The following is a 144179-nucleotide window of genomic DNA, read 5'->3' on the forward strand; positions in this document are numbered from 1 at the left end:
TCAGGGAGGTGATTATGAACCCAATGACCACTCTGACAGAACTATAAAGTTATTGGCTGAGATGCCAGAACCTGCCAGAAGGACAACAGTATCTACAGCACTTTACCAAACTGGGCTTTATAGGAGTGGCCAGATGGAAGCCACTCCTGAGAAAAAGGCACATGACAGCACACATGGGACTTCATTTATAAACTTTATATGCACAAAAAATTCCACAAAATTCCCGTTTCACGCTAAAGTTGGCAAAAGAAAACGTTTTAATGTAAAAAAAACTTGGTGAGAATGTGCTTATTCTCTCGCAAACTTTAGACCATGCGTATGCAGTTTCTAGTGGTTGAGGTATTGCATGGCAAGAAGTCAAAAGTAGACTAGCCTTGTGCAGGAAAATGTGACCGTCTTAACAACAAAATCAGGTAGCTAAATATATAATTACCAGATGCTATCACTAGCCGTTAGTGAGAAAATCAATTTGTTGAATTTTTTTGTATTCTAAAAACGTTGACTGCATTAATGTCAAATTCCTCAAGTAGACACTATTTAAATGTATAAACAAAAAATATATATACCATAACCATTGCAGTGGAAATTCCTCAGATTTTCTGGCCAAGATGAATTCATATTACCGAAGTAGCCATACAACAGATTACCATGCGCAGCTCTCATTTAATTAGGCTTACCACCAGTATTAGATATGCTTTAATTTCCGAAAGTGAGCGCGCTTTATAACATACAATAGATTTCAACAGGTGAACAGACAGTTGATATTTTGCATTGAAGTGTATAGGCTACCACTATAAGTAGTGGCCTATAGTATGAAAAATAAAACATCCCCCCCACAAACCTAGTGCACTACGCGTTTACTAGTGGTGTATTAGCAGACCAATATAGCCTTCTGTAGCATGGGCAAAATTCCAATATTTCCAAAGTACACATTGTTTGTGTTTTTCAGAGTTATAATGTTCCTTCATGTGCACAGCTTTACTTCAGGTCTGATTTATAAATGGGAAACATGCGTGTATATATGGGATGCACCAAGTTTATACATCTAAATATTTTTGTGTGTGTGCGCCCTTTTCAGAAATGGTGCATGCAGATATTCTGTGTAAAATTTACAAGCCAGTTATGAGGCCCCTTGGAGTTTTCAAAAGGCACGTGAACAACTCAGAGCGCAAGGCAAAACATTTTGTGGTCTAATGAGACAAACTTGGCCTGAATGCAAATAGCTATGTCTGGAGAAAACCAGGCACAGCTCATCACCCGTCTAACACCATCCCTACCATGAAGCACGGTGGTGGCAGCATCATGCTATAGGGGTGCTTTTCAGCGGCATGGACTGGGAGACTGGTAAGGATGGAGGGAACGAATGGAGCCAAATACAGGAAAATCTTTGATGAAAACCTGCTTCAGAGTGCAAACTACCGAAGACTGGTGTGAAGATTTATGTTCCAACAGGACAATGACACCAAGCATACAGCCAAAGCAACGTTTGAATGGCTTCAGAACAAGAATGTGAAAGTCCTTGAGTGGCCCAGCCAAAGCCCAGACTTGAATCCCATTGAAAATCTGTGGAAAGACTTGAAGATTGCTTTTCAATGCCGCTCCAAAACAAATTTAACAGAGCTGGAGAGAATCTGCAAGGAAGAATGGGAGAAAATCCCCAAATCTAGATGTGCAAAGCTGATACAGACATACCCAAGACAATTCAAAGCTGTAATCGCGATACAAAGTATTGACTCGGGGATGTGAATACTTATGTAAATGAGATATTTCTATATTTCATTTTCAATACCTTCGCAAAAAAAAAATACGTTTTCATTTTGTCATTATGGGGTATTGTCTATAGATGGGTGACACAAACATCTATTTAATCCATTTTGAATTCAGGCTGTGGCAACAACATTTTGAAGACGTCAAGGGGTATGAATACTTTCTGAAGTCACTCATTCTTTGAGCACTTCGGTTTGTTCCTCCCCGCACAAGACATTCCACCTCGATGGGCTACTTCAAATAAGAACTGAGTTACGGTTTTCTTTTAGGTCAACACTTCCAAGATAAATCCAAGGCTCACAAATAATGCAAAAAATGTCAAGGCTAAAATCCAACTGGCCAAATGTAATCTATTATAACGAAGACTAAAAAGACAACATGAAATGTCCTAAGCCACATAGAGCCATCCCAATTCAATCAGTCCATTTTATATGACCTTTAAAAAAATGTTTGTTCATTTGTTGAATCTCTGCATATGTAATCAATTGTGTAAATACTGTATCATTGTGTCTCTCATGTCTCGTCTGTTGTATCCTGTACCAAGAAAGTTAAGGGTAAGGATACCCCCACGGGAGACTATCACTCATGTAATCATTCATATAACACACGCACCTGCTCACACACACACTTTATTCTCAGCCAGTTGTTCTCACACTGAAACCCCTAAGGCCATTTACAGTAAGCCTGCGTGCTAAAATAGTTCTCTATCGAGAATTTCACATCAAATCTGACAAGCAGAAAGACTGTCTGCCTCAAAAACTCCCCTCTGCCAAAATTGGCAAGCCAAGCTATCAAAAAGCCCCCAACCAAAAAAATCCCATACTTAAAGTGAATAAAGAGTTGATAAAACAACACCATTAGAACATAGCTCACATCATTGTGTTGCAAAGCAGTTTCAATTCACAGTACCTCATTTCAAAAAAATAAATAAATACAAAAGCCTTCATTGTAAACAACGGTATAAATGGGGCGGCAGGTAGCCTAGTGGTTAGAGTCTAGGGGCGGCAGGTAGCCTAGTGGTTAGAGTGTAGGGGCGGCAGGTAGCCTAGTGGTTAGAGAGTTGGGCCAGTAACCAAAAGGTTGCTAGATCGAATCCCCGAGCTGACAATGTAAAACTCTGTCGTTCTGTCCCTGAATAAGGCAGTTAACCCACTGTAGGCCTGTCATTGTCAATAAGAATATGTTCTTAACTGACTTGCCTAGTTAAATAAAGGTTAAATAAAAAAATAAATAGGAGTTCCAGTTTGTGATGGTGAGGGTTGTGGGTGTCTTGTCTTCCCCTCGCTGTCACCGGAGGTCCAGCACTGTTATTTTCGAGTCCTTTATAACAACATGCCTACAGATCTGAAAATAGAAAAGGACATGTTTAATTCTCAGGTTAACAAACAACAACAACAGTGGAGAAGCACAACCATGAATAGAGGGACATATTTTTGATATTTTTTTATTTGACCTTTAACTAGGCAAGTCAGTTAAGAACATATTCTTATTTACAATGACGGCCTACCGGGGAACAGTGGGTTAACTGCCTTGTTCAGGGGCAGAATGACAGATTTTTACCTTGTCAGCTCGGGGATTCGACATGAACCCCCCCACACACAATAATACACACAAGCTCCATTTGAGACTGTGCTGAAAAAGAGGGAGGCTGCGGAAGCAGTGAGGCCTCTCTGTCTGCTGGGAGGATGGGATGTCTTGTGTGTATTACTTACGCTGAAGAGCGGCGGGTCCTTGGAGTGTGGGTGAAAGCCCTTCAGTCTGCAGCCAGCGACCTCCCCCATCCCAGAGCTGGTGAGTCTGAACACCCCCGTACTGCAACACACAGATCACAGACACAGGACTTGTCTATATACAGTAGAGGCTCATGGCCAAAGGAAGTCATGACATCCATCTGGTAAAACTAGAGCGTCTTCCAGCCAAGCAACTGTGAGGCCTACATTAGGTTAGTCATCTGAGTTCTGAACTTATGCCCGAGGCTTATTCAGTGAGGTAGAACATTTAGAGCTGTGTAGAATAAGATAGAGATGTTAAGTATAGAACTGACACAACCCATTCTTCCACATCACAGAGAATCATCATGTCGGCTTCACACCACGCAATTCCGGTAACGTTGCTTCCTTACTGAATAAACAATTTGATACCACCCACATTGCATGGGTTGGTTTTCTTTAGCATCAGCAGGCTTACTCCTTCTAGCAGACAGGGACAGGGACTCACTCGTTGTGTTTGGGCGAGCAGACGATGGCGATGGCTTCAGGCAGCATGAGCTGGTAGGAGCCGTGTGTATGCAGGTCAACACTGGACAGGAAGGCCGTCTGGGTGGGGTGGGTCTGAGAACAAAGGAGAGCCACAGTCAGAAGAGTTGGTCGGGAGATAAAGATGTTAGGTGTTATATCTGATATTTATAGATTATGTTTATTCCCCAAAATCAGTGGAACTAGATTTCAGTCTGCCCCTCCACTGTGTATCTCCATGTTAGGTGTTATTAGACCTGGGCTTCTGGGGCCGCAGCCCTGATTTTTTTGGGGGGGGTCAAGTTCCGAACCTTTCGATGGTCAAAGAATTTCGAAATTGCAGGCTGAAAGTCTGATTATAAGTTTCCATAAACGGCGTATCACTTACACTCTAGGCAAGTGCTCAGATTTGTGACTGTCATGGTTTTATCATTACTTTAGTCAAAACCGTGTGTCTATAGCCCAAACCATTCAAAAAGATACAATCCATTTTACCGGAGGTACAGTATCTTGTTTGTTTTTTCTATCATGAATTCGGGGGAATTATTGGATAAATAAAATGTCCTGGGCAGTTTTAAAACTAGGTTACTCGCAGGCCGCATACTAGCCTATTTGTCTCATAACAAACAAGCTGTTCAGTCAAGTTACCTTTTAGCTAACAGCCTTGTAACTGGACATGCACACATTTGGATTAAGATGCACATGGAAAAAAAGAGATTGTGAACCCAAAAGTATACGTTTTATTTGAGTGGAAAAAAATGAATAGACATCATTTGGGTAGGGTGTAGCCCTGGGTACATTTCGGCTATGCTTTGTTGTCTTCAGAAGATTTTCTGTTTAATTTATTTCTCCCACATCAGCTGATATAATTCAGTGGAACAATTCCCAATGAGTGGCTATCTCTTACAGAAAAACCACATGATTTCACAAATCAAATCAAAGTTTATTTGTCATGTGCGCCGAATACAACAGGTGTAGTAGACCTTACAGTGAAATGCTTACTTACAGGCTCTAACCAATAGTGCAAAAAAAGGTGTTAGGTGAACAATAGATAAGAAATAAAACAACAGTAAAAAGACAGGCTATATACAGTAGCGAGGCTATAAAAGTAGCGAGGCTACATACAGACACCGGTTAGTCAGGCTGATTGAGGTAGTTGTGCTACCCACATGTGCTACCCCACGGCAAGGGGTACCAGAGCGCCAAGTCTAGGACCAAAAGGCTCCTTAACAACTTCTAACCCCAAGCCATAAGACTGCTGAACAATTCATAAAATGGCCACTGGACTATAACATTGACACCCCCCCCATCCGTTTTTTTTTTACACTGCTGTTACTCACTGTTTATAATCTATGCATAGTCACTTCACCCCTACCTACATGTACAACTTACCTCGACTAACCTGTACCCCCGCACACTGACTCGGTACCGGTACCCCCTGTATATAGTCTCGTTATTGTTATTTTATTGTGTGACTTTATTATTTTTTTTAACTTTAGTTTATTAGGTAAATATTTTCTTAACTCTTTCTTGAACTGCACTGTTGGTTTAAGGGCTTGTAAGTAAGCATTTCATTGTAAAGTCTACACCTGTTGTATTCGGCGCATGTGAGAAAAATCACGATGTCACATGTGAAGATGTGTTTTTGGAACCCTTTGGAATCCTTCACATGTGATCAGATTTTCACATGTACAGTGGGGCAAAAAAGTATTTAGTCAGCCACCAATTGTGCAAGTTCTCCCACTTAAAAAGATGAGAGGCCTGTAATTTTCATCATAGGTACACTTCAACTATGACAGACAAAATGAAAAAAAAATGAAAAAAGAAAAATCACATTTTAGGATTTTTAATGAATGAATTTTCAAATTATGGCGGAAAGTAAGTATTTGGTCAAAAACAAAAGTTTCTCTCAATACTTTGTTATATACTCTTTGTTGGCAATGACAGAGGTCAAACGTTTTCTGTAAGTATTCACAAGGTTTTAACACACTTTTGCTGGCATTTTTGCCCATTCCTCCATGCAGATCTCCTCCACGGACTTTCAACTCCCTCCAAAGATTTTCTATGGGGTTGAGATCTGGAGACTGGCTAGGCCACTCCAGGACCTTGAAATGCTTCTTACGAAGCCACTCCTTTGTTGCCCGGGTGGTGTGTTTGGGATCATTGTCATGCTGAAAGACCCAGCCACGTTTCATCTTCAATGCCCTTGCTGATGGAAGGAGGTTTTCACTCAAAATCTCACAATACATAACCCCATTCATTCTTTCCTTTACACGGATCAGTCGTCCTAGTCCATTTGCAGAAAAACAGCCCCAAAGCATGTTTCCACCCCCATGCTTCACAGTAGGTATGGTGTTCTTTGGATGCAACTCAGCATTCTTTGTCCTCCAAACACGACGAGTTGAGTTTTTACCAAAAAGTAATATTTTGGTTTCATCTGACCATATGACATTCTCCCAATCTTCTTCTGGATCATCCAAATGCTCTCTAGCAAACTTCAGACGGGCCTGGACATGTACTGGCTTAAGCAGGGGGACACGTCTGGCACTGCAAAATCTGAGTCCCTGGCGGCGTAGTGTGTTACTGATGGTAGGCTTTGTTACTTTGGTCCCAGCTCTCTGCAGGTCATTCACTAGGTCCCCCCGTGTGGTTCTGGGATTTTTGCTCACCGTTCTTGTGATCATTTTAACCCCACGGGGTGAGATCTTTCGTGGAGCCTCAGATCGAGGGAGATTATCAGTGGTCTTGTATGTCTTCCATTTCCTAATAATTGCTCCCAGTTGATTTCTTCAAACCAAGCTGCTTACCTATTGCAGATTCAGTCTTCCCAGCCTGGTGCAGGTCTACAATTTTGTTTCTGGTGTCCTTTGACAGCTCTTTGGTCTTGGCCATAGTGGAGTTTAGAGTGTGACTGTTTGAGGTTGTGGACAGGTGTCTTTTATACTGATAAGAAGTTCAAACAGGTGCCATTAATACAGGTAACGAGTGGAGGACAGAGGAGCCTCTTAAAGAAGAAGTTACAGGTCTGTGAGAGTCAGACATCTTGCTTGTTTGTAGGTGACCAAATACTTATTGTCCACCATAATTTGCAAACACATTCATTAAAAATCCTACAATGTGATTTTCTGGATTTTCTCTCTCTCATTTTGTCTGTCATAGTTGAAGTGTACCTATGATGAAATTTACAGGCCTCTCATCTTTTTAAGTGGGAGAACTTGCACAATTGGTGGCTGACTAAATACTTTTTTGCCCCACTGTAGTTTAATTTGACCAAATTGCTTTACATGTTGTCACGTTATCACATTAACTTCACATGAAAACATGTTTTTTTCCATAAGGGATCATTTTATTTTCTACAATGTAGAAAATAGTAAAAATAAAGAAAAACCGTTGAATGAGTAGGTGTGTCCAAACTTTTTACTGGTACTGTATTATTAGTCTATTTTAGTCAATCTCTCTATGTTTATCTCAAAGTGTACCAGATTGATGCATTTATGCTGTTGAAATAGAAAAATGTCTTCTCTCGGGGGAGGATGCCCCCTCTGGTTTTGGGCTAAGCTCCTAATGTCCTCAACTCCTAGAAACATCCCTGGCACAGACTCAGAAGGCAGGTCTATGATTAACTTTGACATCTGAACCAATGGACCGGGTCTCTATGGTGATATTTGATTATGCAAATTAAAGGGTGGGGAGTGGGCAAGTGTATGTGTGTGTGTGTGTGTGTGTGCACGTGTGTATGTGAGTGCATAAGTGTGTATGTATGTGCATAAGTGTGTATGTATGTGCATAAGTGTGTATGTATGTGCATAAGTGCGTATGTATGTGCATAAGTGCATGTTTGAGTGCATCTGTGTGTGTACAATGTGTGTATGCGCTTGTGCATACAGTTGAAGTCGGAGGTTTACATACACTTAGGTTGGAGTCATTAAAACTTGTTTTTCAACCACTCCACAAATTTCTTGTTAACAAATTATAGTTTTGGCAAGTCGGTTAGGACATCTACTTTGTGCATGACAACTAATTTTTCCAATAATTGTTTACAAACAGATTATTTCACTGTATCACAATTCCAGTGTGTCAGAAGTTTACATACACTAAGTTGACTGTGTCTTTAAACAGCTTGGGAAATTCCAGAAAATTATGTAATGGTTTTAGAAGCTTCTGATAGGCTAATTGACATCATTTGAGTCAATTGGAGGTGTACCTGTGGATGTATTTCAAGGCCTACCTTCAAATTCAGTGCCTCTTTGCTTGACATCATGGGAAAATGAAAAGAAATCAGCCAAGACCGAAACAATTTTTTGTAGACCTCCGCAAGTCTGGTTCATCCTTGGCAGCAATTTTCAAACACCTGAAGGTACCATATTCATCTGTACAAACAATAGTACGCAAGTATAAACACCCTGGGACCACGCAGCCGTCATACCACTCAGGAAGGAGACGCATTCTGTCACCTAGAGATGAACATACTTTGGTGCAAAAAGTGCAAATCAATCCCAGAACAACAGCAAAGGACCTTGTGAAGATGCTGGAGGAACCAGGTACAAAAGTATCTATATTCACACCATCCCAACAGTGAAGCACAGGGGTGACAACATCATATTGTGGGGGTGCTTTACTGCAGGAGGGACTGGTGCGCTTTACAAAATAGATAGCATCATGAGGAGGGAAAACTATGTGGATATATTGGAGTGGTCATCACAAAGCCCTGACCTTAATCCTATAGAAAAGGTGTGGGCAGAACTGAAAAAACGTGTGAGAGCAAGGAGGCCGACGAACCTGACTCAGTTACACCAGCTTTGTCATTAGGAATGGGCCAAAATTCACCCGACGTTTTGTGGGAAGCTTGTGGAAGGCTACCTGAAACGTTTTACCCAAGTTAAACAAATTAAAGGCAATGCTACCAAATACTAATTGAGTGTATGTAAACTTCTGACCTACTGGGAATGTGATGAAATAAATGAAAGCTGAAATAAATCTTTCTCTCTACTATTATTCTGACATTTCTCATTCTTAAAATAAAGTGGTGATCCTAACTGACCTAAGACAGGGAATTTTTACAGGGATTAAATGTCAGGAATTGTGAAAAACAGAGATTAAATGTAATTGGCTAAGGTGTATGTAAACTTCCGACTTCAACTGTATGTGTGGAGGTGTGTGTGTAGTGTCGACTCACATGGATCCAGCCCAGAGTCAGTAGGTTGTGGTGGTCCTGGAAACTAAAGAGCTCCTCCACGTTCTCCATATCACAGTAGTCTGGGCCGGCTGACTGTTTGGGCACCACCACATGGGTCAGCATGAACTCGTTTTGAGTCTGGAAGAGACAAAGGTGAGACTTCCTATGAGTTAATGCATTACAATGCACAACACAGTCGCTAATAACTGTGCATAAGTCTACTGGCACTGAGGTACTGTTATTGCTATTTTGCAGGACCATCAAATGAGAGCAAATACTGTAGCAACTACAATCAACTTTGAACACCTTACATTGGCAACCTCCCGCTCTCCTCCTACTTGACATTACTATTGTTTGCAGATGGAATGGCACTGAGTAAATATGGTGTCTCCGACGTTTTGCTTAGATAAGGTAAGCAGTAGCCTGGGAAGTTTGACTTTCCCCAATAAAGTGGTAGTTTGTCGACAAAATAAAATAGATCAATGTTTGTGTGGAGAGCAGAGCATGTCTTACCAGTTTTCCACAGAGTACCCCACATGTCTCTATTCCCCTGGCTGTGTTACTGTCGGCTAGCAGTAGAAACCTGTAGGTCAGGTCTCTAGGAATGACCACCCGCCTCAGGCCCTCAACCCGTTGATCTGTATGGACACACACACACACACACCACACGTAAGCACAGTATGTGTAACAACAATAATAGGATGTCCATCAATGTGACTCATGCAACACAAAAACATGCATCAACAGTGACTAACCAGCTCAAATATATACACCATCTATTAATGTACCTCATTATTGACTTCCTCATTACCTTACTCATGGTTAGTCTCTGAGTAACAATCACTCAATCGAAAATATAGAACCTAGATGTTATATACTAATGGGAGCAGGACACTCACTATGTACGCCAGCCAGTGTAGCTGCTGGCTTGCTGCTGGGGAGAAGCTGTTTATTGCGGTTTGGGTCGAGATGAACATGGTTCTTGGAGGAGTGGGACAGGCAGGCCCCGTCTGTTTGTTCAGGCACTTTAGCGACCGCCTCGTCTCTGCGATTGGCCAGCTCCTGTCTACGCAGTTGGTCCTCGAAGTAGCGGAACTGCTCCGACTCCATCTGCATCCTGCGCAGCTGCGCCACCCTCTGCCTCTCCTGCTCAACCAGAGACATCTTCTGCAGCTGCTGGCCGCAGCAATCCGCCACCACCGCCTGGCTCTGCACACGCATACAAACGAGTGCACACATGAACACGCACGTGCAGGCACAAACCGAAGATACAGACACAACACTTCAGATCTGTGCCATTTTAATATTAGTACAATTTGTTGATATACATGATTTTACTCCTAAATATTCCTCATCACTACTTATCACAAACTCCAAATGTAACTACAGACTGTTGCATTGAAGCATTATTATTCGCCGAAAAAGTGATACAAACACCGCACTGTAACTAATATGAACAGGTGCTGCACACTAGCACTGGGCTTAGAGCCACACATTGTGCTCCCAGCCAGCCTCCTAGCGATTCTCAAGGAATGTAACGAAAGGTTCCGATGCTAAACCTTACCTGACTTTTGAGATACTCTGTTTGTTCCTTGTTGTACTTCTCGTGGAGGAGCTTCTTCAATTGATCTTTCCGCGGAAATGCGACATCTTGCAACTTCTGAGAATAAAATCAACTGTGTGAGTGCAGGCAGGGAAATACTTTCTTCCATTAGCCGTGGTGCTTCGCAGATCCAATGGTCAATAAATGTGGGCCAAATCCTTACATGACGAATAGAAAACGATGAGCCATTCATCTACCATTTCAAAGATCTTAATAGATCGTAGTGGCGCTTCTATTGTTTGTATACAAAAGGTAATCTACAGCCCTTTCTAAACTAGTGCTGTTCCTGAGCTGACCTTGGACTCGCTTACCTTTACAGACATCACTTAAATCAAAGCAGACCTGAATCCCCCCCACTAAGTATGAGGCACCCACTAAGTAGCCAACCACTCAGCCAGACAGACAGGGCCCTCGTACCACCCTGCGACTCCTCTCTCCATCCCTCGACCCCTCTCTCCATCCCTCCAGCCAGGCTAATAAGCCCTGATGTTAATGAGCTTTCCGCAGGGGTTAGCACCACATGGGTCCACTCAAAACAGAAGCCCAAGGGCTTACCTTTATTATCACCTGTTTCTCAGGCACACTGCACTGCTGGTAGTCTCGATGACTGGGAAGTTTCTCGACAAACAGACTAGAACACAACAGAGAGATAGTGGGTGGTTAGACAGATTACAGTAGTGCATTAATCATCAGACACTGTACTTGATCTGCCATTAGTACATTGGACATAGGCCAACGTTATGCTAGTACTACACTCTATCATAGGCCCTAGTCTAGACACAGGTATAAGATACTCTCTCTCTCCTCTCCTTACGTGATGAACTTGTTGTAGAGGACGTAGGCATTCTCCAGGCTGCCCTCCTCCAGGTACACGGCGGCCATGCGCTCCATCTCCACCCCGGACCGGAAGTAGCGGCGTGGCGTGATCTCTTCGTTGATCTCGATGCTGCAGCCCATCTTGCTGAGGGCCCGCACGCGCTCTGCCGCCGTCAGGCTCACGTCCGTGTGGTCCGGCTCGGCTGCCAGCTTCTTCTGTTGAGGGTCAAAAGTCACCGGGATCAGAGATCAACGTTCAAGCACCAGGGTCAGAGTCCGAGAGGACACGGGCAGAGCAGTCACAGAGGTCAACTTAGGAGTCAAAGTAACCACAAGCATCGGAGTGTGGTAGGTGTCCCTAGAAACTGATCAAAGGCTAGTGTTGCATTTTCCCATCTAATGGATAAGGTTAGGCTAGGACTAAGTCATCCTGGTTATCAACACCAGCATTAGAACACCTCTTTCTCTACACCCCAGGGCCTAAAACAACACATTCATCACTAACACTGCATCAGTACCAGAAAAACCCTAAGGCCAACAGTCTGACACAGCAACCCTATCACCCCTAGCAGCAGTACTACTGTAGCTTCTTCTGAAACAATAGCTAGCATCAGCACGGGCTGTCTCCCTCAGTAGTCTCCCAGCCCTCCCTCTCCAGGTGGTCACATGACCGGACAACATCATCACTGTTCATCTTTCACTGGGACAGGGCGGCCAGTGCAGGTTCAGTGGGCGGGGGTTGGGGGGATTAAGGGGGGGAGCTGATCGGAAGCCTGCTCCCTCTGAGCTCGCTGCTATGCTAGCCCCCGCTTTGGCCTGAGCGGCCCTGCTCTGCACCATACTAATGAGCGCAGCAGAGTACACACTGGACACTGCTGCTGCAGAGTTCCCATAAGGTTACTATTGAATGTGGGCGTCTTATCAAGATCCTACTGGACTCTACAGGGGGAAATTGACGAAGACTGCAGACAGAATCATTGCTCGCAGAACATAATGGGCATAATAATGGGGGAAATGTTTGGACACTCAAAAGTGTCAAATTTAGACATCCTTTTGGCAGTGATAGTTGAAGCAGGCATGAGCGCTCTCTCTTTTGAGGGCTTAATAATAACATCTCCTTTGTCTAATCATCTATTCATGAGCAGCGGAAGTAAAGTCTGAAGAGGCTAACATCCGCTCTGTCCCCCATTCTCTCCTTCCATCCATCTCTCCCAACGCAGGATGGAGGGATGGCCCTGAATGGAGAGATGAGTCTGAATGACAGAGCAGCTGCAGTGGGAATACTAATGGGAGTGAGTCAGAGGAAACCGTTGGAGTTGACCCCCCAGACCCACTCACCCCCCCACTCTACTGAATAAATCAACACAACCCACCCACACGCCTTCCCAGACCCTCATAAACACCCTCTACAGAGTAAACTCATTCACCCCAGCCTTCCTATACTAACCTTGAATCCTTTTATTCCCAACACGAGAGCCCTCTAGCCCCTCCTTTCACACCGCCTCTTCTTCTCCTACCTATCCCACTCCACACACAGCTCACCCCTCCCTGCTTCTCCGCCCCACACTAAGTACCCTCACCACTGACTGACAAGACTCACCAGTGTGCTGAAGCTGAAGCCTTGTTCCATGGTGTCTTTAGACTGCAGGGTCACAGGTTCCAATCTTCCCAATGTGTCCATCCGTCATCTCCCAAGATTATAGCCCACTGGAGACGAGAGGAGCGAAACCTTAGCTTGGCTAATGGCCATGACTCTGTTGTGTAATTATGACCATTGGATCGATAAGGATTCCTCTCACTGAGAGAGACCCATTCATGTTGTCCACAGAGACAGCTTACCCTCGGTAGTAGTCATATAAATGGTCAAGAGCTTGGCTTATAACCTGACTTGAATTACAAGTATGACTATTGGATTTGTTTAGCTTTTCCAGCCGTATAGTTTCTCTGTTGTTTCATAGCACAAGTTTCCAAAAGCAGCCTCTCAATCAAATTCAAACAGGTTTTTCAAAATAGCTCAACATGCCTCCCAGAAAATGTGCTACTGTTGCTATGGCAGCTTGTAACCAAGCAGCAAAATAGGGTGAGTCATGGACATATTTTGCTGAGATGAAATCCTTGATGGGGCTTTATCTAGCTTGGTCAATTAGCAGATTTCAGCAGTGCATTTAATCATCTGGGTTCCCTCTATTCTTCAATCCAAAAATTACTCTTGATACTGCAACAGATTTGAAAGCAAGATGTTGCCATACATTCAAACCCTTTCCATTCCTCAGTGATATGCAGTGATAGTCTGATTGATGCTGCCTTGGAAAACCATTGTGTACAGTACAAAATGGGAACATGGTGTGAAATATAGGTGTAATTAACACTGCTTGAGGCTGACTTTAATGTGGTGGGGAAAAAAACTACTTCAAGTCAGTGACTGTAAAATGACCATATTTCTGCAGTTAATAACTGTATTTAATCATATATTTTAAAAAAGGTGGGTAGAATTCAGAAATATTTTCACCCCAAACTGAACTGTAGTGTACATTGACATTGGGGTGGTGCCGGAGATGATGAATATGGAAAATTTCACCATTCATGTGTTTGGATTCCTACTTTCAAACTTTGGATTCCTACTTTCTCTGCAAGAAGCAGCAATGCTCAAGCAGATGGGAACAACATTCACTGATTCAAATACATGAAAGGCTTCAGTCACTCACAGATTATGAACACAGCATGACTAACTTAATGCATAAAAGATCAACTAGATTTCTAATTTTTGGCAATGTGTCTTATTTTCAATAAATGTACAATATTTTAGCCGGCATTTTGTACATCATCACCCAAAATGCTCATTATCAAAATGTGTCTGGATTAAATTCTCGGGTCAATTTGACTTTAGAAAGCCTAACTTATTTTAATAAAACAAAATCTGTTGCTGTAGTTTGTCCATAAACTCACAAAAATGGTATTTTAGTTTAATTTGACAATAAACTGTTAGATGTATTATGTAACAACACAGTGTCTGTAGACGTGTCTAATTACGTAACACTGTAAAAACTCCAAATAGTTTTAAAATAAAGTTGTATTCACCCATGCATGATGCATCATTTAGAGCAGGTATTCCCAAACTGAGGTACGCGCAATACCGTCGGGGGTACAACAAATAAAAATGTGATTCACATAATAAAATACAAAAAGATTCTTCACATTTTCAAACAGTCCATTAAGAGACACATAACAGCTCTGCTGGTAGTACTGCTCACACCAGCAATACTACACCTGCACCTGTCGACGACACAAGTTGTTCTGCTTGAAACCCCCTGAAAAAACAGACCACGACATTGGACCTTCAAAGAGGCGCAAATCTGATGAGAACTACGTTGATTGGTGGTTCACTTATATTGGGAGTAGAGCCTTTCCTCAGCCACAGTGTGTTATATGTACAAAAGTACTATCTCACAACTCGATGAAACCTCCACTCTTGCGCAGACATTTAGAAACAAAACATGGCAATATGAAAAAGAGGCCAGGGGGGATTTGAAGTGAGAATTAAGACGACTTTCGAGTAGTAAGATATGCGGATATGGCTGGGACAATGCTGGGGGGAAAAGCCAAAAAAACTATACAGACAATATCTCCATCAAACAACACTGTTTCACGACGCATCCGTGACATGGCAGGAGATGTTTTGAAACAATTACTGCTTCGCATATAAGCCAGTGAAATCTATGTGTTACAGCTAGATGAGTCACAGCTCCTGTTACATTTCTGTTATGTTTATGGGGGTCAATTAAGGAAGACATCCTCTTCTGCAAACCACTGGAAACCTCGACAACAGGAGAGGATATTTTTTAAGTACTGGATAGCTTTGTGACATCAAATGGACTTTGGTGGTCAAGATGTGTTGGGATCTGTACTGATGGCGCAAAAGTCATGACAGGGAGAGATAGTGGAGTGGTGACGCGCGTGCAAGCAGTTGCTCCCGACGCCACTTGAGTAGACTGCAGCATCCACCAAGAGGCTCTTGCTGCCTGACAGCTTGAAATTGGTTTTGGACACTACAGTGAAAATGGTTACCTTTGTTAAAGCAAGGCCCCTGAACTCTTGTGTATTTTCTGCACTATGCAATGATATGGGCAGCGACCATGAAACGCTTTTACAACATACAGAAGTGTGCTGGTTATCATGGGGCAAAGTATTGAATTGAGAGACGAACTTAAAGTTCTCTTTATTGACCATCATTTTCACTTGTCTGACCGCTTGCATGATGACGAGTTTCTCACATGACTGGCCTATCTGGGTGATGTTTTTCTCGCCTGAATGATCTTTATCTCGGATTACAGGGGACTCTCCGCAACTATATTCAATGTGCGGGACAGAATTGAGGCTATGATTAAGAGGTTGAAGCTCTTCTCTGTCTGCATTAACAAGGACAACACACAGGTGTGTGCAAATGAACTAAAGCCTAAGGAAAATGTCAAATGTGATATAGCGAAGCACCTGAGTGAGTTGGGTGCGCAATTACGCAGGTACTTTCACGAAACGGATGACACAAACAACTGGATTTGTTCATGCCCTGCCTCCAGTCCACTTACCGATATCTGAACAAGAGAGCCTCATCGAAATTGCAACATGCGGTTCAGTGAAAATTGAATTTAATCAGACGCCACTGCCAGATTTCTGGATTGGGCTGCGCTCAGAGTATCCTGCCTTGGCAAATCGCGCTGTTAAGACACTGATGCCCTTTGCAACCACTAGCATGAAAACTAAATACAGGCACCGACTGTGTGTGGGAAAATGATTTAAGACTGAGACGGTCTCCAATACAACCCAACATTGCAGAGTTATGTACATCCTTTCAAACACACCCTTCTCATTAACCTGTGGTGAGTTATTCACAATTTTCAATTAACAATTTTTAAAATTTTATTTGGTTAAATAAAGAGCAAAAGTATTGATTATTATTATTTGTTCCCTAGTCCTATAAGAGGTCTTTGTCACTTCCCACGAGCCGGGTTGTGACAAAAACTCACACACATTCTTATGTTTAATCAAATGTATCGTATAGTGTGTGTGTGTGGCAGGCGTACAATGATGGCAAAAAACAACATTTGAGAGTGCGCTGACCCTGGTGCTAGAGGGGGTACGCAGCTGGAGGTTGAATGTTTGAAGGGGTACGGGACTATAAAAAGTTTGGGAACCACTGATCGAGAGGAGAACCACTGATTGTGTTGGTAACTTTATTTATTTACTAGGACCCCTCCTTAATAAACCGATTGTACAGATTTTTTGTAAAACAACAGTTATTTGATTAAGTAAGGTTTGTCAAGAAATACGGGGTGTATAAAACACATTTAACTTACTTTAAGCCACAATCGGCAGCTAATGTTTCAGCAAAGAGCAACCCCACCAGTATATCCCCCATTTTCACACAAACCTATACTGTTGTTTGATATCCCAAGACCGTTTTTGATCAGTATCTCACATAATTGAGGTACTTTATAGGCATAATGTGTTGTGCTGTTTGCATTCCCACTCCATTCGGGAAATACATCTAAAATACCTTACAACCACAAATATCCAAATCCTATTACAAAGATAATATGACCTGTACAGCTGTCATCAAGGCAAAGGGTGGCTATTTTGAAGAATCTCAAATGTAAAATATATTTAGATTTGTTTAACACTTTTTTGGTTACTACATGATTCCACATGTGTCATTTCATAGTTTTGATGTCTTCACTATTATTCTACAACGTAAAAATAGTAAAAATAAAGAAAAACCCTGGAATAAGTAGGTGTGTCCAAACTTGACTGGTACTGTATAATATATATATATATATATATATATATTTTTTTTTTACAGTCACTGTGTTACGTTTAAATCCACTTTTGACTTTTGAAAAAACATGCATGTAATTACAGTACTTATACTTACACTGAAGTAAGGGGTATTTTCGTCAATTGCATTAAAGGGCGACTGCATTCCTGATTTGGCCTCGTTTTAGATTTGGTTCATTAAGAAATGCTGGTGGCCATTACTGATTTCAAATGAGAGTTGGTTTCGGGGTGTGGTTCGATGTTGGTGCCTCGTGTCTTGTGTTCGCAGGTGGAAAGAGTTAGGCAAATATTTTTTTCCGGCTGATGTGAGAGCATGGCAAAATTGGTTTCACTTTGGATAGCCTATCTCCGGGGCTAGTTAGAGACGTCAATAAACTACACAATGCAAATGAGACAATATTTTAACGTTGCACAACTTCTCATTAAACACTTTCAATTTGTAAATGCATTTCTACAATGAGGTTTGAGGTTTTTAAGTCATAGAAATTTGGAGCTGTTGGAATTTTAACATATTGTCCCATGTAAGTTGTGTAATTTACAGATGGTCCCAAACTAGCCTTATATGGCTATCCAAAGTCAACCCAAATTTACCACAGGCATTTTGATCTGGTCAGGAGCAAGCTGCACTCCGAATGTATGATTACTTGCTACTGCCAGCTGTGGGCATGTGGGTAGGGTTGAAACAAACCCAACCTTCATTTACGTTGTGATGCAGTAATGACCACAAGTCTCACAAAACTCTGTTTTGGACAAGACTGATTTTATGAACAAAATTAACCTATTTACGCTTTGTAGTACATTTTGACAGTAGAATAAATGTTACTGACTCATAGTAACCCCACATAGGCTGTTTTCTAAATGACAAGTTCGTTTTTAACAGGGCCTAAAATGAACACCCACCACCAGTCAAATGCAGGTAGATTTTGGCATTGGCAGGTAAGATACAATTTATGCTTGATCCGAAAATGTGGTCGAGCGTGCCAATATGGCACGCAGAGGCCAAATTGAGCTCTGTACCACATCGTCGTGCGCTTCTAAAAAAAATGTACGTGGAGGGCTCAGTAGAGCTCCGCATTGACATGATTGGTTAACGGAACGTGAGTGCGAGAGGTCCTGTATAAACACAAACTCACTTCCTAAACAACAGCTCTGCGTTGCTCGGTGGAGCGCAAGAAGTATGAATGCCCTGACTTGTGCAGAGATTGATCATGCAGCACCTTTAACCCACACAGTGCTGCAACACTGCCTGGCTGGGGGCTGTGCGCACCTGATGAACTGAGTGAATATTTTATTTTTTAGTAGCGCTGGCACAGGTATAAAAGTTGATCTAATTTACTTGAAACGAAAGTCTACTTAAGTGAGACTTTGTCCTTGAGTTTCTTGGCTATTTACATTATTTTGTTCACAAACTAGGTTTTTCAAAGTTTGGAGTTTCAAATGTTAGGGAAGAGAAGACAATGCAGCTACTAGTCAGACTCTCAATCTCACAGGCACAAACAGGACTCGAGCCACGTTACCACGGTAACCGATTTTTTTTGTCTCATCTGTGATATTTTGTTTATAAGACTGAGTTCACAAAAGATTTACTTAAACAATATACCACATTGCTTCTTACTAGTAATACATGTATTGTTTTAGAAACTTTAAAAAGCTTGTTCATCCATCTCTTGTGTTTTTTTTGGTAATTTCTGTGAGAAAAAAAAGTTTGTTTTTGCCTGGCGGGGGGGCTTTACTTGGCTCATCACGCTCTAGCTTCTCCTTATGGCAGGCCAAGTGCCTGCAGGCTGACCTTGGTCGTCAGTTGAACAGTGTTTCCTCTGACACATTGGTGCATCTGGCTTCCAGGCGGGTGTTAAAAAGCGCGGTTTGGCAAGTCATGTTTTGGAGGACGCATGAATCGACCTTTGCCTCCCAAACCCATTGGGGAGTTGCAGCGAGAAGATAAGATCGAAATAGCGGAGAAAAAGGGGGTACAAAAAAAAACGTGTTTATTACTTTTTGGGACTTTTTAACTGTTGCGATAATGCAAATTTTTGCATTGATTGTGGTAAAATGCATAATATTGGATAAAAAAAACGTATAATAATTATCAAATAGATAAGTACAGATCCTAATCTCACTGATTTAAGGAGGACATTTCATAAAAAATTATATTTCCGGAACAATGGCTTTTTTTGGTCAAATTTGAGTTTTTGGTCAGTGTTCTACTCTGTTAGTACTCTTTTCTATGGTACAGTACAGTAAGGACAACGAACCAACATAATTAAAATGTTGCTTGAGAATGGAAAGGCATAGAAAGCTAAAAGTTGTTTTACAACATACCTAAGATGCCAAGTCAACAGAACACATTTGATTGACATGTCCCATTTTCTGAATTAACCTGTATTTCCATCAAAATGATTCGAGTCTTTCCTTCAATTGAATTTGTACAATAAATGCACCATTCAAAAATGGTAAACTATTTTAAGATATGACTTACAGATTCAGGAAACAAAAAAATGGTTTATGACATGTGCTTGCATCATAGGGCAGCCTACTATATTTTAGTCACTGTATTAGTTAGACTACTGATATCACGGACCATTATCTTAACTAATACCCATTATAACAGTAGCATAGTATTATTTTAATAACAAAAGTCACAGTGAATGTATATACATAGAAAGTAGGTAACTATTCATACGAAACTAAATGAAACATTGAATGAATATTGTAACTTACCTCTCTCAAACTGAGACTTGTCTGTGTGCTTCCTGTATGCTTTGGTAAGCTGATGCACCTGGCACTAGCTAAGTAGTACAACTTCTTTTGATAGCCATGTGTGTCAACAAAATGAGAAAATCACTGCCTACATGTCAACATTAGGAATGTGTCCCATCAGCAACATTGTATCTGTACAATGACATCGATCATCACTTTATCTACACTGCATTTGTAGTTCCAGATTCCATGTAGCAATATAGGACCTTCTATTCGACCTCTTGTTTGTGATTTAAAACCGATTTCTGGTCATTTCACCAGCTTTGCCACAACAATAAATTTAAGGGGGGTATGAATGATACTCACTCCCTAATAAAAACACAATCACTGGCTACTGCGTATACGTTCTGGAAAATTAAATAAACTATTCGATTTAACAGTTTAGCTGCAGTAGACTGATAAATCGTGTAAATAGTTCAAAATGCGAACCAGTTTATTTGCTTCCCCAAACTCCATATCCCTGTCGTCACACGCTAGAATTGAGTGCGAAAGCAGGAAACTGGCGTCAATAAAAGCCACTGTTATCTTATCCAAACCTGGCGTATTTAGCTTTTGTAAGCCTACTTCATGAAGTCATTGTTCAAAATGAAAAGGTATAGAAAGAGCGAAAGTTTACCGATGATAAAATGGCTGAAAGCTGTCTTTCAAATCCAATGTCCTAATAGGCGAAAGAGATTGTCATCCAGTCCTCCTATGATAGCATCGGCGCCGTGGTGTTGGTGACAGCAGCCGTGGTCGCTATGAAGGGATGTGTCCTACCACACATAAAAGGGGTGGAGAGGAAAATCCACTCCAGCACACTACTGGACAAAAGAGAAAATACCCTACAGTTTCGACACCGGCAACAGCATTTGCATCCTGTAATTCATAAGATTATTCATTGGGCACACACCACAGCGGCGCTTGACACACTGGCATCATAAAAACGTGGGGTTGAAAAAAGAAATACAAACATCTACAGAATGACCAACAAGAAGCCATTTGATTACCATTCGCCCAATAATTAATCTTATAGAAAAACATGATTTGGACATAGAGATGATTCTGATTAAAATAGGGTGCATTGGAAATAAGTGTAGTGTAATAATCAAACTCAGTCGCCAGAGGGCGTAGGCTACATTACGATACCTGCTGGGCGTTTTGGAACGTTCAGATGGAAAAAGGATATTTCGAACAAATATGCCTCACTAACATGTACAATAACGAATCACATCGGATCTATTCAGTTCAGTTCTAGCTGCAACGTTCGGCAACCACACGTGCGCTTTCTCCAAAAAAGGTATGTGCTGTGATGGAACTGTGTGTATCAACTTCATAAAAGTTCAACAGTGGCCTATACCATAGCCTAAACAACACGAGCCTATTTAAGACGATCCAGCTAAATTGAATTAAGATTTGAATAATTCAAATGTGGTTCACTCTGGATGAATTAAGGACCTGTAACTGTAACATCATCGTGCCCACGTTCATGATTACTGCATGGCTTTCCAGATTTATCATTTATCTCTATTCAAATGAACATATGTGACACAATGATAAACCTCACCCTTTGCATGGTGATGTTGTGCCATGTTTTACCTTTACGCAAAATGCTTACTCACACTTGTTGCCTATTCTAACTTCTTAAAATTAGCATCGCAATAGACCAACTTTAGCCTAATACTGTTTATGTAGGCAAATGTATCTTCGTGAAAACCGTCATTAAACACAGCTGAACAAAAAATAATCAGAATCATTAAATAATCCAACAAAGCACACCCTAAATGTGTTAGACTACTTTGGGTGTAGGACTAGATGTTGAACATGAGCAGTGGCCCGTGAGGTGCGTAGGCCTAAATTAAAAATGAAGAAATTGGCTGTGGAAATATTAGCCTAGGAAACACGTCAGTGATCTTCAGGTCGGAAAGTCGGAGCTCTCAAAAGATGCCTGAGCTTCCGAAATGGAATTCCAAATTGGATGATCGTTCAAAATGATTATTTCCCAGTCGGAGCTCGTTTTTCTTCGAGTCCAGTTGTCTTGAACACATTGAAGTCGGACATTTCTGAGTTCCAAGGTCTCAGACCCTTGTGGTTTTGAACGCGGCATCTTTCTAGAGCTCTGACTTTCTGACCTGAAGATCACTGATGTTATTTGACCGGGTTTCCACCCCAGAGTTCCCAGATGTCTTGAAAGCACCAAGTGTATTCCGAGGTGAGCTGTCATTTACACACGTGTAATGGCCACGTAAGACTATTTTAGTCTCTGTATAGTTGTTTAGTCTCAGACATGGGCTAATAAAGTTTCAGTAGTCTACTTTACAATAGTAGGCTAGCTCCTCCGCATCATAGCAGGTGGATTGCCAGGTTTGGACACACCTTCCCGCACCTGAGGTAACTCTGCCTTTACAATATTTAAAGGACTAGCATATTTGATGTTGGTGTCTTGTGTGAAAGAACACAATCAGAAGTCAGTTCATGAAAACAGTTTATTCCAGACAAACCATATTCCAGTGAAAAGCAGATGTAGATTTGCAGATAAATTTGCAAAAAAAAAAAAGGATTTCGCTTTGCCATTATGGGGGATTGTGTGTAGATTGATGAGGATTTTCATTTATTTAATCCATTTTAGAATAAGGCTATAACGTAACAAAAAGTGGAAAAAGCCAGGGGGTCTGAATACTTTCCGAACACTGTGCATACAGTCAATTTAGATGGAGAGCATACATGCATTAAAAGCATTTCCGTAAAGCTTTGTGATTAACGTGGACAAGTTTGATGTCAGACAACAATGGCATGTTCATGATTGAAAACGTTCCCAATCCGTTAAGATGAAAGGACGTTTTATATTGAGGCTTTGACGGGACTATTAAACAAAGTACAGGCTTTGTTACTGCCAATACCTTTCAGATATAAATAAAAGGCGGACAAAACTTGGCGTCATGGTAAAGATGGCGGCTTTTCGTCTTGGTTTGACAGGGATATATTTATCAAAGTTTTGGTGGTAATATGATGCATTCTTCTGTCCTTTAGAATGATAAAACCCCACTGGATATAGCAAGGAGACTGCAGTTCAAGAATATTGTAACAATGCTGAAAAAGACAGACTGAAAGCTTTAAGGGGGTTTTGAGGACGAGGGGGAACTTTTCACCATGGCAACATCACCATCTTTTCAGTAGTATTTTGTCTGACAAAGTCATTTTTATACAGTCTGTAGTTCGTACTGGACACCTTAGGCTCAGCTGTATATCAGCCATTCGTTAAAGTTAATACCAGTACAAGTGGCCATGTAATTGTTTTCAATTGCCTCATGGTTGATCCTATTTGAATTATTCATTTAATTTACACTGAGAGTACAAAACATTACACTAATATTGAGTTTCACCTCCTTTTGCTCTCAGAATTAGTTGGGACATGGACTTACAACAGGGTTCCCCAACTTCTATTTATCCGCTCAAGAAAAAAATTGTCCCGCAGCTGACTAGATGATCCCTGGACTACAAGGTATCGAAAGGGTTCCACAGGGATGCTGGCCCATATTGACTCCAATGCTACCCACAGTTGTGTCAAGTTGGCTGGATGTCCTTTGGGTGGTGGACCATTCTTAATACACAAGGGAAACTGTTGGGATTGAAAAACCCAGAAGCATTGTAGTTCTTGACTCTCTTACCGGTGCGTCTGGCTGCTACTGCCATACCCCATTCAAAGGCACTTAGATATTTTGTCTTGCCCATTCACCCTCTGAATGGCACACATGCACAAATGGATTTAACCAGTGACATCAATAAGGGATCATAGCTTTCACCTGGATTCACTTAATGTTTTGTTCACTCAGTGTCTACTATTTTTCTTAATAGTATGCTTCTCTAAATATTTGTGAGTGAGTTGAGTGTTTGTTTTGTTTCTGGTTTTGATATTGTCCTTTGTACAGTACATAAGAGTAAGTGAATTAAAACATTGTTACAGATTAAAGCCTTTGACAATGTTTAAATAAATTAAATATATGAGTAGATACTCAGACAAGCACTTTTCAATAAATGTTGTCAAGTAATTGAATTGTACAACCTGATTTTGTAATGGAGATTTATTGAGTAGTCTTCTCAATTAGTTACAAGGCGGCATAAATAAGTGTTATAACACAACATAAGTAGACCATGAATGAACATACAAGTCAGTCCTTCTTTGGTCAGCACCCTTCCTAATTCATTCTCAAGATCACCTAAAATCCAATAAAAATACATTGAGGAAGTAGCTAATAAAAAGACAGTCAACAGCACAGGAAAGAGCTAAAATAGTGGTCAACAAACAAAACAATGAATTTGTATGACTAAAAAGGCACAGCAAAATAAACCAACCCAACACAAGTCCTGAAGAGAGAGGTACTGGGTGTTGAACTGGGCCCTGGACAGTAACCATGATATTGCACCAATGACTGAGATATATTCATCTAAACCTACAAGCAGGATTTCAACAGGATCTAAATGTACTTCTGTGTTTTTACAAACCCGGGAAATTCTCAAAACACAGATTAAAATCCATTCAAGTGTTGTGGAAGAGAGGACAGTAGTAAAGTAAGACAAAAAATAATACAAGATGATTCCTCACACATAACCCTAAACTCAGCTTGTGTACCGCACTACCCCAATTTAGAGGTGAATGATTATTGCTCATGGTTTAGTCAAACACACACATGCGTGTTAATACTCTCTCTTACACACCCTTATAGTAACAAACACACATACAGTGCACAAACACTCGCACCCAGGCACTCTGATATGACTCCCAAAATATGTCAGATACAGTATTAAAATCTCTTCAGCGATTGTGATGAGAGTTGAGGCTAAAATTATCCATATCTCCCTGCCTATCCACTGTTTACACCAAGTCCTGCTGGCTCATCAGTTTGATTATCTCCCTGTACATCTCCTGGGGGGCGTCCAGGCCCCAAATGAAGTCCAGGTGTTCCCAGTGCTCGATGTGGCGGTGGTACACCAGGTTGGAGACCTGGGTGAGCAGCACGGCAACGTCCTTAGGGTCAGCAAGTGTGTCGTGACCTCCGGACCACAGGGCCGTAGGCACCTTCATGTCCCGGATGTTGTACAATGGAGGGGTTGACTGGAGGAGGGACAAGAATGGACTAGATGTCAGCTAAAAGGCATTGACTGGTCATAACGGCACAGTGGATACCGAGCAGTAAAGATAAGGTACTTTCAGAAAGAGGTTGTAGCTTCGGTGAGCTTTGGAAAACAACTGGTGTGAAGTGATATGTGTGTACACTGAGAACACCAAACATTAGGAACACCTTCCTAATATTGAGTTGAACCCCCATTGCCCTCGGAACAGCCTCAATGCGTAGGGGCATGGACTCTACAAGCTGTCAAAAGCGTTCTACAGGGATGCTGGCCCATGTTGACTAATGCTTGGCTGGATGTCCTTTGGGTGGTGGACCATTCTTGACACACACGGGACATTGTTGGGTGTGAAAACTCCGGCAGCGTTGCAGTTCTTGACACAAACCGATGTGCCTGGCACCTATTACCATACCCTGTTCAAAGGCACTTAAATCTTTTGTCTTGCCCATTCACCCACTGAATGTCACACATACACAATCCATGTCTCAAGGCTTAAATCCTTGTTTACCCTGTCTCCTCCCCTTCATCTACACTGGTTGAAGTGGATTTAACAGGTGACATCAATAAAGGGATCAACGCTTTCACCTGGATTTACTTGTCTGTCATGGAAAGAGCAGGTGTTCTTAATAGTTTGTATACACAGTGTACGTTGGTAGACTAATGAGCTCTGAGCTGGCCTTGCCTGGTTATAGTGAGCCATGTTCCCTGCTCTCCCATAGTCATACGCCATCAGCTTTCCAACATGCACAGCCTGTAAAAAGAAAACACATTAAAAAAATACTTGTCTCAAGATAGCTGAACAGATGGTGGTACTGTATGTATAGGTAATACAGTATGTCCAACAATATGTCAACTTCAGTAAAGTCAAAGTTGTCTTCGGTAAATCTGGTATTGACCTTTACTCAAGGATCGGGCAACAAATAGGTGTGTTTGAGTCAGTGTGCAGCAGGAATGTCTGTGCCTCTCCTATTCACACAGTGGAATGTCGACGATAGTTGACTTGGGTGTGAGACTGAGGTATAAACAGGGTGAAATAATTATTTGTGACACTGAATAAGCTGAAAAATAATTGATCAACGTCTTTGAGATCAACTATTTCTGTCCTGAGTAACTGTTTTTGCTCTGTTGCTTGTGAAACCAAAATGTCAGTATCGGTTTGACAACTGTGGTTTGACAAGTGCAAACTCATTCTCAATTCAGACTGTGTTGACCACACCCCAGCCTCACAGGATATAGGTAACATTATAGGCCTGATATCTACACTATAGGCCTACATGACAGTTTTAACAAACAGGGGTTGGGATGGGATGTGTACTGTAGGTTTGAAGAAGTGGAATCATATTGGAGGATGTTTTGAGAAGCTCCTCTCAGGTATGTTCTTACCTGAGACCAGTGAATCATGTTCTGCACTGAGGTGCCTGCTGGGCAGTGAGAGATGTACACAGGTGTGCGAGTCTGGACAAAAAGAGAAAGGAACATCTTCACCAAACTCATACAGTGCCTATATAATTGGCTTGAGGTTGAAGGCTTTAGGTTTAAGGAAGTCCACAGTAGTAATAATGTAAAATCACTTTCAAAAAGCAATCAAATGCGAACGCTGTGGAACTCACCATGTTGAGGTTCAGCTCATCAAAGCCACAGAGGACAAAGAAGATGTTTCCACACAGCTCACTATGAGGCTCCTTACTGCAGAATTTGGTAGCAAACCACTTGATCAGAGAACTCTGAGGCATGAAGTCCCTCTTCCCAAATAGATCCTAGGATATGGAAACCAAACAATGGATTAGCATTAGTCAGTTTTGAAATATTTTCAAAGAATTCTGACAGATCGATCAAGATAACAAAAAAAACTGATGCCCAAGTTGGGTAGAAAAAGGAAACCACAGGTTAGACTTATTGTATGAATGAATTGTGGCATAATGCAGTTTAAGTTAGAAAAATAGCCTTTGCTACTCACCCAAATGAGGAAATCGGGGAAGATGGAGAGCTTGGTTATGGGGCTGGCAGTAAAAGCCACGGTGGCCACTGGTGCCAGGCCGAAGAACATCTTGATTTTGCTTGCCAGCTCAGGCATTGAAGAGAATGCAACAAAAGCTACAGGGACAGAGACATACAGTCAGATATGTCATGGTTTAAAAACAGGGGCGCAACTTTGGTTTAAGAAGTGGGGGGGGGGGCATTATTATTATTATTTTCTATCCAGTCAGATAAACACTCCAAACAGCCTACCCGACTGCTCGGAGGCATCCGCATGGTCCTAAAGGACACCGTTGCCTCGTTTTGTATCACATTCCAATGATAAAACAGGGGGGACAAAATGCAATTTCAGAATGTGTCCCTCCCGTCCCCAGTGAAAGTTGCGCCCCTGTTTAAAACTGTAAACCATAGTGTAGTTAACGGTGTCAAACTACAGATAAGAAATATACTGCTTCATACTGTAATATGACACATTTAACTAAATCAAGCCGTCTCACCAATAGTGGTTCCCTGAGAGTGGCCTACATAGTAGATCGTCTCCTGGCCTGTGGTCTTCAGGATGTGATTGACCACTGCTGGCAGGTCCTTCTTTGCCATCTCATCATAACTGAAGAATAAGAACAGAAGAAACTCAGTGAATGCTATAATAAGATTACTTAAATAAACATTTAAAATAATATATTGTATTTCTATTACAACCTTTTGTGATTCTATTGGTAAGCACAGGGAATATACACTGAGTGTACAAAACATAAGGAATGGATGGGGTATTTGTGCCATTCAGAGGGTGAATGGGCAAGACAAAATATGTAAGTGCCTTTGAATGTTTGGTTGGGTAGTAGGTGCCAGGTGCACCGGTAAGAGTGTGTCAAGAACTGCAATGATGCTGGGTTTTTCACATGCAACAGTTTCCCCAAGAATCGTCCACCATCTAAAGGACATCCAGCCAACTTGACACAACTGTGGGAAGCATTGGAGTCAACATGTGCCAGCATCCATGTGGAATGCTTTCGACACTGTATATAGTTCATGCCCCAACAAATTGAGGCTGTTCTGAGGGGAAAAGGGCGTGCAACTCAATATTTGGAAGGTGTTCCTAATGATTTGTTCACTTAGTGTAGATCCAGGTTAGGCGCATAGCCATGGGGTGAATAGCCGAGCGAGCAAGGATCAGTAGAAGTGAAATAAATCTCTCTAGCTACCTGAACTGCCAGAACTCGTCGTGGTCAGGGCTGAGTGTGAGGTGTCTCCTGGACCAGGTGCTTCCCCTGCTGTTGCCGATCCAGACGTCGTAGCCTGCGTCGGCTAGCAGGTAAGCCAGGCTGGTGTTGGGCAGGTTGGTCACCCAGTTACTCCCCGCAGCTAGGAGACCATGCTGGAGGAACACTGCAGGCTTGGGATCTAGGAATATGAGAAAAAGACTACATTACGCATAATGCTATAGGATGAATACTGTAACAAGATATGGAAGAAATACTAAGTGAGGAGATGTCACGCCCTGACCTTAGAGAGCAGTTTTATTTGTCTATTTGGTTAGGTCAGGGTGTGATTTGGGGTGGGCATTCTGTTTGTTTTTTTTGTTGTTTTTTTTGACCGCGTGTGGTTCCCAATCAGAGGCAGCTGTCTATCGTCTCTGATTGGGAATCATACTTAGGCAGCCTTTTCCCCACCTAATGCTGGGGGTAATTATTTATTTTCTGTGTGTTTGTGAATGCCACGGTTGCGTCACGTTCAGTTTACCTGTTTTTTTCTTTGTGAAGCTTTCACTTTATTAAAGAGTTGGAATTACATGCACGCTGCGCCTTGGCTCATTTATGGCTCATTTATGACAGGGAGTTTGAAGACAGTGAACGTGACAGGAGAACCTTATTCCAAGCAAGGATCATAGGCAAAGCCCATGTGGTAATGCATAGTATTTCTCCAATCTTCTCAAACATGGTTGAAGTATCCATTCACATTCCAACATGCCCGAAACGACATAAACTGAAAGTGTATAGTTACAAAAATGGTTAGTTACAAAAAAGTATGTTCTATTCATAATTCAAGTGTTGTGTTGACTGTAACCACCAGGAGGGGGTGTCTGTCTAAGCTATAACCCAGCTGCAGCGCAGCCGTTCTTGTGGCCCTGCACTTTTTCTTTTTTGGGAGCTTTATCGCTACGATCTGTCAGAAACAGGATGTGAGCGGGTCCTTTCGGTAGCACAAACAGACCTTTAGATGATAGGATTGTTTGACTTCATACCAGCCATTCCTCCCTCCCTACCCCTAGGTTGTCTCAAATGGCACCCTATATATAGTGCACTACTTTGGGTTCTGGTCCAGGTCAAAAGTAGTACACTACATAGAGAATAGGGTGGCATTTGAGATGGACCCCTAGTCTACCCTGCTGCCTAGACTGCCTTGTACTTGTACTAGGCATTTTAACCATAATGCTGCTGTTTGCAAGAAATCTACACTATCTCTCCTAGATTGAACATCAAAGATTTCCAGCAATAGCTATTCTAGCTAGCACGATTTCATATCAAAATTCCATTTGGGGGCTGAAATAATTCCAGCTCTGCTGTGTTCCTTTGAGATCCAGACGCTCTCCCGTGTGACCAGGGGAAGTGGGACAACAGGAAATGAGATGTTCTCCAGCCTATCAGAGAGCTCCGCTGCCTATCTTACTGGATGTGCGGCTGCTGCCACATACTACTGAGCAGGGAGTATGAGGCATCAAGAGATACAAACAACATGATGGCTCTTTACTTATTTAGAGGATATCAGAATGTATTATTGAGATTTTTTAACTCCCCAGACTACCTCAGCCCTGGCATATCACATCGTATTGGGCGTATCTTTAAAGTGGAACCCCTACCTAGTCGATGAAGCATTTCCAATGACAAATCACTGTCAATATTAATACTAAACTGAATGTACATTTTAAATTGTTGGACAGGGTCAAATTAAGTACACAGCATTCATTTACTGATTCATGCTTTGGAAAGTAATGCAACGGAGAAAGCAATGGCGAAAAAAACAAGAGCGGGGCCAAAGCCAGTGTTTAATACTCGAAGGCACTTACATTCACCTACAGAGAGATCTGTATCGATAACATTAGTTATTGTTCAGAATAATATGAGACCCTGTGTTCAGGAAAAAGCATTGTCTATTGCCTCTGAATTTGATTTTACACAAGTGGGTTCCCACGATGAGATTAGTGTGAGGTTTAGCACTCACTTTGCTCATTAATGAAATATAGGTGCCACAAAGGAAAGAGAAACTGAATACTGATTTGTAGGAACTGGAGAGGGACAGTGGCAGTGTCTGACAGAAGCGGTGCATCACAGTATTTAGACTAAACTTGTAAGAGAACAACTTCCTCTTTACAAGAAATCTAAAACTTTTAATACCATGACGCATTCCTAAACATACTCAAATCACGTAGCAAACAGTTTGCTCCTTATTACTGTCACTATTACTGTTCCCATCACATATTGAAAATAAGCTGTAATTACAATACATTGTTACAAGAGCTTAATAAATGAGACGCTGGATGAACGTTAGCTGTTTCAAATGTAGCTTGGCTCAAACTAGGGACGGATTACGAGAAATGCCAAACAAATAAAAACTCTACAGAAATTAAATTCAATCATAGACTGGGTTCAAAATGATTAAAGCATAGAGCTGACCTATTAGCAGATGGACAACCTCACTGGATGCATGTGATATTATAGCTCGTGATAACACGAAAAGCCAGGAGTAGGCTGGGCGGTGCATCTCAAAATATAGAAATGGATTCCTCCTCCTCCGCTCTCCTCAAGGTGACTAATGCTGAAAACCACTTCTCTTTGGATCCTGATTCAGTACTAATGTTTGACAATGTGAGAAATATCAGCACTTCAGATGTTAGATAAGGTCTGTCTGTGTTGGTCTTAGATATGTGGATCTGATTACAGGGCAGAGAAGTAAGGGATAAACAAACGCAACTAAAATAAATTAAATATATACAGCACCAGTCAAAAGTTTGGACAAACCTACTCATCCCAGGGTTTTTCATTATTTGTACTATTTTTTTTACATTGTAGAGCAGAATTGAAGACATCAAAATTATGAAATAACACACATGGAATCAAAAAAGTATTAAACCAATCAGAATCTATTTATATTTGAAATTCTTCATTCTTGGCATTCTCTCAACCAGCTTCATGAGGTAGTCACCTGGAATCCATTTCAATTAACAGACAGGTGTGCCTTGTTAAAAGTTAATTTGTGGAATTTCCTTCCTTCTTAGTGCATTTGATCCAATCAATTGTGTTGTGACAAGGTAGGGGTGGTATACAAAAGATGTGGTAAAAGACCAAGTCCATATTATGGCAAGAACAGCTCAAATAAGCAAAGACAAACAACAAACAACAACAGAAAAACTGTCCTTTGGTCTGATGAGATTTTTGGTTCCAACAGCTGAGTCTTTGTGAGACGCAGAGTAGGTGAACAGATGATCTCCCCATGTGTGGTTCCCACAGTGAAGCATGGAGGAGGTGTGATAGTGTGGGGGTCCTTTGTTGGTGACAGAGTCAGTGATTTATTTAGAATTCAAGGCACACTTAACCAGCATGGCTACCACATAATTCTGCAGCGATACACCATCCCATCTGGTTTGCACTTAGTGGGACTATCATTTGTTTTTCAACAGGACAATGACCCAACACACCTCCAGGTTGTGTAAGTGCTATTTGACCAAGATGGAGAGTGATGGGGTGCTGCATCAGATGGCCTGGCCTCCACAATCACCCGACCTCAACCCAATTGAGATGGTTTGGGATGAGTTGGACCGCATAGTGAAGAAAAAGCAGCCATCAAGTGCTCAGCATATTTGGAAACTCCTTCAAAACTGTTGGAAAATAATTCCAGGTGAAGCTGGTTGAGAGAATGCCAAGAAAGTGCAAAGCTGTCATCAAGGCAAAGGGTGGATACTTTGAAGAATCTAAAATCTAAAATATATTTTGATTTGTTTAACACTTTTTTGGATTCTACATGATTCCATATGTGTTATTTCACAGTTTTGATGTCTTCACTATTATTCTACAATGTATAAAATAGTAAAAATAAAGAAAAACGCTTGAATGAGTAGGTGTGTCTAAACTTTCTACTGTATGTATATATATTTTAAATCAATTATTCAATTATCTTTAGGAGAAAATTAAGCTGGATTTTTGGTCACAATTCAAGTTGGTCATTACATTTTTATTTAGATTAAAAGCATAATGTTGCAGCCCTCAATTGCTGCTCGACAACATAATTGTCGGCTCCCAATAATAATCTGCGTTCTAACTGGTGATTGTGGATGCGAGCCACACACAGCAAGCTGCTCCACTTGCCCTATTCCCATTCTTCCTCCTCACCAAACCCTCAAATCTATCAGCTAATTGAAGGCCAAAATTGTGGAGGGAAAGCACTAATCATGTTTTGCTACCTAATAATCAAACTTAGAATAATGAGATGTCCCCCATGATGACAGGGGGGCATGAGTGAAAAGTTTGGGAAGCACTGCATTAAAACCCTTTGGTGCACACCTTTACTGTCCTTCAGGCCATGTGGGATCCTGTTGACACTGAGGATGTAGAGGTCTTCTGTGACGACATCATGCTCCTCTGCTGGGTAGCCCCAATGCCTGATGATCTCACTCTGTGGAAGAGAAAGAAGACAAACAAACTGTCAAATATATTTTGAATTCTGACATAATGGGGATCTCTGGTAACACTTTATTTTACAGCCCCATTATCACTGGTATTCACATTACAGTAAAATTAAAGCAGACAATTCTTCCCCTGTTGCATTCCCTCTCACCGCCCCCTCCCAGATATTATCTATATATACGCTAATCTGGAACTTCAAAGAAAGTGTTTGAGCCTCTTGGTTCCAGCCGGGCCTGCCATGCGATCTAGCCATGCATAATTAAAACACACCACCATTCCCCCCCTCCCTCTAGGCTGCCAGTCTGCACATTCTACTGACTCTGGGCCACTTAAGGATAAACCTGCTGGTTCGACACACCGAGGTCGTCTCAGGGGTGGAGGGGAGGATTGGTGTTCTGCTCTGACTCATTTTTGTTTCTGGTTTTACACAGGGAAATGGCTGAGTATGAAAAATAATGTAATGTCACGTGACCTCAGTATGGCGAGAGATATTGAGAGGGTCTGTGCTTGCAGGCCAACAATGGGAAATATGTTTTCTCACGTGAGAACTATTCGTATTGGTAATTGTATTAGGCTTATATCATTGATAGTGTGTAGTTTCCAATTACAAATACTGTATACTAACTATAGACGCACTAGAATTAGGATTGATGTCATTTTGTTACTATGCGGTGCCTATAAAAGATTTGAGGTTAACCACTGACATGTACCAGGCCCAAATCCACAAATGTTGATTGTATCATTGGCATACCTCAGAAAAAACATACATGATGTATTTTCTGAAAAAGTGCGGTGAAAGAATTTGATTGACTGCCATGCCACAAAATAACCATTTCATTGAACACTCACTTTTCCCGACTTACAGGGACTCATTTTCATACTGCTTTTTATGTTTAGTTAGGTCAGATCTCAGACTTAATGTTTTAATGTTTTAGTCATATAATGTGGGTGTGATATTGTCCTATCTAGTGATAAATATATGCTGAAGTTTAATACATGACAGAGAGATTTCCTTTCGAGTGACCTTGCCCAAGCCTCAGTATCACATGTTTTGACTTTCCTTGAGATGACTCATGGGATATATGGGGGACAAAGTGCAGAATGTGGGTAAAGCAGAACTCCCCCCATGTGAGGTAACCACCATGACTATTATTTGCTCATGTTGGCCCAGAAGATTGCCTAGTTCTATGAATAGTTAATGAGCTCTGTGACCTATGAAGTCCAGTAGTGTGTTCAGTTATCTATGGTCGGTATTAAAACAGTTTGAAGTCTGTCTAGAAAAACTGTGTGGATAAATACAATTTCTCAGTATTTGTCCACTTTGTTTCTGAGAATACAGTTTGTCTGTTATTGATTTTTAGCCAACTCACAATATTCATGTTGACCTCTGGGTCCAGTCCTTTTTTGTCTTTCAGCAAGGATCTCTGACACTGGACCGCCCCAGTGGTCAGGAAGGCCATTAAAAGTAGTATCCACACCATCTTCAGTCTGAAAAACATAATACATGTGTTATAAACCTTTAGAAGTCTCTCCGACCACATTATGTCAGAACCTATTCAGCATCGCACAGAGGCATCATGCCCATTTAAAAAAATAAAAAAAGTTTAATTTCCAATTACTACTAGCAATTTTATGAAGTTGGCTTTAGCTAGCCCAGATAGGTTCCCAATCTCCCAACATAACTAGCTACCAGGAAGCCATTTCAGGCTATCAATTAAATTAGAGCAGCTAGCTTGTCTATCTATCTTACCTGGTATGCCTGCTGGCAAAGTTGTTAGACATTAGGAAAGCAAGCAATAACTAAATGTACTGAATAAGACATTCCTTTCAGTCTTTTACCCAGATTTTAGCAGAGATGCAAAAAAGAAACACCAGTCAGGAGGATACTGACAGCTCAAGATGTATGCTTAGATATGCAGAAAAGTATACCTATTTTAACATAGAATTAAGCATAATGGTTATGGCTTTAGATTGCAGGTGTTTGAAAAATGCTAAATTCTCCAACATCCGGATAGGGGGCCTAGTCCCCTTCCGGACCACCTCCAGCCATCCTCACTTTCTTTATGCCCTTTCAGATTTTGGGGGTACAAGACAACCCTGGCAGCACACACCTACTTAAATATGAGCATATATCAGAGACTTTATACATTCAATTTTATGTTTCATTGCAATCTTAATCTCTCATTGACAGACTAATTACACAAGATATACAGTGGGGCAAAAAAGTATTGAGTCAGCCACCAATTGTGCAAGTTCTCCCACTTAAAAAGATGAGAGAGGCCTGTAATTTTCATCATAGGTACACTTCAACTATGACAGACAAAATGAGGGGAAAAAAATCCAGAAAATCACATTGTAGGATTTTTAATGAATTTATTTGCAAATAATGGTGGAAAATAAGTATTTGGTCCATAACAAAAGTTTATCTCAATACTTTGTTATATACCCTTTGTTGGCAATGACAGAGGTCAAACATTTTCTGTAAGTCTTCATAAGGTTTTCACACACTGTTGCTGGTATTTTGGCCCATTCCTCCATGCAGATGTCCTCTAGAGCAGTGATGTTTTGGGGCTGTTGCTGGGCAACACGGACTTTCAACTCCCTCCAAAGATTTTCTATGGGGTTGAGATCTGGAGACTGGCTAGGCCACTCCAGGACCTTGAAATGCTTCTTACGAAGCCACTCCTTCGTTGCCCGGGCGGTGTGTTTGGGATCATTGTCATGCTGAAAGACCCAGCCACGTTTCATCTTCAATGCCCTTGCTGATGGAAGGAGCATTTCACTCAAAATCTCACGATACATGGCCCCATTCATTCTTTCCTTTACACGGATCAGTCGTCCTGGTCCCTTTGCAGAAAAACAGCCCCAAAGCATGATGTTTCCACCCCCATGCTTCACAGTAGGTATGGTGTTCTTTGGATGCAACTCAGCATTCTTTGTCCTCCAAACACGACGAGTTGAGTTTTTACCAAAAAGTAATATTTTGGTTTCATCTGACCATATGACATTCTCCCAATCTTCTTCTGGATCATCCAAATGCTCTCTAGCAAACTTCAGACGGGCCTGGACATGTACTGGCTTAAGCAGGGGGACACGTCTGGCACTGCAGGATTTGAGTCCTTGGCGGCGTAGTGTGTTACTGATGGTAGGCTTTGTTACTTTGGTCCCAGCTCTCTGCAGGTCATTCACTAGGTCCCCCCGTGTGGTTCTGGGATTTTTGCTCACCGTTCTTGTAATCATTTTGACCCCACAGGGTAAGATCTTGCATGGAGCCCCAGATCGAGGGAGATTATCAGTGGTCTTGTATGTCTTCCATTTCCTAATAATTGCTCCCACAGTTGATTTCTTCAAACCAAGTTGCTTACCTATTGCAGATTCAGTCTTCCCAGCCTGGTGCAGGTCTACAATTTTGTTTCTGGTGTCCTTTGACAGCTCTTTGGTCTTGGCCATAGTGTAGTTTAGAGTGTGACTGTTTGAGGTTGTGGACAGGTGTCTTTTATACTGATAACAAGTTCAAACAGGTGCCATTAATACAGGTAATGAGTGGAGGACAGAGGAGGCTCTTAAAGAAGAAGTTACAGGTCTGTGAGAGCCAGAAATCTTGCTTGTTTGTAGGTGACCAAATACTTATTTTCCACCATAATTTGCAAATTAATTAATTAAAGATCCTACAATGTGATTTTCTGGATTTTTTTTCTCATTTTGTCTGTCATAGTTGAAGTGTACCTATGATGAAAATTACAGGCCTCTCTCATCTTTTTAAGTGGGAGAACTTGCACAATTGGTGGCTGACTAAATACTTTTTTGCCCAATTGTATGGTTATTGGTTAACCAAAGTGATTGCAATCCAAATGTTGCTGTCTCCACTACTAATGTTCGAATTTTTAAAAAACTAGTCGGCTGCTATCTCTTCTCTTTACCACAAGATCTGGCCTGATACTGTGTTCACAACAGTTCAAAGTTAGTCATTTGTTTGTGTAATATATCAAAAGATGTTTGCATTGTCTCAAGAATAAAGCACTAGATGATCAATTCTACAAATATTGCTTGAGTGGCTCCAGACTTAGAATAGACATTGGACTATTGATGGAGTCTCATAACCGATTAGTTAGAGAAAAACAAACTGAGTATGAAGCCTTCGCAGTCAAAAGAGCAAAACATGAATTTGTATTAGTTGTTGTGAAGAGTTTCAGATAATTGTGGGAGTAAACTAGATATAACACCAAGATGTCCATGAGGATGTGAAAGTAACAACAATCTCTAGCCTTTACAAAAACTCTGACCCAATTACTACATTATTAATTCATCATTTATTTTACCCCTGATCTTTTGTTTTCCTGCACATTATTCATAAACTATGCTTGCCTTGAAACTCTTAGTTGTGGAGATTCAATACAAAACTATGACAAATGTGGACTGACTATCTAATTAGACAAGCATGCGTTAAAATATGAGTAGGTTATGCTTCAGTAGGCTGTTGTAGACATTTACATTCCACAAGGTGGTCTCTACTCACTGACACTAAACCTGTACATGTCTAAACTATTACATCACAGGGCAGGCATATATGTGACATATGGAAAATGTAGGCTATACATTTGTATCAGTGGCGAATATATCCCCATAAATGTATTTTACGATAGCTACAATGTGTCCATGTGCAAACACTTACCCGGACAACTTCTGCTGTGTAGAATAATGATACTGGATTCTTGGTTGGCCAAATGAAGAGGAAGTCACAGGAGCTGCAGCGTGATAAAACGTCAGAGGCACCCTACTGCTTTTGTTGCCGATTGGGCTTGTAACAAACATTGGGAAAGATTAAATGCTGATGTAATCTTTCCACCCTGCTCTAGCCTAATTAATCAGTCCTGTAGATGTGGCAATGACAACACTGCTGGCAGTGCGATTTTATAATAGAAACTAAGTCTTATGTTTATTTTACTTGAATAAACTGTTTTTTCCATGCATCCAAGGGAACATTTTGGTCGGCCAACAGCCATTCATCTTTAGGCTACTATGTGAAATCTGGCTTTACCAAACATGCGCAACGAAACATAAAAAGTACATTATTTGTGTATTGCCAGCAACAGTTGTTTATAGTTTAAGTTGAACTCAATGTCACGAGTTCTTATAGTTGGTACAGGGTTGACATGCGCTTGTCTTCTGTGAAGAGAAATGCCAAACAAAGTTATTGTTGTCTGGGACAAATCGCGAGGAGCAGGTAAATTTGTCAGTTGCCGCGGAAGTTGTTACATTGTATTTAAATCAAATGTATACGAAGCGTGCTACTTGAGACGAGACTTTCACATAATTATAATTGGCCAAATTAATTGATATCGTTACAATGTCGGCTGCGTGCTTATTATTCCACAGATAACAGTAAAAAAGTGAGTTTTTTTTTACCATACATTTCAACCCTTTCTGCTCCTATCAGTGGCATCTCAGTACTTCTTTAGAAGGATAAATCACAAAATATTGATGATGACATTTGACCCTAATTCATAGGCTATCTCTGCTGTTGTTGACCTCCCTGTGACTTCCATAAACCCACATGCAGATGTTTTGTTTGAATTGACATGGAACACTATTGAAATCTCATCAGTAAACTATTATCAAGTCTGTCTGTTGATATGTCATTAATGGGGCTTGCGAAGCAAGAATCCCCACTTTAAATCTTCTACACACTTCTGACTTATCATTTAAACAATAAGGCCCAAGGGGTGTGGTAAATGGCCAATATACCACGCCTAAGGGCTGTTCTTATGCACAACGCATCACGGAGTGCCTGGATACGGCCCTTAGCCGTGGTATATATATGCCATATACCACAAACCTCTGAGGTGCCTTATTGCTATTATAAACTGGTTACCAACGTGATTAGAGCAGTGAAAATGTATGTTTTGTCATACCCATGGAATATGCCCTGATATACCACGGCTGTCAGCCAATCAGAATTCAGGGCTCGAATCACCCAGTTTATAATTAGCGTTATACCACAGCGTTGTTGAATACTTGTTTCTGATTGGCTAAAAGGGTCATTTTAGAATGAACAGATAACGGACAGTTAGAAAAAAATATGAGGATAATTGGAAATGATAGAGTGCGATGGGACAAGGACATCCCGGCCGGCATAATAACCCCGTCAAAGCTGGGCCAATTGTGTGCCGCCTCATGGGTCTCCCAGTCGCGGCCGGCTGTGACACAGCCCAGGATCGAACCTGGATCTGTAATGATGCCTCAGCACTGCGCCATTTGGGAGGCCCATTTTCTCATGTTTTGACCCAGTCGTTAATTCTAATCATTCACAGACAGACTTGATAAACAAATCATTGGCTTGTAGCTAGCTAGTAGAGATTTAATGAAAATGAAAGACAAGAACGTTAAGAAATAATGATTTAATAAATATCCAATAGGCCTACATTTGGGCGGCAGGTAGCCTAGTGGTTAGAGCGTTGGACAAGTAACCAAAAGGTTGGAAGATCGAATCCCTGAGCTGACAAGGTAAACATATTTTGTTCTGCCCCTGAACAAGGCAGTTAACACACTGTTCCTAGGCCGTCATTGAAAATAAGAATTTGTTCTTAACTGACTTGCCTAGTTAAATAAAGATAAAATAGATTAAAAAATAGACAACAACTATTATGGTTATCGAGTAATAGCCAATGAAGCTAGTTGGTGATGTTAATAGTGACATTTTTATTGATGGCACGAGTGGAAGAACTGTCCATGTTCCTGCCGCTAGTTGGTGACAGCCAGTGCTTGCCTCTTCTTTAGCAGAGAATGGGAGGTCACACACATCGTTGCCAGCTAAAATGGCACTCCAGCGCTTTCTGTTCTCCATTTTAGGCTACCAATAACTCTTGAGTTCTCTCAGCCATTATTTCCCTTGCCTCCAAGCCCGCATCGAATAACCTTTCCATTCTGAAGTTGCAACCCAAGCAGGCTGGTCATTAGTTATTTTCTGTCGTAAATTCGTTTTATTCATTCGACGTTGCTATGCTTAACAAATCATTGGCATGTAGCTAGCTGTCATTCAAGAGAGAATAACTTAAATAAATAATGATTTAATAAATATCCAATAGGCCTGCATACACTACATGACCAAAAGTATATGGACACCTGCTCGTCAAACATCTCATTCCAATATCATGGGCAGTTGGTTCCCCCTTTGCTGCTATAACAGCCTCCACTCTTCTGGGAAGGCTGCGGGGACTTGCTTCCATTCAGCCAAAAGAGCATTCGTGAGGTCGGTCACTGATGTTGGGCGATTATGCCTGGCTCGCAGTCGGTGTTCCAGTTCATCCCAAAGGTGTTCGATGGGGTTGAGGTCAGGGCTCTGTGCAGGCCAGTCAAGTTTTTCCACACTGGTCTCGACAAACCATTTCTGTATGGATCTTGCTTTGTGCACGGGGGCATTGCCATGCAGAAACAGGAAAGGGCCTTCCCCATACTTTGCCACAAAGTTGGAAGCACAGAATTGTCTAGGATGTCATTGTATGCTGTAGCGTTAAGATTTCCCTTCACTGGAACTAAGATGCGTAACCCGAACCATGAAAAACAGCCCCAGACCATTATTTGTCCTCCACCAAACGTTACAGTTGGCACGATGCATTGGGGCAGGTAGTGTTCTCCTGGCCTCCGCCAAACCCAGATTCGCTTGTCGGACTGACAAATGGTGAAGAGTGAATTATCACTCCAGAGAACTCATTTGGCATGGTGATCTTAGACTTGTGTGCGGCTGCTGGGCTATGGAAACCTATTTCATGAAGCTCCCGAAGAACAGTTATTGTGCTGACGCTGCTTCCAGAGGCAGTTTGGAATTCGTGCTTTAGCACTCGGCAGTCCCGCTCTGTGAGATTGAATGGCCTACCACTTCGTGGCTGAGCCGTTGTTGCTCCTAGACATTTACACTTCACAATAACAGCACTTATAGTTGGCAGGGACAGCTCTAATAGGGCAGAAATGTGATGAATTGACTTGTTGGAAAGGTGGCATATTATGATGGTGCCACGTTGAAAGTCACTGAGCTCTTCAGTAAGGCCAATCTAGTGCCAATGTTTACCTAAGGAGATTGCACGGCGTGGGCACCCGTCAGCAACGGGTGTGGTTGAAATGGTCGAATCCACTAGTTTGAAGGGATGTCCACATACTTGTGCTAGTTAATGGAATTTTGAGTGTTTATGGTTTGCATGGGTAATTATTTGTTTAACGTTCATTCTTGGGCTAGCTAGCCTACTGGCAGAGGAGAGATTGCATTTGTAAAATTATACATTGTTGCACAGGTCGTAGACCCTGTTCCTAGAGTGCTGCAGGTACTGCATGATTTTGTTCCAACTAGGCACCACACCTGACCAACTGAGTTAATTGATCAGTTCAGTGATTGCCTAAATTCAACACACCTGGTCTTCCAGGTTCAGTTGGTAAATAAAAAACTTAAAGTGCCTGTGGCACTCCAGGATCAGGGTTGCCTATCCCTGTCGTAGAGGGAGACAGGTAGGTTTAGACAAGCCCCACTGCAAACCAAGTACTAGCATGGACAAATCAGGGATAGATGCTTTTTTCCCCCGAGGGAGATACTTCGTTCATCACTTTAAAACGTGCAGACCAGTCTTGATTAAGTTGCTTGTATACAACTTTTTAAAATACTTTTTAAACTACTTTTTCTTTCTTTTTGTCCTTCATCCACTTTTATGGGATTTCTTCTACATTCTGAATGTCCCATTGTCATCATCGCTTCCAACATTCCATTCACTTAAATGCAACAATGCAATTTATGACACAAATCAGCTACTTTGACCACTTTCCCAACAAGTTAGAAAATGTTGGAGCATATGACATCTTCTTCTACTTATCTTCTATTCAAATCGGGAATATTGAAACAAAGATATCTGCTACTAACCTAATGATACAGCTGTTTTAGTAACCGCATTAAAAAAATACAAGGATTATTTGCATCAATCCACTGGCCATTTGTTTTGCAAGCTCTGTAATCACATGAGCGCGACAGAAACATTGCAAACCCAAACAACAATGGTCTCTTGCTGGTGTTCACCTGCATTAAAGTGTAACTATTCCCAAACATAAAACTCAAAAGTGATCTCCTGATGTGGTTTAAGCATTGCAATCCCTCCATCAGTGCTCAGACTGTCCGCAATAGGCTGAGAGAGGCTGGACTAAGGGCTTGTATGCCTGTTGTAAAGGCAGGTCCTCACCAGACATCACCGGTAGCAACGTCGCCTATGGGCACAAACCCACCGTCGCTGGACCAGACAGGACTGGCAAAAAGGGATCTTCACTGACGAGTTGCAGTTATGTCTCACCAGGGGTGATGGTCTGATTCATGTTTATCATCAAAGGAATGAGCGTTACACCAAGGCCTGTACTCTGGAGCGGGATCGATAGGGAGGTGGATGTTCCGTTATGGTCTGGGGCGGTGTGTAACAGCATCATCGGACTGAACTTGTTGTCATTGCAGGCAATCTCAACGCTGTGCATTACAGGGAAGACATCCTCCTCCCTCATGTGGTACCCTTCCTGCAGGCTCATCCTGACATGACCCTCCAGCATGGCAATGCCACCAGCCATACTGCTCGTTCTGTGCGTGATTTCCTGCAAGACAGGAATGTCAGTGCAGTATTTAATGCAGCTGGTGGCCACACCAGATACTGACTGTTACTTTGGATTTTGACCCCCCCTTTGTTCAGGGACACATTATTTCATTTCTGTTAGTCACATGTCTGTGGAACTTGTTCAGTTTATGGCTCAGTTGTTGAAACTTAAGTTCATACAAATATTTACACATGTTAAGTTTGCTGAAAATAAACGCAGTTGACAGTGAGAGGACGTTTCTTTTTTTTGCTGAGTTTATAAGGAAATCAGACAATTGAATGTATTTCATTAGGCCCTAATCTATGGATTTCACATGACTGGGAATACAGATATGCATCTGTTGGTGACCGATACCTTAAAAAAGAAAGGTAGAGGCATGGATCAGAAAACCAGTGAATGTCTGGTGTGACCACCATTTGCCTCATGCAGCTCGACACATCTCCTAAACATAGAGTTGATCAGGCTGTTGATTGTAGCCTGTGGAATGTTGTCCCACTCCTGTGCATGGATATTGACGGGAACTGGAACACGTTGTCGCACATGTCAATCCAGAGCATCCCAAGCATGCTAAATGGGTCACATATCTGGTGAGTATACAGGCCATGGAATATCTGGAACATTTTTAGCTTCCAGGAATTGTGTCCTTGCGACATGGGGCGTGCATTATCGTGCTGAAACATGAGGTGATGGCGGCGGATGAATGGCACGACAATGGGCATCAGGGTCTCGTCACGGCATCTCTGTGCATTGAACTTGCCATCGTTAAAATGCAATTGTGTTCGTTGTGTCCGTAGCTTATGCCTGCCCATACCATAACCCCACCGCGACTATGCGGCACTTTGTTCACAACTTTGACGTCAGCAAACAACTCGCCCACACGACGCCATGCACACACTGTCTGCCATATGCCTGCTACAGTTGAAACCAGGATTCATCTGTGAAAAGCACACTTCTTCAGTGTGCCAGTGGCCATCTATAGTGAGCATTTGCCCACTAAAGTCATTATGACGCTGAATTTCAGTCAGATCAAGACACCGGTGAGGATGACGTGCATGCAGATGAGCTTGCACGCAGATGAGGTTTCTGACAGATTGTGCAGAAATGTGTCTTTTGTGCAAACCCACAGTTTCATCAGCTGTTCGGGTGGCTGATCTCAGACGATCCCGCAGGTCCTGGGCTAGCATGGTTCAAATCAAATCAAATTCTATTGGGCACATACACATGGTTAGCAGATGTTAATGCGAGTGTAGAGAAATGCTTGTGGTGTAGCGAAATGCTTGTAGTGTAGCGAAATGGTTACACGTGTTCGTTCTGCTGTTGTGAGGCCAGTTGGACGTACTGCCAAATTCTCTAAAACAACGTTGAAGGCAGTTTATTCTAGAGACGTTCAATTCTCTGGCAACATTCTCTGGTGGACATTCCTGCAGTCAGCATGCCAATTGGCCATTTCCTCAAAACTTGAGACATATGTGGCATTGTGTGTTTGACAAAACTGCCACACTGTTTAATCAGCTTCTTGACATGCCACACCTGTCCAGTGGATGGATTATCTTGGCAAAGGAGAAAATCTCACTAACAGGGATGTAAACCAATTTGTGCACAATTTGAGAGAAATAAGCTTTTTGTGCGTATGGAACAGTTCTTGGATCTTTTATTTCAGCTCATGAAACATGGGACCAACACTTTACATGTTGTGTTTATATTTTTGTTCACTATAACTAATTTGCTTTAAATAGTAAGGTTAAACTTTGTACACTTCTTCCACTACCACAACAATACTTTTGAAGAGCTAAAGCAAGCCCCACAACTTTACTTCATGTACAGTTACCATCTAGTTTGAGTTATCATTTCAATGTTTATGCATACACTGATTGTTCAAAACATTATGAACACCTGCTATTTCCATGACATACTGACTAGGTGAAAGGTATGATCCCTTATTGATGTCACTTGTTAAATCCACTTCAATCAGTGTAAGAGGGAGGAGACAGGAATAGAATATAGAATAACTGTTAAGCCTTGAGACAATTGAGACAAGGATTGTGTATGTGTGCCATTCAGAGGGTGAATGGGCAAGACACAATATATACAGTTGAAGTCGGTTTACATACACCTTAGCCAAATACATTTAAACTCCGTTTTTTTATAATTCCTGACATTTAATCATAGTCAAAATTGCCTGTCTTAGGTCAGTTATGATCACCATTTTATTTTAAGAATTAAATTAAATTGTTTAACTTGGGTCAAACGTTTCAGGGAGCTTTCCATAAGCTTCCCACAATAAGTTGGGTGAATTTTGGCCCATTCCTCCTGACAGAGCTGGTGTAACTGAGTCAGGTTTGTCGGCCTCCTTACTCGCACACGCTTTTTCAGTTCTGCCCACAAATGTTCTATATGATTGAGGTCAGGGCTTTGTGATGGCCACTCCAATACCTTGACTTTGTTGTCCTTAAGCCATTTATCCACAACTTTAGAAGTATGCTTGGGGTTATTGTCCATTTGGAAGACCCATTTGGGACCAAGCTTTAACTTCCTGACTGATGTCTAGAGATGTTGCTTCAATATATCCACAATTTTCATCCCTCATGATGCCATCTATTTTGTGAAGTGCACCAGTCTCTCCTGCAGCAAAGCACACCCACAACATGATGATGCCACCCCCGTGCTTTTCACGGTTGGGATGGTAATCTTCGGCTTGCAAGCGTCCCCTTTTTCCTCCAAACATAATGATGGTCATTATGGCCAAACAGTTCTATTTTTGTTTCATCAGACCAGAGGACATTTCTCCAAAAAGTATGATCTTTGTCCCCATGTGCAGTTGCAAACCGTAGTCTGGATTTTATATGCCGGGTTTAGAGCAGTGGCTTCTTCCTTGCTGAGCAGCCTTTCAGGTTATGTCAATATAGGACTTGTTTTACTGTGGATATAGATACTTTTGTACCTGTTTCCTCCAGAATCTACACAAGGTCCTTTGCTGTTGTTCTGGGATTGATTTGCACTTTTCGCACCGAAGTACGTTCATCTCTTGGAGACAGAACGCGTCTCCTTCCTGAGCGGTATGACGGCTGCGTGGTCCCATGGTGTTTATACCTGCGTACTATTGTTTGTACAGATGAACGTGGTGCCTTCAGGCATTTGGAAATTGCTCCCAAGGATGAACCAGACTTGTGGAGGTCCACAATTTTCTTTCTGAGGTCTTGGCTGATTTCTTTTGATTTTCCCATGATGTCAAGCAAAGAGGCACTGAGTTTGAAGGTAGGACTTGTGGAACTTGAAGGTAGGACGAGTACACCTCCATTTGACTCAAATGATATCAATTAGCCTATCAGAAGCTTCTAAAGCTATGCCATCGTTTTCTGTAATTTTCCAAGCTGGTTAAAGGCACAGTCAACTTAGTGTATGTAAACTTCTAACCCATTGGAATTGTGATACAGTGAATTAATCTGTCTGTAAACAATTGTTGGAAAAATTACTTGTGTCGTGCACGAAGTAGATGTCCTAACCGACTTGCAAAAACTATAGTTTGTTAACAGGAAATGGTGGTTGAAAAACGAGTTTTAATGACTCCAACCTAAGTGTATGTAAACTTCCAACTTCAACTGTATTTGGCTAAGGTGTACATAAACTTCCAACTTCAACTGTACAGGATTCCATATGTTTTATTTCAAAGTATCGATGCCTTCACTATTATTCCTCAATGTAGAGAATTGTAGAAATAAAGAAAAACTCTGGAATGAGTAGGTGTGTCCCAACCTTTGACTGGTACTGTATATGGGAGACATTAAGAGATGTGAAAAAAACATGGTTGTGTTTTCTTGTGCCTCAGGTAGGGGTATCTCAAACGAAATACCTTTTTGAAGGTTGGCCACCAGACTAATTATGGCAATATGTTACTAGCATAATCAAATGTGGACATATTTTACAACATTTTACCAATAATATTTGTAAGGGGACTCAACAAATTTCAATCCATTGGTGTCTGTTTGTTCTGTCAACTTTGAGCAAGTTATTCTTTGGATTCCAATAGGGCTCTCATCTTCATCATCACATTGTGTTTCAGTTTCTATGAAGAGCTGCTGGCCCATGGTGTTCTGAAGCCACTGTTGTCCTCAGTGGAAGGCGAGGTGATGGATGGAGGCCATAAAAACTATGTCACTCCCAACAGGAGTGTCGTCCATCGTCAAACATTTCCTCAAGCAGTCAAGTAGCCCTGTCTCCTACCCTTTTTACCTTTTATTTGAAGAGCACACATTTCATGTCTGTCTCAAATATCTTTGACAAGGACCTTTTTGAAGATGTGATTTGCTTGTGTCGTTGTCTATTGAGTATAAGATAGCAGAATGTCATACTAGGTTAAAGTCATGGAATGTCATACGAGGTCAAAGGTTGCAAGTCGTCAACCGATTAATCGGAATGGCTGATTAATTAGGGCCGATTTCAAGTTTTCATAATAATCAGTATTTTTGGACACCGATTATGGCCATTTTTTGTTTGTTTTTTTTGTTCACCTTTATTTAAGTCAGTTAAGAACACATTCTTATTTTCAATGGCGGCCTAGGAACGGTGGGTTAACTGCCTTGTTCAGGGGCAGAACGACAGATTTTTACCTCGTCAGCTCGGGGATTCGTTTTTGCAACCTTCCGGTTACTAGTCCAATGCTCTAACCACCTGCCTTACATTGCACTCCACGAGAGTCCTGCGTGGCAGGCTGACTACCTGTTACGCGAGGGCAGCAGGACGCCAAGGTAAGTTGCTAGCTATCAAACTTATCTTATAAAAAACAATCAATCTTAACATAATCACTAGTTAACTACACATGGTTGATGATATTACTAGTTTATCTAGCGTGTCCTGCGTTGCATATAATCGATGCGGTACCTGTTAATTTCTCATCGAATCACAGCCTACTTCGCCAAATGGGTGATTTAACAAGCGCATTCGCAAAAACTGCACTGTCACCAATGGTGTACCTAACCATAAACATCAATGCCTTTCTTTAAAATCAATACACAAGTATATATATTTAAACCTGCATATTTAGTTAATATTCCCTGCTAACATTAATTTCTTATAATTAGGGAAATTGTGTCACTTCACTTGCGTTCCGTGCAAGCAGTCAGGGTATATGCAGCAGTTTGGGCCGCCTGGCTCGTTGCGAAATGTGTGAAGTCTATTTATTCCTAACAAAGACCGTAATTAATTTGCCAGAATTGTACATAATTATGACATAACATTGAAGGTTGTACATGTAATAGCAATATTTAGACTTGGGGATGCCACCCGTCTTTCAGTGAAATACGGAATGGTTCCTTATTTCACTGAAAGAATAAACGTTTTGTTTTCGAAATGATAGTTTCGACCATGTTAATGACCAAAGGCTCATATTTCTGTGTGTTATTATGTTATAATTAAGTCTATGATTTGATATTTGATAGAGCAGTCTGACTGAGTGATGGTAGGCAGCAGCAGGCTCGTAAGCATTCATTCAAACAGCACTTTCGTGCGTTTGCCAGCAGCTCTTCGCTGTGCTTCAAGCATTGAGCTGTTTATGACTCAAGCCTATCAACTCCCGAGATTAGGCTGGTGTAACCAATGTGAAATGGCTAGCTAGTTAGCGGGGTGCACGCTAATGGCGTTTCAAACGTCACTCACTCTGAGGCTTGGAGTAGTTGTTCCCCGTGGCTTTAGTGGAGCGATGGGTAACGATGCTTCGAGGAGGGCTGTTGTCGATGTGTTCCTGGTTCGAGCCCAGGTAGGGGTGAGGAGAGGGATGGAAGCTATACTGTTACACTGGCAATACTAAAGTGCCTATAAGAACATCCAATAGTCAAAGGTATATGAAATACAAATGAAATAGAGAGAAATAGTCCTATAATTCCTATAATAACCTCAACCTAAAACTTTTTACCTGGGAATATTGAAGACTCATGTTAAAAGGAACCACCAGCTTTCATGTGTTCTCATGTTCTGAGCAAGGAACTTAAACGTTAGTATTTTTACACGGCACATATTGCACTTTACTTTCTTCTCCAACACTTTGTTTTTGCATTTTTAAACCAAATTGAACATGTTTCATGATTTATTTGAGGCTAAATTGATTTGATTGATGTATTATATTAAGTTAAAATAAGTGTTCATTCAGTATTGTTGTAATTGTCATTATTACAAATAAAATAACATTACATTTTTTAAATTCGGCCTATTAATCGGTGCCTGCTTTTTTTGGTCCTCCAATTATCGGTATCGGCGTTGAAAAACCGTAATCAGTTGACCTCTACTATCAACAGATAAAGGAGGGGGATATCCAGGCCTTTTAGAAAACATTCACAGGAATTGAAGCCTACAAAACCTAATAGTACAGTGTTAGTAGATCAAATCACAACCCTCATGCAACAACAGCTATTTTATTTCCAGTCTCCACTAAAAAGAGGTTGAGGGCTCCATCTATATTTTTTCTGGATCTCTATGGTGCGCCTAACCTTGTTCTTCATCTCTAAAGAGATTCTGTAGTCTAATTCTGGAATGTACAACTCCGGGTCCTCGGAGAGAAGAGCTGTGCATCCTTGCTCTAATTTACTATCTCATCCTGTGTTTCCTCCTCATTGTGCATCATTTGATTACTGTTTGTGGTGAGGTAACATACTGTTCTACTCGTCGCTTGCCACCGCCATGTGCGGCAGAGCGTGTGTGTGTAACCATCTCCAGGCTGTGTGTATCATTAACCACAAAGTTTGAATCATTTCCCCAGTGATGCACAATCAAACAGGTTCTCTGTATTTAACATCCTCTCTGGATTTTTCCTCACCGCCTCTCTTTCTCTCCTTCTCTTCCCCCGTCCGTCCCTCTCTTTCACTGGAACGGTGAGGTGCAGAGGTGTTATTTAACCACCAAGTCACCCACATCTACCAGAATGGCGCGAGCTGGGAGGTGTGTCGGAAGGGCACGGCCACGGAGCAGTTTGACGCTGTGGTCCTCACCGTGGCCATACCGCAGATCCTACAGCTGCAAGGAGACGTGGGCTCCTGTGAGTATTGATCTACCAACCATCCGCTGATGCACAGACATATGCATGGTTAGTCATAATACTACACAGCTCCAGTCTTTGAGGGCCGATGTGCTGTATGCTGCTCCTTTTTCATCCTGGCCTTTTATCAATTAGGATCCAAGGAGGTTAAAAACAGCTGGACTGAGGATCTTGAGGGCCTGAGTTATGTACCCCTGATATACTGTACACTGAGTGTACAAACATTAGGAACACCTACTCTTTCCATGACAGACTGACTAGGTGAATCCAGGTGAAGGCTATAATCCCTTATTTATGTCACCTGTTAAATCCACTTCGTTCAGTGTAGATAAAGGGGAGAAGACGGGGTTAAAGATATTTTTAAGCTTTGAAACAATTGAGACATGGATTGTGTATGTGCCGTTCAGAGGGTGAATGGGCAGGACAAGATTTAAGTGCCTTTGAATGGGGTATGGTAGTTGGAGCCAACTTGACACAACTGTGGGAAGCATTGGAGTCGACATGGGCCAGCATCCCTGTGAAACGCTTTCGACACCTTGTAGACTCCATATCCCGACGAATTGAGGCTGTTCTGAGGGCAAAACAGGGGTACAACTCAATATTAGGAAGGTGTTCCAAATGTTTGGTATACTCAGTGTATATACAGCCTATGGTTTTGTTTCTAATCAGTAAAATATGTGCATTGAACAATATGTGAGATATTCAGATATTGTCTAGTTCACCTCTGCCTCTAGTTAAATGTGAGTTTTGGCATAGCTGGAGACAGCCAGGTCTTATGGTAACCTCAGGGTTAGAGCGTTGTGCCAGTAACTGAAAGGTAACTGGTTCAAGTCCCGGAGCCGACAAGGTAGAAAAATCTGCCATTGTGTTCCCCCCAATTGTGCCAGGTATGCTGGACATTGTTGGACCTTGGCTCTGACAACAAGCTGCTACTTAATTTTATGTTCATGATGAAGCTCCCCATCATTCCTCTGACTTAAGAAATTGGATGTTATGAGAAATCTTTCTTGATATTTGCTCCTCACTCCAACACATATGTATGAATGCATCACTCTGGCCTCTCCAGAAAGACAGCTGACTGGCTGGACGGTGGGTGATTAGGCCCCACCAGTAGACCAACAAACACAAAGCCTGTCCTTGGCTGCCACACCGCTGTCCGGGTCCCTCCAGTCGCATGTTAAATCAGTCTCCAGCTGTCTCTCTGGCTGCGAGGGGCTCGCATCCACAGCCAAATTTGTATTCTCCAAGTGAGATTTCGAAACCCTAACGCAGTGTAGTGTAGATTCCTAAAGGACGAATATGGAAATGGGAGAGGAAGGCATAGTCCTCCAGGGTGTGTAGAGTTTCTTGGAAACGGTGAATAATGCAGAGTGTGAGCAGAAGTCGCTGCATTCCAAATGAGCCACTGGACTGAAAAGGGGAATAAGACAAGTGAAAACGGTGGAGGAAAAGTGCCTATTGCTATTAGGGTGAAGAGATGGTCTAAGATGCTGAATTCCGAATGACTAGTTTGATATCATGCACAGAATGTTGAGGATGGTCGAAGTAGGGCAGTACAGTCGTGGCCAAAAGTTTTGAGAATGACACAAATATACATTTTCACAAAGTATGCTGCCTCAGTTTGTATGATGGCAATTTGCATGTACTCCAGAATGTTATGAAGAGTGATCATATGAATTGCAATTAAGTGCAAAGTCCCTCTTTGCCATGTAAATGAACTGAATCCCCAAAAATGATTTCCACTGCAATTCAGCCCTGCCACAAAAGGACCAGCTGACATCATCTCAGTGCTTCTCTCATTAACACAGGTGTGAGTGTTGACAAGGACAAGGCTGGAGATCACTCTGTCATGCTGATTGAGTTCGAATAACAGACTGGAAGCTTCAAAAGGAGGGTGATGCTTGGAATCATTGTTCTTCCTCTGTCAACCATGGTTACCTGCAAGGAAACACATGCCGTCATCATTTGCTTTGCACAAAAAGGGCTTCACAGGCAAGGATTTTGCTTCCAGTAAGATTGCACCTAAATCAACAATTTATCGGATCATCAAGAACTTCAAGGAGAGCGGTTCAATTGTTGTGAAGAAGACTTCAGGACGCCCAAGAAAGTCCAGCAAGCGCCAGGACCGTCTCCTAAAGTTGATTTAGCTGCGGGATTGGGGCACCACCAGTACAGAGCTTGATCAGGAATGGCAGCAGGCAGGTGTGAGTGCATCTGCATGCACAGTGATGCGAAGACTTTTAGAGGATGGCCTGTTGTCACGAAGGGCAGCAAAGAAGCCACTTCTCTCCAGGAAAACCATCAGGGACAGACTGATATTCTGCTAAAGGTACAGGGTTTGGACTGCTGAGGACTGGGCTAAAGTCATTTTCTCTGATGAATCCCCTTTCCGATTGTTTGGGGCATCCGGAAAAATGCATGTCCTGAGAAGACAAGGTGAGCGCTACCATCACTCCTGTGTCATGCCAACAGTAAAGCATCCAGAGACCATTCATGTGTGGGGTTGCTTCTCAGCCAAGGGAGTGGGCTCACTCACAATTTTGAACACAGCCATGAATAAAGAATGGTACCAACACATCCTCCGAGAGCATCTTCTCCCAACCATCCAGGAACAGTTTTGTGGCAAACAATGCCTTTTCCAGCCTGATGGAGCACCTTGCCATAAGGCAAAAGTGATAACTAAGTAGCTCGGGGAACAAAACATTGATATTTTGGGTGCATGGCCAGGAAACTCCCCAGACCTTAATCCCATTGAGAACTTGTGGTCAATCCTCAAGAGGTGGGTAGACAAACAAAAACCCACAGATTCTGACAAACTCCAAGAATTGATTATGCAAGAATGGTTGTGCCATCAGTCAGGATGTGGCCCAGAAGTTAATTGACAGCACGCCAGGGCGGATTGCAGAGGTCTTGAAAAAGAAGGGTCAACACTGCAAGTATTGACTCTTTGCATAAACTTCATGAATTGTCAATAAAATTCTTTGACACTTTTTAAACACTTGTTATTATACTTCAGTATTTCATAGTAACGTCTGACAAAAATATCAAAAGACACTGAGACAGCAGACTTTGTTAAAATTAATATTTTGTGTCATTCTCAAAAGTTTTGGTCACGACTGCAGAGGATGAGTTGGTGAAGCGGAGATATCTTCTTGAACTGTGCTGCACTGTGAGTGACAGTTAAAGCTGAGAGGTACACCTGAAAGGAACTATAGTCTGGCTGAAGTGATGGTGTCAGCTATGTTACCATATACTGAATGACTGTGACATGTACTTTACAAACAGTAAATGTCAGTCCAATTCAAGATTCGCTGAATCTTAAGGAGCAGAGGGGAATAGGTTATTTAAATTAAGACTGAGCCCCTGTAAGTATTACATATCGAATAACCTGTCTCTACAATATTCACAGTGTTGTCTCGAGAAAATGTTAAAAAAATTATCGACTGGGGATTAAATCAAATTGTATTGGTCACATGCTGGTCACATGCAACAACTTTACAGTAAAATGCTTACTGTAGAAATTCCCAACAACACAGAGTTAAAAAGTAAGACAAATATTTGCTAAATAAAAAAGGAAATAGTAGCACAATTTCAACAATAACGAGGCTACATGCAAGGAATACCAGTACTGAGTCAACACTCAGTGGTACGAAGTAGTTGAGGTAATTGAGATAATACAGTATGTACATGTGGGTAGGGGTAAAAGTACATAATGTGCTGCTAGTGAGTTCACTTAATAGACAAATTCCAAAGCTAGTTAGTCGGCCCAGTTTGACTGCTTTCATTCAAAGCCATAGAAATGACTTCAAAGCCCCCATGACTTAGAAATAGATTTATGGATTCATTTGAGAAATGTGCTCTGTGCCTTTTGGGCTTAGGTTTACTGTGAGAAACTCTATCCATACAAATGGTTCTGCTTTACAGAGACAGGCTGGAGTCATTTGGGAGCATTCTTCAGAGCCCCGGCTCCTTTGTTGTTTGTAATTTATACACAGATCTTTTGACACTTGCATGCATATTTTCTTCTCGCTATAGTTTTCGGTCAAATTAAATCTGACCCAAACGAACCATCTGTCTGCATGTAGTGTGTTGATCTCATCATGGATTGATTGTGTGTATTCATCGGGTGTGTTGTAAGTAACAGCAAATGCCCCTAGAATGTGAAGGACAACTGGTTCATTCTAGAACACTCAACATCATTGGGAAAACAATTGTTACTGTATGAATATACACTGTTCATCGAACATCTCATTCCAAAATCATGAACATTAATATGGAGTTAGTCCCCCCTTTGCTGCTATAACAGCTTCCACTCTTCTGGAAAGGCTTTTCACTAGATGTTGGAACATTGCAGCAGGGATTTGCTTCCATTCAGCCACGAGCATTTGTGAGGTCTTGCCCTGATTTTGGGCGATTAGGCCTGCCTCACAGTTGGCGTTCCAATTCATCCCAAAGGTGTTCGATGGGGTTGAGGTCAGGGCTCTGTGTAGGCCTGCCAAGTTCTTCCACACCGATCTCGACAAACTATGTATGGACCTCGCTTTGTGCACAGGGGCACAAACAGGAAAAAGTTGGAAGCACAGAATCGTCTGGAATGTCACTGTATGCTGTAGCGTTAATATTTCCTTTTACCGGAACTAAGGGGCCTAGCCCAAAACATTATTCCTCCTCCACCGAACTTTACAGTTGGTGCTAGGCATAGGGGAAGGTAGCGTTCTCCTGTTGTCCGCAAAACCCATAATCGTCCGTCAGACTGCCACATGGTGAAGTGCGATTTAATCACTCCAGAGAACGTGTTTCCACTGCTCCTGAGTCCAAAGGCGGCAAGCTTTACACCACTCCAGCCGACACTTGGCATTGTGAACTTAGGCTTGTGTGCGGCTGCTCGTCTATGGAAACCAATTTCATGATGCTCACGACGGACAGTTATTTTCCTGACGTTGCTTCCAGAGGCAGTTTGGAACTCGGTAGTGAGTGTTGCAACTGAGGAGAGACGATTATTTTGGTGCGCTTCAGTACTCGGTGGTCCCGTTCTGTGAGCTTATGTGGCCTACCACTTCGCGGCTTAGCCGTTGTTGCTCCTAGACATTTCCACTTCACAATAACAGCACTTAGAGTTGACCGGGCTCTAGTAGGGCTCTAGAGCTCTAGTAGGGAAGAAATTTGATGAACTGACTTGTTGGAAAGGTGGCATCCTATAACGGGTGCCACATTGAAAGTCACTGAGCACTTCAGTGAGGCCATTTTACTGCAAATGTATCTATCGAGATGGCATTGCTGTGTGCTCGATTTTATACACCTGTTAGCAACGGGTGTGGCTGAGATAGCTGAATCCACTAGTTTCAGGGGTGTCCACATACTTTTGTATATATAGTGTATATACTTTTTGCCACACTCTGAATAGGCCCGGCAATAGACTAGCGTCCTGTCCAAGCGGTACACATGAAGCTGCCTTACGCTACAGAAACAAGAAATAACATCCTTCCCCTAAGGAGCCATTCCGGCTCTTCCAAGCCATGGCTTGTGCAACAAGGCACTTATACACTGAGTATACCAAACATTAGGAACGCCTTCCTAATATTGAGTTGCTAACCCCCTTTTGCCCTCAGAACAGCCTCAATTCGTCGGGGGATGGAGTCTACAAGGTGTTGAAAGCATCCCACTGTTGTGTCAATTTGGCTGTATGTCTTTTGGGTGGTGGACTATTCTTGATACACACAAGAAACTGTTGAGCATGAAAAACCCAGCAGTGTTGCACTTCTTGACACAAACCAGTGCCCCTGGCACTTACTACCATACCCTGTTCAAAGGCACTTAAATATTTTGTCTTGCCCATTCACCCCCTGAATGGCACACACAATCCATGTCTTAAGGCTTAAAAATCCTTCTTTAACCTGTCTCCTCACTTTCATCTACACTGATGGAAGTGGATTTAACAAGTGACATCAATATGGGATCATAGCTTTCACCAGGATTTACCTGGTCAGTCGTATGTCAAGAAAGAGCAGGTATTCTTAATGTTTTGTATACTCAATGTATATTTATATATGTTTAAGATCACCATACATTGGTTTGCCTTTATAGATTAGATGCAAATTATATACAGTAGATAAGATATATTTCTAAATGTGGGTGGTAGTAATGACTTTGTCAGATTCATTCATTATGCATTTTATTTAGCAAAAAAGGTCCTCCAAAAAAATGTGAAGATGTCAGTGATAGTGGTGCAGTGCGAGGGACTGGACAGAGGAGGGCAGTAACAGGTGTGAGCTAGAGCCAGTCCCTGCCCCCATGAGGATGCAGTCTGGAAGTCATTTAAACAAAATCAAGCTCCAAAATAACCCTTGCTTCACACTTCCTCCTCTGTCCTGGTTGCTCAAAATTCTGAAAATATGAGACACTGATAAATGTGTTGTCATTATGTTGAACAGAGAAATGGGGAATAAGAATAGTCTGCAGATAATGTGCAGAAATCTACCCAAACAGTAATTCTAATAAAACATGCCTAGAAAGCCAAATCATACACAAAATAGTGATTTTTTTTCATATCAAATCATTTTTGGCAGCTACTGTATGAATTTGACTTTTCATCTCGCTGAACAGAGTCAATGTGGATTTATCTGTTCTCTGCAGACCCTTTTTGAAATGAACAAGTTTATTGGTAAAACCCCTCAGAACCACCTTGACTGAGTCTCCAAAGGGATCTAGTTATTTTTTAAGTATCTGAAACTGCAGGCATCTAGTGTTTTTTGAAGCATCTGAAACCGCAGGGATCTTGTGTTTTTTGAAGCATCTGAAACCGCAGGGATCTAGTGTTTTTTTGAAGCATCTGAATGGTCCAGCTCTTTGTTGTGCAGTTAGTCTTCAGATAAGGGTTTCATGTGTTCTACGTTTGGTTAACATAATAGAGATGGTCGAGGTATAGGCCTGTTCTTAAGGTTTCAATATAGCATGGCTCTCTTTGCAAAAAGTGGTACGATTCCCTCCATAGAATTCCTATTGTGTTGCTCTGGGCAAACTTAGGTTAGGAGTACAGTATGTGAAGACTTACCCATCTGCACCTGTTCCTCTAACTGTTTTTAGTCATAGGCTATATAGATTTAGTGTGAATGCAAGAGTGCATGTCTTTTTTTCCACCTCATTTTGTAGACAGTGTGAACACAGCATCACACTGGATCTGATCACCAAACATTTTGCTCCCTGCTTTTACATGACCGTCCATTCTGGTCTGGATTTGAGCCATTTTTTATTACCGTACTGGTTAGCAATTATATCACCTTCATGGTTTTGTTTTCTGCCCAACGGTTATTTTATAATTTATTGTCACCCTGGATGTCTGCCTAGTTGAGGGCCTCTCTTCGGCCACCTCCTGTTACCTGCTGCACTGCTCCCCGTCTGCCCTGGTCTGTCTCTCCCAGTCTGCTACAGGTGCCCTCGCCACTCTCTCTCCCTTCCTCTCTCCCCCCGGAGCTTCGCAGACTTGTTTACTGATCTGCTGTTGGACTATTTGATTAGTGATTCTTGCTGTGTTTTTGTATTATTATTTAGGAACATTTTTTATTTGAAGTAGCCCATTCATAGCCCATTTAATGAGGGTTTAGTGTTGCGTTGGCTACATATCTTAGGTTGTTCTGTTAACTTTGTATGTGCCTAGCACTGTGTTTTCTCCCGTGGTAATTGATAGGGCAATAAACTAACATGCTGCTGTCGCTCATTTTGCTGTTGTCTGACCTTGCCTTTTACCATGTTGGCAATACTTTTAGAGCCCGTTGCTCTGTGAATGAGGAAATACATGACTGTTTCTCCTTCGTGTTTCGGGAGAAACCACCCTCTTGCTCCGTAAATGCACCTGAGAACTGTGCATATTTCTCCCAAACAACATGGGAGAAATCTGACTCTTGCGCTTACATGTCAGGACTGTTCTCTTGGTGCTTAACCATGTCTCTGGACTTCACACATCTCCTGAAATATGTGGCCTTAAAGACTAGTGACTATGGATTGTCGTTCAAGTCCCGTCTGTAAAAACCCCCGATCTAGACGTGCCATTATCTTGCTGCTTCTACTGTCTGGAAATGTGCAATCTAACCCAGGTCCTGACATTTATACCCCTGCCGAAGTAAGTAGTCAGAGTGGCCTAAAGTTTCTGCATATGAATGTAAGAAGTCTTCTGCTGAAGCTTGACGGTCGTTCTGACTTCTGTTACCAAACCTAAGCAATTTCAATATCTGTCTTTGATCCTAAACCTCGTCTCATCTTTAGATATTGTTGTATCTTGTTGTTTATAGACCTCCATCTGCTACTGCTGGCTCTCTGGATTGTATTTTTTTCGAATTGTTATCACAGAATGTCAACTCTGAGTTTGTCCTGATGGGTGATCTGAATCAGGATTGGTTAACATCTAGCTCTGATCAACTCAAAATTTTATGGAATACCTATAATCTCACCCAGATTGTCAACAGTGTAACTAGGTTGATTATAAAGTATCCTCTTTGATTGATTTGATCTTAACCAATACTCCTCATTGTTTTAATGCTTCTGGTATTTTTGCAAATTACATTAGTGATCACTGTGCTATTTCCTGTGTGTGAGATGGTAAAACTAACTCCTAAGCGATCTCCACGTGTCATTATGAAAAGAAACTAGAATCAGTTTGATATTCAAGTTTTTTTACATGACGTATCTAGCATGGAATGGAATAGAATTGAATTAGTCCCTGATGTTGAACTAGCCTTATCTTACTTCCACAACGCATTCCAGGATGTATGCAATAGGCATGCCCCTTTTAAAAAAAAAAAATCAGGATTAAGTGCAGAAAGAACCCTTGGTTTACTGATGAATTTACTAAAATCATAAGGGAACGAAATGCTATGTGGGCTACAGCAAGAGGATGATTGGATGTCTTTTAAATGTCTTTGAAATATGGGTGTGGCAATGACCCGAAAACTGAAAGCATACCACTACCTTAAATCTACTTCGGATAATTTAAATAATCCCTCCAAATATAGTAGTGAAAGGTTTGGAGTGCAAAAAAAGATACACAGCTTCCCAAACAATTGTTGGTAGAGACACAGATTGTAACTGAGAGAACCTCTATTTTGAAAGCCTTAAATCAGCATATTCTAGATGCAGGCAGTTTATTTGAAAAGGTTGAAGGTATAAATGAGCCCCCCGTGAATTTACCTGACACCCCTGTGCACTCCTTCGCCAGGTTCTCCTTCTCATCCTTCTCCGTTTCAGAAGTGAATAAAGCCCTGAAAGAAATTGATAGAAAGAAATCCCCTGGCCCTGATGATCTAGACCCCCACCTCCTACACCTAGCTGTTGACATCATTGCTCCCCCTTAACATGTACTTTTAACCTCACGCTTGACATTAAGGAAATCCTGAAGTTATGGAAATCTGTTTTTGTACTGCCTCTCCTGAAAGGTGGAGATCCTTCGCTACTTGACACCTATCGACCCATATCAACATTGTCTGTACTGTCAAAGGTACTGGAGTCCTTTGTTACGTAATATGTAATTGTTGTACTGTTTGTGTGCCTATAGTTTGGTCCAATGTTGCGTTAGTGTATGTAAGTTGTTTAGTCTGAAACTGTCTTGAAAAAGTTGTTTAGTCTTGATAAAGATGTTATCTCAATGAGAAAACCTGTATAAATAAAGGTTAAATAAAACATTTAAAACATTGTTTTAGTAGATGATTGGACTGGATGTGTGCATGTTATTCTGTTGATTTCTGATTTATTGCCTTACGATCGACGATCTGGCCACTATCCCTTTAGAACTGCAAACAATATGAAATAAATCAAAGCCTTTGGTTTCAATCAACCACATATCCAAGCTGTCAAATGTACAGTGGGCAAGTTCTGAACATACTGTTCAATGTTGTCTCGTCTGAAGCGTTTGGTTTTATGATTGGTATCCGGCTGAATACTCAGGCATAGCTTGTGCGCGTCTTGTGGTGTGTCTTGGCCTTCACAGCACTTTTCCTTTCCTTGCAGGGGAAATGAGTGGGAAATACGGCCATGTATCGTTTGCAAAAGATGAATGAACTCGGGGAGCACTGGCGGGACATGGCACGCCTGATATAAATCACTGTGGTCTCCTGGCTTATTTGTTCCCCATAATATATTGCAGAGGATTTGGGGTCAGCGGTTTGACACGGTTCCTGGAGCACTAGTTTTAGGGAGGAGAGGTGTCCTTTCATCCAGGGTGGCTTGCCAACGTCTTTGCCAGAGGCTTAATGCATTCTACCCTAGCCAATTGCATGACTTTTTTTTTTAATTCTTGGAAGTGAATTCCCTGTCTTAATGTTTGGAGCATTTGCAGAATCTCCTCTTTTTACCCTTTACTCTAGCGAAATGTCTGATTTCATTGACAACCCAAGCCAGCTGCCAAAAATGAACAACAGAAGCAGGAATGTTGGTTTTGCAAGAGCTGGCAGAGTTCGCAAAGTCACTAAATGACATAAGACATTTGAAACGGTTTCTGATGGCCAGTGTGTCTGTTGCAGTGTTCACAGGGGCCCCTGTTGGTACGGAGGGTGTTCCCTACAGCCAGCCGCAGCCCACACACACACAGCATGCTGTACCCACATTGGAAACCGTCCATGAAACATGTCAACCCACAAAAAAAACATGACACAATCCTCCTCTTCCCCACACTTTCCTCGAATTCGACTGGATCCAGGCCAGAAGTGGAGCACTATCGGTATTACAAACAGGTGGTTAACCTGGTCCTGGAACAATGCAGAAGAGCTGAGTAAGGTCATTTTTAAAATTAGAATGCGATATAAACTCACTTCCGCTTTGGCACACACCGTTTTAAAGCATAAGAGGAACCGTTTCTGTTCTTGTGGGTAAAGAAAGAATAGGACAAAGGAGGAAGTTAGTTGACCCTCTGTTATAAAAATGTTACAGGCTAACCCATAGAAAAGAGTAGTGTTTCTATGAAACAATTATTTTGGCCTAAGGCCTACAGTATATCACAAAAGTGAGTACACCCCTCACATTTTTGTAAATTGAGTATATCTTTCCATGTGACAACACTGAAGAAATGACACTTTGCTACAATGTAAAGTAGTGAGTGTACAGCTTGTATAACAGTGTACATTTGCTGTCCCCTCAAAATAACTCAACACACAGCCATTAATGTCTAAACCGCTGGCAACAAAAGTGAGTACACCCCTAGGTGAAAATGTCCAAATTGGGCCCAAAGTGTCAATATTTTGTGTGGCCACCATCATTTTCCAGCACTGCCTTAACCCTCTTGGGCATGGAGTTCACCAGAGCTTCACAGGTTGTCACTGGAGTCCTCTTCCACTCCTCCATGATGACATCACAGAGCTGGTGGATGTTAGAGACCTTGCACTCCTCCACCTTCCGTTTGAGGATGCCCCACAGATGCTCAATAGGGTTTAGGTCTGGAGACATGCTTGGCCAGTCCATCACCTTTACCCTCAGCTTCTTTAGCAAGGCAGTGGTCGTCTTGGAGGTGTGTTTGGGGTCGTTATCATGTTGGAATACTGCCCTGCGGCCCAGTCTCCGAAGGGAAGGGATCATGCCCTGCTTCAGTATGTCACAGTACATGTTGGCATTCATGGTTCCCTCAATGAACTGTAGCTCCCCAGTGCCGGCAGCACTCATGCAGCCCCAGACCATGACACTCCCACCACCATGCTTGACTGTAGGCAAGACAAACTTGTCTTTGTACTCCTCACCTGGTTGCCACCACACACGCTTGACACCATCTGAACCAAATAAGTTTATCTTGGTCTCATCAGACCACAGGACATGGTTCCAGTAATCCATGTCCTTTGTATGCTGTCTTCAGCAAACTGTTTGCAGGCAGGCTTTCTTGTGCATCATCTTTAGAAGAGGCTTCATTCTGAGACGACAGCCATGCAGACCAATTTGATGAAGTGTACAGTGTATGGTATGAGCACTGACAGGCTGACCCCCCACCTCTGCAGCAATGCTGGCAGCACTCATACGTCTATTTCCCAAAGACAACCTCTGGATATGAAGCTGAGCACGTGCACTCAACTTCTTTGGTCGACCATGGCGAGGCCTGTTCTGAGTGGAACCTGTCCAGTTAAACCGCTGTATGGTCTTGGCCACCGTGCTGCAGCTCAGTTTCAGGGTCTTGGCAATCTTCTTATAGCCCAGGCCATCTTTATGTAGAGCAACAATTCTTTTTTTCAGATCCTCAGAGAGTTCTTTGCCATGAGGTGCCATGTTGAACTTCCAGTCAGTATGAGGGAGTGTGAGAGCGATGACACTAAATTTAACACACCTAGTCCCCATTCACACGTGAGACCTTGTAACACCAACGAGTCACATGACACCGGGGAGGGAAAATGGCTAATTGGGCCCAATTTGAACATTTTCATCTAAGGGTGTACTCACTTTTGTTGCCAGCGGTTTAGACATTAATGGCTGTGTGTTGAGTTATTTTGAGGGGACAGCAAATGTACACTGTTATACAAGCTGTACACTCACTACTTTACATTGTAGCAAAGTGTCATTTCTTCAGTGTTGTCACATGAAAAGATATACTCAAATATTTACAAAAATGTGAGGGGTGTACTCACTTTTGTGATATACTGTATATGCATGCAAGTACAGTATAATAGTGATCAATGGTTTTCACTGTCCTCTAAATATGTTGAGATATATTGATTTACAATAATACTTCTGCAAGTACTGGCTTCTTAATAAAGGCAGTGTTACTGCCTAAATGAATGTAGATATCTCCCGTGTTATCTGAGTGTGATCGCTTTCATAGTCGAAGCTTAAGTGTTACTCTTTTTATAGAGGTGGAAGTCAAATGAAAAGCAATGAGCAGATCTATCAAAGGTTATCAGTCTGTAGCCACTCTCAATCCCCTTTGCACTGGTTTTATCATCTGTCAAACAAATTAGCCACAGATCTGCATGATCAAAGTGCACTTGGTCCTCCCCAGCTCTCCCTCAGCCAAGGCCCAACTATTTTTACTGAGAAATTATAACCTGCCTCCACCAAGCTATGAATCATAAAGCCCTGATCCACTCGACTGTAGTTTATGACATCCTCGTGGGTTCACAGCATTTCACCTCTCCCCAAAGTACCCCTTCAGGTTTCCTCAACTTTTATTGCCCATAGACTGTCACCACCACTTGCGACCCTGGCCTCGAACTGATATCCCTCCTTTCGTTCATCTCTCCGTTATCTGTCCCTCTGGCCGGACCACACCCTCTTCCCATGGAGGCCAGCACATAGCAGTGCCTCATCTGCTGCCCGCTTGCCCTACCGCCTGCCTTTCTCCGATGACATCATCCGTCCTGTCCGGTCACAGCACAGTGCTGAGAGCCTTTAGGCCACTGCTTTGATTTCCCTGAGCTGCAGATAGCCACAGATAATTACAGCAGGATAGAAATAAGAATAAGTACTGCCGCATGGAGCGGAGGGGAGTATGATGGAAGCACCAGAACCAGGGCAGTCAGGCAGTCACTCACCTCCTATATTTGACCCCTCATTCTCTGTGTCGGCTCCCACGCCAGTCTGATATTGAGAAACCTAATTCTTGTTCCGTTCTTATGAAATGCCTAACTGTTCTTGGCAGGCACGCCTCGCTTGTGTGGCAATTTGTGTTTTTGGCAGCCAAGTTTGATTTGTGGCTTTGATAGTTTGAGATGAATAGTATGCACACTGAGGATTTCTCCCCAGAACTCCCTTTACTTACAGTATGCTTTTCAAATTCATTAGTAAACAGTCATATTGCACATTTCAGTTTATTCATTGTTGAAACATTCATACCTTTTAGTTATTCATGCAGTTGTATCCTTTGAACAGGTTCAGGTTTATAGTTGGACTGTATTGTTATGCACAGCTTCTCTATTCAGACAGTGTGTATGTCTGTCTGCCTGGGGTAGCTACAGCAGTGCTTCAGTCTGGTGTGCCTAAAATGATGTAATCCTTCTCTCTGATTACTGTCAGAGATGCATCGCTTTTTTTTTGCTGCCTGCTCTGTGTCGTCTTACAAAGACAAACCATAGAGGGGACAGAAATGTGCAATATATGTCTCCAAAATATATGTTGAGGACTTGATGATGCTAGAGTGTAGGCTACAGTATATGTTCTGTATGTATGTTCCTCATTTCACGTCACACCTACAGATTGTTTCCTGTTTCCACTAGCAACCATGTTTTCGCTGCTTTTTCTGTCCTCTTGTTTCTTGCTGCTTTGCATTGCAAGTGCATGTGAAAATATATAATGGACTTTCTGTTGCTTGTTAAGGGTAAGGAAACAAGTAGAAGGTTTATTGGTTCCTCACTGTGGTTGATGAGACGTTTTATAAAGGAGACGGAAACAAGTGGTGACGCACATCCCCTATCCTCTGGGGTTCAAGTATTTCACACCCACTTAACGCGTGAACCCCTTATTTACATAGCTCACCCGTAAGTACCCAAAATACTTCCAAAGACTCCTGCCTACCAGCACTTTTATTCAAAATAGAAACTATGGCCACAGATGTCTCGCCAGGTTCTGTCTCTGCTGCACAGAGCACTGTGAAGGGTTTATATAGCAGCTAGGTGGCTTCACATTCACAGGCCTGCCAGTGTGCACAGATGATGTCATCGATTGAAAGCACCAAACACATCCATTTTAGGGGTTGCATAGATGTCAGCCAAAGCTCTGCACTAAATGGGTGGTATGCTATTTTTCAATTCTCTACTCACTGGCTGAATTTGAGTAAGTAGATATTTTTTTCCAGTTGTACCAACGGCTTTCATTCGTAGAGGAACTGTTGTGTAGTTTGAAATGGGGATTATTGATTTCCTATTCTGTTCGATTCTGTTCTGTCCTGCAGAACTCTGACTGCAGCAGTGACACTTCTACAGAGGAGAGAAGAGGGGATGTTCCATAGATTTAGAGAGAACTAATATTTCGTAGGTAAACGGTGTACTACTGCAACTTTTATGAATGCATTTGGTAGCTATCCATCAACCCAGTTCAAAGTCAGAAATAAAAAATACCTTTCTAGTTTAGTTTGCATGATACAAAGCAATATGAATAGCTGGGTCAGTATGAATTGGTTAAGCTGGCCAGAACTAGTGCTTAGCTCCCCCTATAAAAAGACAGTGGAACTTGCACATTTTTTACTCCCTCCCTGCTAAAAATAACCACTCTTGCTTGACGTCAGTCCTGGAGCCTGCAGGTTGTCGCTCTAAATGTCTCTGTTTGGGACAGAATTAAGCACAACCTATCTCTGAAATATACCTAGCCATTTAAGCCCTGAGGTGCTCTGTTTACCCAGAAAATGGTTTAACTGACATCGGAGCAACCTAGCTTAATTTGCTTGGCTACACAAAGGGGTCCGTTAAGCTTGTTTGCACAAAGGGAGAAAAAAAACTCCAGCAAATACATTAAGAAACATCCCCTGAGAATGTGTGCTGTAGCCCTTTATACTCGTACCCCGTATACGGGTTGAAAATGGCAGATTTAGTCACTGATAAGTGTCTAAATTGGAACACAGTGGCTGTACAGTAACATGCCAAACATTACGTCAGAGCTCTGCGCTTCACAACGCTGTATGGGTTTTGACTGACAGCCGTTCTGAACTTGAGAACCGCACGCGACAAGTAGTTGCTCCCATCCCTCCCCTAAATGTTTTGTTTGTCTCAGTGAGGGAAATGCTGTATATTAAGAGGACTCTATGTATTTTTGAAAGATGAGACGTTGAGGATTATAATAAATACCACTTTGATGTCATACAAGTAAACATCTGTGAGTCCAAATGTGCACTTCACACTTCCATATCATAAAACTCATGTCATAAACAGGGTCAACATGTATAATCACTGTGTTTTAGGGCTGGGCGGTATACCGTATTTTATGATATACCGGTATTGATGCACGGACCGGTTTGGGTTTTTACTTTACCTTCTTGTTAAATGTGATATGCTGTGTGCAACGTCCATTTTTATAGTTTACTTCGCTATTTAAGTCGTCTCTCTCTCTCTCTCTCTCGACTCAACTTTCCACACAGACCTAGCCCCGCCACTCAAGGAGCACATTTGTTTCTCGACTACGAGACACTTGAGTTCAGTCTGCATGGTCAATGCAGCACATGCTCCAATGTCGATGACAACGATGCTGTTTTATCTTTGCTTCTCAATATAAAAGCACTAGCGTTCTATAATTACATTATTTGTTTGTGTTTCTTACATCTGCAAACAGCTAGTTTGTTCTCTGCAACTTGGGCCTAAATCTTGTTAGCTGCTAATGCTAATCACTAGCTAGTTAATGAGTCAGCGCAAACGTAATTAGCTATAGAGCCTACATGCTATAAATCAGCATGTTGTTTGTGAAACAGTATCTTCTCAATGAAAGAGGAATACACGAAGCAAGAAAACATACCGATACATACTGCTATGTACTTCTGGCGCCGACAGAGATGGCCGCCTCGCTTCGCGTTCCTAGGAAACTATGCAGTGTTTTGTTTTTTTACGTGTTATTTCTTACATTAGTACCCCAGGTCATCTTAGGTTTCATTACATACAGTCGAGAAGAACTACTGAATATAAGATCAGCATCAACTCACCATCAGTACGACCAAGAATATGTTTTTCGCGACGCGGATCCTGTGTTCTGCCTTTCAACCGGGACAACGGAATGGATCCTATGCGGCGACCCAAAAAAACGACCCCGAAAAAGAGGGAAACGAGGCGGTCTTCTGGTCAGACTCCGGAGAAGGGCACATCGTGCACCACTCCCTAGCATTCTCCTCGCCAATGTCCAGTCTCTTGACAACAAGGTTGATGAAATCCGAGTAAGGGTAGCATTCCAGAGGGACATCAGAGACTGTAACGTTCTTTGCTTCATGGAAACATGGCTCACTGGAGAGACGCTATCCGAGGCGGTGCAGCCAGCGGGTTTCTCCACGCATCGCGCCGACAGAAACAAACATCTTTCTGGTAAGAAGAGGGGCGGGGGCGTATGCCTTATGGCTAACGAGACATGGTGTGATGAAAGAAACATACAGGAACTCAAATCCTTCTGTTCACCTGATTTAGAATTCCTCACAATCAAATGTAGACCGCATTATCTACCAAGAGAATTCTCTTCGATTATAATCACAGCCGTATATATCCCCCCCCAAGCAGACACATCGATGGCTCTGAACAAACTTTATTTGACTCTTTGCAAACTGGAATCCATTTATCCGGAGGCTGCATTCATTGTAGCTGGGGATTTTAACAAGGCTAATCTGAAAACAAGACTCCCTAAATTTTATCAGCATATCGATTGCGCAACCAGGGGTGGAAAAACCTTGGATCAAATCAAATCAAATCAAATTTTATTTGTCACATACACATGGTTAGCAGATGTTAATGCGAGTGTAGCGAAATGCTTGTGCTTCTAGTTCCGACAATGCAGTAATAACGAACAAGTAATCTAACTAACAATTCCAAAAAACTACTGTCTTATACACAGTGTAAGGGGATAAAGAATATGTACATAAGGATATATGAATGAGTGATGGTACAGAGCAGCATAGGCAAGATACAGTAGATGATATCGAGTACAGTATATACATATGAGATGAGTATGTAAACCAAGTGGCATAGTTAAAGTGGCTAGTGATACATGTATTACATAAGGATGCAGTCGATGATATAGAGTACAGTATCTACGTATGCATATGAGATGAATAATGTAGGGTAAGTAACATTATATAAGGTAGCATTGTTTAAAGTGGCTAGTGATATATTTACATCATTTCCCATCAATTCCCATTATTAAAGTGGCTGGAGTAGAGTCAGTGTCATTGACAGTGTGTTGGCAGTAGCCACTCAATGTTAGTGGTGGCTGTTTAACAGTCTGATGGCCTTGAGATAGAAGCTGTTTTTCAGTCTCTCGGTCCCAGCTTTGATGCATCTGTACTGACCTCGCCTTCTGGATGACAGCGGGGTGAACAGGCAGTGGCTCGGGTGGTTGATGTCCTTGATGATCTTTATGGCCTTCCTGTAGCATCGGGTGGTGTAGGTGTCCTGGAGGGCAGGTAGTTTGCCCCCGGTGATGCGTTGTGCAGACCTCACTACCCTCTGGAGAGCCTTACGGTTGAGGGCGGTGCAGTTGCCATACCAGGCGGTGATACAGCCCGCCAGGATGCTCTCGATTGTGCATCTGTAGAAGTTTGTGAGTGCTTTTGGTGACAAGCCGCATTTCTTCAGCCTCCTGAGGTTGAAGAGGCGCTGCTGCGCCTTCCTCACGATGCTGTCTGTGTGAGTGGACCAATTCAGTTTGTCTGTGATGTGTATGCCGAGGAACTTAAAACTTGCTACCCTCTCCACTACTGTTCCATCGATGTGGATGGGGGTGTTCCCTCTGCTGTTTCCTGAAGTCCACAATCATCTCCTTAGTTTTGTTGACGTTGAGTGTGAGGTTATTTTCCTGACACCACACTCCGAGGGCCCTCACCTCCTCCCTGTAGGCCGTCTCGTCGTTGTTGGTAATCAAGCCTACCACTGTTGTGTCCTCCGCAAACTTGATGATTGAGTTGGAGGCGTGCGTGGCCACGCAGTCGTGGGTGAACAGGGAGTACAGGAGAGGGCTCAGAACGCACCCTTGTGGGGCCCCAGTGTTGAGGATCAGTGGGGAGGAGATGTTGTTGCCTACCCTCACCACCTGGGGGCGGCCCGTCAGGAAGTCCAGTACCCAGTTGCACAGGGCGGGATCAATGTTACTCTAACTTCCGCGACACATATAAGGCCCTGCCCCGCCCCCTTTCGGAAAAGCTGACCACGACTCCATTTTGTTGATCCCTGCCTACAGACAGAAACTAAAACAAGAGGCTCCCACGCTGAGGTCTGTCCAACGCTGGTCCGACCAAGCTGACTCCACACTCCAAGACTGCTTCCATCACGTGGACTGGGATATGTTTCGTATTGCGTCAGATAACAATATTGACGAATACGCCGATTCGGTGTGCGAGTTCATTAGAACGTCCGTTGAAGATGTCGTTCCCATAGCAACGATTAAAACATTCCCTAACCAGAAACCGTGGATTGATGGCAGCATTCGTGTGAAACTGAAAGCGCGAACCACTGCTTTTAATCAGGGCAAGGTGACTGGTAACATGACCGAACACAAACAGTGCAGCTATTCCCTCCGCAAGGCTATCAAACAAGCTAAGCGTCAGTACAGAGACAAAGTAGAATCTCCATTCAACGACTCAGACACAAGAGGCATGTGGCAGGGTCTACAGTCAATCACGGACTACAAGAAGAAATCCAGCCCAGTCACGGACCAGGATGTCTTGCTCCCAGGCAGACTAAATAACTTTTTGCCCGCTTTGAGGTCAATACAGTGCCACTGACACGGCCTGCAACGAAAAACATGCGGACTCTCCTTCACTGCAGCCGAGGTGAGTAAGACATTTAAACGTGTTAACCCTCGCAAGGCTGCAGGCCCAGACGGCATCCCCAGCCGCGCCCTCAGAGCATGCGCAGCCCAGCTGGCCGGTGTGTTTACGGACATATTCAAACAATCCCTATACCAGTCTGCTGTTCCCACATGCTTCAAGAGGGCCACCATTGTTCCTGTTCCCAAGAAAGCTAAGGTAACTGAGCTAAACGACTACCGCCCCGTAGCACTCACTTCCGTCATCATGAAGTGCTTTGAGAGACTAGTCAAGGACCATATCACCTCCACCCTACCTGACACCCTAGACCCACTCCAATTTGCTTACCGCCCAAATAGGTCCACAGATGATGCAATCTCAACCACACTACACACTGCCCTAACCCATCTGGACAAGAGGAATACCTATGTCAGAATGCTGTTCATCGACTACAGCTCGGCATTCAACACCATAGTACCCTCCAAGCTCGTCATCAAGCTCGAGACCCTGGGTCTCGACCCCGCCCTGTGCAACTGGGTACTGGACTTCCTGACGGGCCGCCCCAGGTGGTGAGGGTAGGCAACAACATCTCCACCCCGCTGATCCTCAACACTGGGGCCCCACAAGGGTGCGTTCTGAGCCCTCTCCTGTACTCCCAACTCAACTCAATCATCAAGTTTGCGGACGACACAACAGTGGTAGGCTTGATTACCAACACCGACGAGACGGCCTACAGGGAGGAGGTGAGGGCCCTCGGAGTGTGGTGTCAGGAAAATAACCTCACACTCAACGTCAACAAAACTAAGGAGATGATTGTGGACTTCAGGAAACAGCAGAGGGAACACCCCCTATCCACATCGATGGAACAGTAGTGGAGAGGGTAGCAAGTTTTAAGTTCCTCGGCATACACATCACAGACAAACTGAATTGGTCCACTCACACAGACAGCATCGTGAAGAAGGCGCAGCAGCGCCTCTTCAACCTCAGGAGGCTGAAGAAATTCGGCTTGTCACCAAAAGCACTCACAAACTTCTACAGATGCACAATCGAGAGCATCCTGGCGGGATGTATCACCGCCTGGTACGGCAACTGCTCCGCCCACAACCGTAAGGCTCTCCAGAGGGTAGTGAGGTCTGCACAACGCATCACCGGGGGCAAACTACCTGCCCTCCAGGACACCTACACCACCCGATGTTACAGGAAGGCCATAAAGATCATCAAGGACATCAACCACCCGAGCCACTGCCTGTTCACCCCGCTATCATCCAGAAGGCGAGGTCAGTACAGGTGCATCAAAGCTGGGACCGAGAGACTGAAAAACAGCTTCTATCTCAAGGCCATCAGACTGTTAAACAGCCACCACTAACATTGAGTGGCTGCTGCCAACACACTGACACTGACACTGACTCAACTCCAGCCACTTTAATCATGGGAATTGATGGGAAATGATGTAAATATATCACTAGCCACTTTAAACAATGCTACCTTATATAATGTTACTTACCCTACATTATTCATCTCATATGCATACGTATATACTGTACTCTATATCATCGACTGCATCCTTATGTAATACATGTATCACTAGCCACTTTAACTATGCCACCTTGTTTATACTCATCTCATATGTATATACTGTACTCGATACCATCTACTGTATCTTGCCTATGCTGCTCTGTACCATCACTCATTCATATATCCTTATGTACATATTCTTTATCCCCTTACACTGTGTATAAGACAGTAGTTTTGGAATTGTTAGTTAGATTACTTGTTGGTTATTACTGCATTGTCGGAACTAGAAGCACAAGCATTTCGCTACACTCGCATTAACATCTGCTAACCATGTGTATGTGACAAATAAAATTTGATTTGATTTGAAGAATGTTAGCTAAATTAGGTAGATTATAGGGTTCACTAGGAAAAACTTATCAACACTTTGGTTCCTACCCTGTCACAACTCCTCCCTGGCATTTTCATTTGTTGTCATGTCAAACAACACTGTATTCAAAGTGCCCACTATTATATTCCAACCATAGAATTAGAATATTCATTATATTTCCATAATTCCAACAGTTCACCCAAGTGTAAAATGTCAATTGCAACATTTATTTAAAAATAAGGCCTAGATGTTTTACCCATATCATGCAGCCCTGCTTGGCAGCTTGGAAATGATATCAAATGAGTGCAGGAAATGCAGAAATTGATCAATTATTTTGGGTTGAATTGAACACAGTTTAAAACAATCAGAATGGAAAAAGCACCATTGAAATCACTTAGAATGTATGTGTTGTCACTCTAGGGTCACGCACTACTCATAAAGGAAATTTAGAACTTTTATTGTTCAAAAACATAAAATACTGTCCAAGCTTTTTTTAAATACCATAACATGATATTTTGGCCATATCGACCAGCCCTACGGTGTTTGATGCACAGTTACAAGATGATATGGCGTCATACCTTGGGTTGTTCTGAACAGAATGAGCCTATGTTTGTCTGTCGTAGGGTTTTCAGCAGAAGAATATACTTCCCTGTTAATTTTCAACGAGGGCACACAGAGAAATGTGTGGGGGATTGTGAGAAGGTGAGTGGCGAAACCCTGCTAGCGGAGCGGTTGAAAAAGTTGCGCTCTGTTTCATGCTAATTTCAAGCTAAGCGTTGGAGAGCGAAGCGTTGGAGCGAAGCGTTGTCAAGAGGATGCGCCACCTCTGGTCAAAACCCACTGTATTGTGAAGAAAATTCACTATGGGACACGCACCTGAATGCACTCATGACTCCTTTCTATGCGCACCAAAATGACGATCTGTTTCTCTGAATTGCCTTTGTGAAAGCCTAACACTAAAGATTGCATTTTATAACTTAGCTAGTCATGTTGGCAGTAGAACAAGCATTGAAATGATGCCCACCTGAACCAGATCGTGATTTATAAGTTTATTTTTTATTTTTTAAAGTTTGTTAACAACAACAGTAATTGTGTGACGGTGGGGATGTAGGGTTGTGTTCCAAACTAAACAACTTGAAGTGTGCCTGCTCTTGTTCCTCAAAGGCACAGCTTGGAGAGCTAAAAAAAAAAAGCACCTCATAGTTGAAGACTCTTCTTTGAGTCATGAAAGTGCATTGAAATTACTTAGGAACTGTGCACACTTTGGAAAGGTGTGTGTGTGTGGCCACTTGGAGACACCAGTTAGTCCTCTCACTCATATCCTTGTATTTTTTTGTTGTCTTATGTTGCACCTACCCCACATTTTCCAGTAATATTCTGAACATGTTCCTGAATGTATCCAGAATGTATTCAGATATCTTAATCAATTAATTCTGTGAAAAGTACAGTAAATGTAAAATGCACATAGAATCAACAGTGTAATGTTTTGGATTCAGTCTTGTGTCAGGTGAAATGTTGTGTCCTCAACTTTGCTCTAATAATTTTCCCATCTCCAATCTGTTCCCTTATAATTGCTAGGATGTGTACGCATATGCTTTTCATATCCCTTCTGTAAGAAACATTTCAATGTAGCCCTATCCATATAAGCCAATTCCCACGAGTGTAAAGGGTTAAAAGTACACTGTTGCTGCAGCTGTGGAGGAGTTGGTCAGAATCAGATCCGCTTTTCCTTGCCGTCTTCCATGCATCACCCCGGAGATAAAGAGGCCAGAAGTTTTCTTCTACAGAAGCTAGACGCATGCTACAGCGAGAGAGATGTGCTAGGGGATGTATGAATGTCCAGACCGGTCTATATGTTTGCCACTCATATCTCTAGTCTGACTCTGTGGCTCGGGGAGAAGTGGTAGCTGAAAGTGAATCTTTGTTGTGGTGAGGAACAGCAGAGTCAGTTACTGGCATGGCTATCTGAGAGCTTTGTCTGAGATTTTATCTTTTAATAATGCAAAATACACAAACAGAAGGACACCATACAGTCAGAGAGAAATAATGCATGAATGAGATATTCTGACCCGTTCTAATGGTAAAACCACAAGTAGGCTACTTCATCCAGACTCCTCTGTCTGGCCAGCACACTACCTCATTCTCTTTGTAGAGTGTCTCTAATCTGACCCTAATCTAGATGCGTGCTGCAGTTGGAAAAGTCATTTAGCCCCCTTCCTAAAATATATTGTCTACGCCATTCGTCATTCCAACAAATTAGTTCTCAGATGGGATCCATTAGGAAACGGGGCTAATGACGGGGCCGGTCACTCCTGTGTGGGGGCTTTCTGACCGCTGACAGACACAGAGTGCTGGGCGCTGAGCCGCTGACCTCTCCTCTCTTCCCCTCTCAGTAAGCACGCCAATGACTCACCCTGCCCAATAAATATTTTACTTATTGTTGGACACAGTTCATGTACAAGTGCATTAAAGGTTAGCAAAACAACCTCCTTTTTCTTTTTTCCCCTTCTAACTAATGGGATGCCGTCCAAAACCTCTCAGGCAAATATTAAATCAACCTTTAAAGGGCTAAGAGATCATAAATTGGGGGAACGGTGCAGTTAGAGCTCGCCTCACGCGCGGAGTGCTGGCTCTATGAATAACTTTTCAATGCGCTGCTGTGGTGCTGGGGCCGAGCCCCCCTAGGGAAGCAGCCAAAGGCAAGGTCCTGGCTGGGAACAATGGAGAATGGCTGGGAGTAGTGTTCTGACCCATTCAAACCTTTGTGTTCACTCGCAACAATGTCCATTTAAAACAATACTAACGTGAAATAAATCTCCTACCACCCCCGTTTTAAAAATAAACAGATGCTGATGATTTTGTGAATAAACACTTGCCAGTAAGAGTGCCAGGACTTAGCTTTTTTCATTGAGTCCTTGGTTTGTGAGGCACAGTTTATGCTTTGCATATCACATTCAGCTATGCTTTGTAAATTACGCTTGGAAGCATGGCACTCAGGAATGTTTACAGTAACAGTGTGTGCAGAGCAGCTGAGATGTGGCACTTTGTACTTCCTATTTTACCATCTTATTTCTTAACTGTTGTCACACTTTATCATTCCTGTCAAGGAAAGCGTGTACATCACTTGACACCTAGGCTTCTGTGTTAACAGGCCTGTGGTTGTGGTCAGTGTATTTGTGTTCTCATCTCATCGTGCTGTTGTCTGTTAGCCTTCCTCATTTTGTCTTGCCGGTTGACTATCCTTTATTATAGAGTTGGTGTTGGTGGACAAACCATCCTTATTACAGTGAGAGGGACATACAAGGATCTTCTCAGATTATCAAGTGCAAGTGTTAGGTCAGGAAAAGCAAGGGTGTTATTTTAATAATTTTTCATGGGTTGTGGGATTATTTAAGATGATTTAAGATTCTCTTTGAAGAGATAGGGTTTTTAGATGTTTTCGGAAGGGGGCAGGGACTCTGCTGTCCTAGCTTCGGGGGAAGCTGGTTCCACCATTTGAGGTGCAAGGATAGAAAAATAGATTTGACTGGGCTGAGCTGAGCTGACCCTCCGTTAGGGGGAGAAACCAGAGGTGGCAGAATGGCAGTAGTGTAAAGTACTTCAGTAAAAAATACTTTCAAGCACTACTTAAGTAGTTTTTTGGGGTATCTGTACTTTTACTTTACTATTTATATTTTTGACAACTTTTACTTTTACTCCAGTACATTCCTAAAGACAAGAATGTACTTTTTACTTCATACGTTTCCCTGACACCCAAAAGTACTTGATACATTTCGAAAGGTTAGCATGGCAGGAAAATGGTCATGCACTAATCAAGATAACATCCCTACTGCCTCTGATCTGACGGACTCACGAAACACAAATGCTTTGTTTGAGTGTTGGGGTGTGCCCCTGGCTATCCATACATTTAAATAACAAGAAAACAGTGCCATCTGGTTTGCTTAATATATGGAATGTGAAATGATTTATACTTTTACTTTTTGTAATTAAGTATATTTTTACAATTACGTTTACTTTTTATACTTAAGTACAGTACCGGTAAAAAGTTTGGGGACACCTACTCATTCAAGTTTTTTATATTTTTATATTTTTTACTATTTTCTACATTGTAAAATAATAGTGAATACATCAAAACTATGAAATAACACATGGAATCATGTTGTAACCAAAAAAGTATATTTTAGATTTGAGATTCTTCAAAGTAGTCACCCTTTGCCTTGATGACAGCTTTGCACACTCTTGGCATTCTCTCAACCAGCTTCATGAGGTAGTCACCTGGAATGCATTTCAATTAATAGGTGTACCTTGTTAAAAGTTCATTTGTGGAATTTCTTTCCTTCTTAATGCATTTGAGCCAATCAGTTGTGTTGTGACAAGGTAGGGGTGGTCTACAGAAGATAGCCTTATTTGGTAAAAGATCAAGTCCATATTATGGCAAGAACAGCTCAAATAAGCAGAGAGAAATGACAGTCCATCATTACTTTTAGACATGGTCAGTCAATTCTGAAAATTTCAAGGACACCAGAGGATTTGTATTTGAATGTTATTAGGGACCTGCCAAGGCAGTGGTGAGAGCACGTGGTGCAGACAGAGATCCTCTCCACGTCACCTGGCCTGTCCGGTAGGATGCAATGCAAAATTGTGCAAAGCCTGAGATGCCCAGCTCTGTGACGGTGGAGGATCCGATGGTTCACAGTGTCGAAGGCAGCGGATAGATCTAGGAGGATGAAAACAGAGGCGTGAGAGTCAGTGTGACACTTAGCTCTTCCTGTGTAGTGACACTTAGCTTAGCCCATTACCTGGTCAATTACCACTAGGCTACCTGCCGCCCCATGCAATGGATGTGATGTTCTCCTCCTTACTAATGGGCATAGCTGGGATCCTCATGGAGCACCATTAAGGTAGCTCACTGCAGCCCCATATTGCCCCAGTCCAGGGTCAGATATTATTTAATTCCCCTAATTGTTAAAGATAGGATTATTTAGGAAAGTAATCTGATCCTAAACCTGTAGTTTTAGGAGGGAAACATGCACCTTGAGTGTCACAGTAGTCCTACATTTAGCGAACTAGACTCCTGACTCCCCCACTAGAGCTGCAGTGATTAACAGTGCCTGCCAGTACACACTCCCTGCTCACCCTCCCCACTCATTTGGAGTCCAGCAGCAGCACTGCAGGCCTGTGGTTCTTCCTAGTACCTTGGCCCAGGCTGCAGGGCCTATAAATCTCATCCAACCCAGCACAGTCTTTATGTAGCATGGCAGTCTAGCACCCTGACATGGTGAGTAAACATGCCATATATATTCTGGGCCCTCCTCCCTTCTGGCACAGAGTATATTTTATTATAAAAAATGTTTTAACATTTATTTAACTAGGCAAGCCAGTTAAGATCAAATTCTTATTTACAATGACAGCCTACCAAGGAACAGTGGGTTAACTGCCTTGTTCAGGAGCAGAACGACCGATTTTTACCTTGTCAGCTTGGGGATTCGATCCAGCAACCTATCGGTTACTGGCTCAATGCTCTAACCACTAGACACCCTGCCGAAGTTCTACTAACAGTCTGCATATTAGTGAAATGTGGGACAGGACTATAGCAGAGCAGTGATATGCTGGAAGTATAAGGAGAGGCTGGATCGATTCACTTGGTTCTGTGCTTCGAACTCACACTGTGGACAGTCTGCAAGGGTATTGGTCATCACAGTCGGTCTTTCTGGTGTTGCCTTAAGGACATGCCACACAAGCAGGGGAGTGATGGGCCGAATGTTTAATACCCAACTCTGAACTTTGGGATTTTATGTGAAAACGCCCTTGCCTGGCCTGCATGTTTCTCCCTTCACTCTCTCTCTCGCTCTCCCCCTCCCTTTTACACCCCATTGATCGGCTGTGAGCCGTCGAGCGAGTTTCACAATAACATTCTCTTTTACAGCCTTGCCCCTGCCAGATGGGGAAGAGGCATTGCCGTTTATGATGTGTAACCGGGCCTTCCAAGTGATGCGCGACTCCACATGGCTGCCACTCCGCCGCCCGCACAGATCCTTTACAAGGTTTGACAAAAATGCAATTAAGTGAAAAGACATTGCGGTGTGAAGGGGCGAAGCGCTTGCCTCCGGGGATGGCGACGTGCAGGGGAGCATGTATCCTATCAGACTAGAGGACATGTAGACACAGGAGAGTAGAGGGGCTAGGAGAGGAGCAGCCATTTTATTTGAACACGAGGAGAATCTCAATTGCATTTCCTTGATTCCTCACGTCCTCTCTCCTCTGACCTTCTCATCCAATGGGTTTTGAGAAGGAGGCAGACGAGAGAAGATGCAAGGGATCAAGGAAATGCAATTGAGATTCTCCCAAGGGTGCATTGTTTCCTTCACATTACGTCATTCAACAGGGGAAATGGTGTGATGTGCATTCATTGCACTATACATGCCCCACTTCACCATACATTCATGTCTTAAAGGGCAATGTATTTCCTCCTCAGTGCAACTGTTGTGTGTTTGCAGAGCACCTCATTGTGAATCTTGAAATTAGGTAAAATACTGTGTATTTGAATGGTGTTGAAGGAACCCCACCACCCCCAGAACAGGTAGATAGCTATTTGTTTGCCATGGACCGTGACCTTAACATTGAGCACATTTTAGAGTGTCAACTTTTTTTTTCATTTATGCTTTACAGTACTCCTTCCTACCTTACTGACTATAGATACTGTGACTTCCACATCCACCTTATACTTCACTATACAAAGCTCTTCTCTTTTCTTCTTGCTGTAGTATAGTCATAAAGATTTGAATTATGGCATTTAATTAAGGCATTGATAGGCAGTTTAATTCTAGCACATCAGACAGTAAGCCTGCGGGTCCACATATAAAGGGCCATTGTAATTGACTGTTGGAATAAATCTTTCTTAAAGTATGGGGTGTAGACCATAGACAGTCCCAATTCGGATGTATAGACATTGTAAAGCATACCCGAGGGGCATTTTAAAAGGAATTGTTCAGTTGACCTTTGCTACTGTACTATATGTGCTGTGCATTAATTTTAATACGGATATTGACAGGGTATGAACTTCTATACTAGGGATGGGCATTTGACGTTTTATGACTGTTCGACTACTCCCATGATTTTTTTCAAGTACTTGTAATGGAAAAAATACATGTTTTTAGAAGGGCAAGGCCAGCAATGGAAAACGAATATGTGAAAGTGCACAACAGTGTCTAATTTATCATAACCATTACAGATAACAAAACCTAATTCCTAAATTGCCTCATGTATATTCAATCAATAAAAAACTATTGCCTTTAAGATTCATTTATTGAATCTATAATATCAACTGGTTATATTATATCGTGGAACACACTCTTCAAAAAGGCAGTAACCTCAGCAGTGGCGCTTGCTTGTAAAAGCCTATGGCTGTGTGAAGGCAGAGCCTTGTTTTGTTATACAGTCAAGACACATCTCTTTTATAGCAAAAACATGATGTAATATAAAATAATTCAAATCGAACCATATTTTTTCCAAACGAAACGCGTCTGGAACAGTTATTGCCAAAGAGAGATCGTTTGAAAAGGGGCTCAGTTTGGTGCATTGAAATAAACAATTTTCAGGGTTACAAACCAAAATATGTGTTATTTTCGATATAAGCCTAAATATGTTCGATTTTGTTTATTTTGTCAGTTTTTTTGTATTTTCTTAACGGATTAATCAATTCCAAATTGAACACTGCATGGTGATATATTACAGCCGCGACATCTGTCTGGTGAGTACGCCTAGGCTTGGTGATTCTGATGAAAATGTAATCGTTGTCTTTATCAAACAAATGTTTTTGCATATTTTCATTGTGGAACCTGTCTATGTTTAGGGGGTTATAGCCTAGTCTAACCAATTCTAAATTGCACTATCAGTTCGCAAAGTAGCCTAAGCGGAAAATAGACGGGATGCAATTATTCCAAAACTGCAGCTCGTTGTTGGAACACGTATTTCCGTACTTCAATCAACCAGTCCATTTTGATAAAACTGTTGTCATTGTGCAAGTAATGTAGCTTGTGTATCCCATCAGTTAGAGGCATTTTTATGCCCACCGTCCCACCGTTTTTATAGGCATTTACAGTGCATTCGGAAACTATTCAGACACCTTGAGTTTTTAAACATTTTGTTATGTTACAGCCTTATTCTAAAATGGATTCAATTGTTTTCTTCCCTCATCAAACTACACACAGTACCCCATAATGACAAAAATATATATATTTTTATGTTTGCAAATGTATTAAAAACAAAAAACGGAAATATCACATTTACAGAAATATTCAGACCCTTTACTCAATACTTTGTTGAAGGACCTTTGTCAGCGATTACAGCCTCGAGTCTTCATGCGTATGATGCTACAAGCTTGGCACACCTGTATTTGGGGAGTTTCTCCCATTCTCTGCAGATCCTCTCAAGCTCTGTCAGGTTGGATGGGGAGTGTCGCTGAACATCTATTTTCAGGTATCTCCAGAGATGTTCGATCGATCGGGTTCAAGTCCGGGGTCTGGCTGGTTCACTCAAGGACATTCAGAGACTTCTCCCGAAGCCACTCCTGCGTTGTCTTGGCTGTGTGCTTATGTGCAGTTTAAACGTGCCCACTCCCACATCAAAGACCAGGGAGGCCACCGGTGCTCACACACACAGCGGCAGCCCCGCTGCACCACCACCCCGCTGGAAAATGTTAACCTTCACATCTGCACTGAACTCCAAGTACGCTGACACACACACACACACACACACACACACACACACACACACACACACACGTGTGGGTGCGTGCACACACACACTTTTGTTCTCTCTTTATGTTCATATCTCACACACACACGCAGGCACACCCATGCTCACACACACATACACGTGTTCGCACACACACATACGGACGATCTTCGTAGATCCCTGCAACACATCCAGGTGATTGTATAGTAAAGGCCCCTGCTCATATGGACTTTTTTAGTGATGAACTGTACGCTCTGAATGTGTTTTATAGGAACCGTAAAGCATTTGTTCAAAGCCACCAGGGTTGGAAGGAGCCACTCCTCTCAGCACATAAAGCACAGCTGGCCAAGTCTCTGCAGAGAGAATGCAGAGGAAATGTATAATGTATGGACAGACAGAGGGCAGGCACCCCCACTCCGGAGGCTTCTGTGGTGACACGTGTGAGAGGATAGCGTGTGTGCGTGTTGGTGTGTGTTTTGCAGTACTGTCTCTTGGTGAATGAAGGTGGTTGGAGAGGTCCAAAGAGGCCCCACTTTTGCAGAAGCGACTTTTTCAGATATATCTGTCTTCTCCTTTTTGTGCAGAATGAATATTGAGCGTCATAGTCAGTAAACCAACAGACATAAAAAGTAGGGCTGTCCCTGACCAAAAAAATCTTGGTTGGCTGACCAGGAGTCATGTGTTCTGTCGACCAATCGATTGGTCTAAATTTTTAAATGTGTATTTTTCCATATATAGACACATTTGAATCAAAACAAGTATATGCACTGAGCTTTAAGCAAACTGTTTGATTAAATCATTAAGATACACAAATGACTAGAGGGAGACCAACCGCAATTGATTTGATTGTGCTGGACCTGGCTCAGACTTGCTGCGTGTGTTTAAAAAAAACTGCGAGTGACTCTGTAACTAGCACCCATTTATCTCGCTTCCTTCCCTGCTGCAGCGACCAACACAGAACATCAACAGTGTGTATCACACTGTCCGTGTTGCTGAAGCTGCAACGTCATTACAGCCATTTCTGAATGAAAAGTTATGTTACCAAAATCCCTAATTTGTTTAGGAAAAACATTCAAATCAAATTTGATTGGTCACATACACATGGTTAGCAGATGTTAATGCAAGTGTAGCGAAATGCTTGTGCTTCTAGTTCCGACTGTGCAGTAATATCTAACAATTTCACAACAACTACCTTATACACACGAGTGTAAAGGAATGAATGAGAATATGTACATATAAATATATGGATGAGTGATGGTCATGCGGCATAGGCAAGATGCAGTAGATGGTATAGAGTACATGAGTAATGTAGGGAATGTAAACATTATAGACTGCTCAAAAAAATAAAGTGAACACTTAAACAACACAATGTAACTCCAAGTCAATCACACTTCTGTGAAATCAAACTGTCCACTTAGGAAGCAACACTGATTGACAATAAATTTCACATGCTGTTGTGCAAATGGAATAGACAACAGGTGGAAATTATAGGCAATTAGCAAGACACCCCCAATAAAGGAGTGGTTCTGCAGGTGGTGACCACAGACCACTTCTCAGTTCCTATGCTTCCTGGCTGATGTTTTGGTCACTTTTGAATGCTGGCGGTGCTTTCACTCTAGTGGTAGCATGAGACGGAGTCTACAACCCACACAAGTGGCTCAGGTAGTGCAGCTCATCCAGGATGGCACATCAATGCGAGCTGTGTCAAGAAGGTTTGCTGTGTCTGTCAGCGTAGTGTCCAGAGCATGGAGGCGCTACCAGGAGACAGGCCAGTACATCAGGAGACGTGGAGGAGGCCGTAGGAGGGCAACAACCCAGCAGCAGGACCGCTACCTCCGCCTTTGTGCAAGGAGGAGCAGGAGGAGCACTGCCAGAGCCCTGCAAAATGACCTCCAGCAGGCTACAAATGTGCATGTGTCTGCTCAAACTGTCAGAAACAGACTTTATGAGGGTGGTATGAGGGCCCGACGTCCACAGGTGGGGGTTGTGCTTACAGCCCAACACCGTGCAGGACGTTTGGCATTTGCCAGAGAACACCAAGATTGGCAAATTCGCCACTGGCGCCCTGTGCTCTTCACAGATGAAAGCAGATTCACACTGAGCACATGTGACAGACGTGACAGAGTCTGGAGACGCCTTGGAGAACGTTCTGCTGCCTGCAACATCCTCCAGCATGACCGGTTTGGCGGTGGGTCAGTCATGGTGTGGGGTGGCATTTCTTTGGGGGGCCGCACAGCCCTCCATGTGCTCGGCAGAGGTAGACTGACTGCCATTAGGTACCGAGATGAGATCCTCAGACCCCTTGTGAGACCATATGCTGGTGCGGTTTGCCCTGGGTTCCTCCTAATGCAAGACAATGCTAGACCTCATGTGGCTGGAGTGTGTCAGCAGTTCCTGCAAGAGGAAGGCGTTGATGCTATGGACTGACCCGCCCGTTCCCCAGACCTGAATCCAATTGAGCACATCTGGGACATCATGTCTCGCTCCATTCACCAACGCCACGTTGCACCACAGACTGTCCAGGAGTTGGCGGATGCTTTAGTCCAGGTCTGGGAGGAGATCCCTCAGGAGACCATCCGCCATCTCATCAGGAGCATGCCCAGGCATTGTAGGGAGGTCATACAGGCACGTGGAGGCCACACACACTACTGAGCCTCATTTTGACTTGTTTTAAGGACATTAGATCAAAGTTGGATCAGCCTGTAGTGTTGTTTTCCACTTTAATTTTGAGTGTGACTCCAAATCCAGACCTCCATGGGTTGATAAATTTGATTTACATTGATAATTTTTGTGTGATTTTGTTGTCAGCACATTCAACTATGTAAAGAAAAAAGTATTTTAATAAGAATATTTTATTCATTCAGATCTAGGATGTGTTATTTTAGTGTTCAGTGTATAAAGTGACATTGTTTAAAGTGACTAGTGATATATTTATTACATCCAATTTTTTATTATTAAAGTGGCTAGAGATTGAGTCAGTATGTTGGCAGCAGCCACTCAATGTTAGTGATGGCTGTTTAACAGTCTGATGGCCTTGAGATAGAAGCTGTTTTTCAGTCTCTCGGTCCCAGCTTTGATGCACCTGTACTGACCTCACCTTCTGGATGATAGCAGGGTGAACATGCAGTGGCTCGGGTGGTTGTTGTCCTTGATGATCTTTTTGGCCTTCCTGTGACATCAGGTGGTGTAGGTTTCCTGGGGGGCAGGTAGTTTGTCCCCGGTGATGCATTGTGCAGAACTCACTACCCTCTGGAGAGCCTTACGGTTGTGGGCGGAACAGTTGCCGTACCAGGCGGTGATACAGCCCGACAGGATTGTGCTATCTGTAAAAGTTTGAGTGTTTTCGGTAACAAGCCACATTTCTTCAGCCTCCTGAGGTTGAAGAGGCGCTGTTGCGCCTACCTAAACACACTATCTGTGTGGGGAAACCGTTTCAGTTTGTTTGTGATGTGTACTCCGAGGAACTTAAAACTTTCCACATTCTCCACTACTGTCCCGTCAATGTGGATAGGGGGGTACTCTCTCTGCTGTTTCCTGAAGTCCACGATCATCCTTTGTTTTGTTGACGTTGATTGTGAGGTTATTTTCTTGACACCACACTTCGAGGGCCCTCACCTCCTCCCTGTAGGCCGTCTTGTCGTTGTTGGTAATCAAGCCCAGCACTGTTGTGTCGTCTGAAAACTTGATGATTGAGTTGGAGGCGTGCATGGCCACGCATTCATGGGTGAACAGGGAGTACAGGAGAGGGCTGAGAACGCACCCTTGTTGGGCCCAGTGTTGAGGATCAGCGGGGTGGAGATGTTTCCTACCCTCACCTGGGGGCAGCTCGTTAGAAAGTCCAGGACCCAGTTGCACAGGGCGGGGTCAAGACCTAGTGCCTCAAGCTTAATGACGAGTTTGGAGGGTACTATGGTGTTAAATGTTGAGCTGTAATCGATGAACAGCATTCTTACATAGGTATTCCTCTTGTCCCAGATGGGTTAGGGCAGTGTGCAGTGTGATTGCGGTTGCGTCGTCTGTGGACCTATTGGGGCGGTAAGCAAATTGCAGTGAGTCTAGCGTGTCAGGTAGGGTGGAGGTGAAATGATCCTTGACTAGTCTCTCAAAGCACTTCATGATGACGGAAGTGAGTGCTACGGGGCGATAGCCGTTTAGCTCAGTTACCTTAGCTTTCTTGGGTACAGGAACAATGGTGGCCCTCTTGAAGCATGTTGGAACAGCAGACTGGGATAGGGATTGATTGAATATGTCCATAAACACCCCCCAGCCAGCTGGTCTGCGCATGCTCTGAGGACGCGGCTACGGATGCTGTCTGGGCCTGCAGCCTTGTGAGGGTTAACACGCTTAAATGTGTCTGGGCCTGCAGCCTTGTGAGGGTTAACATGCTTAAATGCAAGACGTTGGTGTCCGCAACGGGGCTGGTTTTCTTTTTATAATCCGTGATTGACTGTAGACCCTGCCACATACGTATAATGTCTGAGCATGATTGCTTGATTGCATTTCAAATCACGAATGACTCCTGTGTGTTGACATGAACAAATAAATGATTTATTGATACAGTAGCCTATGTAAGTATTGGAATATAGGCTTGAACACCATAACACGTGACGGTATTAAGACTTAACAGGATGCGCTCTTAGGCCTAGTTGTGGAAAATACAAATCAAGAAAAATAAGGTAATATGCATGAATATTATATGGTGGTTATACAAAGCTGCTATAAATACATTATAAGCTAAGCCTTTACTAATGATAATGACAAAATTTTAGGCTTATTGTTATAAATGATTTGTTATTTTATTTTAAAACTAAAATGCTTGATTGCATTTCAAATAATAATGAACAAATAAATGATTTATTGATACAATAAGAAATATAGGCTTGAGGTCAAGACTTAACAGGAAAAACTCGAGGGTTGTTATACTAATGATAATGAAATAATAGCAGATAATAATAATAACAATAAGAAGCTGGTCTAATGAAAATAAAGGGGAAAGCCTTTATAGCATAGCAAAGATTTAAAACTGCTGAATTTGTGAAATTGTTTATCCAACATGTTGTGGTTTCCTGAGGCACGGAATTAGTAGGCTATTATACAAACACTCAAACAGGCAACAGACGCAGGATCTGGCTTATTTCTGCAGATATATATGGCTGATTTTATAAAGCCAGGCGCATTTAATAGTTAGGCTCTTGATCAGGGGCGCAACTTTCACTGGGGACGGGGGACACACGTTGTGCTTTAGTTGTAAAAGCAAGCTGAGCAGAAACTGGCTACTCTTTAGTTGACTGAATATAACTGGCAAGGTAACTGCTGTTTAACTTAACAGAAAACTAAACTAGTGTTTATTCACAGTGCTGAGCTAGTATTGTAACTGACATGTACAGTAATGTTAGCTAATGTTTCATCCCCTCTCAACTGAGGTGAATATATATAAGCTACACTAACTAGTAACTACCACAGCCATGTCAGCTCTAGCTTCTAGTTATCTGTCAGATAGCGATATGAGCTGGCTATTATTACTATCTAACAGATGTTGTTTGTATGGAAATGTTTTGTAGCCTTTATTTTGTCCCGTTTCAGAAGTTAATGAACTTGGCTAGCTTTTACTCCTGACCGCCCGTTCCCACCCTTAGTATGAAAAATGCAGACCGCGCCGCAATGATCTCTGTCGAGACCTGCAGGTCCCGCAGAGACATCCTGCGGGATGCAGCTGAAGCTTAAACCTGAAGCTTAAAGCTACGGTCTGGGATCTGAGAATAATGGTAATTTCAATTATTAACCTGTAGTGACACCCCATCCCGTGAACGGTACCGTTGTCATCATCTGACACTAATTAGCATAACGCAACTGACATAAATCTTCCTAGAAAATCACAAGTGAAATATATTGGAACACAGCTTAGCCTTTTGTTAATCACCCTGTCATCTCAGATTTTCAAAATATGCTTTACAGCCAACGCTAGACAAGCATTTGTGTAAGTTTATCATAGCCTAGCATAGCATTATGCCTTGCTAGCAGCAGGCAACCTTGTCACAGAAATCAGAAAAGTGTTAGTGTTCAAATACTGGAGAGTGGAGACCAAATCACGGATGCTGGACAGAGTGGATTTCAGTTGTAACAAAAGGCAGTTTATTCAACAAAAGGCAGTTTATTTATTCTGACTAATTAAAGAAAACACAAAATACTAAGACCAAGGCGTGACAGCTCCGTTTGTTCTTCACGTTTGGCTGAGAAATCGCCCGGAAATTGCGGTCACCACAACGCCGAAAAATATTCCAAATTAGCTCCATAATATCGACAGAAACATGCAAACGTTGTTTAGAATCCATCCTCAAGGTGTTTTGCTAATATCTATTCGATAATATATCCGTCGGGACAATTCGTTTTTCACTAGGACCTATTGGAGTAATGGCTACCTCTGTGGGAACGTTTTTTTTCTCCAAAAATGAAAATATTGCCCCCTAACACCAAGAGGTTAATTAAACCATTTATTCTATTCTTGGAAAATATAATGTATAAACGTACACCAAGGTAATTCTTTGTCATGCCTCATTTTAGGAGGATCAGATGGTGACAGGGGTCTCAGCAGGGTCAGGCAACCAAGGAAGACCAATCTGTGGCAGAGGTGAGGTGAATGTTTGCAGATACAATACTTTATTCTCTCTGCAGCAAACACTGGACAAGCCAGATGCTATTTTAAGGCAGTCTGACAAACCTCCAAAGTTGACTTCCAAACTGTGTCAAGGGTTGATAGAGGCTTTCCCCAATGACACAAAACATGTAAAGCAAAAATGTGAGGAAGACCTGGTAGAAGCTATTGATGGTGATGAATGGATACAGATAAGTTTGAATTTCCAGTCATGTTCATATCATCTCAGACATAAATTACTACAGTTTAAGACCATCCATAGAATGTACTGTATGCCAGTGAAACTGAATATCATGCACTCAGAAATGTACTTCCTCAGCTGGAGGTGTAAAATACGAAAGGGGACATATTTGCATATGTTATGGTCTTGTGTAGGCTAGCTGATTTCTGGCCAAGAGTATCTTCTTTTTTTTCTCAGCATGTCTACAAATTCTCCCTTCTCCCTGTTTTTGTTTGCTTAGAAATGTTGAAACTGGAGACTGTTTTCTGAAGAAACGGTGTAACCAATCATTTATAGTGGCTAAATGCATTGCCATTAATTGAAAGGTTGGTTTTCCTCCCACAATGTCAAGTTATGTATCACTAGATTTGATTTATTACACAATGAAAGGTATACTGGGCAATTTTCACAAGGTCTGGATGACTTATATGGAATACAGTAGGACTAAAGGAGTCTGTATCGAAAACATGCCCACGTCAGGGGAGATACATATCTAGCTGCTGGGCTGCTCAGTCCTGGTCCTGGGGGTCTGCCGTCCTGTGGATTGTCACTCTGGCCTTGGCCTAACACACCTGATACCAATAATGAATGTTTCACTAAAATCCTAAAGCTAAGTGGGGTGTGTTGGGTTGGGGGGCTGCAGGGTGGTGGACCGTTAGGGGCAGGACGGGGCGACAGAAATATATTGTGTGCAAGTAAAAAGAGCTCTACAGTACTATTAGTAGTATGAGAATAATTATGTGGAGGATTTGCTGTTTCTGTGCGTTAATGTATATTTGAAATGTATGTGTTTTATTTATTTAAATAAAAAAAGTGAAAGGTGTGAACGGTGAAGGAAATTGTGTTGGGCGAGAGTTGAGTTATTGACTAGACTGGTGGGGCTCGGGCGTGCAGGCGTCTCAGGCTGCTGGTCGGTCAGGCTGCAAATTTTTTATTTATTTGTATTCTTTCAAGAGTTGCTCATTTGTTAGTCTTGGTTAAAGGAGCAACACAATATTTTATTATTGAATTACCTTTGATCTAGTTCAGTCTTATTAATCACTTAAACAGGTTTAATAATGATCTCTTACATAGCTTGATGACTGTGGGTATTTTTGCTTACTGTTGTTCTAAATAGAGACTGCATATTGGATTGTATAAAATTGCAGGAAATGAGCTTTAGATGACCCAAAAATTCAAGGAGAGGACCCCTAGACCCCACATCAGGTTATGTCCCCACCACTCCTACAAACAAAGTGGCACCCCTGCTACTGATTATAGACCTAATTAAATTGGGCTTTCCTCTCTCCTCACTTTTCTTAGACAATTAAGGCAAGGGCTGTCTTCTCTCCGCTTCTGCCTCCGCCGCATTCTTCTCAACACCAAAATGTGATTAACTTTTCTATTATACACATAGAAACATGGCCTAGGAAAAGGTGCCAATTCAACAGCGCACAGACATATTTCAGAATTGTGGACAGCAAACGCTAACGTGGGGGAAAAAACACATTTGTTATAAAATAATATTATTTGTATTTGTGTTGCACCATTGTTCTTACATAATATAACCATATACAGTTTCAGTAGCAAATGTCGTAGACTGATGGACTGTGCCATCCTCATTCTCTCCGCGATGGATCAGTCCACTCAGACAGACGCGAATCAGACAGTCTTGTACACCATGATTTTTTTATTTATTGTATTGACCAGTCGACTAAATGGGGTCAGCCCTAATATGGAATGGTTCCTAATGTCTTGATGACTTTAACTAATAGATCTTTATGCAATGTAATGTACAGTAATGCAATGTATATTTAGAGACCTGAACACAAGGTACTGTATTACACACACACACACACACACACACACACACACACACACACACACACACACACACACACACACACACACACCTGTTCCATATTTATTCATACCAAAACATTTAATGCAACACTACCCACCACCTGTTAAACATCTGTGCTAGAATTGGGCACCGGACCCAATAACTCCCCCAGATTGCCACATTGGACAGTCATCTGGAAAAACGCACGGCATCTCTCTCACCCACCCACAACAAAACACTGGAGTGAAAACCACTGAAGAGAGCAGAGAATGAGCAGAGAAGGCACTGAACTGATGAATGAGCCTTCAATAAGCCTTCATCAGGACACAATTAGTAGAGACATGCAGAGGAGATGGAATTGGAGCATGCCTTCATTTGAAGCGGGAGGACTGTGAGGATTCCATTAACAAGCATTGGGACAAGCCACATTACTCAGGGTAATTTTGATCCTGAGTAAACATTCCCCTCACATCTACTAGGGCAATAACTTGAACAGCTCCATGAATGAGGTCTAGGTAAAGTATGGTGGGTGGACCCCAATGCTGACCGTTAAATTGAACAAAGTCTTCTAAAAGATTTGTCTCTATTCAGATCATTAGAATCTTTTCCATTACCAGATGTTCGCCGAGGTTCTGACCGACTGTGTTTAAGTTGAATGCATTTAGTAAGAGTACTAAATCCACAGTTGGTGCGGAACTGTACTCTGTTTTGAAATGGTACTCTGACGAGATTAGCTTCCGCCCTGCCCATGTCTGAAATCTTTAAACGGCATCAACAATGGGCTTGCTCCATTTTCATGAGAAACCAGAAAGCCTCTTTATGGATGCGTCAGATAGTGGTATTGCATTCTCCCCTGTGCAGACAGGCCCTGTGTGTGTGTGTGTGTCTGTGTTTGTCCGTCCGCGCGTGAGTGTGTGTATGTGCACCCGTGCATGTGTGTGTGCGCCCGTGTATTTGTGCGATGCCGCAGCAGATTGTCCGGCCATACCGAGGTCCACATTTACATGGGCCTAATCTGGGCCAGATGTTCCAGGATGACACAGAAAATGATAAAAGGACCCATACCCTGGGAAAGTCATGTGACCTTGTGACTGGCGCTGTCATATTCCCCCATCGTCAGCCTGTTGTGCAGCTAATTAGATGAACATTTGCTTGTTAGTATAACTACAGCACGGGGAATATAGGTGGGGTCATTTTTAATTCTGTTGTTTTAACAGCTTTGGTCACTGGGACGTTAGGCATACAGCTGTGCTTGTAGTTGTTTGTACTGTGCAACATGTTAAGATGGCTTGTGCTCAAGGACTATTTCTGTGTTCGTTAGCCTCACACATTTTTATCTCTTTGCCTCTCTGCCCCTGTTTTACTTTATGGGTATTTTGTTTGCAATTATTTCCAAATATATTCTACTGACCCCGCTGTAAGTCATTGTTCAGATTCAGAAACGGCTGTCGAACAACCAGTCCATTTGTCCTACATACATAGGTTAAGTTTAACTAAAGTTTATCTACCCACATTTCAGCTCTGCGCTCCAAGAATCGCCTCAGTCATGTATTTTTTAGGACCGTCCAGAGACGACCGCCAGGTTAGCTGACTTGCTGCTTCTCTTAGGACTCACTGTTGGCCTAGATTAAAATAGTTATTTTTCTGTTCAACGTGTTCTAGTGGAAATATGTATTCGAATCCACAGCGTTGACCTCTGACCTGTGTATGCTCCATACTCTGGGGCCCTAAATAACTAAAGCGCGGCCAAGCTAGCGCTTCAGAGGCCAATAAACAACAGATGTTTCAGATTGGAAACAAAGAGAGATTTGCTTTGAAAAAACAACTCAAACCCTTATAAATAAACTAAGGAGAGAACATCTCTTCTCCCATATGCAATATGGACGTTAGTTTAGTTATTTAGTTGCGCCCAAGCTTACAGGGTGAATGCATGTGGTCTGGTAGGCGGTAGCTATCTTGCCTCAGTAGACTGAATGCTTGCTCGTTAATTATACTGTGAGCACACAAACATCATTAGATATGATACTCCAGTTTTGATATGAATGATATGTCCCTTTTTTCAATAATGCATGAATGTTACTGCCGTAAACCTGCTTGGATCCAATCCTTTAAGAAAATGTAATCCATGTCATTTAATGTCTCATTGTTGAATGTCTCAATGTTGAGAGCTCAGTGGGAAGATTCCTAATGAGCAGTCCCAAGCACCTCACAGTGGTATCCATTGTAAGCATACTGACTGTTAGATTCAGATTCCTAGACTTCGGGGTGCAGTCCCATCACCTCACAGTGGTATCCATTGTAAGCATACTGTAGGTTCTGTAGGTATCCAGGCTCGGCTAACTGATGCCGGCCTGGTAACAGGCTTAGACTCCCTGACATTGTCCCTCTGTTTCCCTATGCGACAGTGCTAGAGGAGATTCCGCGGCAGCAGCTTGGGGCGGTAAGCTACTCGTTGGCGCTATGCGCTGGGCCTCTTCTACAAAGGCCCAGGCTCACTTCGACGTCCCCTGGGCCGCCAAGTACGTCTCCAATAATCCCTGCATTCGCTTCATCGCCATCGACGATCAAAAGCGCAATTTAGGTCAGTGCCGCCATTCTCTTTCTCTGTGTGCGTTTGTCTGTCTGTCTCTTTATTTTCCACTCTCTTTTTCTGTCTGTCTCTTTATTTCCACTCTTTTTCTGTCTGTCTCTTTATTTCCACTCTTTTTCTGTCTGTCTCTTTATTTCCACTCTCTTTTTCTGTCTGTCTCTTTATTTCCACTCTCTTTTTCTGTCTGTCTCTTTATTTCCACTCTCTTTTTCTGTCTGTCTCTTTATTTCCACTCTCTTTTTCTGTCTGTCTCTTTATTTCCACTCTTTTTCTGTCTGTCTCTTTATTTCCACTCTCTTTTTCTGTCTGTCTCTTTATTTCCACTCTCTTTTTCTGTCTGTCTCTTTATTTCCACTCTCTTTTTCTGTCTGTCTCTTTATTTCCACTCTCTTTTTCTGTCTGTCTCTTTATTTCCACTCTCTTTTTCTGTCTGTCTCTTTATTTCCACTCTCTTTTTCTGTCTGTCTCTTTATTTCCACTCTCTTTTGTCTGTCTGTCTCTTTATTTCCACTCTCTTTTTCTGTCTGTCTCGTTATTTCCACTCTCTTTTTCTGTCTGTCTCTTTATTTCCACTCTATTTTTCTGTTTCCTTTTCTGCATCTCTGTCTCACCCCCCCTCCTCCCTCTTTCTTGACTTTCAAGCTGCATTTGGTGTGTAAATGTAAGTGTTTAAGTTCTTATGTTTCCATTCAACCTCACATCATTCTCTTATTTGACGGCGCTGCCGTGCTGTTGAGAGCCTCCGTAGACCTTAGTGTTTGATTGGCTCTGTGAGTGCTGGGCTAGCCTTGTCCATTGGTAGTCCGACTTCATTGCTGATTTGAACGCAGAAGGGAGGTGAAGCACATACTGAGCAGGAGAGCACACACAGCACAACACCCTAAGATCAGACCTCTACACACACCAGCCTTCATTATCAGCTCTGCTAGAAAACCACTGCCTCTCGGCTTCTATGAGAAGGAACAACATCTTATATCAGACTTGGAGGGGTGTATGTGTGTTTCACAGAGAGACAAATATGTGCGTGTGTGCTTCAGTGAAAAACAATAAGTGCCTTTCTCTGTGTGTGTGTGTGTGTGTGTGTGTGTGTGTGTGTGTGTGTGCACGCGCACAAGCGCATGTTTGCACGTCACTTGTGTATGTGTGAGAAAGAGTGCGAGAGAAACTGAGAGCGATAGATACTCTTTTGAAAGTGTTCACGCACCTGTCACCTCTCATCCACTCCAGTGTTCAGAAGGCAACATCCTAATTAGAGGAGCTGGTAAATGTTTCATTCTACAAGTCTCCTCTGCCCCGGTGCTGCTACTGCGCTCCTCCTCTCGCCCTCCCCCGCTACGCTTTAATCTTATTGTTCCTTTGTGTAATGTGTTTTGCTTGTAGCTCAAGTAAGCAGGGGGTAGTAGGGTGCAAGCACAGATGATTTCTGACTGGCCCTTTGAAAGGCCTAGGAATGCAGAGAGCAGGAGAGGCGCTGTAAGAATAGCTGTGGAGCGTCTCTCCAACTCTCTCTGGTCTAAAACAGGGAGCTTGCTGTGACCAGGGGAACAGGTGTCAGGTCACAGAGCACACAGGACAGGACAATGGCCCTCCTGCATCACCAAGATTGGACGGCCCCCTGAGGAAGATTTAGGAGTGAACAGCTTCATGTTCCGAGTTTCATCTGTACTCCGATTGGAATGAAATATGTGAGTTAGCAACTCGTTCAAATTGCACAACGCATCATTTGGTGCCAACTTGCTCTGAGTGGTGCCTGTCTACCTAGTGAACTTAGTAACCTGTGTGGGTTTTTTTTCTTACTTCTCCTTCAGAAGCCGAGTTTGTGCCAGTCTCTAGCCTACCTGCCTACCTTGCTACCATCATACACACTGTTTCCCCACCTCTTTCTGTCTTATCTCTTTATATTCAACTTTCCTCCTACTTCTCTCATCTTTGTTTGCCTTCCTCCTCTTTCTTTCTCTCCCTCTCTCATTTTGTCTCTCTGGCAGGCCCTATGGGAGAGGACTATGTCAAAAAACTGGTTAGGGTGGCTATCTAAGCAATGAGCCAAACCAGAATGGCCCTTTGGACAGAAGTTGGACAGACCCCAGGGAATGGGTGCTGTAGCCTGTCTTTGTGCTATAGTCACTGTCACCAAACTGAAGTCTCCCTGTCCCTACACTGTCCACACAGTGACCATCCCTAGTTCCCTACAAGGGAATTCAGCATCTCCAGCTTGGCTCCGAACAAAACAACCGTCTGTGTTTGATGTGTGTGCACTCCCTCACGCAATGTTGTCCCGTCTGCCGCTTTTAAAAAACAAGCCAAACTGGAGGAAATGATTGACCTCGTAGTAACTCTGTTTCCCGCTCCAGCAGGTCAATTGCGGGACATGTTTATTGGCGGCAGTAAACCATTATTCTCCACAATCAGTTTAAATATGGTTTTAAGACGATGTCATTAGAGAGATAACTTCATGACGTACGGCCTCGATAAATCAATGCAAAACATCCTGTATGGTTGAGAGCTGTCTGTCTGTCTGTCTGTCTGTCATTAGAAACAGGATCTCACCGTGTCCACTCCCCGCATGATGTCACCGCCACACAACCGGATCCTCAGCGGACAGGGCTCCAAGCCTTTCTGTTGTGTGTACAGTTACCAAACACTCAACATACAGTGCATTCGGAAAGTATTCAGGCCCCGTGACTTTTTCCACATTTTGTTATGTTACAGCCTTATTCTAAAATTGATTAAATAAAATCCTCATCAATCTACACACAATACCCCATAATGACAAAGCGATATTAGATATTTTTGCATATGTATAAAACAAAATAAAAACAGAAATAAGTATTCAGACCCTTTGCTATGAGACTCGAAATTGAGCTCATGTGCATCCTGTTTCCATTGATCATCCATGAGATGTTTCTACAATTTGATTGGAGTCCACCTGTGGTAAACTCAATAGATTGGACATGATTTGGAAGGGCACACACCTGTTTCTCAAACTAGGCACTCTAAGGTACTTGCCCTATTGCTCAGTTGTGCACCGGGGCCTCCCACTCCTCTTTCTATTCTGGTTAGACCCAGTTTGCGCTGTTCTGTGAAGGGAGTAGTACACAGCGTTGTACCAGATCTTCAATTTCTTGGCAATTTCTTGCATGGAATATCCTTCATTTCCCAGAACAAGAATAGACTGACAAGTTTCAGAAGAAAGTAATTGTTTCTAGCTATTTTGAGCCTGTAATCGAACCCACAAATGCTGATGCTCCAGATACTCAACTAGTCTAAAAAAGGACAGTTGTATTGCTTCTTTAATCAAAACAAAAGTTTTCAGCTGTGCTAACATAATTGCAAATGGGTTTTCTAATGAACAATTAGCCTTAGGAGTGATGGTTGCTGATAATGGGCCTCTGTACTCCTATGTAGATATTCCATAACAAATCTGCAGTTTCCAGCTACACTAGTAATTTACAACATTAACAATGTCTACACTGTATTTTTGATCAATTTGATCTTATTTTAATGGACAAAAAAATATACTTTTCTTTCAAAAACAAGGACATTTCTAAGTGACCCCAAACTTTTGAACGATAGTGTATATTTCATAGTGTTTACTGTTCAACTGAATGATTGCGCATTCACTGACTTAGATGTCGATTCTGATGAAAGTCAGTATGGCCAAAACATAAATGTCTTAAAAAACAAATTGAATAAAAAATTCAATTCAAAAACCAGAATTTTACCACAACTTTCCTGCTTTGTGAATTGTGAACTGAACTGTGTTCTTAGCTTTGCCGTATTCCTGTGTGTCCCTGTGCTGTGCAAAGTCTGCAGAGTGCAGTCCGTCTATGGTGGTATGGTTCTGAACTGTGCTGTATGTGCTTGCCTGTGCAGAATTCCCAGAGTGTGGTCCCTCCATGGTGGTCCACATCAGTGTTCCATTTGGTGTCAAACACCTGGAGGAGGCCAAGGAGCAGGTGGAGCCTATCATCCTGGTGAAGCTGAACAAGCTGCTGCCTGGCTTGCCACAGCCCGACAGCATCAAGTGCCAGAAGTGGAGATACTCACAGGTGAGAGGGGTTACTCAGACAGGAGTTTTACTGTATTACTTCATCGAGTGAGGAGAGATAATACCAGGAGTTTTACTGTATTACTTCATCGAGTGAGGAGAGATAATACCAGGAGTTTTACTGTATTACTTCATCGAGTGAGGAGAGATAATACCAGGAGTTTTACTGTATTACTTCATCGAGTGAGGAGAGATAAGACCAGGATTTTTACTGTATTACTTCATCGAGTGTTTTATTTCATTCACTCATTGAGAGAAGAGGAAGAGTTTTTTTTCTTCTTCATAGAAACTTTAAGAGATAATAACTGTTGCTACTTCACAGTCCTGTCAAGATACATGGAAAGAAGGTCAGAGGGTTAGACTCGGTTCAGTAAAACTCATCGTCTGTGTAAAGAACGTTGATGAGTGACATGCTGTGTCGATCAGGATCACGCCGTACTAAACTTAAACGTATTACGTTTTTCTGCTTCTGTATACCACATGAGTGTAGTGTACGGAGACTGCTTGGACATGGTGTTCCTTTTTCAAGTAGCTCCAATGTCCTGTTTACTGTGATGTTTCCCTGGATCTCTATGTTCCTCTTGGACCAGATACTGTGACTTTATTTACATTATTTATGTCCAGCAAGAATATGTCCTCCAAGGGCTCTCGTAGCTGTTCATCACTCTTCTGTAGTGATTGAAGTACACACTCGGCGATTGCATCACTCAATCTCTTAAATGTGCTCTCTCTCTCTCTCTCTCTCTCTCTTTCTCTCTCTCTCTCTCTCTCTCTCTCTCTCTCTGTCTCTCTCTTTCTCTCTCTCTCTCTCTCTCTCTCTCTCTCTCTCTCTCTCTCTCTCTCTCTCTCTCTCTCTCTCTCTCTCTCTCTCTCTCTCTCTCTCTCTCTCTGTCTCTCTCTCTCTCTCTCTCTCTCTCTCTCTCTCTCTCTCTCTCTTTCTCTCTCTCTCTTTCTCTCTCTCTCTCTCTCTCTCTCTCTCTCTCTTCTCTCTCTCTCTCTGTCTCTCTCTCTCTCTCTCTCTCTCTCTCTCTCTCTCTCTCTCTCTCTCTCTCTCTCTCTCTCTCTCTCTCTCTCTCTCTCTCTCTTTCTCTTCTCTCTCCAACACACACCCACACACGTTCTGCGAAGCGAGGCTGGGCTGGGCTGGGGGTCAGAGGCCACAGAACATCTGTGTGGGAGGCCACATCACTGGGAGTGCCAGAGCATGGGCCAAGGCCCACTGGAACTGGATGGGCCATGATAGAACACACACACACACACGCACATTTGTACTATAACACACACACACAAGCACATTTGTATTATAATATAGACACACACACATTCATAATGGAATGCGCAGACACACACACATATGCACACTCACTCATACTGTACACACATCAGCTCCCTGTCAAATGCACTAGCAGTCATTCTAACAAAGACCATTGTGACAGAGAGACACAAATGCATGATTGAACAGTTATATCAGTTTAACTGTTGCTAAAATATAGGATATAGGTTGCTTGCTCTTTAGATTACTTCTCTCTTGAAGTAGACGTATTCTCAGCTGCCGAATTCTCTTGCTTTCCTTGCGATAAAACGTGTTTATATTGGGGCGTTTATCTTAAGGTCCCAAACCCTCCTCCTTGGCGCTCCGTGCTCTTTGCCATGGGAAGTCAGCCTCACACTGTATATGGAGACGGCAGGGCCCAGGGCCACTTTATCAACGTACCACTAGAGTGAACCAAACAATTTGTCCATGGCCACATTTCAACAAAAATGCTTATCATCAATTGATTTACATGGTGATGACCTTTTCAAGGATGCATGAGCAAACAAACAATTATGTTTTTGGGGAGGAGTGGGGATGGAGGGAGGTGGAGGGTGGGGGTTATGATAGCAGCACATAGTAGCCTATAACGATGCCTATTAAAAGCCCCAGCAGGAAATGGATACTATTTCCTTACCCTTAGCGGTGCAGGGCAGCGTACCTCGATGTTTATCCATCTGCTGCCTCTCCTCTTAGTACAGGCCTCTGACAGAAGCTACGACACGTACACCGGCTTGTGTGTTTACACTCCCAAGTCATTAACACACTGAACTCTCAGCATTCAGGATTTAAACATGAGGAAGACAATTGGCCGCTAGGCTGATTTGATATCTGCCTGTCTGGCCAAAGGCGGTGCATTTTATGGCTTGATCTGTGGTATCCCACCACGTTCATCCAGAGGTAACTTGAGCACAGACAGTTTTTTGGATTGCAGGATAACTGTAGCACAAACAAATCATTGTCTCAATACACATTCTACTGTAGCTGTGGAAATAGATACATCTGTGGCCATGACAACAATTTGGCTTCAGTAGTGTAGTATACAATCAATGCGTAATTTATCAGTGAAGGACAGTGAGCTGCCGATTCCACTCAATAGCTCAGCAGCAGCATGAAGGTCTAATCAGCCCTCTCTATTGGGTCTAGTGACCGTTAGGGCCACTCCACCTGCTTCTCTATGGCCCTTCTCTCTCTCTCTCTCTCTCTACCCCCCTCTCTTTCTCTACCCCACCACCCCCTCTCTCTTTCTCAACTAATTAGGTGACGAGCTCGGTGGCCGACTGCCCAGGGCAGATGACGCCGCTGTCCCAGCCTCTGTTGGTGTGTGGGGGCGACGGCTTCACACATTCCAATTTCGACGGCTGTATCGAGTCTGCCCTGAAGGTGTTTGACGTTCTGAAGTCCTCTCTCTGATGCCTTAAGGGGTGGTAGGGGGGGGGTGGGTGTATAGTGTGGTTGCCTCTATGTGTACAGTATGCTAGCCCAGAGAGGGGGGTACTGCCATTGATCCATTACCCTATCCCCCCCCACCCCATCATGGATGAAATCTGTCAAATAGAAGAGTTGAACTGTCCACTGAAGTACTTGATATGTTTTTTTAACATGTTGATGCTATGCTGTGTTCACTTGTGGTTAGATGTGGAACCGGTGTGTATATGACCCACTAATACAACAAGGTGGACCATGATTCCGTTCCAATTAAGTACTTTACTGAGAGTAAATATGGTGTTGTTACTCAGGATTTCTCTGTAAACATCTGATTTTGGTTCAGATTGAATAAAAAAGTTGAAAACTATATCTCCCCTTTGTGTCTGTAACTCCACTTTCTTTTTACTCAGAAAGATGGCAGGTGGTATGGGAACCAATCAGCACAGAGCTCAGAGCAAAGTCGTACAAAATGGATGTGGGTAGTCAAAAAGCAATTAGAAAGTAATCAAGATCCCTTAATGACTTCTAAATACATTAGGCAAAGTAGGCACACTATGTTCTGTTTGACTAACACCATACCTCACCCACCATTGATGTAGCCAGAGGACTCTGGGTATGACTGCCTGGTATGGCTAACACCATACCTCACCCACCATTGATGTAGCCAGAGGACTCTGGGTATGACTGCCTGGTATGGCTAACACAAGGTCTGCCCTGTGCTCATGAAGGTCAAGTGTCCAGTGAGAGCCCTGTGGCCCTGCCAACCCTGCCACCCCACCCCCATACAGCGCCCGTGGTGGTGTAATTCCACCCGGGGCAGCCTCCCGACACTGACCGAGTTCAGCAGCTTAGTGGCGGGACAGTAATCTGGGACAAAATGTTTGGCAGCCGGTCTAGAGAAAGAGCCCCCACTAATCCGACATAATTACAGCGTTTTGGGCCGGAGATCCAGGCTGTTGCAGCTGGGGTAGTAGTAGGCTCACTCCACTCTACTTACAGTCTGCAGTAGCAAGCAGCACCCAAACACACACACCCAGCCTGCAGCTGCAGGACCCTGATCGCCCTTAGGCCCCATGCAGTCCCACCCGCAATGGCACCAGGCTCTGCCTCCACACTGGCAGTGGGAAAAGGCCTGTGTGTGATTAGGCTATGCCCTCTCGCGTGCTAGCACTATCAACACAGTGAGCCACAGAAAGCCCAGAATGCTGAATTATGAACAGCCCACTGCACAGACTTCACACACTGGCTTGAAGAGGCCAAAACCATCAAGAGAAACAAACGAGAGCGAGAGTGGTTTTAGGACGCTATCGTAGCTGATTGTATCACCCTGATCTCTCTTCTTGGGGTTTGGGTATTGTTCTTCATGCTTGACAGGTTCGCTATTGTCCTTTATTAAAGGGTTTGCCCTGTTTTTGGATGTATTTTTATTATCGATCTAACACTTCTTTCCCCCTGCAGTCACTGAACAGTGCATTAAATGACGAGTGTTCTCTCCTCCACTTAACTGAATAGGTGAATTCAAGGTCAGACACAAGCCCATTTCGCTCAGGGTCATCTTATATGTGAGTATATGAAAACAGAATATAAACACAATGGTAGAATAAAATGGAAGTGTTTCATTTCCCGTTTCTCCAGTTTTACTGCAGTGCAGGACTGTCTGCTTTCCAATGGGAGTGTGATATGAAACCAACCTTCCACAACTCGCACGAGTGCATAATTGTAAAGGCCCAAGGGGTGTGAGGGCATGCTTGTGTACAATACAATACTATGCATGTGTTTGATATCCTGTAACATATGCACTCAGGTCGCAATGACATTCACAAAAGCACACGGACAGTAGATTACATCAGTCAGTGGACTGTACCCCTTGTGCCACACTGAGCTTCACATGTGTTAGGGGCAGGAGGAGAGAGATGGAGCCTCCTCGGATTACATGTTAATGCTCGTCCAGGGCACAGAGACTGGTTGGAACAGAACCCAAATGCAGCAGGAGAGCGACGGCGTAGAGGGGGGTGGGGAGAGACTAGCTTTTTGCTCCAAGGGGATGCATAATTCATCGCAGTCATCCTGCGAGAAATAGAAGTCAGCTGCCTGGATTGCACTATCCTTGCCACGGCGTTGCATCAGCTGCCTGCTTCTGTGCTCTGCCTGCCTGCCTCTCTGCTCTGCTTGCCTGCCTCTCCACTCTGCCTGCCTGTCTGACTCTCATTAACACGCCCATCCTCAGCTGGGGGTCTTTGATCTTTTTTTAGCGTCCGACAAGAATTAATTGGTTAAGGTTGAAGAGAGCTAGGCGGCGGAGGGGAGAAGAATACTGGGGATTTGTATTTGGGTTGTTGAGGAGGGTGTGTAGGATGTGGGGTGCTGGTAGAATAAACCCGGTACTGCCAGCGGGCTTGTGTGTTGTTGGTTGGATAGGGGACTGCCGGGTGATTGTTCTGTGGGAAGAGCGAGAGGGGGACAGAACAGAGCAGTGTCACGTTTGGAGCAGTGAGAAGAGCGGCGCGCACTGTGTCGTTCTCGCTCGCTGGCTCGCTGGCTGGCTGGCTGGCTGGCAGAGCACTCGCTGGCTTGGTAAATGACAAAGTCAAGTGAAGCCTTTGTTTCACTGCCAGAACTCATTTAAAATGTTCCCCCGACTCCTTTTCTCTTTTATCCACCCTCCTCTCTCACCCTCTGTCTCTGTCTCTCTCTCTCTCTCTCTCTCTGTATCTCTGTCTCTCTCTGTGATTTTTTACAGCATTGTACATGCATGCACAAAAGGGCCTCTCCAGATCCAGACTGTGTGTCTCTCTCTGTGAAGAGTCCCCCCACTCATCTTTATCCCCCATCGCACAAAGCAGTTAAGCATGCTGCCGGAGACACTAGGCTCATGGTGCGTCTGACCTATTTTCGTAGGCTATTCCAATGGAGCAAGGCTGCTGTGCACTATGGGTAGATGATTTGCATTTTTGCAAAGTCACTGGCAGATGGCACCAGAGGTTGAGGAGATAGCAGCTACCCCCCTCTACCTCCATCCCCCCGTCGTCCTTTTAGGGCCACAAGGGCAGGATTCAGGTCATGGCTTGTCATGTGACTCCACTTTTGGTGGACACCCCCGGAGTGGGATTAAAAGTCTCTGAGCACTCACTCTACTCTGCTCCCACTGGGGATGGATAAGTGTCGGGGGGGTATTTGTGTTTAGATCCAAGAGCATTTCTCATAAGATTACTCTGTTGGTGGAGGGCTATTTGCTCAGGGGGAAAGATGTTTTCAGGGAGGAAATGAGGAGAAATGAGGCTTGGGTTTTCAGGATAAGCGAGTCCACTCTGTGGCCTCTTGTGTGCACGACGGTGTGTAAGTGAGTGAGTGCACGCTACAAGCATGTGTGTTTGTGTGTGCGTACATGCATGAGCATGTGTGTGTGTGTGTGTGTGCGTGTATGTTTGTGTGTGTGTGTGTGTCAGACAGGAGATTGGGATGTTTAGACTTCTCCTCTGCCTCCACAGAGAGCCCAAGCTGGGATAACGAGAGAGGCGGTGCACAGCCCCATGGGAGGTGACGTCACCAACAGCAGTCGGTTCTCTCTCTCTCTTTATGTGGCAGGTAGGCAGGCACAGCCGACAGCCCTCTGAGCACAGTCAGTCGATCGCCTAAGAGCTCACTATTGATCCTGGAGGGAGGGACAGTCAGTCAGTCAGGCCCATACAGACAGCCTTGTTCTACTTAAGGCCAGCATCCCAGAGTCGCATCTTCACTGTTGACGTTGAGACTGATGTTTTGCGGGTACTATTTAATGAAGCTGTAAAGAAGTGTAAAGAAGGCCAGTTTTATTGCTCCTTTAATCAGAAAAACAGTTTTCAGCTGTGCTAACATCAAAAGTGTTTTCTAATGATCAATTAGCCTTTTAAAATTATAAACTTAGATTAGATAACACAACATACCATTGGAACACAGGAGTGATGGTTGCTAATAATGGGCCTCTGTACGCCTATATACTGTGCCTTGCAAAAGTATTCATCCCCCTTGGTGTTTTTCCTATTTTGTTGCATTACAACCTGTAATTTAAATGGATATTTATTTGGATTTCATGTAACGAACATGCACAAAATAGTCCAAATTGGGGAAGTGAAATGAAAAAAATAACTTATTTCAAAAAATTCGAAAAAATAAGTGGTGTGTACATACAGTGGGAAGAACAAGTATTTGATACACTGCCGATTTTGCAGGTTTTCCTACTTACAAAGCATGTAGAGGTCTGTAATTTTTATCAGAGGTACACTTCAACTGTGAGAGACGGAATCTAAAACAAAAATCCAGTTGCAGTGTGTGTAAACCTGGTCAAGAACTACAGGAAACCTGTGATCTCTGTAATTGCAAACAAAGGTTTCTGTACCAAATATTAAGTTGTGCTTTCTGATGTATCAAATACTTATGTCACGCAATAAAATGCAAATTAATTACTTTGTAATTATGCAAAATCATAAATGCAAAATCAAAATCAAATGCAAAATCATACATTGTGACTTTCTGTATTTATGTTTAAGATTCCATCTCTCACAGTTGAAGTGTACCTATGATACAAATTACAGACCTCTACATGCTTTGTAAGTAGGAAAACCTGCAAAATCGGCAGTGTATCAAATACTTGTTCTCCCCACTGTATGTATACCACCTCTTTGTTATGAAGCCCCTAAATAAGATCTGGTGCAACCAATTACCTTCAGAAGTCACGTAATTAGTTAGATTGCACACAGGTGGACTTTATTCAAGTGTCAAATGATCTCAGTACATATATACCTGTTCTGAAAGGCCCCAGAATCTGCAACACCACTAAGCAAGGGGCACCACCAAGCAAGTGGCACCATGAAGACCAATGAGCTCTCCAAACAGGTTAGGGACAAAGTTGTGGAGAAGTACAGATCAGGGTTGGGTTATAAAAAATATCTGAAACTGGACATCCCATGGAGCACCGTTAAATCCATTATTAAACCATTGAAATAATATGGCACCACAACAAACCTGCCAAGAGAGGGCGACCCACCAAAATTCACAGACCAGACAAGGAGGGCATTAATCAGAGGCAACAAAGAGACCAAAGGTAACCCTGAAGTATCTGGAGTATCTGTCCATAGGACCACTTTAAGCCATACACTCCACAGAGTTGGGCTTTACTGAAGAGTGGCCAGAAAGAAAGCCATTGCTTAAAGAAAAAAATAAGCAAACACATTTGGTGTTCGCCAAAAGGCATGTGGGAGAATCCCCAAACTTATGGAAGAAGGTACTCTGGTCAGATGAGACTAAAATGTAGCTTTTTGGCAATCAAGGAAAATGCTATGTCTGGCGCAACCCAACACCATGGTGGCAGTATCATGCTGTGGGGAAGTTTTTCATCGGCAGGTACTGGGAAACTGGTCAGAATTTAAGGAATGATGGATGGCACTAAATACAGGAAGATTCTTGAAGGAAACCTGAGATTTGAGACTGGGACAGAGGTTCACCTTCCAGCAGGACAATGACCCTATGCATACTGCTAAAGCAACACTCGAGTGGTTTAAGGGGAAACATTTAAATGTCTTGGAATGGCCTAGTCAAAGCCCAGAACTCAATCCAATTGAGAATCTGTGGTATGACTTAAAAATTGCTGTACTCCAGCAGAACCCATCCAACTTGAAGGAGCTGGAGCAGTTTTGCCTTGAAAAATGGCTAGATGTGCCAAGCTTATAGAGACATACCCCAAGAGACTTGCAGCTGAAAATGCTGCAAAAGTTGGCTCTACAAAGTATTGACTTTGGGGGGGGTGAATAGTTATGCACTATTCACCCCCCCAAAGGTGATACCTAACCCCTGTGGTGGTGGGTGCCCCCCCCCAATTTATTTTTTTATTTTTTTACATTTTAATTCCAGGTTGTAAGACAACAAAATAGGAAAAATGCCAAGGGGGTAAATCCTTTCACAAGCCACTGTAGATGTTCCATAAAGAATCTGCAGTTTCCAGCTACAATAGTCATTTCAACCTACCTTAACAATGTCTACACTGTATTTCTGATCAATTTAATGTTATTTTAATGGACAAAACATGTGATTTTCTTTCAAAAACAAGGACATTTCTAAGTGACCCCAAACTTTTGAATGGTAGTGTATATTTGTTGCAGTTTATAGGATGAGGTTGCTATCCCCATGCACAACCATTCACCATGACTGGTTTCTAGGGGGGTGCCGCTTGGGAATCAAATCCAGGTCGCAAGAGGGTGAATATTGCATGCTACCACAACACCAGGGGTACCTATAGCATCACCTTAATAGACACCTTTATAATATAATACATAGTGTCACTGCACATATAGGACACACTGAGGTATTAACACTAAAGCCCAGGAGGTGGTGTCTATAGCAGCCCAAAAATATGACATGCCCCTAATGTTGTGTTGATTATGATTCCTCGGCTAGTTCCGCAGAGCTACTGCTGCCTGTCATTACTGTGCTGCGCCCCAGTCAGCCAAGCAAGCTACTAAATACCTGGAATCTGCAGAGCCGCCAAGGTGAGTCGAGCCTAACTCGTCTGACCAGTGCTGGCCTTCCCCTTTGCAGGGACTGTTTTGTCAGTGAATGACAGCCCTGTCTGTCTCCTACCACGTGTGACATTAGTAGGCTCTGTGCCAAGCTCCCCGCAGCGGGGATGGTGAACTGATTTCATCCCACAAAGTGCTCACTGCTCTCTGTCAGGACAATCCATGTCTCGACCTGACACCAAGTCACACAACATTTTTAAGGCATTATCCTCTGTTTCTACTCTCTCTCTACCCCAATTGGCCCAAAGAAAACAATCCTCCAAAAATGTGTCTTGCTGCACATGAATAATACTGAAGAATGTATTTTTTTTGCATAACATGCAGCTTTTGATTGCACCATCATAGATGAGTTCTCATTATTCAGTTGAACTGGTTACATGTGTGTAGACACCCAAACTCAGCTGTGATGTGAGGGGCGGAGAGAGAGGAGAGAAGAGTTGTCATTTAGCTGTGTGTAAGGAGACGGGTAGTTATTGAGCTGTGTGTTAAGTCGTAAAAAATGGTAGAGGAGAGGGGTAGTCGTTGAGCTGTGGTGGTCAGAGATGGGAGTATTATGATGGGAAGTGATCGGAAAGTGGTTCAGCCTCAGACAGGAGGAAAGGATAGAAGGGGGCTCCTACAATCATTACTGTTAAATACAGGGACAGGGAGGGGGTTATTATATAGGTTATTATTTTTTTAAATGGCAATTGAAAAAAGAGGGAGAGAGCATATAGCAGCATCACACCCACTTTGCAGAGTAAAGGAAGTGTGCACAGTCAAGCTCTCTGGGGAAGGATACCAGAATACCCTGTATACACACACTGACTGCCTTTTTGAAGTATTGTTTGGCAATTTATATCATGTCCTCTATTGTCTGTACGGTTTTGTTGTATGAACCACCACAAGAAGTTCCTGAAAAATAGTTATCTGAATTGGACAATTATTATTTAAAAAATGTTTAAATCTCCATCTTTCCCTGGCCACATACAGTAACCACCATTATGACAACACCTGCACGAATCTAGTGCATCACAAAGAAATCAGCTTGGTTTGCCATGGAAACCATTAATAGCATGCTACGTCAACATTCTAAAGACAGATCGTCGGTGCCAGGTGTCCCGGATCAAGTATCTAAGAAACAGCCGCCCCTCCCGGGCTTTCACACACGACAGTGTCTAGAGTTTGCCAAGAATGGTGCGACAAACAAAAAACATCCGGTCAGCGGCAGTCCTGTAGGTGAAAACAGCTTGTTAATGAGAGAGGTCGAAGGAGAACAACAATAATCATGCAAACTAGCAGGCAGGCCACAAACAGACAAATAACGGCACAGTGCAACAGTGGTGTGCAGAACTGCATCTCGGAACGCACAACTCGATCCTTGTCACAGATGGGCTATTGCAGCAGGCGGCCACACCGGGTTCCACTCCTTTCAGATGAATCAAGAAGAAGCAGCTCCAGTGGGCACACAATTACGAACACTGGACAATTGAGGAGTGGAACATTACATTGCGTGGAACATGACAGCGAGTACAGTTTACTTGAGTGGCCTGCGCAGGACCCAGACCTCAACCCAATAGAGCATCTTTGGGATGCGATGGAATGGGCTGTTCGCAGCATGAATGTACCGCTGTCCAATCTGCAGCAACTGCGTGATGCCATCATGTCCGTATGGACCAACATCCCTATACCAACCCACACCCTCCCAGCCATCATCTGCTTGGTCCCTCTGGCCAAGACCAGGATCATGAAGCCTCAGTGGCCAGGTATGATGCCCTGAGCCGGGGTGAACTGGAACAGGCAGTGGCTGAAGCTACGGCCCCTTTGGGCCTGGAGATCCTGGAGGTCGTAGTGGGAGAGCAACATGAGAACCCCCAGAGCTCCAGCCTTGAGATCACCAGGGCCTGACTACGTCCTTGTTGTCCCTGTGGTGGTGCCAACATATGTGGAGTCAGCCACAGCCGCAACCCGACCAGGCAGTCCCCAGCCACTCACCAAAGGAGAACCCCTCTATGGTTTCAAGAATCAGCCATTAGTCACCCAGGAGACTTTCAGCCAGAGGGCCAGCTCTCCAAGAAGAGAAGATTGGAGGACTGTGACAGTTTTCTCGTCCCTATGACGCCACCATGGGTTCCCTGTAAGCGAATGAGCCAGTGCCAAAAAGGTGTTTTGTTTTATTTTTTTTATCTTGAAATTTTCTTGCTTTTATGTTATCTCCCCCATATGTACAAGTGTACTTGGGTGACTTGGAAAGTGCTTAAAATTAAACATTTTATTTATATTTGTATTATTAGGTCAGATAAGGTCAGTGACATTGTGATCGCCTCAAGTGTGACCAGGGTCACCCGGAAGAGGACACTGGAATCAGCCGTTTGACCAGGAAGTTCAGAGTCTGAAGGAACCAATCAGAAGAGACAGAGGGTCTGATCATCGACTGAATTGATGTCAACTGATCTCAACTAACCTTTCATTGCATTTGTTTTTTTTTGCATTAGCTTTTGTGGCATTTGAATGTGTTATAAAAAGACATTATATCTATCGCATTATCCTCGTGTTCCCTATAGGCTTTTTAGTATGTAGCGAATTATCGTTAATTCAAAATTGAATTTGAATACCGTAGCTAAATAGAAATCCATATGACTGACACCAAACACAAGAGAGTAGAATATCACAATTCAAAAACATCTCTGCTCTTGACTGAGAGGTTCCCAAACCAGAAGGCAATGTTGAATGTAAGAACACTTTCAATCTAGAAGTTGACTAGAGGGGTGAACCTATGCCAGGGGTTAGGTATCACCTCTACCTACTCCCAAAATAGCCATATTGTACTCATAGACCTCCATGAACACAATATACACACACCACACACGCTGTTAACAATAGTCTTCAATTATTACAAAGTTATACTGTATTTGTTACAGTCTCGGCTGTTGTAGTACTGTATTTCACTGTTTTATTTAGATTTTTAAATATTTTTGTGGCATATCTTTGGGACTGCCCATGTTCTTTCTGCCCAGTCTCAGATCAACATGGTGTTATAGTTTACTGTAGTGTTATAGTGTATTGCAGTATTATAGTGTTCTGTAGAATTGTAGTGGGCTGTAGTGTTATAGTGTAGTATTGTATTATAGTGTAGTATTATAGTGTACTGTAGTAGTATAGTGTACTGTAGTATTATAGTGCACTATAGTGTAGTATTATAGTGTATTATTATAGTGCATTGTAGTATTATAGTGTACTGTAGTATTATAGTGTATTGTAGCAGTATTCCCTCACTGTCTGACTGCTTGTGAAGAAAATGCTCTTAACCCTACATTGTTATTGGATCTCCCTCAGCTGTGCCAATAGAGTGGGTCAGATAATTAATCAAGGGACTTGATAAATGCAGCCTCTGACTCGACAGCTCCCTACACACACACACACACACACACACACACTGGTCAAGCCCAGCCGCTCGCAGGCCAGAGTAGTCTGCTGTGATACTAAGCCTTTCAGCACAGATTAAACTCGCACGCCGTATAATACACCCACAACAGCCTTCCCTGGGTTGTACATCTGTAACAGCTTTAGACTTTAGACTTTGGGAGAGAGAAAAAAAAGGGGACAAAATCTGTGAAAGCTGCCCTGCATTGATATTCGATTAGAGAGGGAGATAAGGAGTGGGGGAGGGGATAGAGCCGATAGCTACACAGTCCAGTCTAATCACTCATACTTCTGACTGGGACAGTTTTTTAAATGATTGTGACTTTTTTATTGCTGCATTAATATTCCTTCTTCATGATTAATTTATTTAATACATTAACAATTTATCCTTATTTCACATTTCATTTCATCTCAACTCATTAAGGGATGAATGTGTAATGAGACATTTTGCTCACCATTTTGCTCATCTCAACACAGCATGCAAGCCGTACTTTCTATATAAAACTGAATAGGTTTAAGTAATTATAACATCTATTGAAAGTACATTTTCAACCTTCCTCTTATTAAATTGTGACACCAATGGAAAAAAAAAAGTGGGATATGTGATCGCTCAAATGTGGGTTGAAACAGTTCCGGACGGTTTCAAACGGGTTATTTATCAACTCCCTCAAGTCTGAGTCCATGAGAATGAGCATCTTTCACGGCTATGAAGAATGATTTAGTCCACTGACTATACAGTATTCCCCTCTCTTTCTCTCTTGCACACACCCACGTTAAGAAATGCACGTAGGCATGCACACACACACATGCACGTACACACACTCACTTGCCACCTTCTCTTAAAGACAGGAAACTCTTTCTGTCATCTGGCATGTGTTCTTGTTCGACCACAATCTCTGTTCTGAGGTGAGAAGATAAGAGGCGAACCTGTGAAGAGATTAACCCTTAAAGACTGTATGTGAAACAGCTCAGGTTACAGTAAAGCTCACTGTGGAACTCTCATCTCTAAAAAATAATAATTCTAAACTTCATGATCTTGCAAAAGCCTTCTTCTTTGGTTAATTTATATGTGTTTGGTCCATATCCATGGGACAAAAAGTATAAATTAACATAGTGTCTATAAATACTTTAAAGGTATAATGTTTGCGTAGACAAGCTAGCAAGTCAGAAACTATATAAAGAATGTTTTAAGAGCTTTGCTGTTGCAACCAGTTTAATACAGTGATGTTAATACAATTAACTGTCTCTCTCCCTTCCTTCCTGCCTCCCTTCTGCCTCTCATCTTTCAAAAATAAATTCTCTACAAATGTCTTATTTTTTGCGCCCTGTATCATCTGACTTATGCCTTGCTGATAACAAGTGTTTTGTGGTAAGCTGGCCTAGCTCAATGTGATGTCTGAAACAGTAAACTGGATGAATTATCCACCATGGTGTTCCCAGCACCAGGTGAGAAACATATCTTGCCACTCAGGCACTTTGGTACTGTACTTTACCATTGGAGCCTACAAGAGAGAGATAGAGTATAATATAGTGATGGATGGAGAGAGGAGGTAGAGCAGTGTGTCTGCCCACCACAGTGGCCCTCTCCAGCCTTCAGACTCTAGGGGTTTTATATCTGTGGGAAAGGCCAGGAGGTCACACAAATGTCGTCAGACCGACCAGTTTTTCTAAAACAGATTTCAGCATATCATTTTTTTCAGCCTTGCCTTGTTTACTGTTATGTTCAATTCAAATCACACGCGTCGTATAGAACAGGTGTAGACCTTACCGTGAAATGCCTTCTTACAAGCTCTTAACCAACAATGCAGTTCAAGAAGTAGAGTTAAGAAAATATTTACTAAATAAACTAAAGTAAGAAATAAACAAAATAAAGAGCAACACAAGAAAATTACATAACGGTAACGAGGCTATATACAGGGTGTACTGATACCTAGTCAATATGCGGGGGTACAGGTTAGTCAAGGTAATTTGTAAAGTGTTTATGCATAGATAATAAACAGTGTGTAGCAGCAGTCTTATGGATTGGGGGTAAAAGCTGTTAAGGAGCCTTATGGTCCTAGACTTGACGCTCTGGTGCTGCTTACCATGTGGTAACAGAGAGAACACTCTATGACTTGGGTGACTGGATTCTTTTTTTGGCCCTTCCTCGGACACCGCCTAGTATATACAGTTGAGATCGGAAGTTTACATACACCTTAGCCAAATACATTTAAACTCAGTTTTTCACAATTCCTGACATTTAATCCTAGTACAAATTCCCTGATTTAGCTCAGTTAGGATCACTACTTTATTTTAAGAATGTGAAATGTCAGAATAATAGTAGAGAGTGATATATTTCAGCTTTTGTTTATTTTATCAAATTCTCAGTGGGTCAGAAGTTTACATACACTCAATTAGTATTTGGTAGCTTTGCCTTTAAATAGTTTAACTTAGGTCAAATGTTTCGGGTAGCCTTCCACAAGCTTCCCACAATAAGTTGGGTGAATTTTGGCTCATTCCTCCTGACAGAGCTGGTGTAACTGAGTCAGGTTTGTCAGCCTCCTTGCTTGCACATGTTTTTTTAGTTCTGCCCACACATTTTCTGTAGGATTGAGGTCAGGGTTTTGTGATGGCCACTCCAATACCTTGACTTTGTTGTCTTTAAGACATTTTGCCAGAACTTTGGAAGTATGCTTGGGGCCATTGTCCATTTGGAAGACCCATTTGCGACCAAGCTTTACTTGGTGTCTTGAGACTTCAATATATCCACATAATTTTCATCCCTCGTGATGCCATCTATTTTGTGAAGTGCACCAGTCCCTCCTGCAGCAAAGCACCCCCATAACATGATGATGCCACCCCCGTGCTTCACGGTTGGGGTGGTGTTCTTCGACTTGCAAGCCTCCCCCTTTTTACTCCAAACATAACGATGGTCATTATGGCCAAACAGTTCTATTTTTGTTTCATCAGACCAGAGGACATTTCTCCAAAAGGTATGATCTTTGTCCCCATGTGCAGTTGCAAACCATAGTCTGGATTTTTTATGGCGGTTTTGGAGCAGTGGCTTGAACGTGATACCTTCAGGCATTTGGATATTGCTCCCATGTATGAACCAGACTTGTGGAGGTCTACAATTTTGTTTCTGACATCTTGGCTGATTTCTTTTGATTTACCCATGATATCAAGCAAAGGGCCACTGAGTTTGAAGGTAGGTCTTGAAATACATCCACGGGTACACCTCCAATTGACTCAAATTATGTCAATTACCCTATCAGAAGCTTCTAAAGCCATGACATCATTTTCTGGAATTTTCCAAGCTGTTTAAAGGCACAGTCAACTTAGTGTATGTAAACTTCTGACCCACTGGTTTTGTGATACAGTGAGTTATAAGTAAAATAATCTGTCTGTAAACAATTGTTGGAAAAATGACTTGTGTCATGCACAAAGTAGATGTCTTATCCGACTTGCCAAAGCTATAGTTTGTTAACAAGACATTTGTGGAGTGGTTGAAAAAAACAAGTTTTATTGACTCCAACCTAAGTGTATGTAAACTTCCGACTTCATCTGTAGGACCTGAATGTGAGGAAGCTTGGCCCCAGTGATGTACTTGGCCGTACTCACTACCCTCTGTTGCGCCTTGCGGTCAGATGCCGAGCAGTGGCCATACCGTGTGGGGATGCAACCGGTCAGGATGCTCTCGATGGTGCAGCTGTAGAACTTTTGGGATCTGGGGACCCATGCCAAATCTTTTCAGTCTCCTGAAGGGGAAACTGTGTTGTCGTGCACTCTTCACAACTGTCTTGGTGTGTTTTGACTAGAGGTCGACCGATTAATCGGAACGGCCGATTAATTAGGGACAATTTCAAGTTTTCATAACAATCGGAAATCTGTATTTTTGGGCACCAATTTGCCGATTATTATTATTTTTTTTACACCTTTATTTAATCTTTATTTAACTAGGCAAGTCAGTTAAGAACACATTCTTATTTTCAATGACGGCCTAGGAACAGTGGGTTAACTGCCTTGTTCAGAAGCAGAACGACAGATTTTCACCTTGTCAGCTCTGGGGAACCAATCTTGCAACCTTAACTAGTCCAACGCAATAACGACCTGCCTCTCTCTCGTTGCACTCCACAAGGAGTTACGCAAATGCAGTATGCCAAGGTAAGTTGCTAGCTAGCATTAAACTTATCTTATAAAAAACAATCAATCATAATCACTAGATAACTACACATGGTTGATGATATTACTAGATATTATCTAGCGTGTCCTGCGTTGCATATAATCTGACTGAGCGGTGGTAAGCAGAAGCAGGCGCGTAAACATTCATTCAAACAGCACTTTGGTGTGTTTTGCCAGCAGCTCTTCGTTGTGCGTCAAGCATCGGCAGGGTAGCCTAGTGGTTAGAGTGTTGAACTAGTAACCGAAAGGTTGCAAGTTCAAATCCCTGAGCTGACAAGGTACAAATCTGTCATTCTGCCCCTGAACAGGCAGTTAACCCACTGTTCCTAGGCCGTCATTGAAAATAAGAATTTGTTCTTAACTGACTTGCCTAGTTAAATAAAGGTAAAAAATTAAAAAATTGCGCTGTTTATGACTTCAAGCCTATCAACTCCCGCGATGAGGCTCGTGTAACCGAAGTGAAATGGCTAGCTAGTTAGCGTGTGCTAATTGTCGATGTGTTCCTGGTTTGAGCCCAGGGAGGAGCGAGGAGAGGGACGGAAGCTATACTGTTACACTGGCAATACTAAAGTGCCTATAAGAACATCCAATAGTCAAAGGTTAATGAAATACAAATGGTATAGAGGGAAATAGTCCTATAATTCCTATAATAACTGCAACCTAAAACTTCTTACCTGGGAATATTGAAGACTCATGTTAAAAGGAACCACCAGCTTTCATATGTTCTCATGTTCTGAGCAAGGAACTGAAATGTTAACTTTCTTACATAGCACATATTGCACTTTTACTTTCTTCTCCAACACTTTGTTTTTGCATTATTTAAACCAAATTGAACATGTTTCATTATTTACTCAAGGCTAAATTGATTTTATTGATGTATTATATTACATCAATATTATAAGTTAAAATAAGTGTTCATTCAGTATTGTTGTAATTGTCATTATTACAAATAAATAAATAAATAAATTGGCCGATTAATCGGTATCGGCTTTTATGGTCCTCCAATAATCAGTATCGGCGTTGAAAAATCATAATCGGTCGACCTTTAGTTTAGACCATGATAGTTTGTTGGTGATGTGGACACCAAGGAACTTTAAACTCTCGATCCGCTCCACTTCAGCCCTTTTGATGTTAATGGGGGCCTGTTCAGCCCTCTTTTTCCTATAGTTCACGATCCAGGTCTCTGACCTCCTCCCTGTAGGGGAGGAGGTCAGAGGGTCAGAGGGTCTCATCGCAACAGAGGGTCTCATCGTTGTCTGTGATCAGGCCTACCACTTGTGTCATCAGCAAACTTAATGATGGTGTTGGAGTCGTGATTGGCCATGCAGTTGTGGGTGAACAGGGAGTACAGGAGGGGACTAAGCACGCACCCCTGAGGGGCCCCAGTGTTGACGATCAGCGTGGCAGATGTGTTGTTGCCTACCCTTACCACCTGGGGGTGGCCCGTCAGGAAGTTGAGGATCCAGTTGCAGAGGGAGGTGTTTAGTCCCAGGGTCCTTAGCTTAGTGATGAGCTTTGTGGGCTCTATTGTCTAATGCTGAGCTGTAGTCAATGAACAGCATTCTCATGTAAGGTGTTCCTTTTGTCCAAGTGGGAAAGGGCAGTGTGGAGTGTGATTGAAATCTCATAATCTTTGGATCTGTTGGGGTGGAATGCAAATTGGAGTGGGTCTAGATTTTCTGGCATGATGGTGTTGATGTGAGCCATGACCAGCCTTTCAAAGCACTTCATGGTTACCTATATGAGTGCTACGGGACCATTGTCATATAGGCAGGTTACCTTTGCTTTCTTGGGCACAGGGACTATGGTGGTCTGTTTGAAACATGTAGGTATTACAGACTTGGTCAGTGAAGACACTTGCCAGTTGGTCCGTGCATGCTTTGAGTACACATCTTGGTAATCCGTCTGGCCCCTTCGGCTTTGCGAATGTTGACCTGTTTAAAGGTCTTGCTCACATCGGCTACGTAGAGCGTAATCACACAGTCTGGAACAGCTGTTGCTCTCATACATGCTTCAGTGTTACTTGCCTTGAAGCGAGCATAAAATGTTGTAGGAGCCGATGTAGTAGGATTCAACCGTAGTCCTCTATCGATGCTTTGCATGTTTGATGGTTCATCTAAGGGCATAGAGGGATTTCTTATAAGTGTCCGGATTAGTGTCCCGCTCCTTGAAAGCGGCAGCTCTAGCCTTTAGCTTGGTGCGGTTGTTGACTATAATTCATGACTTCTGGTTGGGATATGTACGTATGGTCACTGTGATTACGACGTCGTCGATGCACTTATTGATGAAGCCGGTGACTTAGGTGGTATACTCCTCAATGCCATTGGATGAATCCCGGAACATATTTCAGTCTGTGCTAGCAAAACAGTCCTGTAGCGTAGCATCCGCATCATCTGACCACTACAGTATTGAACGAGTCACTGGTACTTCCTGCTTTAGTTTTTGCTTGTAAGCAGGAATCAGAAGGGTAGAATGATGGTCTGATTTGCCAAATGGAAGGCGAGGGAAAGCTTTGTATGCGTCTCTGTGTGTGGAGTAAAGGTGGTGTTGAGTTTTTTTTCCCTCTGGTTGCACATGTGACATTTTGGTAGAAATTAGGTCAACTGGATTTAAGTTTACCTGCATTAAAGTCCCCAGCCACCAGGAGCACCGCTTCTGGATGAGCATTTTCTTGTTTGTTTATGGCCTTATACAGCTCGTTGAGTGCAGTCTTAGTGCCTGCATCGTTTTGTGGTGATAAATAGATGGCTTTGAATAATATAGATGAGAATTATCTTGGAAAATAGTGTGGTCTACAGCTTATCATGAGGTATTCTACCTCAGGTGAGCAATACCTCTAGACTTCTTTAGTATTAGACATCGCGCACCAGCAGTTATTGACAAATAGACACACACACCCGCCCCTCGTCTTACTAGACGTAGCTGCTCTGTCCTGCCGATGCACGGAGAAGCCATGCAGTTTTATATTATCCATGTTGTCGTTCAGCCAATGTCCCATTGGTAGTATAGTCTTAATCATAGACCGTCCAGTTTGGTTTCCTGTTTTGATTGCACGTTGGCCAATAATGCTGTCTTTTCTTCACGCTGATGACGGAGATTTGGGCCTTGTCTTGACAAAGCAGTATATCATTTGTGTCGGACTCATTAAATGAAAAAATATTTGTCCAGTTCGAGGTGAGTAATTGCTGTTCTGATGTCTAGAAGCTATGTTCTGTCATAAGAGACGGTTGCAGCAACATTATGTACAAAATGAGTTACAAACAATGTGAAAAAAATAACAAAATAGCACAGTTGGTTGGGAGTAGCTATCCCCTCCGGCGCCAGTGTGTGGCTCCTCTGTGGTCCAGGGAGAACATGCAATCTCCATTCTTACCCAGATTATCTCCCAAACATCTCTGTCAGAGCTAGAGGAGAGATGGTGGTGTGTAGGATTATATGAAGAGCCAGATCCCATGATTGCTCTATCACTGCCTCCATATAGGATAATGGACACATACAGTGCCTTCAGAAAGTTTTCATACCCCTTGACATTTCCCACAATTTGTTGTGTTACAAAGTGTGATCAAAATTTTGCTCTGACATGCACTGTCAACTGTGAGACCTTATATAGACAGGTGTGTGCCTTTCCAAATCATTTCCAATCAATTGAATTTACCACAGGTCGACTCCAATCAAGTTGTAGAAACAGAATGATCAATGGAAACAGGATGCACCTGACCTCAATATTGAGTCTCAAAGGGTCTGAATACTTATGTAAATAACGTATTTCTGTTTTTTATTTGTAATAAATGTGCCCAATTTTTTTTTACTACATTTTTAGAATAAGGCTGTAACGTAACAAAATGTGTAAAAAGTCAAAGGGTCTGAATACTTTCCGAAGGCACTGTAAAACACTAATATATCTTGATTTAATAAGTATTCAAGCCCCTGAGTTAGTACATGTTAGAATCACCTTTGGCAGTCTTTCTGGGTATGTCTATAGGTAAGCCTCGTACAGCTTTCCACACCTGGATTGTGTAACATTTGCACATTATTCTTTTCAAAATTCTTCAAGCTCTGTCAAATTAGTTGTTGATCTTTCCTAGACAACCATTTTCAGCTCTTCCCATAGATTTTCATTGGATGTAAGTTACATTAGATATCCCTCTAGTGGTGTGGGGGCTGTGCTTTGGCAAAGTGGGTGGGGTTATATCCTTCCTGTTTGGCCCTGTCCGGGGGTGTCCTCGGATGGGGCCACAGTGTCTCCTGACCCCTCCTGTCTCAGCCTCCAGTATTTATGCTGCAGTAGTTTATGTGTCGGGGGGCTGGGGTCAGTTTGTTATATCTGGAGTACTTCTCCTGTCCTATTCGGTGTCCTGTGTGAATCTAAGTGTGCGTTCTCTAATTCTCTCCTTCTCTCTTTCTTTCTCTCTCTCGGAGGACCTGAGCCCTAGGACCATGCCCCAGGACTACCTGACATGATGACTCCTTGCTGTCCCCAGTCCACCTGGCCATGCTGCTGTTCCAGTTTCAACTGACCTGAGCCCTAGGACCATGCCCCAGGACTACCTGACATGATGACTCCTTGCTGTCCCCAGTCCACCTGGCCATGCTGCTGCTCCAGTTTCAACTTCCACCTGACTGTGCTGCTGCTCCAGTTTCAACTGTTCTGCCTTATTATTATTCGACCATGCTGGTCATTTATGAACATTTGAACATCTTGGCCATGTTCTGTTATAATCTCCACCCGGCACAGCCAGAAGAGGACTGGCCACCCCACATAGCCTGGTTCCTCTCTAGGTTTCTTCCTAGGTTTTGGCCTTTCTAGGGAGTTTTTCCTAGCCACCGTGCTTCTACACCTGCATTGCTTGCTGTTTGGGGTTTTAGGCTGGGTTTCTGTACAGCACTTTGAGATATCAGCTGATGTACGAAGGGCTATATAAATAAATTTGATTTGATTTGATGTAAGTCAAAAGTGTAACTTTGCCACTTTCATTCACTGAACATTCACTGTCTTCTTGGTAATCAACTCTGGTGTAGATTTGGCCTTGTGTTTTAAGTTATCGTCCTACTGAAAGGTGAATTCATCTCCCAGTGTCTGGTGGAAAGGAGACTGAACAAGGTTTTTCTCTAGAATTTTACATGTGCTTAGCTCCATTCTGAGGTTTTCCTTAACAATTAAAAGCAAACCCATATGATGATGCAGCCACCACTGTGCTTGAAAATATGGAGAGTGGATTTGCACCAAGCTTAGCACTTCCTTCTTTTCACTCTGTCAATTAGGTTAGTATTGTGGAGGAACTACAATTTTGTTGATCCATCCTCAGTTTTCTCCTATCACAGCCATTTAACTCTGTAACTGTTTTAAAGTCACCATTGGCATCATGGCGAAGTCCCTGAGGACACGTATCGTTGTAGTGACTAGGTGTATTGATACACCATCCAAAGTGTAATTAATAACTTCACCATGCTCAAAGGGATATTCACTGTCTGCTTTTGTATTTATACCCATCTACCAATAGGTGCCCATCTTTGCAAGGCATTGGAAAGCCTCCCTGGTTTTTGGGGTTGAATCTGTGTTTGAAATTCGTTTGAAATTCACTGCTCGACTGAGGGACCTTACAGATAATTACATGTGTGGGGTACAAAGATGAGGTAGTCATTCAAAAATCATGTTAAACACTATTATTGCACACAGAGTGAGTCCATGCAACTTATTATGTGGCTTGTTGAGCACATCTTTATTCCTGAACTTATTTAGGCTTGCCATAACAAAGGGGTTGAATACTTATCGACTCAAGACATTTCAGCTTTAATATTGTATTAATTTGTAACATTTTTGAAAAACACAATTCCACTTCAAGATAATGGGGCCAGTGACAAAATATCTCAATTGCATCTATTCTAAACACAACAAAATGTGGAAAAAGTCAAGGGGTGTTAATACATTCTTTGTGGTTGTAACAAAAATATATCATATATATTTCGTATGAGTAAAGCCTCTACTGTTTCCCTCTGATGGTGTCGGCGTCGTAATGATGGGATAAAGAAGGACTCTTGGTCACTTGATCTCACGGCCTTCTTAGCGAAAAGGGAAAAGGTGTTGGGTTTCATAAGACAGGAAAAGAAAAACATGGCTTTTAGCAGACTGGAAATCTCATTAGCAATGAGACAAGTCCGGAATAACAATGTGGTTGATGGACTGTAACATGGAAGGAGAGAGAATCAAAGAGCGGAGCTCCCTCACTCCATATTGTAACGGTTTTCTAGTGGTGATGAAGGAGAGTCGGACCAAACTGCAGCGTGTCGATTGCGATCCATGTTTAATACAACAAAGAAACACGAACTTACAAAAACAATAAACAAAACCGAAACAGCCTATCTGGTGCAAACTAACAGAGAGTACACATAGGACACTAAGGACAATCACCCACGACAAACTCAAAGAATATGGCTGCCTAAATATGGTTCCCAATCAGAGACAACGATAAGCATCTGCCTCTGATTGAGAACCACTCCAGACAGCCATAGACTTTGCTAGACAACCCACTAAGCTACAATCCCAATACCACCACCAAAACCCCAAGACAAACACACCACAATTACAAAAACCCCATGCCACACCCTGGCCTGACCAAATACATAAAGATGAACACAAAATACTTTGACCAGGGCGTGACAGAACCCCCCTAGGTGCGGACTCCCGAACGCACCTCAAAACAATAGGGAGGGTCCGGGTGGGCGTCTGTCCATGGTGGCGGCTCGGGCGCGGGACGTGGACCCCACTCATTTAATGTCTTAGTCCCCTCTCCCTTCGTTCCTGGATAGTCCACCCTCGCCGCCGACCATGGCCTAGTAGTCCTCACCCAGAACCCCACTGGACTGAGGAGCAGATCGGGACTGAAGGACAGCTCGGGACTGAGGCAGCTCGGGACTGAGGGGAAGCTCGGGAGTGAGAGAAAGCTCAGGAGTGAGAGAAAGCTCAGGAGTGAGAGAAAGCTCAGGAGTGAGAGGAAGCTCAGGAGTGAGAGGAAGCTCAGGCAGGTTGATGGATCTACCAGATCCTGGCTGGCTGGTGGTTCCGGCAGATCCTGGCTGACTGGCACTTCTGGCGGATCCTGGCTGACTGGTGGGTCCTGGGAGACTGGCGGATCTAACTGATCCTGGCAGACTGGCGGATCCTGGCCGACTGGCAGATCCTGGCCGACTGGCAGATCCTGGCCGACTGGCAGATCCTGGCCGACTGGCAGATCCTGGCCGACTGGCAGATCCTGGCTGACTGGCAGATCCTGGCCGACTGGCAGATCCTGGCCGACTGGCAGTTCTGGCGGATCCTGGCAGACTGGCAGTTCTGGCGGATCCTGGCAGACTGGCGGATCCTGGCAGACTGGCGGATCCTGGCAGACTAGCGGATCCTGGCTGACTGGCGGATCCTGGTTGACTGGCACTTCTGGCAGATCCTGAAAGACTGGCGGATCCTGGCTGACTGGCGGATCATGGACTGGCGGATCCTGGCTGACTGGCGGATCCTGGCTGACTGGCGGATCCTGGCTGACTGGCGGATCCTGGCAGACTGGCGGATCCTGGCTGAATGGCGGATCTAACTGATCCTGGCAGACTGGCGGATCCTGGCTGACTGGCGGATCCTGGCCGACTGGCAGTTCTGGCAGATCCCGGCTGACTGGCGGATCTGGAAGAGTCTGGTTGACTGGCAGATCTGGAAGAGTCTGGTTGACTGGCAGATCTGGAAGAGTCTGGCTGACTGGCAGATCTGGAAGAGTCTGGCAGACTGGCGATGCTGGGCAGACCGGCGGCGCCGGGCAGACTGGCGGCGCCGGGCAGACTGGCGGCGCCGGGCAGACTGGCGACGCTGGGCAGACTGACGACGCTGGGCAGACTGGCGGTGCTGGGCAGACTGACGACGCTGGGCAGACTGACGACGCTGGGCAGACTGGCGGTGCTGGGCAGACTGGCGATGCTGGGCAGACTGGCGATGCTGGGCAGACTGGCGATGCTGGGCAGACTGGCGATGCTGGGCAGACTGATGGCGCTGGGCAGACTGGCGATGCTGGGCAGACTGGGGGCACTGGCGGCGCTGGGCAGACTGGCGGCACTAGCTGCTCCCTATAGGCTGACAGCTCTGGCGGCTTCTTACAGACTGACCGCTCTGGCGGCTCCGTGCTGACTGGCAGCTCCTTGCAGACTGGCAGCTCCTTGCAGACTGGCAGCTCCTTACAGACTGACAGCTCCGTGCAGACTGACAGCTCCGTGCAGACTGACAGCTCCGTGCAGACTGGCTGCTCCATGCAGACTGGCTGCTCCATGCAGACTGACAGCTCTGGCTGCTTCATGCAGACTGACAGCTCTGGCTGCTCCATGTAGACTGGCTGCTTCATGCAGACTGGCAGCTCGGGCTGCTTCATGTAGACTGACAGCTCTGGCTGCTCCATGCGGACTGACAGCTCTGGCTGCTCCATGTAGACTGACTGCTTCATGCAGACTGGCAGCTCGGGCTGCTTCATGTAGACTGACAGCTCTGGCTCCTCCATGCAGACTGACAGCTCTGACTGCTCCATGCAGACTGACAGCTCTGGCTGCTTCATGCAGACTGGCAGCTCTGGCTGCTCTATGTAGACTGGCTGCTTCATGCAGACTGGCAGCTCGGGCTGCTCCATGCGGACTGACAGCTCTGGCTGCTCCATGCAGACTGACAGCTCTGGCTGCTCCATGCGGACTGACAGCTCTGGCTGCTCCATGTAGACTGGCTGCTTCATGCAGACTGGCAGCTCCGTGCAGACTGGCTGCTCCATGCAGACTGGCTGCTCCATGCAGACTGACAGCTCTGGCTGCTTCATGCAGACTGACAGCTCTGGCTGCTCCATGTAGACTGGCTGCTTCATGCAGACTGGCAGCTCGGGCTGCTTCATGTAGACTGACAGCTCTGGCTGCTCCATGCAGACTGACAGCTCTGGCTGCTCCATGCGGACTGACAGCTCTGGCTGCTCCATGCGGACTGACAGCTCTGGCTGCTCCATGTAGACTGGCTGCTTCATGCAGACTGGCAGCTCGGGCTGCTTCATGTAGACTGACAGCTCTGGCTGCTCCATGTAGACTGGCTGCTTCATGCAGACTGACAGCTCGGGCTGCTTCATGTAGACTGACAGCTCTGGCTGCTCCATGCAGACTGGCTGCTTCATGCAGACTGGCAGCTCGGGCTGCTTCATGTAGACTGACAGCTCTGGCTGCTCCAAACAGGCGGAAGACTCCGGCAGCGCTGGAGATGAGGAAAGCTCTAACAGCGCTAGATAGGCGTGAGACTCCGGCAGCGCTGTAGAGGAGGAAGGCTCTGGCTGCGCTGAACAGGCGGGAGGCTCCGGCAGCGCTGTAGAGGAGAAAGGCTCTGGCTGCGCTGAACAGGCGGGAGGCTCCGGCAGCGCTGTAGAGGAGGAAGGCTCTGGCTGCGTTAAACAGGCGGGAGACTCCAGCAGCGCAGGAGAGGAGAAAAGCGCTGGCTGCGCTGAACAGGCGAGAGACTCCGGCCGCGCAGGAGAGGAGAAAGGCTCTGGCTGCGCTGAACAGGCGGAAGACTCCAGCAGCGCTGTAGAGGAGAAAGGCTCCGGCAGCGCTGAACAGGTGGGACGCACTGTAGGCCTGATGCGTGGTGCTGGCACTGGTATGCCGTGCATGCTATGCCAAGCCCACACCTTTCTTTCTACTCTGTCCAATACATCCTCCACACTCTCAGACTCAGCACTCTGCTTCGCCGACAGCTCCAATTCCATCCATGGCTCTGCCCAGGGTCCTTGTCCGTCAAGGATCTCCTCCCAAGTCCATTTATCCAAAGAGTGCAGCCTCTCCCAATGCTGCTGCTGCCTCTGTTGCTTCTCCTGCTGCTGCTGTTGCTGCTGCCTCTGTTTACCACGCCGCTTGGTCCTTGGTTGGTGGGTGATTCTGTAACGGTTTTCTAGTGGTGATGAAGGAGAGTCGGACCAAACTGCAGCGTGTCGATTGAGATTCATGTTTAATCCAACAAAGAAACACGAACTTACAAAAAACAATAAACAAAACCGAAACAGCCTATCTGGTGCAAACTAACAGAGAGTACACATAGGACACTAAGGACAATCACCCACGACAAACTCAAAGAATATGGCTGCCTAAATATGGTTCCCAATCAGAGACAACGATAAGCATCTGCCTCTGATTGAGAACCACTCCAGACAGCCATAGACTTTGCTAGACAACCCACTAAGCTACAATCCCAATACCACCACCAAAACCCCAAGACAAACACACCACAATTACAAAAACCCCATGCCACACCCTGGCCTGACCAAATACATAAAGATGAACACAAAATACTTTGACCAGGGCGTGACACATATGGCCGACTTTCTTGTCATCGTAAAGTATTCAAGGTTTTGATGTGAGGTCCCCCGAGAGGACACTCTCCTAACACACTCCTTTGAAATCAGCATTAATACCCAGAAAATTAATTATCCTGTAGAGGAATCTAGATTCTCAACTTTCCCTTTCCCTCCATCCATGTAATAGGGGAAAGTGTGAGGGGGTTGGAAATACTGCAGGAGGGTTGGAGAGGGAGGTTGAAAAAGGAGAACGCCTGGATATTGTTTACCTAGCTGAAATGAAAGCCATTTGAAAATAACTGGGGTTTGGTACAAATATGAGGCTTATAAGGGCTAACTTTGATCACACACGAGACCTCTGGGCTGACTTCCTCCTTGTGCTCTTGTCCTGTGTGTCGGGGGCTGGTGGGGGCTGCTGGGGGCTGGTCCGAAGCCCCTGAAGGCTTTAGGCAAACACCAGCCATTGAGGAGAGAGAGCTGAGATGGAGAGATGAACTGTGCTTGGCCTTGTTCTACCCAGGGCTCGTGAGAAAATGAGCAAAGCATCTCCTTTATCTGTTCCACAGATGTTCCCCATCCTCATCTCCACTGCAACCAAATGCTATCCCTCCCCTCCACCCCCAGCAGTTCATCCAAGTGTCCTCTTCAATATCCACAACACCTGATGGAGGAGTGAGAGTAACCTGAAGACAAGAGTTGATTTCTGGGGGACGGGTGGAGGAGGGGAGACGGCTGCAGTGGGAGTGATGCAGACATGGATTAGGGAAGTTAAACTGCAGAGGTGGGGGGGGGCAGCCGCAATGGGGTGTCCGGAAGAGTGGGTTAACCCTTAAGAGATCTCATCAGCTGCAGCCTGCCAGGCAGCATGGGGAGAGGTCGTCCACACACATCAACATGCTTAGCTCTGAAAGCTTGATACAGTGATTATTTTCGTAATTTAGACTGATCTCCATCTTTTTGTTTCAGAACAATGCTACACTTATTTGGGGTTTGTACGAGGAGACATTGGGTAGAGGCAGATTGGGACTCTTCTTTGAGATTCTCTCTGTAACTCAACAGTAGGGAGGAGTCCTTCCCTCGGGACTCCTGGATTGGGACCACCGGTCACGTGACTCTACACACCCCAAGCCCCCATGCACCCTCATTTCTCTTACCCATTCTCTTGTCGAGGGGATTGGGGTTAGTGGCGTCCCCACAATGTCACTACTAGGATTGTTTATCCTCCTGTAACCTCTCAGTGCTAACTCAACAGCCGAGAGTAGAGAGTGGTTCACATAAGAGGGCAGAGGGCTAAATGCATACATTGTCCCCCTCTCGTCCCCGGGCCTGAGCTGGCCGTCTGTTCACAGACCTGCAGTAATGGAGTGGAGTGACTTCTAGTCTGACTGGGACTTCTCTTTGTAACCATATAAAGACATCCTTTTCCCTAAGTGACTTGATTATCAGTGGTATGCTTTAACATAACAGAGAGGGAACTCCAGGAACTCCAAGAAATGTCAAGTTTGGAGAAGAAACCTCTAAACATGCCCAGAGCACTCTGTCGTTGTTTTATGTAACAGTTGGCCACAGTGTGGAACTGGAACACAGGACCTCTACATACACCAGTCTGAAATGACATGGTGCCTTCAACCAGGGCAGGCGACCGTGGTCAACTCACGCCAGAAGACCAGATGCAATTTAATAGGCTGGTTGTAAAGATACTTATTACTCTGTTGTTGGGCTAAAATGCTTTATCTCCACCGCTGTGGGTTATCCGATCTCAATCCGGTTTATTGTGCTAAAGACAGTTTAAGCTGGGGTTTGGCATCTCTGATGAAAACCTTTTAACTATTTTCGTTCTCACTGAGTCCAAACCAGCTCTTTCATTATTAACCAACCAGACTTGTCAATGTGATTTAAGATATGGGACTGCAACATCCATGTGATTGCTTTTTATGAGTGTGTGTGTGTGTGTGTGTGTGTGTGTGTGTGTGTGTGTGTGTGTGTGTGTGTGTGTGTGTGTTTTTTTCACCACAGGGAAAAATACCATTTTAGGCTTATGAGTTAAGGTTAGGGTTTAGGGCTAGGTTAAGGGTTAAGTTTAGGGTTAGGGAAACTAGGAGTTTGAATGGGAATCAGTGGTTTGGTCTCCACAAGGTTAGTAAAACCAATGTGTGGTTAGGGTTAACCCTAACTCAGGACATACAGTGCCTTCAGAAAGTATTCACACCCCTTGAATATTTCCTAATTTTGTTGTGTTACAGCCTGAATTTAAAACTGATTAAATGTAGATTTTTGTGTCACTGGCCTACGCACAATATCCCATAATCTCAAAATGGATGTTTTTAAAAAAACATTTTTTTAAATAAATGAATTCAAAATGAAAAGCTGAAGTGTTTTAAATCATTTCAAGAGTACAAATTAGCTTGAATAAGTCACATAATAAGTAGCAGTAATAGTGTTTAACATTCCTTTTTTATGATTATATGTATGTACTCAAAGTCAAGCAGTGAATTTCAAACACAGATTCAACCACAAAGACCAGGGAGGTTTTCCAATGCCTCATAAAGAAGGGCACCTAAATGGTAGATGGGGAAAAAGGGGGGAAAAAGCAGATATTGAATATTCCTCTGAGCATGGTGAAGTTATTAATTACAGTTTGGATGGTGTATCAATGCACCCAGTCACTACAAAGATACAGGCGTCCTTCCTAACTCAGTTGCTGGAGAGGAAGACAACCACTCAGGGATATCACCATGAGGCCAATGGTGACTTTAAAACAGTTACAGAGTTTAATGGATGTGATAGGAAAAAAACTGAGGATGGATCAACAACATTGTAGTTATTCCATAATACTAACATAATTGACATAGGAAGCCTGTACAGAATACAAATATTCCAGAACATGCAACATGCAGAACAAAGGCACTAAAGTAATACTGATCAAATGTGGCAAAGCAATTCACTTTTTGCCTGAATACAAAGTGTTATGTTTGGGGCAAATCCAATACAACCTGGTTCAGTCTGCTTTCCACCAGACACTGAGAGATTAATTCACCTTTCAGTAGGACAATTATCTAAATCACAATGCCAAATATACACTGGAGTTGCTTACCAAGAAACAATGAATGTTCCTGAGTGTCCGAGTTACAGTTCGGACATAAATCTACTTGAAAATCTATGGCAAGACCTGAAAATTGTTGTCTGGCAATGATCAACAACCAACTTGACAGAGCTTGAAGAATTTTTAAAATAATAATGGGCAAATATTGCACAATCCAGGAGTGGAAAGCTCTTAGAGACTTACCCACAAAGACTCACACCTGTAAATGCTGCCAAAGGTGCAAAGTATTGACTCAGGGGTGTGAATAGATATACATACTGAACAAAAATATAAATGCAACATGCAACAATTTCAAATATTTTGCTGAGTTACTGTTCTATAAGGAAATCAATCGATTTCCTACAGGTGAAGAAGCCGGATGTGGAGGTCCTGGGCTTGCGTGGTTACACGTGGTCTGCAGTTGTGAGGCCGGTTGGACGTACTGCTAAGTTCTCTAAAACGACAATGGAAACGGCTTATGTTAGAGAAATGAACATTCAATTCTCTGAAAACAGCTCTGGTGGACATTCCTACTGTCAGCATGCCAATTTGTACACTCCCTCAAAACTTGAGACATCTGTGGCATTGTGTTGTGTGACAAAACTGCTCATTTTAGAGTGGTCTTTTATTGTCCCCAGTACAAGGTGCATGCTGTTTAATCAGCTTCTTGAAATGCCACACCTGTCAGGTGGATGGATTATATTGACAAGCATAAAATGCTCACTAACTGGGATGTAAACAAATTTGTGCACAACATCTGAGAGAAATAAGCTTTTTGTGAGTATGGAAAATGTTTGTGATCTTTTATTTCAGCTCATGAAACATGGGACCAGCACTTTACATGTTGCGTTTATATTTTTGTTCACTGTATATACATTTGATCTTTCTGTATTTGTTTTTCAAAACATTTGTCACTATTTATAAAAATATGTTTTCACTGTCATTATGGGGTATTTTGTGTAGATGGGTGAGAAAAAATGTATTTTGAGTTCAGGCTGGAACACAACAACATTTGGAATAAGTCAAGGGGGTGTGAATACTTTCTGAAGGCACTGTACATAGTTATATCTCCTGTGCTTAGTCCTCATGCATTTAATTCTTCTCCAGAAACCCATCCCTATATAGACCTACATGTACATATCCCACTGTATAAAATATGGTTTAATTAACATTGTTTACACGTCATTTCAACCCAAAACATTCTACATGATGACATTGGATCAACGTGGACAACTGATTGGATTTGTCATCAACGTAAGGACATTGTATTTTTTTTCGCCCAACTTGACATGGTGACATTCTTGTTGATTTTACGTTGAATTCACGTCAGTTGACAACTCAACCAAATTGAAATCAAAACCTTACATTGAAATTACATCTGTTCCCAGTGAGATTTGGCTATAGAGTCCTGAGTGATCGATCCAGATATGTAATACCATGGACTTAGTTGTGTTATGTCAGAAAGCCCGAGTAATCAGGACATAGTGAAAGGGAATTCTATGGCAGAATGAAAATGCTGGCCCCGCTGTAACACATATGGGTTTGTCAAAAGAGAATAGGGGCCAATATATAGCAGGCCCTGTGGCACTGCTGTGACCTTGTGAGATAGAGATAATGGCTCCTGAATAATGAGTGGAGGCAGTACTGATGGACTGGGGACTTAAGGGAAAGAGGGGAGAAGACCGGGTAAGGGACCTTGACTCTTGACCACGAGGCAGATTATTCTGGCCTGGCCTCACACCCAGCCACATATTCATTGTTAAAATGGCCAGCCCGTCGTCTTCTGAGGCAACTTGTCTTGATTCTCTAGTCTCAGTCCTTTAGCTGTAACTAAATAGAATGTTAACCTCAAAGGAAAGTGGCCTTTGTTTGTTACCTTATAATCTATTATAATGAAGTGGGCCACCAAAGACATTCACGGATATGATTATTACTTTGTTTTTTACCAACTTAAAATAAATGAACAGCTTTTAAATCCGTGATGAGTGCTGACATAGGGCAGGCTATCTCATATGTATGGGGCTTCTGTGTGGGTTCACAGGATTATTGGTGAAGGTGTTGTGTGCACTCTTCTGGGTGGATGGCTCTCATCTATGTATGTCTGTTCAGGGCCAGGGGCCTGCCTGAGTGCACCATTGGGCAGTCATATATAGAAGGCTTTTATTTGGGTGTGCTGAGTGATCAGATGATGACCCAGAGTCAAATAGAGGTCCATAAATGTCCATTTTCATTAGGAGTATGTGAACCTTGAGTCCTTGACATTCTTGGAACGTTAACTATTATTAGGTAGAGATGTCAAACGCATGACCTCTCGACAGTCTTGCCCTTGATGCGATGGGCCTTTTTTTTACTTCATCACTTAGGGTGGTTCACTCGAAGATGTGTAAAGAAGCTGTAAAATGGACAGCTGCAGATCTTCCAAGGGACATTTTTGGCTCTCCCTCATAAGAACTTAAGACAATGAGGTTGTTTTGTGGAAAACCTCAAGAGGTTTCTGTAAGAATCCTGTTGGTCTTGTTTTGTGAATGGTCTCTGTTGCACACTTAGTCGCAAAATTGCAACACACACACAAACAGTTTTTCTAAACTGTGGTGTGGTTTCTGAACTTTGAGCCCCACATCTGGAGGAGGGAGATGGGTGGTATTCCCAGAGGGGTGCTGGGTTGGAAGTTCACTGGGTTTGGAGTTCACTCAGTTCAGCCACGGTCGAAAGGGCATCTTGTGTTACTGAGTTTTGCTCAACAAACCAAGATCAAATCAAATCAAATGTTATTGGTCACATACACATGGTTAGCAGATGTTAATGCGAGTGTAGCGAAATGCTTATGCTTCTTGTTTTCCGACAGTGCAGTAATATCTAACAAGTAATCTTAACAATTTCCCAACTACCTAATACACACAAATCTAAAGGGGTGAATGAGAATATGTACATATAAATATATGCATGAGCGATCGCCGAGTGGCATAGGCAAGGTGCAATAGATGGTGTAAAATACAGTATATACATATGATATGAGTAATGTAAGATATGTAAACATTATTGAAGTGGCATTGTTTAAAGTGACTAGTGATCCATTTATTAAAGTGGCCAGTGATTGGGTCTCAATGTAGGCAGCAGCCTCTTTGAGTTAGTGATGGCTGTTTATCAGTCTGATGGCCTTGAGATTAGAAGCTGTTTTTCAGTCTCTCGGTCCCAGCTTTGATGCACCTGTCCTGACCTCGCCTTCTGGATGGTAGCAATGTGAACAGGCTGTGGCTCGGATGGCTGTTGTCCTTGATGATCTTTTTGGCCTTCCTGTGACATCGGGTGCTGTAGGTGTCATGGAGGGCGGTTAGTTTGCCCCCAGTAATGCGATGGGCAAACCGCACCACCCTCTGGAGAGCCTTGCGGATGCGGGCGGTGCAGTTGCCATACCATGCTGTGATACTGCCCGACAGGATGCTCTCGATTGTGCATCTGTAAATGTTTGTCAGGGTTTTGGGTGACAAGCCAAAACCCTGACAGGCACTATTGCACCTTCTTCACCACACTATCTGTATGGGTGGACCTTTTCAGTTTGTCTGTGATGTGTACGCAGAGGAACTTAAAACGTTCCACCCTCTCCACTGCTGTCCCTTCGATGTGGATAGGGGGGTGCTCCCTCTGCTGTTTCTTGAAATCCACGATCATCTTCTTTGTTTTGGTGATGTTGAGTGAGCGTTTTTTTTTCTGACACCACACTCCCAGTACCCTCACCTCCTCTCTGTAGGCTGTCTCGTCGCTGTTGGTAATCAAGCCCACTACTGTTGTGTCGTCTGCAAACTTGATGATTGAGTTGGATGCGTGCATTGCCATGCAGTCTTGGGTGAACAGGGAGTACAGGAGGGGTCTGAGCATGCACCCCTGTGGAGCCCCAGTGTTGAGGGTCAGCGAAGTGGAGATGTTGTTTCCTACCTTCACCACCTGGGGGCAGCCCGTCAAAGTCCAGGATCCAATTGCACGGGGCTGGGTTGAGACCCAGGGCCTTCAGCTAGATGATGAGCTTGGAAGGTAATATGGTGTTGAATGCTGAGCTGTAGTCAATGTACAGCATCCTTACATAGGTATTCCTCTTGTCCAGATGGGATAGGGCGGCATGCAAACTGAAGTGGGTCTAGGGTGGCCGGTAAAGTGGAGGTGATATGATCCTTGACTAGTCTCTCAAAGCACTTCATGATGACAGAAGTGAGTGCTACGGGGCGGTAGTCATTTAGTTCAGTTATCTTTGCCTTCTTGGGTACAGGAACAATGGTGGTGATCTTGAAGCATGTGGGGACAGCAAACTGTGATAGGGAGCGATTGAATATGTCCGTAAACACACCAACCAGCTGGTCTGTGCATGCTCTGAGGACGCGGCTAGGGATGCCGTCTGGGCCAGCAGCCTTGCGAGGGTTAACACGTTTAAATGTTTTTCTTCACGTCAGCCACAGAGAAGGGGGTGCAGTCCTTGTTAGCGGTCCGCGATGGTGCTACTGTATTATCCTCAGAGGGCAAAGAAGGTGTTTAGTTTGTCTGGAAGCATGACGTCGGTATCCGTGACGTGGCTGGTTTTCTTTTTGTAGTCCTTGATTTCCTGTAGACCCTGCCACATACGTCTCGTGTCTTAGCCGTTGAATTGTGACTCCGTGACTCCGCTTTGTCCCTGTACCGGCATTTCGCTTGTTTGATTGACTAGCAGACGGAATAACTACACTGTTTATATTCAGCCATATTCCCAGACCTCTTTCCATGGTTACAAGCGGTGGATCGCGCTTTCAGTTTTGCGCGAATGCCACCATCCATCGACAGTGTCTGGTTAGGGTAGGTTTTAATAGTCACAGTGGGTACAACATCTCCAATGAACTTCTTTATAAACTCACTCACCAAGTCAGTGTATAGATCAATGTTGTTTTCTGAGGTTGACAGGAACATATCCCAGTCTGCGTGATCAAAACAATCTTCAAGCATGGATTCCAATTGGTCAGACCAGTTGTGAATGGTTCTAGTCACATCCTGTTTGAGTTTCTGCCGATAAGACGGTAAGGCAAGATGGCGTTGTGGTTGGATTTGCCGAAGGGAGGGCGGGGGAGGGTTTGTATACATTACGTAAGTTAGAGTAGCAGTGATCAAGTGTATTACCCCCGCGCGTAGTGTGTTTATCTCTGTCGGCGCGATACATGGAGAAGCCAGGTGGCTGAACCGATTCCGACAACATATCCCGAGAGAGCCATGTTTCCATGAAACAGAGAATGTTACAATCTTTGATGTCTCTCTCGAAGGCAACACTTGCTCGAATTTCATCTACCTTGTTGTTAAGAGACTGGACATTGGCGAGTAGTATACTCGGGAGCGGTGGGCTATGTGCACATCTACGGAGCCTGACCAAGAGGCTGCTCCAACTGCCCCTTCTGCGGCGCCGTTGTTTTGAGTCAGCTTCTGGGATTAGATCCATTGTCCTGTGTGGAGGTCCAAACAGAGGATCCGCTTCGGGAAAGTCGTATTCATGGTCGTAATGTTGGTAAGTTGACGTCGCTCTTATATACAATACTTCTTCCCGGCTGTTTGTAAATAAGAATTCAGATTTCCAGGGGCAACAATGTAAGAAAAAATACATAAAAAAACTAAATACTGCATAGTTTCCTAAGGACTCGAAGCATGGCGACCACCTCTGTCGGTGACATCTTGCACGCCTAAGAACTAGCTGATTGTCTGAGACACTCAGCCCCAGGGTTATGATTTATCGAGCTCTCTCTAACACCCAGCCTTTCATACCCAAACACCAATGGTGACACACAAAGCTCAAAAGTCACAGGTTGTATTTCAGTAGATACAAGGTACATTACCCGCTAAGAGAGGGGTTGTCTGGTCTGGACTGACATCTTGGTGAAGAAGAGTGAAACATCCAGGCTCGAGTGACCTCAGCCCCTATCTGAAAAACCAGAGCACAATCATCCAGGTTTATCTTGCGTATGTCCAAATGCTATTGAAACTGCATGCTTTTGATTAGCTGTCATGTTCAAAACACAGCAACACACACTCGCCCCTTCTGCCCATATTTATACTTGCATTATCCCCCGCGAAGAGGGTCAGTGGCAACAGTGAATTGCCAAATGGACTCCATGTGTGTCTCCTCTGGACACTGAGTAACACAGACATACACAACGAGCTAGAGGAGCAATGTTGCTGGCCCACGCCAACCTGCAACTGACCTGCCTGACAGAAGAAAATACTTGCTTTTCTTACAGCAACTAAGGAAACAAACAGGGAGCAATTCCTTCCAACTCGAACTGATACTGTGCCGAAATGACTGACTGAAGTGAATAGGATAAGAACAATAGACAGAGCTCTGTATGATAGAGCAGAGGATAGGAAGCCACAGGGAGACAGAGGCCATCTTATTCCATGCCTCTTGATGATATCATCTCATTATCTAATAAGTGAAGACCTCTATTGGCTAATCTGTTTGTCTGATTAATCACGTTTGGCCTATGTGTTCACGGTAGCAACAACATACATGTCTACAATGAAGGATCTACAGTAGAAATCACTGTCATGTGTCTCGTAATTCTCACTGGCATAATTTAATGTTAGGAAAAACCGACCTCCTTTACTGTACATCGAATGTTTGATATTTCTCTTATGAGGAGAGAGTTATCACTGGTCTCTCTTTTAAATTGAGGATGACAACACACTGGCTCTTAGATGTGTAATCCCCACTTGTACTGATAAAAGGCACATTATTTCCAATGAGATATTGGGAGAGAGTTTGTTTTATGGCTGCCATCCCATCTTCCATTGGAACATCATGTCCTCCTCACTCCCACATATGTCAGCGGCACAGAGCGCTAGCCTCTAATCCAGAATAACTCATTTGGCAGCTCGGCATCATTTCAATCTTCCTCTGACCCTATAGGATTAATGTCAAAGTGCTTAACCATGTAGTGTAGTAACTACATAAACAGGACACAAAGCAGGGAAATGCAGGAGCGGGAAGTAGCTTAAGGGGTATTAACATTTAGCATCACACAGGGTGCTGTAATATGCACATTTGCAGAGGTTGTAGTAGTGCAGTGTCAACACATGGAGTGCAACCCCCCTCCTCTCATCTCCTTTCTCACAATCCTTCTGGTTTGGATCAGGAGCTCCAGTAGAGAGTGGGAAGCCATTTTGGGGCAGATGCCTAGTCAGTTTCCAATGTGCCAGTGATAAAACAAAACCATCTCACAGCAGTAAGGCCTGATGATACACAAAACAGTACATGAAGCAGACGTATCCATTTTGTGTCAACCTGGGACACAGGGTTGAACAATGAGCCGAACTTGGCCCAAATACAGTGTATTCGGAAAGTATTCAGACCCCTTGACTTTTTATACATTTTGTTACGTTGCAGCCTTATTCTAAAATTGATTAAATTATTGTTTTTCCTCATCAATCTACACACAATACCCCATAATGACATAGTGAAAACAGGTTTGTAGAATGTTTGCAAATTTATAAAATCTGAAATACCTTATTTACATAAGTATTCAGACCCTTTGCTATGAGACTTGAAATTGAACTCAGGTGCATCCTATTCTATTGATCATCCTTGAGATGTTTCTACAACTTGACTGGAGTCCACCTGTGGTAAATTCAACTGATTGGAAATTATTTGGAAAGGCACACATCTGTCTATATAAGGTCCCACAGTCGATAGTGCATGTCAGAGCAAAAACTAAGCCATGAGGTTGGTACAGATATGGGGAAGGGTACCAAAAATTGTCTGCAGCATAGAAGGTCCCCAAAAAAACAGTGGCCACCATCATTCTTAAATGGAAGAGGTTTGGAACCACCAAGACTCTTCCTAGAGCTGGCCGCCCAGCCAGACTGAGCAATCGGGGTAGAAGGTCCTTGGTCAGGAAGGTGACCAAGAACCCGATGATGGTCACTCTGACAAAGCAGAGTTCCTCTGTGGAGATGGGAGAACCTTCCAGAAGGACAACCATCTCTGCACCAATCAGGCCTTTATGGTAGAGTGGCCAGACGGAAGCCACTCCTCAATAATAGGCATATGAGAGCCCGATTGGAGTTTGCCCAGATGTACCTAAAGGACTCTGACCATGAAAAACAAGATTCTCAGGTCTGATGAAACCAAGATTCAACTCTTTGGCCTGAATGTCAAGCGTCATGTCTGGAGGAAACCTGTCACCATCGTGGCAGCGTCATACTGTGGGGATGTTTCTCAGTAGCAGGGACTGGGAGATAAAGAACAGAACAGAGATCCTTGATGATATCAGTAAGTTGCTGAATACTGATACTCCCCATCCAACCTGACAGAGCTTGAGAGGATCTGCAGAGAAGAATGGGAGAAACTCCCCAAATACTAGGTAAATGTGATATTTGTTTTTACATTTTTAATACATTTGCAAAAGAATTTACAAACATGTTTTTGTTTTCTCATTATGGGGTATTGTGTGTAGATTGATGAGGAAAAAACTATTTAATCCATTTTAGAATAAGGCTGTAACGTAACAAAATGTGGAAAAAGTCAAGGTATCTGAATAGTTTCCGAATGCACTGTACCTGTGCTGTTAACCAATTTTCAGAGTGCTGAGATGATGGTAATGCCTAGAGGAACAGGGGCCAGAAATATCTGACAGCTGTTCCGAGCCTGTAATTGTTCTTTAATCTGCCTGGTTATGATGCATAGCTCTCCCCGGGCTTTAAACAAATGACATGGCTGCTTTTCCAGGCTACACAATCATCCTGGTACACTCCCCCAGATAAATAAATAATGGAAATTAATGTACACTGGCTGAGGCTACGGTACGACTGCTTGATTGCTCTCTCTCTCTCTTCTCTGTATTTCTTGTTTTGGCCCCGTGAAAATAGTATTTTCCACGAGCTGTCAGAAGACAGGTTCCTACATATTTGATAACTTACAGGACCCGTTTTTTCATCCCCTTGTTTAATTTCCACTTCCTGCTTTATTCTTGGCTTAATCCAAATGCAAGACAGCTGTGCAGTGAGGCGGGAGGGTAGGGGAAGGGAGAGAGGAGGGAAGAGGGGGCGAGGAGGGCCGTCATGGGGGACGCTGGGCCGAGGAGCACGCTTCAACTGCTTTAACAGATTGTGGGAACCAGGGAGTCGTAGTGAGAAGAGCAGCACTCACAGTGCGAGTGCTAGAGATCCGTGCACGCCATGCTACTGATACAGGCCCTGCCGCAAACACTCACCAGGTTAGAGCCAAGGGCCCAAGGGTTTTGTACTGCTCAGTCACCATGTGTAGGCTGGCTGAATAGCCAGGGCTTTTTCACTGGAGTCTGAGGGGTCCATCTGGTCTACAGTGGTCTTAAAGATTTAGGGGACACTGATGTTAAATCATTTTGTGATCTAAAAGCAATACAGTATTTATATTTTAGATGTTATCTGCCGTTTCGCAATGTAGGGGTGAACTGATATTGTCTCATTTCACATAGACTTATCTATATTTTGAGACAATGTTTTATTCGTTTGAGTGGATAGATGATCTTGACACAAACCAATTCAATTGGTTGAGAATAATACAAAACCTTCTCCATGCTGTGAATGTTTCCCTGTTAATGTCAATGTTCTCACAGGGAATTCTCAGCCAATGACACAGAAACCAGTAGAGGGAAAATATATTACCAGGGACATAAAAAAAAATGATAAGGTCTTAAAGGCAGGGAGAACAATTGACTCATTGAAAAATTCAGCGACGAACACATTTCTGCTTGAAATACGAGCCTCCTGTCTGTTCCTATCTGCTCCGTCTCTCACAGAGCTTTTGATCCACTGCACTGCCAAGGTCATACGCATGTAGAAAAATAACGATAGAGAGTGGGGGGGGGAATGAGAAAAACACTGCCACACAAGTTTCCCCCTTTTCCCTATTCATGTTTTCTATTCATAGCATGCCTTCATAGAAACAAACCAAGATAAATGGTCTCTTGCTGAGAAGTTAAAAGGACTGCTGTAGGACTCCCCAGAGGGAAGCTTCTGTGGAAAGTCTAGGATCCTCCTGCCCTCCATTGGCTGCAGCCGTACCCATTACCCTCTTCAGCCTCTTCCTCGGGTTACTGGGGCTGCTAGGGCTGGGGCAGGACCTGGTAGAGTTTTGGCCAGACAGGACTATCTCTCAGGGGCAGCACTAAGGGGCCTCCCCAGACCTCGGGGTCCCATCACACTGATATATGGCCTACAGAGGAATCCAGCCCACTGGGCCTACAGCAGATGTTCCTGTTCTGGACAGAGACTCCTGAGCTCACAGCTCCTGGGCCACTAGAGGTCTGCATGGTCTTCATGGTCCTTATGATCAATCACAAGTCTCTTGGTCTCCTGGTTAAATAAAGATAACATTTCCCCAAAAAAAATCTAACAAGGATTTGCCAAGTAAGTAGCTGTGGTGAGAACCTGTAGAGGATCATAAACAACAGGCAGAAACACAGAATGCAACCATATGGCTCCAGCCGTTTGTTGGGGGAATGCATAGAACATGTGGCATTATCCTAACAAGTCAGTGTTGTAGGCTGCTTTCTGTAACCATAGCACCATCTAACAGGGAGTCTCAAGGCGTCACAGAGAACAGAAAGAACATCAAAACTAGTTATCGGATTCCTTTACATGTAATTACAAAAAGTTGCTGCACAAACACCCGGAGAAAGCAGATCAGGAGAGATTATTGCGCAATCAATGTGCAATAATCAAATGGCCATTGTGCCTGATGAAGAATTGTCGATAAACAGACGTGGTGAACTTCAGCAGTCAGTCACAACAGCGTTGCCCTGCCTGCGCTCTTATTGTGCAGTAAATGAGATTCATTGAGGCAGGGTAATGATCAGGATTGACTTTGACGTTGCTCGTCTGTCAATTTCGTGCATCGAGCTCCCCTCTGCTCATGAGGTGCAACGATTGGGCCAGTCAGGACAGTCAATAGCGCCCAGGGGCACACGCCTTCCACAATCCATACCCGAGCATGGCAGGCTTCTCAACAAAGCTGCCAGCAAGAATTGATCTCACTAGGAAGCGCAGGCGGGCGTACAAAGTGATCTTAACCTGATTTGTGAACTCATACTCAATCGTCAGGCTCAGCATACAGCACATCTAAAGTGTTTCATCTCAGTATGAGATAGAAATGTTGTTTTGTAAATGCTACAGAGTGAGATGACTGAAGAAAACAGACATTGGAGAGCCGGTACATAGTGACTGTCTCCTGTCTAATGAAGTATAGTACCAGAGGCCCAGTGCTAGACTGTTCACCAACCTGTGTGTCTGTTTCTATGTGTGCGTTGCCAGAGCCCCTGTGAGCAGTATGTGTAGAACAGCTGTGTGTGTGTGTGTCTGTTTCTATGTGTGTGTTGCCAAGGCCCCTGTGAGCAGTTAGCAGTGTGTATAGAGCGGCACAGACGCCGGGCTCCCTCCCAGACTTCCGCCATGCTGGCAGCCGGGAACTCTGATGACTCGGCAATGTTCTTTCGACAGCAGGATAGGGGAACAGAGAGGGACTGTGACCTACCTGTGTGTGGTCTGGCGGGCACCTGACCCGCCCCTCTGCCAAGTTCTTCTACTGTGCCATAACACACACCATTAATCCTGGCCAACCATGCTAGGGGATGCAGGGGTGTTGACAAAAACACCAAGGTGCAGGTAAAATGGTTTACTTTAAATACATGGGTGAGCAATGACACACTGTCTAAAAACACACCCAGTCACATATGTGCACACACACACACACAGAGAGAGAGAGGTTTAACCCCTAACACCACGGGAGGAGCATCATTAAGAAAAAGAAAGACAACATTGCCCATAAATGAATCTTCATTCTTAAAGGGAGCCCATACTGTACATACAGTAGGCTACACGTTTCATTGACAGTTGCTGGAATGGACCTCAGCAGATGCTTGGAGAATCAGGTCCACACGCAGCAGATGGCTTTAGCAGGCTCTCTGGATCTAGGCTTCTTCTGCATGTTCTCCCTTCCCCTCCCCCACTCTCTCTATTTATCTCTCCCCTCTTTTTCTCTCTGCATACATCTAGCTCTGTATCTCTCCCACTCTCTCTCTGAGCCTGTGGATGCTGGATCGAGCTAGGCGTGTGGGAGTCAGTTATGCCACAGGCCTCTCTGGGAGTTTACTTAGTTATGCTGCTGCTGCTTTCAGGGCTGGCCCTGGGGATAAGAAACATAAACTATTGAGAATTAGAATAGCATACACAAAGTGCAATTTCGAAATTTGGTTGTGCATCAGCAGTTTTTCTCTTGTTTTTCCTCTTATTATGTCAGTCACTCAATTAGTCATGTCAGCTAACACATTTTTGATTGGTAGTTAGTCTAGTCAGCTATCTAAACTTGTAGTAATCATGGCCAAATTACCAACCGGGAACGAAGGACATGTGCCCAGGGGCCCTGACCTCCAGCAGGCCACGATCAATTTTGTTGGTCACTCTCAATCAGATATCATATTAACATGGCATATGTCATGGCAAAATGTGTCGAATTTGGGGGAAATTAGCTGTAGAACTTCAACATTTTCTCTACGCCCCATTGCATAATGTGTAGAATTGCAGGAAATTCAATTTAAAACGTAAACATTTTCTCTCTGCCGTCAAGAGGTTGGCCACTAAAATGTTTTGCATGTGAGCTGCCCCCCCAACCAAATCTCACCTAGGGCCCCCAAAAGGCTAGAACAGGGCCTGGCTGCTGTGTTAGGCTAGGCTGAGTTACCTAACCAAACTCAGTCACCTCTCAAACCAAACATGCCTGACTGCATCGACAGGCAACCAGGCCACATTTTATTCTGAGGCTGCAAAGCAGCATATACTGAAGACACCCTGCTCTGTTTTGAACGTGGTAGGAAACCATAGAAATAGAGGGGGGAGACAACATTACCAGCCAGATTTCATGGAGGGTTAGGTTAATTGAAAGCTAATGTGCTGTGACATGGGGACTTCTGTTGTGTCCCTGTGTACCAGTGGCTTCCATTGTCATTCCCTTTCATCCTCCTCAGTCAAATCAAATGTTATTGGTCACATACACGTGATTAGCAGATGTTATTGCAGGTGTAGCGAAATACTTGTGCTTCTAGCTCCGACAGTGCAGTAATATATAACAAGTAATATCTAACAAATTACACAACATATACCCAGTACACACAAATCTAAGTAGGAATAAATTCAGACTATATACATATGAACGAGCGGTCAGAGCAGAACAGACTAAGATACAGTAGAATAGTATAGAAAACAGTATATACATATGAAATGAGTAATGCCAGAGATGTAAACATTAAGTGACTAAGATACCGTAGAATATTATAGAATACAGTATATGTGCATCAGCAGTTTTTTTAAAGATGAGTAATGCTATATATGTAAACATTATTAAGTGACTAAGATACTGTAGAATAGTATAGCATACAGTATATACATATGAGATGAGTAATGCTAGATATGTAAACATTATTAAAGTGAATAGTATTCCATTCCTTAAAGTGGACAGGGATTTCTAGTCTATGCCTATAGGCAGCAGCCTCTGTGTTAGTGATGGGTGTTTAACAGTCTGAAGGCCTTGAGATAGAAGCTGTTTTTCAGTCTCTCGGTCCCAGCTTTGATGCACCTGTACTGACCTCGCCTTCTGGATGATAGCGGGGTGAACAGGCAGTGGTTCTGGTGGTTGTTATCCTTGGTGGTCTTTTTGGCCTTCCTGTGACATCGGGTTGTGTAGGTGTCCTGGAGGACGGGTAGTTTGCCCCCGGTAATGCGTTGGGCAGACCGCACCACCCTCTGGAGAGCCTTGCGGTTGTTGGCGGTGCAGTTGCCGTACCAGGCGGTGATACAGCCCGACAGGATGCTTTTAATTGTGCATCTGTAAAAGTTTGTGAGGGTTTTAGGTGACAAGCCAAATCTCTTTTGCCTCCTGAGGTTGAAGAGGCTCTGTTGCGCCTTCTTCACCACACTGTCTGTGTGGGTGGTCCATTTCAGTTTGTCAGTGATGTGTACGCCAAGGAACTTGAAGCTTTCCACCTTCTCCACTGTGGTCCCGTCAATGTAGATGGGGGGTGCATCCTCTGCTGTTTCCTGAAGTCCACGATCATCTCCTTTGTTTTGTTAAGTGAGAGGTTGTTTTCCAGGCTCCACACTCCCAGAGCCCTCACCTCTTTGCTGTAGGCTGTCTCATCATCATTGGTAATCAAGCCCACTACTGTTGTGTCGTCTGCAAAACTGGATGATTGAGTTGGAGGCATGCTTGGCAATGCAGTCATGTGTGAACAGGGAGTACAGGAGGGGGCTGAGCACACACCCTTGTGTTGCCCCAGTGTTGAGGATCAGCGGAGTGGAGGTGATGTTTCCTACCTTCACCACGTGGGGGCGGCCCATCAGGAAGTCCAGGACCCAGTTGCACAGGGCGGGATTCAGACCCAGGGCCTCGAGCTTAATGATGAGCTTGGAGGGTACTATGGTTTTGAGTGCTGAGCTATAGTCAATAAACAGCATTCTTACATAGATATTCATCTTCTCCAGATGGGATAGGGCAGTGTGTAGAGTGATGGTGATTGCATTATCTGTGGATCTATTGGGGCGGTAAGCAAATTGAAGTGGGTCTAGGGTGGCAGGTAAGGTTGGGTGGCAACATGAGGGTGATTTGGGCATTCGCCTGAAACTCAGACACCATTCAGACAGGCACTGTCTGTGACTTCTGCTGAGACTTTGGAAGCGTTGCAGCTACAAAACGTCACCCTGGAAGCTCCAACAGACATCAATAAACAGTCTTCGGACAATATTTAATTTACATTCTGTCCATATGGATTGTAAAGACACGGTCGTGGCCAAAAGTTTTGATGATGGCCTCAGTTTGTATGATGGCAATTTTCATATACTCCAGAATGTTATGAAGAGTGATCAGATGAATTGCAAATCATTGCAAAGTCCCTCTATGCCATGCAAATGAACTGAATCCCCCAAAAACATTTCCACCGCATTTCAGCCCTGCCACAAAAGAACCAGCTGACATCATGTCAGGGATTCTCTCGTTAACACAGGGGTGAGTGTTGACGAGGACAAGGCTGGAGATCACTCTGTCATGCTGATTGAGTTCAAATAACAGACTGGAAGCTTCAAAAGGAGGGTGGTGCTTGGAATCATTGTTCTTCATCTGTCAACCATGGTTACCTGCATGGAAACATGTGCAATCATCATTGCTTTGCACAAAAAGGGCTTCACATGCAAGGATATTGCTGCCAGTAAGATTGCACCTAAATCAACAATTTATCGGACCATCAAGAACTTCAAGGAGAGCGGTTCAATTGTTGTGAAGAAGGCTTCAGGGCACCCAAGAAAGTCCAGCAAGCGCCAGGACCGTCTCCTAAAGTTGATTCAGCTGCGGGATCAGGGCACCACCAATACAAAGCTTGCTCAGGAATGGCAGCAGGCAGGTGTGAGTGCATCTGCATGCACAGTGAGGCGAAGACTTTTGGAGGATGGCCTGGTGTCAAGAAGGGCAGCAAAGAAGTGACTTCTCTCCAGGAAAAACATCAGGACAGACTGATATTCTGCAAAAGGTACAAGGATTGGACTGCTGAGGCCTGGGGTAAAGTCATTTTCTCTGATGAATCCCCTTTCCGATTGTTTGGGGCATCCGGAAAAAAGCTTGTCCTGAGAAGACAAGGTGAGCGCTACCATCAGTCCTGTGTCATGCTAACAGTAAAGCATCCTGAGACCATTCATGTGTGGGGTTGCTTCTCAGCCAAGGTAGTGGGCTCACTCACAATTTTGCCTAAGAACACAGCCATGAATAAAGAATGGTACCAACACATCCTCCGAGAGAACTTCTCCCAACCATCCAGGAACAGTTTGGTGACTAACAATGCCTTTTCCAGCATGATGGAGCACCTTGCCACAAGGCAAAAGTGATAACTAAGTGGCTCGGGGAACAAAACATTGATATTTTGGGTCCATGGCGAGGAAACTCCGCAGATCTTAATCCCATTGAGAACTTAAAAAAAAAAAACTCAATGACTGCCTAGGAACAGTGGGTTAACGGCCTGTTCAGGGGCAGAACAACAGATTTGTACCTTGTCAGCTCAGGGGTTTGAACTTGCAACCTTCCGGCTACTAGTCTAACACTCTCAACACTAGGCTACCCTGCCGCCCCTGTGGTCAATCCTCAATAGGCGGGTGGACAAATAAAACCCCACAAATTCTGACAAACTCCAAGCATTGATTATGCTGTCAGTCAGGATGTTGCCTAGAAGTTAATTGACAGCATGCCAGGGCAGATTGCAGAGGTCTTGAAAAAGAAGGGTCAACACTGCAAATATTGATTATTTGAATCAACTTCATGTAATTGTCAATAAAAGCCTTTGACACTTATGAAATGCTTGTAATTATACTTCAGTATTCCATAGTAACATCTGACAAAAATATCTAAAGACACTGAAGCAGCAAACTTTGTGGAAATTAATATGTGTGTCATTCTCAACTTTTGGCCACGACTGTACAGATGAACTCGGAAGTTTACATACACTTAGGTTGGAGTCATTAAAACTTGTTTTTTAACTACCACAAATTTCTTGTTAACAAATTTTAGTTTTGGCAAGTCGGTTAGGACATCTACTTTGTGCATGACAAGTAATTTTTCTAACAATTGTTTACAGACAGATTATTTTACTTATAATTCACTGTATCACAATTCCAGTGGATCAGAAGTTAACATACACTATGTTGACTGAGCCTTTAGACAGCTTGGAAAATTCCAGAAAATTATGTCATGACTTTAGAAGCTTCTGATAGGCTAATTGACATAATTTGAGTCAATTGGAGGTAGACCTGTGGATTTATTTCAAGGCTCACCTTCAAACTCAGTGCCTCTTTGCTTGACATCATGGAAAAATCCAAAGAAATCAGCCAAGACGTCAGAAAAAAAATGGTAGACTTCCACAAGTCTGATTCATCCTTGGGAGCAATTTCCAAATGCCTGAAGGTACCACGTTCATCTGTACAAACAATAGTAATCAAGTATAAACACCATGGGACCACGCAGCCGTCATACCGCTCAGGAAGGAGACACGTTCCGTCTCCTAGAGGTGAACGTACTTTAGTGCAAAAAGTGCAAATCAATCCCAGAACAAAAGCAAAGAACCTTGTGAAGATGCTGGAGGAAACAGGTACAAAAGTATCTATGTCCACAGTAAAACAAGTCCTATATCGACATAACCTGAACGGTCGCTCAGCAAGGAAGAAGCCACTGCTCCAAAACCGCCATAAAAAATCCAGACTATGGTTTGCAACTGCACATGGGGACAAAGATCGTACTTTTTGGAGAAATGTCCTCTGGTCTGATGAAACGAAAATAGAACTGTTTGGAGGAAAAGGGGGATGCTCGCAAGCCGAAGAACACCATCACAACCGTGAAGCATGGGGGTGGCAGCATCATGTTTTGGGGGTGCTTTGCTACAGGAGGGACTGGTGCACTCCACAAAATAGATAGAATCATGAGGAAGTAAAAGTATGTGGATATATTGAAGCAACATCTCAAGACATCAGTCAGGAAGTTAAAGCATGGTTGCAAATGGGTCTTCCAAATGGACAATTACCCCAAGCATACTTCCAAAGTTGTGGCAAAATGGCTTAAGGACAACAAAGTCAAGGTATTGGAGTGGCCATCACAGAGCCCTGACCTCAATCCCATAGAAAATGTGTGGGCAGAACTGAAAAAGCGTGTGCGAGCAAGGAGGCCTACAAACCTAACTCAGTTACACCAACTCTGTCAGGAGGAATGGGCCAAAATTCACCCAATTTATTATGGGAAGATTGTGGAAGGATACCCGAAACATTTGACCCAAGTTGAACAATTTAAAAGGCATTGCTACCAAATACTAATTGAGTGTATAAAACTGCTGACCCACTGGGAATGTGATGAAAGAAATAAAAGAAATAATCATTCTCTACTATTATTTTGACATTTCACATTCTTAAAATAAAGTGGTGATCCTAACTGACCTAAGACAGGGAATTTTTACTAGGATTTAATGTCAGGAATTGTGAAAAACTGAGTTTAAATGTATTTGGCTACGGTGTATTTAAACTTCCGACTTCAACTGTATCTGATGCTAAAAGATAACCACAGACGCACACGCATAACTCACATGATGAGCAATCCTTGGTTGTTGCCAACATGGATCAGTTGAAAAAACTGCATTGGGAAGAAAGGCAACAAGGAAAGGGGAACTGACTTGAGCTGAACTAGTGCAGTTGAGTTGAGGGGAGCTGCATGGGGAATTTGATTATCAACAGGCTAGAGAGAGAGATAGTCTCGTTCGTTAATGAGAGGCACACCACAATGCTCAAATCTCACTTCTCCTTTTTCATACTGCTGAAAATATCAGCTTCCACCGGGGCTGTGGTGGTGTTTGCTAACGACAAACAGACGCAGAGCAGTCAGTTATACAGGAGGGGAACGTTCATCTGACTGTCTGTATCAATGTCACTAACATCATTGGGGGGGGTTCTGTTCACATATACACAAGCAGGCAGCACGCACTTCACCACATACTTGGTATTCACAAATCATGTTTGTACGGAAATGTCACAAATTACAATTCCATGAGAGATGTCTGTCTTTCCTATCATTTCAAAAGATCAGGCCACACAATTCGCTGTCATTTGTGGGAAAAACATAGTACAATTTCTGCCACATCATAGAACAAATACAAAATGGTGAATCCTTCACACTGACAATAGGAACCATCGAGGATATTAGCAAACAAAGAGAACACAGTTTCCTGTGTTAAAGAATCATTGAAGGACATTTGATGCATGCATTACCAAGCAATGAATGTGCTCAATATCACAGCACTGTCCTTGAAGGTATCATCAAATGTCATCTGTATTCTATTATCAGATCATACTTAAAGTACGGTGATGGCACCATTATTTTTTGGATAAAGAGGCTTAATGTTTCCAAAACAGAGGTCATTCAGATTTACAGGG

General features: G+C 43.3%; 3 protein-coding genes and 1 long non-coding RNA gene across 6 annotated transcripts; 2 read left to right on the forward strand and 2 right to left on the reverse strand.

The window, feature by feature from the left end:
• Positions 1-2885: 2885 nt before the first annotated feature.
• On the reverse strand, positions 2886-20941 carry LOC112224275 (AMSH-like protease). Of its 3 annotated transcripts, XM_024387742.2 has the most exons (12): positions 20802-20912; positions 20147-20230; positions 13197-13303; positions 11595-11812; positions 11336-11411; positions 10742-10837; positions 10077-10386; positions 9691-9815; positions 9178-9315; positions 3985-4097; positions 3480-3579; positions 2886-3111 (listed from the first exon to the last, which is right to left on the reverse strand). In XM_024387742.2, the coding sequence occupies exons 3-12, from the start codon at positions 13275-13277 to the stop codon at positions 3055-3057; spliced, it is 1314 nt and encodes a 437-aa protein (XP_024243510.1). In that variant the 5' UTR covers positions 13278-13303; positions 20147-20230; positions 20802-20912; the 3' UTR covers positions 2886-3054. The 3 variants fall into 3 exon arrangements, with proteins under 3 accessions (XP_024243510.1, XP_024243507.1, XP_024243509.1); XM_024387739.2 differs by lacking the exon at positions 20147-20230 and having other exon boundaries at positions 20802-20941; XM_024387741.2 differs by lacking the exons at positions 20147-20230; positions 20802-20912 and adding an exon at positions 17523-17690.
• A 64-nt stretch (positions 20942-21005) lies between these two features.
• LOC121840782 lies at positions 21006-24206 on the forward strand. The gene is made up of 2 exons (XR_006079918.1): positions 21006-21464; positions 23564-24206. It is a non-coding gene; the product is annotated as an uncharacterized LOC121840782 (long non-coding RNA).
• A 7-nt stretch (positions 24207-24213) lies between these two features.
• On the reverse strand, positions 24214-37927 carry LOC112224274 (lysosomal acid lipase/cholesteryl ester hydrolase). The gene is made up of 10 exons (XM_024387738.2): positions 37622-37927; positions 34320-34437; positions 32827-32938; positions 28474-28672; positions 27769-27878; positions 27252-27388; positions 26905-27051; positions 26678-26749; positions 25977-26045; positions 24214-25277 (listed from the first exon to the last, which is right to left on the reverse strand). The coding sequence occupies exons 1-10, from the start codon at positions 37759-37761 to the stop codon at positions 25038-25040; spliced, it is 1344 nt and encodes a 447-aa protein (XP_024243506.1). The 5' UTR covers positions 37762-37927; the 3' UTR covers positions 24214-25037.
• Positions 37928-37937: 10 nt separating this feature from the next.
• On the forward strand, positions 37938-98023 carry LOC112224276 (renalase). The gene is given in 7 exon segments (XM_042305960.1): positions 37938-38173; positions 49433-49585; positions 90684-90733; positions 90735-90758; positions 90760-90859; positions 94742-94917; positions 97489-98023. Coding segments are annotated over 7 exon segments (702 nt in total). The 5' UTR covers positions 37938-38127; the 3' UTR covers positions 97642-98023.
• Positions 98024-144179: the final 46156 nt, after the last annotated feature.

The sequence above is a fragment of the Oncorhynchus tshawytscha genome, linkage group LG25 (assembly GCF_018296145.1).
Source record: "Oncorhynchus tshawytscha isolate Ot180627B linkage group LG25, Otsh_v2.0, whole genome shotgun sequence".
NCBI lineage: Eukaryota > Metazoa > Chordata > Actinopteri > Salmoniformes > Salmonidae > Oncorhynchus > Oncorhynchus tshawytscha.

What these genes read in the sequence shown, in the direction of transcription:
- LOC112224275 (XM_024387739.2), bottom strand. Translation starts at nt 13,277, where the DNA reads ATGGACACATTGGGAAGATTGGAACCTGTGACCCTGCAGTCTAAAGAC. An exon ending in CTCTACAACAAGTTCATCAC is followed by an intron (nt 11,412 to 11,594) that starts GTAAGGAGAGGA and finishes GTTGTGTTCTAG; the next exon opens with TCTGTTTGTCGAGAAACTTC. An exon ending in AGGACCCGCCGCTCTTCAGC is followed by an intron (nt 3,112 to 3,479) that starts GTAAGTAATACA and finishes TTCTATTTTCAG; the next exon opens with ATCTGTAGGCATGTTGTTAT.
- LOC112224274 (XM_024387738.2), bottom strand. Translation starts at nt 37,761, where the DNA reads ATGTTTGTTACAAGCCCAATCGGCAACAAAAGCAGTAGGGTGCCTCTG. An exon ending in ACACAGCAGAAGTTGTCCGG is followed by an intron (nt 34,438 to 37,621) that starts GTAAGTGTTTGC and finishes TATGTTTTTCAG; the next exon opens with ACTGAAGATGGTGTGGATAC. An exon ending in ACATGGCTCACTATAACCAG is followed by an intron (nt 25,278 to 25,976) that starts GCAAGGCCAGCT and finishes TCCCTCCTCCAG; the next exon opens with TCAACCCCTCCATTGTACAA.